This window comes from Silurus aristotelis (genome assembly GCF_946808225.1).
Source record: "Silurus aristotelis genome assembly, chromosome: 5".
Taxonomy (NCBI): domain Eukaryota; kingdom Metazoa; phylum Chordata; class Actinopteri; order Siluriformes; family Siluridae; genus Silurus; species Silurus aristotelis.
Genome location: NC_139578.1, coordinates 33,339,544 through 33,483,722, shown reverse-complemented (window position 1 = coordinate 33,483,722; position 144,179 = coordinate 33,339,544). Strand labels below are relative to the sequence as shown.

The following is a 144,179-nucleotide window of genomic DNA, read 5'->3' as shown; positions in this document are numbered from 1 at the left end:
GGAATAAAAGTTTTTCATATCTTATTATTGAACATTTAATCACAGAACTGAAAGTGGAAATGTTTTCTTACAGAGGAAAATGGATCAGGTACATGCTGTTTTAGTTACCATGAGAATCGAATCCCTTTCAGAGTCATTACAGAGTATAAATTAACAGACCATCAGTGTGCAAAACCTGGATTCATGTTAGTTTTTATTGTTTTATTTATTAATTTATATATTATTACCTAATCAAAAGTAATTATTTATGTCCATCATTGCTTTATGGTTGTGTGTAATATGATTATTATTGTTTGTTAGAGTTTCTGATGTTATTGCAGTTCTACACTGATGTAAATCTTCTCTCTAATCTGCAGCTTCACCCTGAAACAAAGGCAATCAGTTGTGTGTAGATCCTAAACTCCAGTGGGTGCAGAAACACATGAAAAGAATCGACCAGGTCCTGAATAAAAGCCTGATCTAAACTCCACAAAGTGTTTAAAATCCTCTTAACAATGACATTAATTTTCATAAAAATAAGACTTTTCCTGTAATTGAGCAGGAGAAATATTATTTTACATTATTTATTAAAACATAGAGTTTTCTTCTTCTTCTTCTTTCGGCTGCTCCCGCAAGGTGGCGCCACAATGGATAATCCGTCTCCATACCCCCCTGTCCTCTACATCTGCCTCTTTCACACCAACTACCTGCATGTCTTCCCTCACCACATCCATAAACCTCCTCCTTGGTCTTCCTCTTTTCCTCCTTCCTGGTGTCTCCATCCTCAGCATTCTCCTACTGATATACCCCATGTCCCTCCTCTGCACATGTCCAAACCATCTCAATCTCACCTCCCTCACCTTGTCTTCAAATCGTCCTACATGCGCTGTCCCTCTAATAAACTCATTTCTAATCCTGTCCATCGTCGTCACTCCCAACGAACATCTCAACATCTTCAGCTCTGCTACCTCCAGCTCCACCTCCTGTCTTTTATTTAATGCCACTTTGTCTAGTATGATTTATCCGATTTATTCTTTGACCCTGCAGACACACACGTGTATTTATCGTACATCTAGTACATTATTATGCCACATCCCTTCTTTTTACTTTTTTTCCCATTATATAACTTATGTTATTATAAAACTTGTAAAATAATGAAAGTCAACAAATAAACACTGTGTTATAACATATTATTCTTTATTTCTGTGTATTATTGTATACTGACAGTAAAGGTTGTGTAAATAGACGTTTATATAATATATATATAAAAAAAATCACAAAGTCGCATGTAATGTTCAGGGGAATTCATTCAAGGTTTCATTTGAGAATCAGTAAAATAATAAATTAAGTCCATCTGAAACACACACCAGTCACCTCCCCCCAACCCCCAAAAGGAACTAATAGAAAGCATCATACCACCTTTCCAAACAGGAAGTAGTAACTCAGTGGTTGGACTTGTAATCAGAAGTTCAAATCCCAGCACCACCGAGCTGCAACTGGTGGCCCCAAACTACTCAGTTGTATAAATGACTCTGGATGAAGGCATCTGCCAAATACAGTAAATGTAACCAGCATTTCTGTGGATTAATGGAGACTGATTGATAGAAATAGAAATAAAGTGTCATGATATGAGAATTATCTGCCAATCTCCAGCCTGATGCACTGTCATGTGTTGTGGGAATTAGGGGGCGGGACAATGGAAAAACCATAAAAAACCCACCACTGACGGTCCAATTAGAAAAAGGCTATATTGTATATAATAGTCAAGAATGGTCACAGTATGATCAGATGATGTTCTTTCCAACAAGCTGGTTATGTGAATTTCACAAACATTAATACATAATCAGATTAATGTTCAATGATATTCTTAATGTGACTTCTTTTCTACAAGACATTTTGAATAATTGCAAAATGGAGAGTATTTTTTATGCTGATAGAAGATGAATATCTGTGATACGTACAAAGTTTTCTCTCACCCAGGAGTTCATCAAAACCAGTTCTATTTTTATACAAACAAAAAAAAAGTATAAAAACAAGATTTTTTTAACTTCTGACTCTGACTTTTCTCTTTTTCTTCTATCTTTATGAAAACATGTCTATGTAAACTGTAAAGTAAGACACATGTGGATAATAAGGATACCAGGATATTCCCAAAAATTGTACCTTCCCTGTTGAGTTTCCACCACAGTGATCATCATCATCATCATCATCATCATCATCATCATTACTCTTATATTTATCGATATCAACAGTCGCGTCTCCTCGTTCTCTCCTGCTGGTTTTGCTGGTCCTCACTTTTAATTCTTCACAATGGCTCAGAGTAAGATAAAGTCTTATCTTTTTATTATTTTACTTTTTGTTGATATCATTATTAGTAGTAGTCGTAGTATAAATAATATCAGGATGTAAAAATAAATGTTAATAAACCACTTTAGGGATCATAAAAAATGTCTCATGATTTTAATATAACTTTATCCTTTAGTCTGGAATAAAAAAGAGAAGATAATGAAATGTTCTGTCAGGTGAGAGTGGAGCAGATTAGTGTTGTTTTGTGTTTTATATATAAAAAAAAAAAAAACGAGATCCAACTTCACACTTCCTGGAGTCATGTACGATTTATGATTTTAACATTATTTTTTATTTGTTTTACAATCCTTCCAGTGGGTAAAAAAAAACAAAAAACATTCAAATTAGGAAGATTCACAGATGATGGTTGTACCCTCACCTTTATCTTCTTTTTACTGCAGTTTTATGACAAAAAGTGGATTCCAGATGTGTGCAGACACTGAGATGGTGTGGGTGCAGTAGATCATTACAAATAAAAATTCAAACTGGACTCATATGACAAAATCAAAACGTCTCTTTTTGTTTTTTTTTATTGACAGAAAACTGGTGGTCAGTAAACATCTGTTAATTATTTACATCTGTTAATTATTCACTTTAAACGGCAAGTATGTTCAACCTATCCGATTGATATTGGGTAAATATTGTCTAAATGTTTCGCCAAAACAGCTCTGATCCATCAAGACCTTTACTCTGAGTCAAAACACCTAAACCACTCCTCCTGATACCAGCTTTATCATTTGAAAAATTAGGGGATATCTGCATTAATACCATCCTGTTCACATAGTGACCACCATCATCATCATCATCATCATCATCATCATCATCATCATCATCATCACCTTCATCAGCAGCAGCAGTCATGATCTCTCGTTCTCTCCTACTGGTTCTGCTGGTTCTCACCTGCCTTCAGTCCATTGCAAAGACCCAGAGTAAGATAAAGTTAAAAAAAATTTTAACTTTTTTTTTTTTCTGTCCATAAAAATTCATAATATTAGTAGTAGCAGTAAGAGGTTGTGAAAATAAACACTGTTAATAAACGACTGTATGTTTTTGACACTGTTAAAGTTGAATACTGAGTGATGGAATGTTGTGATGAAGCAGATTTACTGTTTATTACTTTTGTATCAGCAATTCTTTACCATTTATCATAATAAAATGCAGTGTGGACACTGATGACTCCTTCCATAAATGTTATACCATAAATCTCCAAATAGAATGTGGAGCGTCTGCTGTACACGTCACTGTGACTGAACTGTTGCTATAGAAACGTATCAGAACGAGAGCATTAATACAGTATAAACCTGCACTACTGTCAGAGCTGCTGGTCTACAGAATTAATCAACACCTGGCAACCAATCAGGATCCAGGATTCAGCAACAGTTGAACAGATACATCAGACCTGCATTTTATACTGAATATAAAAGTGTTTAATATCGAATTATTGAACATTTAATCACAGAACTGAATGTGATAATGTTTTCTTACAGACTCAGATGTATCAGTCTCATGCTGTTTCAGATACCAGAGAAATCCAATCCCTATCAGATTCATTACAGGGTTTAAAGTAACAGGCCCTAAGTGTGCACAACCAGGAGTCATGTAAGTTTTAGCCTCTGGTTTATTAATAAAAAAATAATCACAGCAATAATTTCATGTCCATGTTTATCACATTATAACTTTATACAATGTTGGAGTTTTGGAGTGTGTGTTAGATTTTTGGAATTTATTGAAGTTCTAAACCTCTACTCTAAATCTTCTCTCTAATCTTCAGCTTCATTCTGAAGAACAGCCATCAGTTGTGTGTAGATCCTGAACTCGAGTGGGTGCAAAACTCCATAAAACAATTTGACTGGATAGATCAAAGTATGATCGAAACTCCATAGAGTTTAAAATCCTCTTTCCAATGAATAATTCATATTCATACAAAATGTACTTTTATGTAGTTTAGCAAAAGGAATAGATTTTTAATTACTTATCAGAACATACTGATACTAGCATGATTTATCTGATTTATTCTTCGGTTCTGCAGAGACGCAGGTACTTAAAACAATGTTGTTAGACACAAATTACTTTAAATCTTTTTCAATTTACTTTGTCTCAACTGAATAAAAATACATTTTTACAAATCAAATTTCTACATGTATTGAAAATAAAAAATACACTTTTAACCAAAGACGTTTTTACCATCTGATTAATATCATTAGATGTATTTAGATGAATGTAATTTTTCACATCTTTGAAAAGTCAAAATAGTTTATAACCTTGAACAATTGCTTGACTTTAAGATTGTGTTATATTACCATGAAATGTGTTTAAATTACTGAAAAAATCAAGCCTGTTACACAGTCATATATTTACCCATTTTTATTCAAATCCATGAAAGACATTATCAGTAGTGAATGTTCACTTTAATACAGTAATAAAAAAGTGTAATACAGAGTAATACAACAAAAAATGCTTATAAATTGGGCAATAAAATCTGTTTGTTGCATTAGGTGCATCCAAAACAAAACAATGAAAAAAAAAAAAAATCCCACATCACTCAGATTTTAGAATTGTAAAATTTTTGCTGACACAAAAACAAACATAGTAGCCATTTGTTTTTCGAAATTAAAATGTATCTGAACAAGTCCTTGTGACAAACTGTTACTGTTTTACAAACACTGAAACGATCCAGCTGATAGATACTGATGAACCTTAAAAAAAACTACGAGAAAAGACCTAGACAACAACAAAACTGTTGGGGCACCTTATCTGTACGTTTCACTCCTGTAGATTTGAGAAGAGGGTCTGCAGCGTTTGGCGGAATCTCCCTGTTGTCTATGTCCATGATGATTCTCTAAAAGGCTACAAAGGTATATTAAAGTACTTCAAGATACCTCAAGTTCAGTTCAAAAGTGATGCCAGACATCAGGACACAAGCGGATGCAACTAAAGACAACTCATTATAAATTATGCTGATGCTTAATGAAACCAAAAATGGCCATGGTGGTTTGTGCAAGTTCCTTCTGTGCTTCATATCTCTGGCCAATCAAAAATATATACAATCACAGAGAAACTGAGCGACTGCAAGTCCAAGTATAAGTGTTTTATTTGTTTCCAACAAGAAATTTTTTTAAATAGGAATATCTCACAGCTTTACCCAGATACATGACAGGGCACCTCAACATGTACTTTCATCTGAGGTCTACATCCATAGACTTATAGTTTTCACTGCAACAAAACAACACTTCATTATTTAGGACAAATCAATGGTTCCCAAAGGTTTTACATTTCAGAACTACTCGAACAATAAAACAATACAATTTGAGAACCACAATTCAAATGCACCAAATACCTGATCCACATATTTAATCAATTCCCTGGTTTACTCATGTACAGCTTCACCTTTGCTCTGAGCACAACCTATACAAATAATCCAAAAATCTTGCTTGTAATGGCTGTTATAAGCAGGAACAGAACATCAGAAGCTCTTTTAGAATTTCACAAATACACAGCAGTATTTTGATAAACATGAGTTTCTTAAATATACATCACTAGAATGTAGTTTCTGTAATCTTTAAAGACTTTTCACATCAATTACTGTAAGTCTGATGTAATAGTTTCTCGAGCCACCTGATACTGTAAATTGGTTAGCATTAGTTATGACAATGTAGTTTATATCTCTTCTTCCTATATAGCACTTTTCACAATGAACACTGTGGCAAGGAAAATACATTAAGATGAATGAGGAAGAAACCTTGAGAGAACCAGACTCAAAAGGGGAACCGTCCTCATTTTGGTGATGTGATGTGGTCCATCACAGGTTAGTAGTGAGAACTTTGTTAGTTCTCACTCTCCTTCTGTATTGTGAGAACTAACAAATCTGATTTGTTCATTTGTCTTTAGCACCTGTCGGTAGCTGATCATCCTGTCTTTATACACAATTTTTCACCTCTAATTTAGTTTTTCTCCATTTTCAGTATCAGGAGGAGTGAGTGTTTTGGATGTTTCGATTCAGAGTCCAGGCCTTTATGAGTCAGAGTTGATCAGAGTACAGTTAAAAATTAACAGATGTTTATTGACTACCAGTTTTGCATGTCAGTGACAAAAAATCTACTGGATTTTCATTATAAAGTTCTCCAACAGCCAACTTTGAGATGATTTCAAGTCAAGTCGTCAAGTCAAGTCAAGTCAAGTCAAGTCAAGACGCTTTTATTGTCATTTCAACCATATATATTTGATGCAGTGAAATAATACAACGTTTCTCCTGAACCCTGGTGCTACATACAACAACAATCACAGAAAACACAGAGCTGAGGACTAGTAAGTGTTCTCGCCTCATAAAGTACATCGTGTGCAACCTGGTGCAAACAGTGCAAATACAACACAAGACAGTGCAAGACAAATACACAAAAGAAAAAATAGCGCTGCAAGTAAAGCTGTTGTATATTACACACTCTGTCTAAAAGACGTAAAGTGAACATTGTAATTAACAAAATTTGTAAACAAAATGTTGTGCAAAAGAGCAATAGCAGCAATCCAAAAAACGGCATGTAAGCAGTCTATAATAATGAGGTAATATGATATGAGAGTGTGAAGTAAGTACGAGTGTGTGTTTGAGTCCGTGTTGTACAGATCAGTCCCACAGTTGTGGGTGTCTGTGTGTGTGTGTGTGTGTGTGTGTGTGTGTGTGTGTGTGTGTGTATGTGTGTGTGTGTGTGTGTGTGTGTGTGTGTGTGAGTGAGTGAGTTTCAGTTCAGTTCTGCGTATTTTAGAGCCTGATGGCTTAGGGGAAGAAACTGTTACACAGTCTGGATGTGGCGGCCTGAATGCTTCGGAACCACTTCCCTGATGGTAGGAGAGTGAAGAGTGTGTGTGACGGGTTTGTGTGGTCATCCACAATGCTGTTAGCCCTGCGGATGCAGCGCGTGGTGTAAATGTCCATGATAGAGGGGAGAGAGACTCCGATGATCTTCTCAGCTGTCCTCACTATCTTCTGTAGGATCTTGCACTCTGAGACGGTGCAGTTCCCAAACCAGACAGTGATGCAGCTGCTCAGGATGCTCTCAATGGTCCCTCTGTAGAACGTGGTTGGGGGGGGATTAGCTTTCCTCAGCCTTCTCAGGAATTAGAGACGCTGCTGGGCTTTTTTGGTGATGGAGCTGGTGTTGAGTGACCAGGTGAGATTATCGGCCAAACGAACACCAGGGAATTTGGGGCTCTTGACGATCTCCACAGAGGATCCATTGATGTTCAGTGGAGAATGGTCGCTCTGTGCTCTCCTGAAGTCAACAACCACCTCTTTTGTTTTGTCAATGTTTAGAGACAGGTTGTTCGCTGTTGGTGTTCAGGCCCAGGAGGCTCAACTTTTAATTCAGGTGCTGAGGGATGATTGTGTTGAATGCTGAGCTAAAGTCTATGAACAGCATTCATACATATGGGTCCTTGTTGTCCAGGTGGGTGAGGGCCAGATGAAGGGTCATGGAAATGGCATCTTCCACAGTTTGGACGATACGCTTACTGCATCGCGTCCAGTGAGGGTGGTAGCTGGGTCTTGATGTGCCTCATGACAAGCCTCTTGAAGCATTTCATTACGATGGGTGTGAGCGCGACGGGACGATAGTCATTGAGGCAAGAGACAGTAAGCTTCTTCGACATGGGAATGATGGTTGTCGTCTTGAGGCAAGTAGGAACAATGGCACTGCTCAGGAAAATGTTGAAGATGTCAGTGAAGACATCCGCTAGCTATTCTGCCAGGAATGTTTTCTGGTCCAGCAGACTTTCATGGGTTAACTCTGCATAGAGTTTTCCTTACTTCAGCTGTGGTTAGACAAAGCACCTGGACACTGGGAGGAGGGGTGGTCTTCCTCGCTGCCATGTTGTTCTGCACCTTGAACTGGGCTTAGAAGTCATTCAGTGCATGTGGAAGGGAGGTGTCATGGTCACAAGCAGGTGATGTTGTCTTGTTGTTCGTGATCGCCTGGATGCCCTGCCACATGCGCCGGGTGTCTCCGCTGTCCTGGAAGTGGCCGTAAATTCTCTTGGCATGTGCGCAATTCGCCTCTCTGATGGCATGGTAAAGTTTGGCCCTTGCCATCTTTAAGGCCATCTTGTCCCCTGCTCTGAAGGCAGAGTCTCTTTGTTTTAGCAGTGCACAAACCTCTGTGGTCATCCACGGCTTCTTGTTGGTGCGTGTAGTGATGGTCTTGGAGATGGTCACGTCATCAATGCACTTGCTGATGTAGCTGGTCACTGAAGAAGTGTACCCTTCCTGGACGTTTGTTGCAGCTTCCCTGAACGTGTCCCAGTCAGTGCATTTAAAGCAGTCCTGGAGAGCAGAAATAGATCCTGGTAGACATGGATCCAGATTTAGGGTTATTAATGATAATTATCATGTGAGGAAAATGTTAGCTGAGGTAAAACTGTAGTAAATAATAGAGGAATTGTGAGCAGTTAGAATCAGGAATCATATATTTAAAAGGGTAAATTCCAGTAAAGTTCCCAAACACTGTTAAATTCAGTATGAAGATAGAGATCCAGTCAGGATCCAGTCAGTGAGTGTTAGACAACACAGAGTATCTCAGAGAATCAGTTTAACTTTTTGAATGTGTCTGAATACTGTCATTTATTATTTAACAGATTTAACTGTTGCTGAAAAACAGAAGATTTATTGCCATCTATTCAACCACATCAGACCACAGACCTACTCAAGCACCCCTTTACTGTATGTTGTTCCATAAACTGGAAATGTTCTTAAAATTTTCTGTACAATTAACCCCTTGAACATTACATCAGGAATTACATTTATTACATGTATCCACCTTAGATACTTCCATAATATTATTATTGTCTCTATAAAGTATGTAAATAAATGTTCTACTGTATTTAAAGTGTATTTTGAGCACATGTAAAGATGATAAAATCAGATAGATCTTTGATGTTTTCATTGTGTTGATGTTTCTACAAAAGATCATATTTTGTGGAAAAGGCCAAGCATTTAAAATCACTCGAGATGATTATAACATGTATCCACCTCGAATACTTCTGCTAGTATGAAGAATCTTAACCTTAAATCCAGGAATGCTTGTTAGACACTGTTAGATATGTAATGTATCTGGAAGGGCAAATGAATGTGGGCAAATTAATGTAAATCCAGTCAGTAAGTGGTAGTCAACACTGAGCAACTTAAAGAAAGTCTCTAGGTTACGTATGTAACCCTAGTTCCCTGAGAGAACGAGACCCAGATCCAGAATAGGATGCAACCCTCTGCCCTTTTTTGGAAATATGAAGTACCGGCTGTAGAACCCGGACTCTCATTCTGATGGAGGGAACACCTTTGATGGCCTTCTTCTTCAGGAGAGTGTTTACTTCTCGTTCCATGACCTAGAGCCTGTTCGGTTCCCACCAAAGTTAGAAGGACCCTGTTCAAATGGAGCGGAAGAGACCTGAACTGAATCATGAGACATTTTTAATGACCCTGAAGTGGTTCATTAAGATTTATGTTCACAACCTGATATTATTTATATTACAAATTTTACCACTACTAATAATCTCATCTCATCTCATCTCATCTTCTCCCGCTTATCCGGGGCCGGGTCGCGGGGGCAGTAGTCTAAGCAGAGATGCCCAGACTTCCCTCTCCCTAGACACTTCTTCCAGCTCTTCCGGGGGGACACCGAGGCGTTCCCAGGCCAGCCGGGAGACATAGTCTCTCCAGGGTGTCCTAGGTCTTCCCCGGGGTCTCCTCCCAGTGGGACACGCCCGGAACACCTTCCCGGGAAGGCGTCCAGGAGGCATCCGGAACAGATGCCCGAGCCACCTCAGCTGACCCCTCTCGATGTGGAGGAGCAGCGGCTCTACTCTGAGCTCCTCTCGAGTGACCGAGCTTCTCACCGTATCTCTAAGGGATTGCCCAGCCACCCTGCGGAGAAAGCTCATTTCGGCCGCCTGTATCCGGGATCTTGTCCTTTCGGTCATGACCCAGAGCTCATGGCCATAGGTAAGAGTAGGAACGTAGATTGACTGGTAAATCGAGAGTTTTGCCTTGCGGCTCAGCTCTTTCTTTACCACAACAGACCGGTACATCGACCGCATGACTGCAGAAGCTGCACCGATCCATCTGTCAAACTCCCGTTCCATCCTTCCCTCACTCGTGAACAAAACGCCAAGATACTTAAACTCCTCCACTTGAGGCAAGAACTCTCCACCAACCTGAAGTGGGCAAGCCACCGTTTTCCGACTGAGGTCCATGGCCTCGGATTTGGAGGTGCTGATTTTCATCCCAGCCGCTTCACACAGTCGAATGCCTTCTCCAAATCCACAAAACACATGTGGACTGGTTGGGCAAACTCCCATGAACCCTCCAGCACCCTGTAGAGGGTATAGAGCTGGTCCAGTGTTCCACGGCCTGGACAAAAACCACACTGTTCCTCCTGAATCCGAGGTTCTACTATCGGCCGTATTCTCCTCTCCAGTACCCTGGCATAGACTTTCCCAGGGAGGCTGAGAAGTGTGATGCCCCTATAGTTGGAACACACACTCCGGTCCCCCTTCTTAAAAAGAGGGACCACCATCCCAGTCTGCCATCCCAGAGGCACTGCCCCCGACCGCCACGCAATGCTGCAGAGGCGTGTCAGTCAAGACAGCCCCACAACATCCAGAGACTTGAGGTACTCAGGGCGGATCTCATCCACCCCCGGTGCCTTGCCACCGAGGAGTTTCTTGACTACCTCGGTGACTTCAGCCTGGGTGATGGACGAGGCTATGGCTTCCTCAATGGAAGACGTGACGGCGGGATTGAGGAGATCCTCGAAGTATTCCTTCCACCGTCCAACGACCTCCCCAGGTGAGGTCAACAGCTCCCCACCTCTACTGTAAACAGTGTTGGTAGGGCAATGCTCCCTTCTCCTGAGGCGCCGGACGGTTTGCCAGAATCTCTTCGAGGCCAGCCGATAGTCCTTCTCCATGGCCTCACCGAACTCCTCCCAGGCCCGAGTTTTTGCCTCCACAACCACCCGGGCTGCAGTTCGCTTGGCCTGCCGGTAACCGTCGGCTGCCTCAGGAGTCCCACAAGCCAACCAGGCCCGATAGGACTCCTTCTTCAGCTTGACGGCATCCCTTACTTTCGGCGTCCACCACCGGGTTCGGGGATTGCCGCCTCGACTGGCACCGGAGACCTTACAGCCACAGCTCCGAGCGGCCGCTTCGACAATGGAGGTGGAGAACAGTCAAGACTCACTCGGACTCACTCGGACTCAATATCTCCAGCCTCCCTCGGGATACGGTCAAAGCTCCGCCGGAGGTGGGAGTTGAAGATCTCTCTGACAGGAGACTCGGCCAAACGTTCTCAGCAGACCCTCACAGTACACTTGGGTCTGCCAAGTCTGTCCAGCTTCCTCCCCCGCCATCGGATCCAACTCACCACCAGGTGGTGATCAGTTGACAGCTCCGCCCCTCTCTTTACCCGAGTGTCCAAGACATACGGCCGCAGGTCGGATGAAACGACCACAAAGTCGATCATCGACTTATGGCCTAGGGTGTCCTGGTGCCACGTGTACTGATGGACACCCTTATGCTTGAACATGGTGTTCATTATGGACAAACTGTCACTAGCACAGAAGTCCAATAACTGAACACCACTCGGGTTCAGATCAGGGGGGCTGTTCCTCCCAATCACGCCCCTCCAGGTGACACTGTCGCTGCCTACGTGGGCAATGAAGTCTCCCAATAGAACGACGGAGTCCCCAGTCGGAGCACTTTCCAGCACCCCTCCCAGAGACCCCAAGAACGCCGGGTACTCTACACTGCCGTTTGGCCCGTAGGCACACACGACAGTGAGAGACCTATCCCCGACCCGTAGGCGCAGGGAAACGACCCTCTCATTCACCGGGGTAAATGCCAACACATGGCAGCTGAGCTGGGGGGCTATAAGCAAACCCACACCAGCCCGCCGCCTTTTGCCATGGGCAACTCCAGAGTGGTGAAGAGTCCATCCTCTCTCGAGGAGTGTGGTTCCAGACCCCAAGCCGTGCGTAGAGGTGATCCCGACTATCTCTAGTCGGAACCTTTCAACCTCACGCACAATCTCAGGCTCCTTCCCCGCCAGCGAGGTGACATTTCAAGTCCCTAGAGCTAGCTTCCGTGTCCAGGGATCGGGTTGTCGAGGCCCCCGCCTTCGACTGCCGCCCAATCCTCTTTGCACCGGCCCCTTACGGTCCCTCCTGCAGGTGGTGAGCCCACTGGAAGGTGGCCCCACGTCGCTCCTTCGGGCTGAGCCCGGCCGGACCCTGTGGGGGAAGGCCCGGCCACCAGGCGCTCGCATACGAGCCCCAACCCCGGGTCTGGCTCCAGGGTGAGGCCCCGGCTGCGCCATACTGGGCGACGTCACGGTCCTTGATTTATTCTGTCTCATAAGGGTTTTTTTGAACCGCTCTTAGTCTGACCTGTCGCCCAGCACCTGTTTGCCTTGGGAGACCCTACCAGGGGCATATAGCCCCGGACAACATATCTCCTAGGGTCATTCGTGTACTCAAACCCCTCCACCACGTAAGGTGGCAGTTCAAGGAGAGGACTACTAATAATCATATTAACAAAAAATAAAAATAAAAAAGTGAAATAATAAAAAGATAAGACTTTATCTTACTCTAAACCATTGTGAAGAACCAAAGGTGAGAACCAGCAAAACCAGCAGGAGAGTACGGGGGACACGACTGTTGATATAGATAAATATGATAGTAATGATGATGGCGACGATGACGATCACTGTAGTGGAAACTCAATAAAAAAAAAAAATGTTTAGGAATATCCTGGTATCCTTATTATCCACATATGTGTCCTATTACACAGTTTACAAGAAAAATAAAAAAAGTCAGGGTCAGGAGAAGTTCAAAAGCATGTTTTCTTCATTCTTCTCTTTTTTTTCTTTGTATCAAAATAGAACTGGTTTTGATGAACTCCTGGGTGAGAGAAAACTTTCAGCAGCTTTCTTTTCCTATCAGCAATAAAAATACTGACAGTTTCCATTTTGCAGTCATTCAAAATGTCTTTAAGAAAAGTAGTTTCATTAAGAAAATCGTTAAACATTAATATGATTAAGCGCTGGTAAGCACAGAGGTGGTGGTCTGTGCATTTATGTTAAGACATTATGGTGCACAGACTCTACTGTTACTGAAAGTCATTGCTCTGTTCATTTGGAGTATTTGATGATGAAGTACAGACCCTTTATTTACCGAGAGAATTCTCTGCCATTGTTGTGAGTGCAGTGTACATTCCCCCGGATGCTATGCTAAGCTAGCTATGGAGGAACTGCACACAGCTATTAGCAAACAACAGTCTGCACATCCTGAAAGAGCTATCATCGTTGCTGGAGATTTCAACCACTCCAACCTGAGATCTGTACTACCAAAATTTCACGATAATGTCTCCTGCTCTACCAGAGGGGACAAAACACTGGATCAGTTATACACAAACATACCTGAGGCATACGTGGCCATTCCCCTCCGCGACTTGGGTCAGTCTGATCACCTCTCTTTGTTCCTGCTACCCAAATACACACGACAATATGTGCTGGTGAAACCAGCTGTGAGGACAGTAGTGGTGTGGCCAGAGGGAACCATTTCTTCTCTACAGCACCAGTTTCAGCATACTGATTAGAACATGTTTGCTTCAGGGGCCACACTTGACTCTCACACAGACATGGACATTTACACATCATCTGTTTTGGACCATATCAACACGTGCTTTGACAATGTCACTACCGTCATGATGATAATTTTTTTTTTTTTTTTTTAAGAGATGCTGCCTCTAAATGGATTCTAACAAAAAGTGGATTGCAGATGGATTCTGCACTTTCTCACCAACAGACAATCTATCTATCTATCTATCTATCTATCTATCTATCTATCTATCTATCTATCTATCTATCTATCTATCTATCTATCTATCTATCTATCTATCCATCCATCCATCCATCCATCCATCCATCCATCCATCCATCCATCCATCCATCCATCCACCCATCCATCCACCCATCCATCTACCCATCTCATGCATTGTGACTTCCACCCCCCAATCATTACGCTCCGACCATGAAAGCAAACAGAGTGCTGAACGGACAGCGACTACTCAGCACCAGTGTTCTTTAAAGCTAGTGATCACATGGCAGTAAGGCAGGATGGAGGAATGAAACATGGCTGGTGATGAGGAACACAGCTGCCCCCCATAATCCTTGGGGAGTCTGACAAGTATAAAAAGAGACAGAGAGGCATGCATAAGGAAGCTTGTTTCGAACTATGCTACAGAACTTATCTCTCTGTTTTTCCCCACAGGCAGCAGCAGCTCCAGCAGCGAAGACGACAAAACCCTGCCAAGTCCAAATGCACATCTCCCTTGGAAAACCCCAGTTCTGGTCCCTTGGACCCTAACCCCCACCCACGTTTTCACTGTACAAAGAGACTACAATAAACACTTGTGTGCACCCTAATCCAATCTAATATTCAACCTGATGCAGCTGCGAGGTGCTACAGGTAATTAGATTTCTCAATTTCTCCTACATAATGCTGCATCACATAACCAATTTTTTCATTTGCAATTTTTTTATCATTCTGTCATCTGCTCCTATTGTGACCATTCCTGACTTCAATAGACCTTTCAAAATCTAAACTGATGTCTCAAAATGGACAGTTAATGGTGTGAGTGCCCAGGACAAACAAAAATCAGCTTATGCCAGCTGGGCACTGAACCTCACACAGTTCCCAACTTTTATTTGCTTTAATTCTTTAATTCTGACACCATGCATTGTTGTGAATTGAAGTAGCAGACAAACATATCAAACAGAAGGTCAGACAGGTTCTTTATTGGTTTTTCATTGTCAATTCCCACAACACATGACAGTGCATCAGGCTGGTGATTGGCAGATAATGTTCAAATAAAGTTTTGTAAAGAGAATTTTAAACACTTTTTGGAGTTTAGATCAGGCTTTTATTCAGGACCTGGTCGATTCTTTTCATGTGTTTCTGCACCCACTGGAGTTCAGGATCTACACACAACTGATTGCCTTTTTCCAGGGTAAAGCTGCAGATTAGATTTACATCAGTGTAGAACTGAAATAACATCTGAAAATCTAACAAACAATAATAATCATATTACGGACATAAATAATTACTTTTTAATAGGTAATTATATATATATATATATATATATATATATATATATATATATATATATATATATATATATATATATATATATATATATATATATATATAAATAAGCAGGTGAAAACTTACATGACTCCAGGATTTGCACAGTGACGGTCTGTTTCTTTATACTCTGTAATGTTTCTGATAGGGATTGGATTTCTCTGGTATCTGAAACAGCATATTACTACTCCAATTCCATCTGTAAGAAAACATTTCCACATTCAGTTCTGTGATTAAATGTTCAATAATAAGATATGAAGCACTCTTATATATAGTATAAAATGCTACTGCTAGAACTAATAATAATAATTATAGGAACAGATAAAAGAGTTAAAAATATAAGAAAAAATAATAATAACTTGATCTTACTGTGGGTTGTTGTAGAGGACTGAAGGCAGGTGATAAGCAGCACCAGTAGGAGAAATCAATAAAAAATATCATACAATGATTATTTATATATTTTAGTACTTTAACAGTTTTTTTGTGATACAAGCAAAGTCTTGAGTCTGATAAAACAACTAACATTACTTATAGAATGGAGAAAAAGTGGAAAAAGAAGGGATGTGGCAGAAACATGTATTAGATTTACTACATATATCAATGTGTGTCTGCAGAGTCAAAGAATACATCAGATAAATCATCTTCTTTTTTTCTTCTTTAGTAGTTGCCACAGCGGATCATCCGTCTCCATCCCCCCCCCTGTCCTCTACATCTGCCTCTTTCACATCAACTACCTGCATGTCTTCCCTCACCACATCCATGAACCTCCTCCTTGGTCTTCCTCTTTTCCTCCTTCCTGGTGTCTCCATCCTCAGCATTCTCCTACTGATATACCCCATGTCCCTCCTCTGCACATGTCCAAACCATCTCAATCTTGCCTCCCTCACCTTGTCTCCAAAACGTCCTACATGCGCTGTCCCTCTATTAAACTCATTTCTAATCCTGTCCATCGTCGTCACTCTCGACGAACATCTCAACATCTTCAGCTCTGCTTCCTCCAGCTCCACCTCCTGTCTTTTACTCAATGCCACTGTCTCTAAACCATACAACATCTCAGGTCTCACCACAGTCCTATAAACTTTCCCTTTCACTCTCACAGATACTCTTCTATCACAAATCACTCCTGCTATCACTCTTCTCCACCCACTCCATCCTGCCTGCACTCTTTCCTTCACTTCCCCAGGTACCTGAACTCCTCCACCTTCTCCACCTCTTCTCCCTGCAACCGCACCCCTACACTGCCATCCCTCTCATTCACACACATGTACTCTGTCAAGGTATGGACATTTTTGGGATTGCTTTTGCCTTTGCCACCAGATGCCGCCACAGGGCCCCTATCCCCTACTCCCTTCTCCCTTACTCCCTAGCCCCTAGCTGTATAATGTCTCCCACCTGCTCCTTGTTAATGTTGTCTAATGATTTCATGAACTTTTTTAATAATAAAATTGAAAACATCAGGCAAGAAATCCAGACAGTTAATATAAATTCTAATTATTTCACAAGTAACCCTGTAGACAGCAGTGTAACTATAACAGACAATCAACTACAAAGCTTCACTTCTATTCCTGAGAATGACTTAATTTCATTAATTCCCTCATCAAAATCATCAACCTGCATTCTCGATCCCTTGCCTACACGTTTCTTTAAACAGATCATTCCAGAGGTAATTGAACCTGTTAAAAAATAATAAACTCTTCCATTAGCACTGGTTTTGTACCTAAATCCTTCAAACTGGCAGTTATCCACCCCCTAATTAAGAAACCTGACCTTGACCCATGTCAGCTGTCCAACTACAGACCAATATCAAATCTCCCCTTTATCTCCAAAATTTTTGAAAAGGTTGTAGCACAGCAGTTCTGCTCACACCTACTTATGAATAAAAATGTTTAAATGTATCAGTCAGAATTTCGGCCTCATCATAGCACAGAGACGGCGCTAGTTAAGGTGGTAAATGACCTGTTATTGGCCTCTGATCAGGGTTTTGTCTCCTTACTTGTTTTGCTCGACCTACCTGTCCAATCGTTACCATTTCGTAGATTTAAATGGAGAGCTATCCAGGATAATGCTAGTAAATTATGGCGTGCCACAAGGGTCAGTTCTGGGACCCCTGCTTTTTACAATATACATGCTTCCATTAGGAAATATTATTAGAAGGCATGGAATTAGCTTCCATTGTTATGCTGATGATACCCAGCTATATATTTCATCCAAACCAGGCGATACAGCTCAATTAGCTCGCATAACTGAGTGTGTTGAAGAAATAAGAGATTGGATGACCCATAACTTTCTGCTATTAAATTCTGATAAAACGGAGATTTTGCTCATCGGCCCAAAAAATAGTACACAGAAGCTCCAGTATCTCAGCCTGCATTTAGACTGTTGTTCTGTAACTACTAGTTCAACGGTAAAAGACCTGGGAGTTATTTTAGACAGCAACTTATCTTTCAAAAATCACATCAATCAAGTTACAAAAACAGCCTTCTTTCACCTTAGAAATATTTCTAAGCTAAGAAATATGTTATCTATATCTGATGCAGAGAAGCTCGTCCATGCGTTTATGACCTCTAGAATAGACTACTGTAATGCATTACTAGGTGGATGTCCTGCATCATTAATAAACAAGCTTCAGTTAGTTCAGAATGCAGCAGCAAGAGTTCTTACTAGGTCAAGAAAATACGATCATATAACCCCAATCTTATCGTCCCTACATTGGCTTCCTATTAAGTTTCGAATAGACTACAAACTACTGCTACTCACTTATAAAGCACTAAATGGTTTGGCTCCCATGTATCTATCCAGTCTCTTAACACGCTACAATCTGTCACGCTCCCTGAGATCTCAAAACTCTGGGCTTCTAGTAGTTCCTAGAATAGCAAAGTCCACTAAAGGCGGTAGAGCATTTTCACATTTAGCTCCTAAACTCTGGAATAGTCTTCCTGACAGTGTTCGGGGTTCAGATACACTCTCCCAGTTTAAGTGTAGATTAAAAACATATCTTTTTAGCAAAGCCTACACATAACACACATCACACACATCACATCACAACCTTGTGCTCCAGAATATATGATTACATGCACATTATCAACTTGTGCTGTTAATATCATGAACAGCAGCTACGCTAATTCCTCTCCACTGCTTCTCTTTCTCTCCCCATCCCGAGGCATCCTGAGGTTTGGCCAGCTCCAGTCACGTCCCACCTCGTGAAGATTATGGACCTATGGATGATCATGGAGAAGTAAATGCCGAGTGTTTAAAGGCCCTGGCATGGAGAAGCTGATGCTGGATCTATGATGATCACAAATTGTTCTGTATTGTTGAAAGATTTATGACCAAACTTTTGATGTCACCCATATGAGGATGGGTTCCCCTTTGAGTCTGGTTTCTCTCAAGGTTTCTTCCTCATATCATCTAACGGAGTTTTTCCTTGCCACTGTCGCCACGGCTTGCTCATCAGGGACAAACGCACACCATTCACCTTCACTGTTGTTTTCTGTAAAGCTGCTTTGAGACAATGTCTGTTGTGAAAAGCGCTATACAAATAAACTTGACTTGACTTGACTTGACCTTAGTGCAGCTTGTCACACCATTGATCATCATCTCCTGCTTGCTAGACTTGAGAACGTTGTTGGAATAAAGGGAACAGCTCTCTCTTGGCTCAGATTATGCAGCATCTCTGAATGGTGTTTCTGTTTCAGCATGTACGGCTGTCAAAGACCTTGGTGTGATTATTGACCCGAGTCTTTCCTTTGAGTCTCACGTGAATAATAACACCAGGATCTCCTTCTTTCACCTTAGAAATATTGCTAAAATTAGAAATATGATGTCGTTACAGGATGCAGAAAAACTAGTTCATGCTTTTGTTACTTCTAGATTAGACTACTGTAACGCTTTACTGTCTGGGTGTGCGAGTAGGTGCATAAATAAGCTTCAGTTAGTTCAGAATGCAGCAGCAAGAGTCCTCACTAGATCTAGGAAATATGACCACATCACCCCTGTTTTAATCAGTCTACACTGTCTCCCAATTAAATCTTGCATTGATTATAAAATACTACTACTGACGTATAAAGCACTTAATGGTCTCGCACCGCAGTATCTGAGTGAACTTCTGTACCAGTATGATCCTCCACGCCTACTTAGATCAAAAGGTGCTGGCTATCTGTTGGTTCCTCAAATAATGAAGACTACAGCAGGGGGCAGATCTTTTTCTTATAAAGCCCCACAGTTATGGAACAGCCTTCCAACCAGTGTTTGGGACTCAGACACAGTCTCAGTGTTCGAGTCGAGGTTGAAAACTTATTTATTTAGTCAAGCCTTTAATCAGTGGAGTTTTTTTTTTTTTCTTAGGTAAAGGCTCAGATCTGGGGGGATCATGGATATAGAGTGTTTGGTGAACTGGGATATTTGTATGCTGTCGTCTCCTCACATTCACACGTTCACTCGGGTTTGTTGACGGTGGTGTGGTGGGTCCTCTCTTATCCCAGAGATCCCTCATGTCTGTTTTACCTTCTGGTTCTCCCTTTTATTTATGCTGCCATAGCGAGTCTTGCCGGAGTCCAAACTGCACAGTGACTTTAACTTTCATACACCAATAAGGACACTTAATAATCCATATCCTTCTCTTCCCGTCACCCTCTTCTCTTTTTCTCTCTCTCTCTCTCTCTCTCTCTCTCTCTCTCTCTCTCTCTCTCTCTCTCTCTCTCTCTCTCTCTCTCTCGGTCGAGTTAAACATGCTCCTGAGGCTCCAGTGACCACTGTTCCTGCCCCTCTCCCCTCCGTGGATCTTCACACTTCTGTGCAGCTTGGGACGGTCTCTCATTAACACCTTGGGCGGTTCCATGTAATTCCGGAGTAGAACGGGTGCTTTGAGGATGGATTGGACTGTAGTTAATGTCAACAGTCTGCTACACTGACTAAGGAATACCTTTCGCTTCTGATCATCATCACTGCACCCCGCAACATTGTATATCTGCTTCAAATGGACATTTGGTGCAACCCAGATAAGGATGGGTTCCCTCTTGAGTCTGGTTCCTCTCAAGGTTTCTTCCTTATGCCATCTCAGGGAGTTTTTCCTTGCCACAGTTGCTCATCAGGGACAAACATACTTACAAAGAACATATTTACGTTTAATCACCACATTATCTGTGTAAAGCTGCTTTGAGACAATGTTCATTGTTAAAAGCGCTATACAAATAAAAATGAATTGAATTGAATTGAGTCTATTTAAGTTTGCCCTTTTGGCTTGGACTTTGTTGGTTCATTATATTTGTCGTTACCTTTGTTGCAGTACAGTTGTCGGTGTATTTGACCTTATTCTTGTTGTATCTTCTTTCATGATATTGTTCTTGGTATTTGTCTGTCTTGATTCTAGCATTTTAAACTGGATATGTGTGGGTTTGTTTTGTTCTGTTTGGTGAGTGTATTTCTATTTTGTTTTATTTCTTTGTCTGCTGTTTTCTTGAGTTTTCCCAAGCCTTTCTGCTCTCATGAGTTTTTCCTTGCCTTCTGGTTTCTCCTGTTTTCCCTAGTCTCCTAGCTTCTCCTGCCTACTCTAGTCTTCCTGAGTCTCCTGGCTTTCTTCTTCTCCCGAGTCTTCCCAAGCCTTTCTGTTCTTCAGAGTTTTCCCAGGTCTCCTGTCTAGTCTGTTCTCCTGAGTTTTCGCTAGTCTCCTGTCTTTTCTAGTCTTCCCTAGTCTCCTGTCTTCCCGAGTTTTCCCAAGCCTTTCTGTTCTTCTGAGTTTTCCCAAGTCTCCTGTCTTCTCAAGGCTCCTGGCTTTTGTGTTCTCCAGGGTTTTCCCTAGCCTCCTGTTTTCTCTAGTCTCTAGGCTTTCCCATTCTCCCGAGTTTTCCGCAAGCCTCCGGTCTTCTCGAGTCCCTAGTTACCGCCTGTCTTCCTCAGTTTCTTCTTCCTGTTTAGTCATCTCTTATTTGTATTTGCCCTTGTTTATTTTGTATTGTTAAACCCACTCTGCCTGTGATATTTTTGGTCCTCTTTTCTCAAGCTGTTTTTGGGCTTATGATTTTTCATTTAAGAATCATGCCATTGCATATCTTGAGTGCGTGTACCTCCACCTCTCCAGGATCTTCTCCACCTGCTCCCTACTCTCACCACAAATCACAATATCATCCACAAACATCATAGTTCGTGGAGACTCCTGTCTGACCTCACCAGTCAACTTGTTCATCACCACTGCAAACAGGAAACAGCTCTGAGTCGATCCTTGATGCAGTCTAACCTCCACCTTAAACCAGTCTGTCGTTCCTACTGCACACTTCACTGCTGTCACACTGTCCTCATACATGTACTGCACCACCCTCACATACTTCTCTGACACACCAGACTTCCTCATACTATACGAACATCAGATAAATCATACAAGTATCAATTTATGTTTTAATAAATAATTATATATATATTTTCCTCCTGCTCAACTACAGAAAATGTACATTTTGCATGGAAATGAATTACCTGTTGGAGAGATGATGTAACAGATGTTTGAGGTTTGTTCAGGCTTTCATTCAGGATCTGGTCAAGTCTTTTCATGTGGTTCTGCACCCACTTGAGTTCAGGATCTACACACACATGATGGCTGTTTTCAGGGTGAAGCTGCAGAGCAGAGAGAAGATTTACATCAGTGTAGAACTGCAATAAAATCAGTTTTAATTAAGTTTTAATATACTACATAGTAATAGATTAATGTTTTACAATAATACACCAACAGAAGCATAAAACAATAATGTACATAAAATAATGACCTTTATTAAGTGATTATATATAAATAATAAATAGGGGGTGAAAACTTACATGACTGCAGGTTTTACACAGTGATGCTCTGTTACTTTATACCCTGTAATGAGTCTGATAGGGATTGGATTTCTCTGGTAAGCTAAACAGCATGAGTCTGGTACATTTGAGTCTGTAAGAAAACATTTCCACATTCAGTTCTGTGATTTAAATGTCAATAATAAGATATTAAACACTTTTATTTCCAGTATAAACTGCTACTGCTAGTACTACTATGAATAATAATTATAGGAACAGAAAAAAATAGTAAAATATATAGGAAAATAATAACTTTATCTTACTGTGGGTTGTTGTAGAGGACTGAAGGCAGGTGATAAGCAGCACCAGTAGGAGAAATCAATAAAAAATATAATACAATGATTATTTATATATTTTAGTACTTTAACAGTTTTTTGTGATACAATCAAAGTCTTGAGCCTAATAAAACAACTAACATTACTTATAGAACGAAGAAAAAGTGGAAAAAGAAGGGATGTGGCAGAAAAAATTACTAGATTTAATTTATATATATATACATACAGTGGAACCCCGGTGTACGGGAATAATTCGTTCCCCGAAATCTGCTTATGCTCTCATATGCTCATACTTGCAAGTTAATTTTCCATAAAAATGTATTTAAAGCATTTCATTAATTCCCAAACCTCAGGCGAGTACTTATATTAGCCCTTAAAAATGTTTTCTGCTAATTTTGACACAAATATACTTGCAACAAATTTGAAACATAAAAAGTAATACATTTTTATGTGTACTGTACTGTACCTACATGTTGTGGTAGTGGTTAATAGTGAGCGGGAGATGATGTTGCTTGGATGGAACCAAACGTGGCGAAATAATTTTAATACATGTTCTACAAGGCACTCGTACACCAGGGTTCCACTGTATATTCCTCCTGCTCAACTACAGAAAAGGTACATTTTGAATTACCTGTTGGAGAGATGATGTAACAGATGTTTGAGGTTTGTTCAGTCTTTCATTCAGGATCTGGTCAAGTCTTTTCATGTGGTACTGCACCCACTCAAGTTCAGGATCTACACACATGACGGTTGTTCTTCAGGGTGAAGCTGCAGAGCAGAGAGAAGATTTACATCAGTGTAGAACTGCAATAAAATCAGTTTTTAATTAAGTTTTAATATACTACATAGTAATAGGTCAATTTGTAAAGTTTTAATATACCAACAGAACCATAAAACAAAAATGTACATAAAAGACCTTTAAATGACCTTTATTAGGTGATTATATATACATTAATAAATGAGGAGGTGAAAACTTACATGACTCCAGGTTTTGGACACAGATGGTCTGTTACTTTATACCCTGTAATGACTCTGATAGGGATTGGATTTCTCTGGTATCTGAAGCAGCATGAGTCTGATACATTTGGATCTGTAAGAAAACATTTCCACATTCAGTTGATTAAATGTTTAATAATAAGATATTAAACATTTTTATATTCAGTATAAAATGCAGGTCTGATGTATCTGTTAAACTGTTTCTGAATCCTGGATCCTGATTGGTTGCCAGGTGTTGATTAATTCTGTAGAACAGCAGCTCTGACAGTAGTGCAGGTTTATACTGTATTAATGCTCTCGTTCTGATACCTCATTGTCTCTATACACTACTACTATTACTACTACTACTACTACTAATAATAATAATAATTATAGGGACCGAAAAAAAAAAGTTACAAATTGAAAAGCTTTATCTTACACTCGGCCTTTATGAAGAACTGAGAGCAGGGGAGAACCAGCAGAACCATTAGGAGAAAACGAGGGATCATGACTGATGATGATGATGTGATGATGATGGTCACTATGTGAATAGTATGGTATAACACAGATGGTATAACGCAGATATCCCCTTATTCTTCAGAGTCCAGGCCTTAATGAGTCAGAGTTGATCAGAGTAAAGTTAATAATAAACAGATGTTTATTGACCACTAGTTTTGCACGTCAGTGACAAAAAACCTTCTGGATTTTCATTATTAAGTTCTTCAACAGCCAACTCTAAGATGATTTAGGGTCATTAATGATAATTATCATGTGAGGAAAATGTTAGCTGAAGTAAAACTGTAGTAAATAATAGAGGAATTGTGAGCAGTTAACATCCTGAATCATATATTTTAAAGAGTAAATTTCAGTAAAGCTCCCAAACACTGTTAGATTCAGTGTGAAGATAGAGATCCAGTCAGGATCCAGTCAGTAAGTGTTAAACAACACAGAGTATCTCAAAGAACCAGTTTCACTTGAACTTACCTCAGGATTTTTACATGAACTGATTGAATGTGTCTGAATGCTGTTATTTCCTTTTATTTATTTATTTTTTAACTCCAACAGATTTAACCATTGCTGCAAAACTAAAGAGAAACAAATGCACTGGAAACATACAGGCACAGCTAACTTCCTCTTTCCTTCTTCTTCCTCTTTTCTTCTTCTTCCTCTTTTCTTCTTCTTCTTCTTCTTCTTCTTCTTCTTCTTCTTCCTCTTCTTCTTCTTCTTCTTCTTCAGTGTTCTCACAGTGTTTTATTGCCATCTATTGGACCACTTCAGACCACAGACTTACTCAAACTCTCCTATATGTTGTTCCATAAACCTAAAATTGTCTTTAAAATGACATTTAACCAGTTTTCCTCAAACATTACATCAGCATTAATCACATGTATCCACTTAAAAACCGTCACTAATATTATTATTGTCTCTATAAAGTATAAAATGTTCAACTGTATTTAAAGTATATTTTGAGCACATGTAGAGATTATAATATCGTTTGGATAGATCTCGGATGTCTTCATTGTGTTGAAGTTTACACAGAAGATCATATTTATATACTTCCACTAGTATGAAGAATTATAACCTTAAATCCAGGAATGTTTATTAGAAACTGTAAGTTATGAATGACTTTGTAAGTCACTCTGGATAAGGGCAAATGTAAATCCAGTCAGTAAATAGTAGTCAACACCGAGTCAAGTCAAGTCAAGTCAAGTTTATTTCTATAGCGCTTTTCACAACAGACATTGTCTCAAAGCAGCTTTACACAAATCAACAGTTAAGGTGAAGAAGTGTATTTATCCCTGATGAGCAGCCATGGTGACTGTGGCAAGGAAAAACTCCCTTAGATGTAATGAGGAAGAAACCTTGAGAGGAACCAGACTCAAAAGGGGAACCCATCCTCATTACATGATTACTGGAGTATAAGATTATAAGTAAGTCTTATACAGTCTATATGGTTAGTAGCTCCTAGTTTTATGAGCTCAACATTTGTGATTATCACAGATCCAGCATCAGCTTCTCCATGCCAGAGCCTTTAAACACTCCAGGAGGTCCAATGTCAAAACTCCACACATGTAGCGGGACTTGTACTTTAATTTACTTCAGGATTTAACCATCAATACATGAATAATAATGTTCAAAATGTTCTACTGCATATAAAATATATTTAGAGTCCATGATGAGAGGATTAGATTGTTTGGATAGATCTTAGATGTCTTTATTGACGATTTAACAGTGTTTTACTGCCATCTGTTGGACTGGATTGTGGTCAAAGATATTGAATATTTCCTTCAGATCCCTTCTAAAGTTCATGAAAACCTTTAAAAAGTGCTTCAACTCCTGTTCCTCTGAAGCTTCTTCTCTCTGTGTGATAATAAATCTATTTATTTATTTATTTATTTATATTGATCTAGATATTCATCTATGTATTATGTTCCACCACAGTTTCCTCTAGGTCCTGATACTGATCACATCCAAGCGACTTCCGGATTTTGTTCCATGATCTTTAATTAGATCATTCCATGCCAGAAAAAAAGCATTTACTCTTTGCTTATGGGGATGTGATTCTTTGTTCTGTCATATTTCAAAAGTCAAGTGAAGTGTGGAGTACAGTAGTTAAGAAATTAGACATCTGATTGGAAGGTATAAATGCTAGACCCTTCAACAAGGTCAATAACCTTCAAGAGAATTTTTTTGTTCAAAGGAGCTATAAATAAATGATATAAGTTAAATCACCCATTGCTGGTATAAAACTGGTGTTCTCCCAGTACACATGCACCAATTCCTGAAAGAGGAGTTTGCAAGAGACCAACCCAGAACATACCTAACATAGAAACAGTATTTTAAGAAGAGATTATTCGGAGAAGCAAACAAGTTATAAATGTGCTTTGCTTTGCACAGTAGGTATTATTACATCAGAGCAGATACATGCGTATATTTAATATCTAAAAAAAAGTGTCCTGTTTGGCATGACATTTATTTTCTTTAAGCCACATGTTAAGCTAATTCAAAGTAAGACACTTTAAATGTGTTGAATGAGTCTATGCTGATGGTTTTCTTCACCCAACCCACCTCAGGGTCCCCACAAATTCTATATCCTTTTCTTATTGTAAGCCTGTAAAGGAAAGAAGATAAAGTAAATCATAGGGAATATGTAAATCAGCTGATTTCAGTATTTAAAAAAAAGAAGCAGGTCGTTCAGAATTCAAGGAAGTGTACAATTGAATTTAGTTTCTTCGTCAACGATGACGTTCGCTACAAGCAATGTTTTTTTTTGTGGAACTCAATACAGCACAAATCTGCTCTTTTTGCATCTGTAAAAAAAAATCTGTAAATCTTCTCATTTATTTTAGACCAAAGACCAAAGTTATATTAAAAGTCATGAGGCATTTTTTAATGATCTACATGAGCTGTCTTCAACTGTTCAGGAATTTGATGGTGGAATCTTGAACCAGTGCAATAGATACTTTTTCACAGCAGTTATTTTGATAGCAATGACATTATTTAGGGTTCTATTTACTAATATGCTGCTTATATTCTACTAAAGATATATATATATATATATATATATACAGTGAGGAAAATAAGTATTTGAACACCCTGCTATTTTGCAAGTTCTCCCACTTAGAAATCATGGAGGGGTCTGAAATTGTCATCATAGGTGCATGTCCACTGTGAGAGACATAATCTAAAAAAAAAATAATCCAGAAATCACAATGTATGATTTTTTAACTATTTATTTGTATGATACAGCTGCAAATAAGTATTTGAACACCTGAGAAAGTCAATGTTAATATTTGGTACAGTAGGCTTTGTTTGCAATTACAAAGGTCAAACGTTTCCTGTAGTTTTTCACCAGGTTTGCACACACTGCAGGAGGGATTTTGGCCCACTCCTCCACACAGATCTTCTCTAGATCAGTCAGATTTCTGGCCTGTTGCTAAAAACACGGAGTTTGAGCTCCCTCCAAAGATTCTCTATTGGGTTTAGGTCTGGAGACTGGCTAGGCCACGCCATAACCTTGATATGCTTCTTACAGAGCCACTCCTTGGTTATCCTGGCTGTGTGCTTCGGGTCATTGTCATGTTGGAAGACCCAGCCTCAACCAATCTTCAATGCTCTAACTGAGGGAAGGAGGTTGTTCCCCAAAATCTCGCAATACATGGCCCCGGTCATCCTCTCCTTAATACAGTGCAGTCACCCTGTCCCATGTGCAGAAAAACACCCCCAAAGCATGATGCTACCACCCCCATGCTTCACAGTAGGGATGGTGTTCTTGGGATGGTACTCATCATTCTTCTTCCTCCAAACACGTTTAGTGGAATTATGACCCAAAAGTTCTATTTTGGTCTCATCTGACCACATGACTTTCTCCCATGACTCCTCTGGATCATCCAAATGGTCATTGGCAAACTTAAGACGTGCCTGGACATGTGCTGGTTTAAGCAGGGGAACCTTCCGTACTATGCATGATTTCAAACCATGACGTCTTAGTGTATTACCAACAGTAACCTTGGAAACAGTGGTCCCAGCTCTTTTCAGGTCATTGACCAGCTCCTCCCGTGTAGTTCTGGGCTGATTTCTCACCCTTCTTAGGATCAATGAGACCCCACAAAGTGTGATCTTGCATGGAGCCCCAGTCCGAGGGAGATTGACAGTCATGTTTAGCTTCTTCCATTTTCTAATGATTGCTCCAACAGTGGACTTTTTTTTACCAAGCTGCTTGGCAATTTCCCCGTAGCCCTTTCCAGCCTTGTGGAGGTGTAAAATTTTGTCTCTAGTGTCTTTGGACAGCTCTTTGGTCTTAGCCATGTTAGTAGTTGGATTCTTACTGATTGTATGGGGTGGACAGGTGTCTTTATGCAGCTAACAACCTCAAACAGGTGCATCAATTTAGGATAATAAATGTAGTGGAGGTGGACATTTTAAAGGCAGACTAACAGGTCTTTGGGTGTCAGAATTCTAGCTGATAGACAGGTGTTCAAATACTTATTTGCAGCTGTATCATACAAATTAATAGTTTAAAAATCATATATTGTAATTTCTGGATTTTTTTTTTTAGATTATGTCTCTCACAGTGGACATGCACCTACGATGACAATTCCAGACCCCTCCATGATTTCTAAGTGGGAGAACTTGCAAAATAGCAGGGTGTTCAAATACTTATTTTCCTCACTGTATATATATATATATATATATATATATATATATATATATATATATATATATATATATATATTTTTTTTTTTTTGTTTTGTTTCAGAAAAGACATTATGTGACAATATGTATATATATCAGTAGTGGGCCATGCATTTGGTACCTGGACCTTCAGTGTGGACGTACCTGACTTAATCCACCTTATAATACCACCACTATCACATAACAATTATAGAAAGCAATAATACAATACAAAAATGCAATATAACAACACTAGATAGACATTTCACATCTGGAGGTGAAAACCATTTTACTAAAACAACAAACCCAGTTAAGACTCCAAACCTCAACACTACAACCACAACTGTGCACCTACAACATCTGGAGCAGTTCAGAACCAATATTTGTCTAATAACATTACAAAAACTTAAAAAATGTAAATAAAATACAACCTACAAACCAGAGATGCAGACTCTTTCCCAGCTTCGGAGTTGGCCGACCTCCTCACGATGTCTAGCTTTTCTTCAAAATTTATTTATAAGTATGTCCAAGACCAAATCAATTTCTCTTTCTCCGTAGGCGTAATCCTCAGATGTATTAACGTGTGCCGAGCTACAGATGTGTTTTAACAGTCGAAATCGGCTGTAACAGTTTCCCTTTGAAAGAAAAGAGGACAGAAAAATGCTAATGTTATTGTGGGCCAGCTAGCTGCCCTGTGAGACGAATATAAAATCTGATTGGTAAAAGAAACAGACCCATTCATAATATTCTCTATAGTAAAAAAGGCCAGCAGGACTGACTTTAAAGACCCTGGGCAGATTAGATTGACATGGCTGGACAAAGAGGCTAAAATCTAAATGGACAAATAATCTAACATCCGCCTACAAGTACTGGAAGCAGTGCAGTCAAGAAAAATGCTACGAAATAAAGAGAATAAACAGTTGGGAGTTAATTAATACAATTTTATGGACTAATATTAAAATTTAGGTTGTTAATATAGATCAGTGCTTCTGATAGTGTTTAGGACAGCAGAGAAAACTTTGCTGGCCCTGACCGCTCACCACTGATATATATATATATATAGGTCCAGGACATTTCATCCCTTGTGTGTTGGAGGGCAGTTGTTAAATGTCAAGGAGAAGGTATTCAGAAAATTCAGGAGGCAAGATGACTGAAGTTTGTTAGATGGGAGGTTGAAGTCACCAAGAACTGTCAGAGGGGTTCTGTCAGAAGGGAAAGTACTGAGCAGTGTGTCCATCTCTTCTACTAAGTCTCCAAGGGGACCAGGAGTGCGGTAGATGACAATGACGAAGAGGTTGATTGGAGAGGTAACTGAAACTGCATGGAATTAAAAAGAAGACATGGTTAGATGAAAGAAAGGGAGAGGTGTAAAACACCATCTCCGTGACAACAGTAAACCCATACCACCGCCTCTACTGGATTCTCTTGGTGAATGAGAGACAGCATAGGCAGACGACAGAGCAGCTGGTGTAGCACTGTTCTGTGGGGTTATCCAGGTCTCAGTAAGTGCCAGAAAGTCAGCTTTCCTTACAGCAGACTGAAAATTCCTACCACCACTGTTTGAGACTGAGAAAACAGAGAAGGATAGATGAGGTTACTGGCAATGTGACCTCTGTTCTGTGGATGAGAATGTCTGTGTCTGTAAGAGGTTACTACAGAGATGGCTTTAAGACACACGATTGATCTCCCAATTTGAAATACTGTATATGTATGAAGTTTAAGAACCCCCACACACAGCCCACACTCTCTTCAAACTGTTGCCTTCTGGTTTGCCCTATAGAGCACTGTCCTGCAGGCTATACTCAGCATGAACAATTAAAATATACATAACTACACATTGTCCATCAAAACTGACACATTTACACAGAATCCAATGGTCTATTTATAAACTGCACACTTGTAAATTGTAAATTGTACTTCTCCTGCACTGGAAGCTCCTGTCACCAAGTCAATTTACTTGTGTGTGTAAACATACTTGGTAATAACGCTATTTCTGATTTCTGATTCTGAAATGTATTTTATGCCAGCTTGTTTTTTTAGAAGCAGCAGTCTAGCAACACTTAAACCATGTCAGCATATATATATATATATATATATATATATATATATATATATATATATATATATATATATATATATATATATATATATATATATATATACAGTGAGGAAAATAAGTATTTGAACACCCTGCTATTTTGCAAGTTCTCCCACTTAGAAATCATGAAGAGGTCTAAAATTGTAATCGTAGGTGCATGTCCACTGTGAGAGACATAATCTAAAAAAAAATCCAGAAATGACAATGTATGATTTTTTTAACTATTTATTTGTATGACACACCTGCAAATAAGTATTTGAACACCTGAGAAAGTCAACGTTAATATTTGGTACAGTAGTTTTTGTTTGCAATTACAGAGGTCAAATGTTTCCTGTTGTTTTTCACCAGGTTTGCACACACTGCAGGAGGGATTTTGGCCCACTCCTTCACACAGATCTTCTCTAGATCAGTCAGGTTTCTGGCCTGTCACTGAGAAACACGGAGTTTGAGCTCCCTCCAAAGATTCTCTATTGGGTTTAGGTCTGGAGACTGGCTAGGCCACACCAGAACCTTGATATGCTTCTTACAGAGCCACTCCTTGGTTATCCTGGCTGTGTGCTTCGGGTCATTGTCATGTTGGAAGACCCAGCCTCGTCCCATCTTCAATGCTCTAACTGAGGTAAGGAGGTTGTTACCCAAAATCTCGCAATACATGGCCCCGGTCATCCTCTCCTTAATACAGTGCAGTCGCCCTGTCCCATGTGCAGAAAAACACCCCCAAAGCATGATGCTACCACCCCCATGCTTCACAGTAGGGATGGTGTTCTTGGGATGGTACTCATCAATCTTCTTCCTCCAAATACGTTTAGTGGAATTATGACCCAAAAGTTCTATTTTAGTTTCATCTGACCACATGACTTTCTCCCATGACTCCTCTGGATTATCCAAATGGTCATTGGCAAACTTAAGACGTGCCTGGACATGTGCTAGTTTAAGCAGGGGAACCTTCCGTGCCATGCATGATTTCAAACCATGACGTCTTAGTGTATTACCAACAGTAACCTTGAAAACGGTGGTCCCAGCTCTTTTCAGGTCATTGACCAGCTCCTCACGTGTAGTTCTGGGCTGATTTCTCACCTTCCTTAGGATCATTGAGACCCCACGAGGTGAGATCTTGCATGGAGCCCCAGTCCGAGGGCGATTGACAGTCATGTTTAGCTTCTTCCATTTTCTAATGATTGCTCCAACAGTGGACCTTTTTTCACCAAGCTGCTTGGCAATTTCCCCGTAGCCCTTTCCAGCCTTGTGGAGGTTTACAATTTTTTCTCTAGTGTCTTTGGACAGCTCTTTGGTCTTGGCCATGTTAGTAGTTGGATTCTTACTGATTGTATGGGGTGGACAGGTGTCTTTATGCAGCTAACGACCTCAAACAGGTGCATCTAATTTAGGATAATAAATGTAGTGGAGGTGGACATTTTAAAGGCAAACTAACAGGTCTTTGACGGTCAGAATTCTAGCTGATAGACAGGTGTTCAAATATTTATTTGCAGCTGTATCATACAAATAAATAGTTTAAAAATCATATATTGTGATTTCTGTATTTTTTTTTTAGATTATGTCTCTCACAGTGGACATGCACCTACGATGACAATTTCAGACCCCTTCATGATTTCTAAGTGGGAGAACTTGCAAAATAGCAGGGTGTTCAAATACTTATTTTCCTCACTGTATATATATATATATATATATATATATATATATATATATATATATATATATATATATATATATATAGTTCCCTGGGGGAACGAGACGCTGTGTTGAAACACATTGGGAATGCGACTCCGGTCATCCCTCCACAGGTCTGGTCAGGACCTTTTGGCCGAAGCTCTCTTTCTGGAGATGACAGTCCTCAGATCTACCACCTCACTGGGCTTTGACCCAGGGCGCCGCGCGGGATCCCGCACAGAGGAGAGCACATCGCGACGCTCTGTCTCTTGGCGGTAAGAAGTGTTCGGTTGAGGTTGGCACAGATGTGTCTCTTATAAAGCTCCACTGTAAACATGGACATGCCTTCCGAATAGGGTTTGGGACTCAGACATAGTCAAAGTCTCAGGAGCAGATCTGGAGGAATCATGGTTATCGAGTGTTTGGAGAACTGGGATATTTGTATGCTGTCGTCTCCTCACTCTCACACGTTCACTCAAGTTTGTTGACGGTGGTGTGGTGGCCTCTCTAATTCCAGAGATCCCTCATGTCTGTGTTATCTTCTGGTTCTCCGGAGTAACACAGGATGGATTTGGACTGTAGTTAATGTCAACAGTCTGCTACACTGATTCAGGACTACAGTTTGCATCTGATCACCATCACTGCACCTCAACATCGTTTATCTGTAATAAATGGACATTCGGTGCCACTCAGATGAGGATGAGGTTCCATCTTGAGTCTGTTTCAGGTTTCTTCTTTATGCCAACTAAGGCTGCTTTGAGACAATGTCCACTGTTAAAAGCACTATGGACAAAAACAATAAAAATTTATTTGAATTGAATTATTGGCAGAAAATTGGCAGTGATGTGTGTAGATGTTGTTTGGATCATTTTAATTAAACTTTCAGTTCATTCTTATTTTAGATGAGACCTGCAGATGAGCTTCCTCTGATATTTTTGGTCTCTTATTTAAAGTGGAACTTTCTATCACACACACACACACACACACACACACACACACACACACACACACACACACACACACACACACACACACACACACTTCTGTAACAGCTATATAAACTGAAGGGGATCTGCATAAATATCATTTTGTTCACTTCGTGACCATCATCATCATCATCACCACCATCATCCTCATTATCATCAGTCATGATCTCTCGTGGTCTCCTGCTGGTTCTGCTGGTTCTCACCTGCCTCCAGTCTTTTACAATGGCCCAGAGTAAGAAAAATATTATTTTTGTTATTTAAATATAGTTATAATTATACTTATTATTATTATTATCATTATTATTATTATTATTTATAGCTCTATCATGATCGCCAAATGTTGAGCTATTTTATGAGTTGCTCAGTAGCTCCCAGTAACGGGTTATAAACATATTCAGTGTTTACAGTAAAATACTGAGTGACTGAAAAAGTTACTGTTACAGTCTGAAGTTGATTAGTTTTCCAAGATTCTTTATTTTATCTAAACTATAGCATTTTTTAGCATTATAATATTTTATGCTATGTTAGATTTACAAAAAAACCCCCAAAAAAACCCAAACAAACAGAAAACAGTGCTGACACTGGTGACCTCTTCCATCCTTTTCACATAAAAATCTCTTAAGTGAAAACGTCACCATATCAACAATTACACGTTTCTAATATGTTTCTGCTTTAGACACGTATCAGAACGAGCGCATTAATTCAGTATAAACATGAACTACAGCAACAGATACATCAGACCTGCATTTTATACTGAATATAAAAGTGTTTAATATCGAATTATTGAATATTTAATCACAGAACTGAATGTGGAAATGTTTTCTTACAGACTCAAATGGACCAGCAACATGCTGCTTCAGATACCAGAGACCTCCAATCCCTATCAGAGTCATTACAGGGTATAAAGTAACAGACCATCAGTGTACAAAAACTGCAGTCATGTAAGTTTTCACCTCCTCATTGTTCTTTTTATTGATTGTAATGAATAATAATAAAAAGTGATCATTTTCATGTGCATTATTATTGTATAATTGTGTGTAATATAATATAACTGTATATAATGGTGGAGGTTTGGAGTGTGTGTGTGTGAGATTTTCAGATTTTTTTGCACTTCTACACTGATGTACATCTTCTCTCTAATCTGCAGCTTCACCCTGAAGGACAACCGTCAGGTGTGTGTAGATCCTGAACTCGAGTGGGTGCAGAAACGCATGAAAATAATTGACCAGATCCTGAACAGATCTGAATCGAATGTTTAAATAGTAAAAAATTTTTTTTAAACCAGATAAATCATCCTGGGCTAAAAAAAAGTGGATTTTAAATTAAAGTTTTTTTATTCTTTGCCTCTGCGCACACACACACACACACACACACACACACACACACACACACACACACATAAATATATATATATATATATTAGTTATATAGTTTTCTGAACAGGCACCAATACAGAAAAATACTTTGATTATATTCAATAAAAACCTGTAAAAGTATTAATGTGACTGTATTATAAGATGTTTTTGTGTATTGTTTATTTTTGTGTATTAATGTAGACACAGTAAAGGTTGTGTAAGTGGACATCTATATAATACAAACCCGATTACAAAAAAGTTGGGACACTGTACAAATTGTGAATAAAAACAGAATGCAATGATATGAAAGTTTCAAATTTCAATATTTTATTCAGAATACAACATCGATGACATATCAAATGTTTAAACTGAAAATGTATCATTTCAGGGGGAAAAATACGTTGATTTTAAATTTCATGGCATCAACACATCTCAAAAAAGTTGGGATAAGGCCATGTCTCCACTGTGTGGCGTCCTCTCTTCTTTTTATAACAGTCTGTACATGTCTGGGGACTGAGGAGACAAGATGCTCAAGTTTAGGAATAGGAATGTCCTCCCATTCTTGTCTAATGCAGGCTTCTAGTTACTCTGTCTCAGGTCTTCTTTATCGCATCTTTCTCTTTATGATGCGCCAATTGTTTTCTATGGTTGAAAGATCTGGACTGCAGGCTGGATCCTTCTTCTACGCAGCCATGATGTTGTAATTGATGCAGTATTCAATTCAATTCAATTAATTTTTATTTGTATAGCGCCTTTAACAATGAACATTGTCTCAAAGCAGCTTTACACAGATAATGTGGTGATTTAAAGTAAATATGTTCTTTGTAAGTATGTTTGTCCCTGATGAGCAACTGTGGCAAGGAAAAACTCCCCGAGATGGCATAAGGAAGAAACCTTGAGAGGAACCAGACTCGAGAGGGAACCCATCCTCATCTGGGTCGCACCGAATGTCCATTTAAAACAGATATACAATGTTGCGGGGTGCAGTGATGATGATCAGAAGGGAACTGTATTCCTGAGTGTAGCAGACTGTTCACATTAACTACAGTCCAATCCATCCTCAAAGCTCCCGTTCTTACTCCGGAATTTCATGGAACCACCCAAGGTGCTGATGAGAAACTGTCCCAAGCTGCACAGAGTGGCCTCCAGTCGAAGAGAACACTATCCAGAGGCAGACCTGGACGAAGTGGGAAGATCCACGGAGGGGAGAGGAGCAGGAACAGTGGTCACTGGAGCCTCAGGAGCATGTTTAACTCAACTGAGAGAGAGAGAGAGAGAGAGAGAGAGAAAGAGAGAGAGAGAGAGAGAGAGAGAGAGAGAGAGAGAGAGAGAGAGAGAGAGAGAGAGAGAGAGAGAGAAGAGGGTGACAGGAAAAGAAGGATATGGATTATTAAGTGTCCTTATTGTTGTATGAAAGTTAATGTCAATGTGCAGTTTGGACTCCGGCAAGACTCGCTATGGCAGCATAACTAAAAGGGAGAACCAGAAGGTAATACAGTATGTGGTCTGGCATCATGTTGGAAAATGCAAGGTCTTCCCTGAAAGAGACGACATCTGGATGGGAGAATATGTTATTCTAGAACTTGGATATACCTTTCAGCATTGATTGTGATTTAACAGATGTGTAAGCTGCCCATGCCACATGCACTCATACAACCCCATACCATCAGAGATGCAGGCTTCTACACTGAGCGCTGAGAACAACTTGGGTTGTCCTTATCCTCTTTAGTCCGGATGACATGGCGTTCCAGTTTTCCAAAAAGAACTTTAAATTTTGATTCATTTGACCACAGAACAGTTTTCCACTTTGCCACAGTCCATTTTAAATGAGCCTTGGCCCAAAGAAACGCCTGCGCTTCTGGATCATGTTTAGATATGGCTTCTTTTTTGTTCATAGAGTTTTAGCCGGGGACGTCGAATGGCACGGTGGCTTGTGTTCACCGACAATGTTTTCTGAAAAAATTCCTGAGCCCATGTTGTGATTTCCATTACAGTAGCATTCCTGTATGTGATGCAGTGCTGTCGAAGGGCCCGAGGATCACAGGCATCCAGTTTGGTTTTCCGGCCTTCACCCTTACGCACAGAGATTGTTCCAGATTCTCTGAATCTTTGGATGATATGATGCACTGTTGATGATGAAAACTTCAAACTTTTTGCAATTTTTCTCTGAGAAACTCCTTTCTGATGTTGCTCCACTATTTTTTGCTGCAGAATTGGAGGAATTGGTGATCCTCTGCCCATCTTGACTTCTGAGAGACACTGCCACTCTGAGAGGCCCTTTTTATACCCAATCATGTTGCCAATTGGTCTCCAGCTGTTCCTTATATGTACATTTAAGTTTTCCGGCCTCTTATTGCTACCTGTCCCAACTTTTTTGGAATGTGTAGCTCTCATGAAATCCAAAATGAGCCAATATTTGGCATGACATTTCAAAATGTCTCACTTGTAACATTTGATATTTTATCTATATTCTATTGTTTTTGGGATCTGAAATATTCAACACATTAGTGATCTGCATATTTACTGCCTCACTACAAACAAATTGAATTTACATCGCCTAGAGTTTATGTGTGTCTGCTCCTGAGCAGTGCCGCCCTCAAGTGGTGCTTCCTGCAATAAAAAAACTTCTGACAGTCTTGAAATACATTGTGGTCTCTGTGACTCAACTATTCAAACTGTGCTGAGAACATGAACTAGTTCTTACAATGTGGATTGTAACTGCTACTATAGAAAGAAAAATGGGTACAAAATAATAAATCTTTTAGGTGAGGATCCTGAACAGGTCATGTGAAGAGCTACGGTCAGCCTTAGGAATGATCTTGGCTCAGAAGGTCGTCAGATCATGCACAAAATAAGCCGAAATATTGACCCTGTGGTGACCTGGAGCTTCCACTGGTGAGTTTGAACAGTAAAGTGGTACAAGAAGTGCTATTTGCCAGGTTTGGAGTTCCACAGGCTTTCTATAGCTGCCATTGACAATTCTTGGTACTGACCAATCCAAGGCCAATCTAAGGTTTTTCCAAACTACAAAATTATTTTTAAAGTGTGTGTATACAAATTCTTTACTGCCCCTGTGGTGGTGTTCAGCCGGCTTCTCTCCATGTGCGTTTTACATTTACATTTACGTCATTTAGCAGACGCCCTTATCCAGAACGACGTACAAAAGTACTTTGAGTCTCTGGTAATGAATAAATCTACACTGGTACGCAAGATTTTAAACTTAATATAAATATAACCCTTCGATTCTACAAACTTGGAAAGTGCTAATTTAAGTGTTTCAGAAAGATGTAGGTCTTCAGTCGTCGCTTGAAGATAGTCAGGGACTCTGCTGTACGGACATCTAGGGGAAGTTCATTCCACCACCTCGGTGCCAGAACAGAGAAGAGCCTTGAAGTGTACCTCTCATTCTGAGAGAAGGTGGTACCAGTCGAGCAGTGCTGGAGGATCTCAGACAGCGTGATGCAGTGGGAAAATGTTTTATCTGTGTTTTATACTTCCTGGTCGTGACGTCACCTCACTGTTGACAGCCTGCCTCCAATTTTGACTGATTAGACTTATTATTCAGAGCATGGATAACGCAGTCGCATTCCCAAAGCGTTTCGAAGAAGCTCGAGTTCCTGAAAGGGAATTGAGTTTGCACATAGGATGTGTTTGAGACATCTGCAGACATCCGTGACTGAAAATAGATAAACATAAAAAACGCATGATTCCTTGGCAAGATTCATATATGAGTTACAAAGTTCAGTTTGAGCCATCTTAATTTTATATTATAAGCAAAAGAAGTAGCATTATTTTATATTTTTTATGATTTATTTTGCACTCACACATGATTTAGTTTTTTATACAGCATTATTTCTTACATAATCATTGCTAATTTCATTAGTTTAAAAGAGGCAGATGTAGAGGCCCCTAATGGGAGCAGCCCGAAGAAGAAGAAGAAGAATCATTGCTAATTTCAGTAGAGGCAGGTTTGGTAATATAACACTTATTTACTAGATATACTTAGTAGTAGACAAATAGCAGTTATTGATGAAATTCTATACGATTTGGAAAAACATAGACATTCCGGTAGATTAGAGACGCTGCAGAGAGAAAACCAAAAATGTATTTTGTAATCTCATAAATGAAATTTGGTAAGATTGGTAAGAGATATTTCACCGCACAACGAGATAAAAAAAAACATGAGATCTTTAGAAAAAGAGCTGAGGTGTTTAATTTAGAGTTAATTAAAGCCAAGGTGTGATAAAGCGAGATGTTTTTTTAGACAAGGTGTGACAAAAGCTATTTTTGCAAAAAACTTGCAAACGTGAGAGATTTTTAGAGAAAAGGTGAAAAAACAACACACTATGTTTTAGAAGTAAACATAGATATGTAAATTAGCAGGCTATTTGTTGGTATGAAGACGGCAGCAGTGGGGAAGGTGTTTCTCTTATAAAACTGCACAGTTATGGAACAACCTTCCGAATAGTGTTCAGGACTCAGACATAAAGCCTCAGGAGCAGATCTGGAGGAATCATGATATGGAGTGTTTGGGGAACTGGGATGTTTGTATGCTGTCGTCTCCTCACTCTCACACGTTCACTCAGGTTTGTTGACGGTGGTGTGGTGGCGTCTCTCATCCTAGAGATCCTCATGTCTGTGTTACCTTTTGGTTCTCCGGAGTAACACAGGAGCTTTGGGGATGGATTTGGACTGTAGTTAATATCAACAGTCTGCTACACTGACTCAGCACTACAGTTTGCATCTGATCATCATCACTGCACCTAAACATTGTTTATTTGTAATAAAAGGACATTCGTTGCCACCCAGTTAACGAATAAGTTCCCTCTTCCCTCTGGTTCCTCGCAAGGTTTCTTCTTTATGCCAATTAAGGCTGCTTTGAGACAATGTCCACTATTAAAAGCACTATGGACAAAACAATAAAAATGAATTGAATTATTGGTGGGAAATTGGCAGTGATGTGTGTAGATGTTGTTTGTGATCATTTTGATTAAACTTTCAGTTCTTTCTTATTTTAGATGAGACCTGCAGATGAGCTTCCTCTGATATTTTTGGTCTCTTACTTAAAGTGGAACTTTCTTACACACACACACACACACACACACACACACACACACACACACACACACACACACACACACACACCCTTCTGAAACAGCTATATAAACTGAAGGGGATCTGCATTAGTATTATTCTGTTCACATCGTGACCATCATCAACATAACCAACATCACCATCATCACCATCATCACCATCATCATCAGCCATGATCTCTCGTGTTCTCCTGCTGGTTCTGCTGGTTCTCACCTGCCTTCAGTCTTTTACAACGGCCCAGAGTAAGAAAACATTCATTTTGTTATTTAATTATTATTATTATTATTATTATTATTATTATTATTATTATTATTATTATTATTATTTATAGATCTATGATGATCGCAAGTGTTTTATGAGTTGCTCAGTAGCTCCCAGTAACAGGTTATAAACATATTCAGTGTTTACAGTAAAATACTGAGTGATGGAGCAGCGTGATGAAGACAAGTTACTGTTACAGTCTGAAGTTGATTATTTTACCAAGATTCTTTATTTTATCTAAACCACAGCATTTTTTATCTTTATAATGTTTAATGCTATGTTCGATTTACAAAAAACAAACAGAAAACAGTGCTGACACTGGTGACTTCTTCCATCCTTTTCACATAAAAATCTCTTAAGTGAAAACGTCACCATATCAACAATTACACGTTTCTAATATGTTTCTGCTTTAGACACGTATCAGAACGAGCGCATTAATTCAGTATAAACATGAACTACAGCAACAGATACATCAGACCTGCATTTTATACTGAATATAAAAGTGCTTCATATCTTATTATTGAATATTTAATCACAGAACTGAATGTGGAAATGTTTTCTTACAGACTCAAATGGACCAGACTCATGCTGCTTCAGATACCAGAGAACTCCAATCCCTATCAGAGTCATTACAGGGTATAAAGTAACAGACCGTCAGTGTACAAAATCTGCAGTCATGTAAGTTTTCACCTCCTCATTGTTCTTTTTATTGATTGTAATGAATAATAATAAAAAGTGATCATTTTCATGTGCATTATTATTGTATAATTGTGTGTAATATAATATAACTGTATATAATGGTGGAGGTTTGGAGTGTGTGTGTGTGTGAGATTTTCTGATTTTATTGCAGTTCTACACTGATGTACATCTTCTCTCTAATCTGCAGCTTTACCCTGAAGAACAACCGTCAGGTGTGTGTAGATCCTGAACTCGAGTGGGTGCAGAGATGCATGAGAAGAATTGACCAGATCCTGAACGAAATTGAATCAAGTGTTTAAATTGCTTGTCCAATTTTTCTGTAGTTCAGCAGGAAGAATCTTTTTTACATTTTATATTAAATCATAATTTGAGCCCAGGATCATTTATCTGATTTATTATTTGACTCTGCAGTCACAGGTATATATATATATATATATATATATAGTTATATATAGTTATAAAGTTTTCTAATCAGGCACCAATACAGAAAAAGACTTTGATTATATTCAATAAAAACCTGTAAAAGTATTAATGTGAATAAATAATGACTGTATTATAAGATGTTATTGTGTATTGTTTATTTCTGTGTATTAATGTAGACACAGTGAAGGTTGTGTAAGTGGACGTCTATATAATATATATAAAATAAATCACACATATAAAGTCACATGTGGTGTTTAGGTTGGATTCATTCAAGACTTCATTTGAGAGTCAATAAAATAATAAACAATGTCCATCTGAAACACACATCACCTCCCCATCCCCCCTTCACAACCAGGAAGTAGTAAGTCAGTGGTTGGATTTCTGATCAGAAGGTTGTGATAAATGAGAGATCAGTGACTCTGTATAAAGGGGATCTGGTTAATACAGTAAATGTCAAACACACATCATCATCGATGTGAGAATCAGAATCAGAGTTAATAAATTTTTTTTAGAAAGAATCAAACAGAAGTGTGTGGAATCATAATGTAGAATAAGAGTTTAGAAAACACCCCCAGAATCAGAGATATGTCTGCAAATTATTTCAGATCTGAAATATTCTACATATTAGTGATCTGCATGAGTCATATTTACTGCCTCAATACAAACAGATGGAATTTACATCACCTAGAGTTTGTGTGTCTGCTCCTGAGCAGTGGCGCCCTCAAGTGGTGCTTCCTGCAATACAAATGACTTCTGACACTGTAATCTTGAAAAACATTGTGGTCTCTGTGATGCAACCATTCAAACTGTGCTGAGAACATGAGGAAGATCTTACAATGTGGATTGTAACTGCTACTATAGAAAGAAAACTAGGTACAATATGGTAAATCTTATAGGTTAGGATCCTAATCAGGTCATGTGAGGAGTTATGGCCAGCCTTAGGAATGATCTTGGCTTGAAAAGTCATCAGATCATACACAAAAAAAGCCAAAATATTGACCCCCCTGATTCCTGTAGTGACCTGGAGCTTCCACTGGTGGGTTCAAACAGTGAACTAGTACAAGAAGAACCTTATCCAGTGCTGTTTGCCAGGTTTGGAGTTCCACAGGCTTTCTATAGCTGCATGTGGATCCAGCTATGCTTGTGGATCCTTGATATGACCAATCCAAGGCCAATCCAAGGTTTTTCCAAACTACTAAATTATTTTTTAAGTGTGTGTGCAAATTCTTTACTGCCCTTGTGGTGGTGGTCAGCATGTTCTGCTACAGCTTGTTCTCTGCACCAGTGCACAAGAGCTGTACATGCTGTAGGTAAAAGACACATATGAGTTGTCTGTCTAATAAAACTGTTTTCTCTTGACACTTGTATCCTCGACAGCCTTCATCCTTTCATTTATTCAGTGCTTTTCCACCATTACCATCAGTTCTCCAACAGTCATTTGGTTCTGCTGGTTCTACTGTTGATCAGTTTTAACACACAGACTGAAGTGATTTTGAATAAAAAAAAAAAGAAAAAAAAGTTTTCTCCTTTTTTTTTTTTTCTATCACAGGTGAACTCATGAATCAGTTTTGCCTAAACACGGATGCACCCAAGCACATGCTATCCTCAAACATTACAAGGTCATGGTATCTCAACAAGTTTCTCTAATTAAGCTGCAAAAAATCAACAGAATCACCCAGAACAACAACACACTATACAATCACGTGGACGTTCAGGTATGTGATGTGTATCTACAATAAACTTCTTCACCAGCCTACTGCTTTAGAACAGAGATTTGGGCAGACTGATATGAACAACCGTAAACTTACTAAGTAATTTTACCATGTAAATGCAAATAAAATATTTACCAGAGTGTAAAAACATGATGTAATGTGTAAACATTGTAAAACAGACAGGTTTTTTTTTTTCATAATTATTTTAATTTTTTTTGCTCGAACACAAATGAGATGACATCATCAGCTGGCTCCATTAGATCAGCATTCACATAATGATATTAGAAGATAAAAAAAAATATATATATATATACAGTACATGTGTGTGCATGTGTGCGTGTGTGCATGTGTGTGTGTGTGCGTGTGTGTGTGTGTGTGTGTGTGTGTGTGTGTGTGTGTGTGTGTGTTACAAAATAAACACTAGACCCCTTAACATCTCATTTTTAAAGGTGCAGGCTATTTGTTGGTATCTCAAATAATGAAGACTACAGCAGGAGGCAGATGTTTCTCTTATAAACCCTACAGTTATGAAACAACCTTCCAATCAGTGTTCGTGACTCAGACACAGTCACAGTGTTCAAGTCGAGGCTGAACACATTTATTTCTTTAGTCTTTAGTATTAGTCTTTAGTCTTTAGTAAAAAATATTTTAAATGATTGATCAGAATTTTTCTTACATATTACATACAAATTAGGAATTGAGGCCCTGAGTTTTATTGTAGTGGGTTTCTGGTTCAACAGGGTCCCAGATGTGAGTGATTCAACTTAAACGACTGCGTACATTTTATCTCTTTCGAGGGTTTGAAAGATCCAGATTATCACTCAACAGTCACCGTAGTGTTCTGAATTTGTGTTTTAAGGTGTTTTTTTGTGTTGTTTGTTGTGGGGTTTTTTTTTGTCATTTGGAATCTTTTCTTGTAATTCATTTTTGCGATTTTGTGTCCTGTATTGTGTTGTTTTTTTATACCCTTGTGTGGTTTATCTCTTTTCAGCAGTGTTTCTCTTGTCCTTGGTTTTCTTTCTTTTTTTGTTTGTTGATTTTTAGGGGTTTTTTTTATGAGTGTGTCAGTTAGTGTGACTAAACTGTAGTTTGATTCCTCTCTGAGTGTTGGGGTGACCAGTAATAATGTGAGGGACAAACTCTTTCTCTTCACTTGGTGGCAGTATTCTTCGGTGTTCAGTGTTTAGTACGTGGGACGCTGTGGTGTGCGAGTGTCCCCTGCCCTGGAGTGGAGCCAGTAGGTATATGGTAGTGATTCAAATTTCAAATTTCTGTTTCTCTAAACCTTTTTCTCTTTTTGTGATAGTAAATCCATTTATTAGTGCACGTTCCACCACCATCTCATCAAGATCCTGATACTGATTACATTCAAACTCTTTCTAGATATTGTTCCTGTTTTTTGATGATCTTTACATCTTGGTCATTCCACTGCAGAAAAACAAAAAAACTTTGTAGCCTCCTTTATTAGTTTTCTAAAAAAGACAATGTTGGGAAGCAAAATGAGAGGCTGTGAGTTATAAATGTGCTTTAATTTGTACTAAAATAATCAGTGCGGTTGTGCATAAATTGTGCATGTCTAATAAAAAAAAAAATTATTAATCATTTTCCTGTTAGGCAAGACATCAATTTGCTTTAAATACCATTTTAATCTCATTTGAATCTGATGCTTAAGGCAAAGCTGGTGTTTTTATTTTGATGATCTTCTTCACCCACTCCACCTCAGGGTCCACACAAATCTGCAATCTTTTTTTTGTTGTGAAACTGTAGGGTAAAAAAAGATAAGATCAGGGTAGAACTGTGATCTGTGAATCACATTATTTCAATTATCTAAAAAAAATAGAAGCAGGTTGAAATTGTACATGACTCCACGAAGTGTACAGTCGAATCTTGTTCTTTTAACAGCCCTGATGTTCGCTGCCTTCATTGGTCTTTTATGAAACTCGAAACAGCACAAAGATGCTCTATTCGCACCTGTAACAAAATATTTAATTATCTTCTCATTTATTTCTGACTGAAGTTATGTCAAAGTCATGAGGCATTTTTCAGGATCTGCATCAGACGTCGCCAAGTGTTTTTTGAGTTCAGAAGTGGTGTTAAATCACAATAAATATTTGACTCTTTAGACTATTTAAGCTTTTTATTTATTTATTTATTTATGTTTTATTCTGTATACACGTTTGCTGTATCTTCAGATTATATTCTACTAAAAAAACTCCAAAATAATTTCATATTTTTGTTATACTTTTCCCTAAAACGATCTAGTTGTTCTATTGCACAGTACCGTAACATCTTATGTGTAAGGATTTAGTAAATATCCTAAATGTAACAAATATAAATGTTCTAACTCAATATATAGTAATGATTACAATTATATAAATATTAATGATTAATTATTTGAATTATTTTTATCCAACAATCAGGTCAGATTTCTTTGTGTATTATATGACTATAATAACAACATTATAATAAAATAAATAAATATAATAATATATAAAAACAAATTAAATGAATCAATTTTCAAACTATAATAAAATGCAAGAATGTTCTCATTTTATGTGAGAATCTTTCAGCAAAAGAAAAAAACAACAGATTCATTAAAGGTGAACACACAAGCACATATATTAAATTTAAGCATGATAATCGTTTAAGCTGAATATTTAAAATACACAAATAAAAATCTTACTCTGTGCCACGGTGAAGGACTGAAGGCAGGAGAGCGCCAGGAGAACCAGCAGAAGAGAACGGTAGAACATGGCTCCTGCTGATGAAGATAATGTTCATTTTGTTGTTATCGTTTAAATGTAAAAGAATAGATATGATCCCCACTCGGGGGTTACAGCCAATCAGAAAAGGAGGAAGAATGTGTAGTGTGGTGAAAGGGTTAGGAGGGTGATTTGAAGATAAGAAAAACATTTCCTCTTTGAGTAAGAAAGGACAAAGCTCATCCCCCAGCTAGAAGATGACTGTGGTTGTCACTTAAAATGATAAGGATGCAAGATTTCACTTTACACTTCCACAAAACCGTTTAATCGTAAACACAAATAAAAAATAAAGACAAGTAAGCTTGAATTTAATCATGGTAAAACGTGATCCGTGTTAAAATCCTGGTCATGGAACACAAAACAACCACCTGATGAAACATAAAAGCGACGTTAACTTCCTAAGGTGACTGCCTAAGAAACTTCTACACATGTGCATTGGAGAACATTTGAACTAACTTTGTGGTTTGGTAACCGTATCGCAGAGGATTTTACGACAGTCATTACAACATCTCAGAACAGCTATGTTTTTTTATATGTCATGCATTGAAAGGAGTCTGCCCTGGGGTTTGTTTAGCTGTTTTAATATTGAAGAGACTTCCTGTCCTGTCCTGTCCTCTGGAAAACCATTTTATCTCTCATGGCGTTTCAACTGTCCTTTTTCTCACATATGCTAATCCGATTTCTCTCTTACAAAATGAGCACCACATCTGATGCTCTACCATTGTTCCACTAATGCCTGCAATCCTTTACCACTGTTCCCTACATCCTGTTTTACTGTACCATGTTCCCTATGATCCATCCTCTACCAAAGCTCATCTAATCAATTTATCCTCCAGCATTTCTTTACTGATCCTTCCATCCTCCCGCTGCTCCTTCCATCAACAACCACTGCTCCAGTCAGCTCTCCATCCTGTACCACTGCACCCTGTTCCTTCTAAGCTTCTACCACTGCTGCACTGATCCTTGTAGCTTTTACTACTGTACCACTAAACCCATCACCCTCTCCCCCTACTCTACTGATGCCACCATTCAAATCCACTGTTGCACTTATCTCTAACATTTACATTCACATTTCTGGTATTTACCATACACTCAAGGGAACCCAGCCATTATGGATGCTCAAGCCAGTGCACTCTTAGTGCTGGTCCCAAGCACGGGTAAATGGGGAGGGTTGTGTTAGGAAGGGCATCCAGCGTAAAACATGTGCCAAATTAAATATGCGGATCACAAATGAGACAAATGAGACCACAGGTATCGTTAGCCGACAGGGTACCGGTGGAAATTGGGCTACTGTTGGCCGAGGGAGGAGGAGGAGAGGAGGAAGATGTCTACAGAGACGGCAGGGAAAGGAGCAGTGTAGGAGAGTAGAGGTTAGGGTAGGTACTTTAAATGTTGGTACTATGACAGGTAAAGGGAGAGAGATAGCTGATATGATGGAGAGGAGAAAGGTAGATATGTTGTGTATTCAGGAGACCAAGTGGAAACGGAGTAAGAGCAGGAACATTGGAGGTGGGTTTAAACTGTTTTATTATGGTGTGGATGGAAAGAGAAATGGTGTAGGTGTGATTCTGAAGGAAGAGTACAGCAAGAGTGTATTGGAGGTGAAGAGAGTTTCTGATAGGGTAATGATCGTGAAGTCAAGTCAAGTCAAGAAGCTTTTATTGTCATTTCAACCATATATAGCTGATGCAGTACACAGTGAAATGAAACAATGTTCCTCCTGAACCCAGGTGCTACATAGAACAACATAAAACAAACAGTACAGAACAGAAAGACACAGGGCCGAGAACTAAGATCCTCGCCACATAAAGTGCATGTGTTCAGCTGGTGCAAACAGTGCAAAAGACAACACAAGACAGTGCAAGACAACACAGGACAGTGCAGGACAATACACAATACACAAAATATAGAGTAGCACCATTTTGGGTCCGGAGCGGCCGCTGCGAGCTACTGCCGCACCGCCATCTTGGACCAAGCATGAAGGTGGAAGTTGAAGGGATGATGATAAATGTCATCAGTGCCTATGCTCCACAAGTTGTCTGTGAGATGGAGGAGAAGGAAAGATTCTGGAGTGAGTTAGATGAAGTGGTAGATGGTGTACCTAGGAATGAAAGATTGGTGATTGGGGCAGACTTTAATGGGCATGTAGGTGAAGGGAACAGTGGTGATGAGGAGGTGATGGGTAGGTATGGTTTTGAGGAGAGGAATGTGGAGGGGCAGATGGTGGTAGATTTTGCTAAAAGGATGGAAATGGCAGTGGTAAACACGTATTTTAAGAAGAAGGAGGATCATAGGGTGACGTATAAGAGTGGAGGAAGGTGCACACAGGTGGACTATGTGCTATGCAGGAGATGCAACCTGAAGGAAATTGTAGACTGTAAGGTGTTGGCAGGGGACAGTGTAGCTAGACAGCATCGGATGGTAGTCTGTAGGATGGTTTTGGAGGCGAAGAAGAAGAGGAGGAGAGTAAGGACTGAAAGAAGAATAAGATGGTGGAAACTGAAGGAGGAAGACTGTAGTGTGAGGTTCAGGGAAAAGGTCAGACAGGGGCTTGGTGGTGGTGAAGAGGTGCTGGGTGATTGGGCAACTACTGCAGGAGTGATGAGGGAGGCAGCTAGAAAAGTACTTGGTGTGACATCTGGAAATAGAAAGCAAGACAAGGTGGTGGAATGAGGAAGTGCAGGAGAGCATAAGGAGAAAGAGGTTGGCAAAACAGAAGTGGGATAGACAGAGTGATGAGAAAAGTAGGCAGGAGTACAAGGAGATGCGGCAGCAGGTAAAAAGGGATGTGGCAAAAGCCAAGGAAAAGGCATATGAGGATCTGTATGAGAGGTTGGACACTAAGGAAGGAGAAAAGGATTTAAACCAATTGGCCAGGCAGAGGGACCGAGCTGGGAAGGATGTACTGCAAGTTAGAGCAATAAAAGATGGAGAGGGAAATGTGTTGAGAAGGTGGAGGGAGTTTTTTGAGCAGCTGATGAATGAGGAAAATCAGAGAGAGAGAAGGTTGGATGATGTTGAGTTGGTGAAGCAGGATGTAGATAGGATTAGTAAGGAGGAAGTGAGAGCAGCGATTAAGAGGATGAAGAATAGAAAGTCGGTTGGACCAGATGACATACCATTAGAAGCGTGGAGATGTTTAGGAGAGATGGCAGTGGAGTTTTTAACCAGATTGTTTAACAGGATTTTGGAAGGTGAGAAGATGCCTGAGGAATGAAGATGGAGTGTGCTGGTAACGATCTTTAAGCATAAGGGAGATGTACCACAGATGCCTTATTTGCTTTGAGGATGTTGATGGAGAAGTAAAGAGAAGGACAGAAGGAATTGCATTGTGTATTTGTGGATTTAGAGAAAGCGTACGACAGAGTGGAGAGAGGAGTTGTGGTATTGTATGAGGAAGTCAGGTGTGTCAGAGAAGTATGTGAGGGTGGTGCAGGACATGTATGAGGACAGTGTGACGGCAGTGAAGTGTGCAGTAGGTACGACAGACTGGTTCAGGGTGAAGGTTGGACTGCTTTAAGGATCGGCCCTGAGCCCTTTCCTGTTTGCAGTGGTGATGGACAGATTGACGGACGAGGTCAGACAATAGTCTCCCTGGACTATGATGTTTGCAGATGATATTGTGATTTGTGGTGAGAGTAGGGAGCAGGTTGAGAAGAGCCTGGAAAGGTGGCGGTATGTGCTGGAGAGAAGGGGAATGAAAGTCAGTAGGAGTAAGACAGAGTACATGTGTGTGAATGAGAGGGAGGGCAGTGGAGTGGTGCGGTTGCAGGGAGAAGAGGTGGAGAAGGTGGAGGAGTTCAGGTACCTGGGGTCAACAGTGCAAAGTAATGGAGTGTGTGTTAGAGAAGTGAAGAAAAGAGTGCAGGCAGGGTGGAGTGGGTGTAAAAGAGTGACAGGAGTGATTTGTGATAGAAGAGTATCTGCAAGAATGAAAGGGAAAGTTTATAGAACTGTGGTGAGACCGGAGATGTTGTATGGATTAGAGACAGTGGCATTGTGTAAAAGACAGGAGGTGGAGCTGGAGGTAGCAGAGCTGAAGATGTTAAGATGTTCATTGGGAGTGACGACGATGGACAGGTTTAGAAATGAGTTTGTAAGAGGGACAGCGCATGTATGACGTTTTGGAGACAAGGTGAGGGAGGCGAGATTGAGATGGTTTGGACATGTGCAGAGGAGGGACATGGGGTATATCAGTAGGAGAATGCTGAGGATGGAGCCACCAGGGAGGGGGAAAAGAGGAAGAACAAGGAGGAGGTTTATGAATGTGGTGAGGGAAGACATGCAGGTAGTTGGGTTAAAAGAGGCAGATGTAGAGGACAGGTGGGTATGGAGATGGATAATCCGCTGTGGCACCCCATAATAAGAGAAGACGAAAGAAGAAGAAAAAGAAGAAGAAGAAGAAGAAGAAGAATCATATTATACTGTTTACATGCTGTTTTACATCTCTCAACTGCTGCTACTGCTGTTTTTGCACAACTTTGTTCATGTTTACAAATACATTCTTGTTTATAGTTCTTTTTTTTTTTTTTTACACATTAGTGTATAACATAGTATTTAATAAGTTTACTGGTTGATGCTATTTTGTGTTTTGTGTATCTGTCCCACACTGTCTTGTGTTGTCTGTCTGCACTGTTTTTTGTTTGCACTCGATTGCACACGATGCACTTTATATGGTGAGGACACTTACTTTAGTCCTTAACTCCTTAACTGTGTTTTGTTATGCAGCTTTATGTTGTGTGATGTAGCTCTATGTTGTTTTATGTAGCACCAGGGTTCTGGAAGAACATGGTCTTATTTTGCTGTGTATTGCATCAGCGATATTCGGTAGAAATTACAAAAAAAGCTTCTTGACTTGACTTGAATATATAATAAAAGCAATCTCTATAATAAAAGTATCTAGTACTCCAAGCTTTATGTGAGCTTCATGCATTTAAACAATAACTTAACCCATATAAAGAAGGTAAAAGAACTTTGGTAACATGTAAAAAGATATTTCACAGCAACGAGATGTTGAAAAACTGCAAAGGATGTCCAGAAAAAGAGCTGAGGTGTTAAGACTAGAGCGCTGAGATATATAATCTAAAGTTGATTAAAGCCAAGGTGTGAAAAAGTATGATGTTTTTTAGACAAGGTGTGGCGAAAACGAGATATTTTTGGCAAAAGTGCAAACAAAAGAGATCTTAAGAGAAAAGGTGTGAAAACAACAGGATATGCTTTTGAAGTATAAAAAGACATGTAAACTAGCAATGAAGGGAAGTAAAAGAGACTTCCAAGACAGAAGAAGAGAATAACTAGATTGTTTGTAAAAATAAATAAATAAATAGGAGATGTATGCAAGACCTCTTTAGATTATTGGAGAATGCAAATTGTCTATGAGGAGAAAATATGTCAATTTCTCAGGGTGTAAAAAAAATATATATTTTTTTTTTCACTTGATAACAGTTGACTTGTGCCATTGCTGTTTAATAGTTTTTCTTTGGAGAGCTCTTTGGGGTCAGACTGAGTGACTTTAATAAAGCTGAATTACTCTTTCTCATCCGTGGATGGGAAGATTACTGTATTTGTTTGTCATTTTCCTATTTGAAGGTTAAAATTTAAGAACCTTGAGCCATCCAGGTAGTGTGTCTGCTCAGACATGAGGTATGAGATATAAAAGAGCTTCGAATCTACACTGATTTACTAAGTCGCAGACTTACCATCAGTCTAAACTCTGTTGAGAGGAATTATATAACTTTTTTGAACATAGACATAAAACAAACCAGGAAAAAAACTATATTATGTGTTTAAGGTTTTTACCTGTCATTTGGAGATATAACACTGCACCACATTTCCTCTGATGCTCTACAACTTCTCTACTGATACCTTCATCTTCTATTTCTGCTCCACTTACCTCTCCTGTTACAACTGGTTCTCGAACCAGGGTCATCCAAGATTGAAGTGAATGCTCAGACAAAGCACCATAGGAGTGGCTGTGTGAGTGATTTTGGAAAAATATAGAAGAGCAGAGAAAAGAAAAACAGGGATCAGTACACATAAATGGAAGAAGGTGTGTAAAAAAGTAGCAATTAAATGACAACCATGTCCCAAGAAAAAGTATCAACATAATTCAAGAAACATCAGTAGGCACAAAACAAGGCAACACTGTCAGAAGAAATCAAAATGTAAACTTACAAAAACACAGGTTTGGCCAGCAAGGGTACCTTTAGGGGAGAAAAAAACAAGATAATTTGAAAGATAAGATATACCTTAATTCATCCCACAGTGGGAGAATTTCCACATTACAGCAGTAAATAAAAATAAATGTGCAAATATATAGAAACATCGTACAAATATATACATCACAAAGTCTTCTTCTTCTTTTTGGCTGCTTCCAATAGGGGTCGCCACCACGGATCATCTGTCTCCATACTTCTCTGTCCTCTACATCTGCCTCTTTTAAATTACAGTAACTACCTGCATGTTTCACTGATTTGCGTGATCTGCTAGACGATATTGACGTAGATGGTTTTAACGACGAACATGATTGCCTTAAACACATTGAACGAGAGACCTCTTGTAGGCCCAATCTTTTAGATACGGCCCTGGAAGAGGGGGATTGCTTATATGTAGATGGTTCATGTTCAAAACCTTTTGATGATGTGTATTTATGTGGATATGCGGTTGTAAGATTACCTAATGTAATAGTTGAAGCTAAATCATTACCATACACTTTAGCACAAGCTGCAGAGTTGGTCGCACTTACAAGAGCATGTCAGTTGTCTGAAGGTAAAGTAGTGACTTTATACACTGATTCTAAATCTGCTTATGGTGTTGTGCAGGGGTCCCCAAACTACGGCCCGCGGGCCGCACACGGCCCGTCTCCACATTTGACCCGGCCCCCTGAACGTGATTTTTTTTTTACGACCACACTTTGCCCCAGCACATTTTTACCCTTATGGCCACCCATACTCCAGTCATAGAACGTGAACGTGACCCCCCCCAGAACGGAATAATGGCAAAAAGGTTGGGTAAGAGAAAAATTTATTCAGAATGCAGGGTATTTAACCCGCAGTGGACACACGATTATTTTTTTGTTCAATTCAAAGAAAAGGCTGTTTGTCTCATCTGTCAAGAGAAGGTGGCGGTATTCAAAGAATACAACCTGCGCCGACATTATGAATCCCATCACAAAGACAAGTAAGCTAGCTTGCAAGGCCAAATGCGAGCAGAAAAAATCTCAAAGCTAAAAACTGGACTGTTAGCTCAGCAGACTACATTTGTACGGCAAACTCAGCTGAACCAAGCATCAGTTCGGGCCAGCTTCCGTGTTGCTCAGCTGATAGCAAGCTGCGGTAAACCTTTCACTGAAGGAGAGTTTGTCAAGAAATTTTGAATGTTGTCGTGGAGGAGGTCTGTCCCGAGAAGAAAGATGTCTTTAATGCCGTGAGTCTGTCGGCAAGTAGAGTTTGCGGTAAGTGGAGTTACCGCAAACTTTAAGATGTGCGAGGAGCTGGCAGCCCTACAAAGCCTGAAAGGCACTACGACTGGGGAGGATATTTTTGACAAGGTATGTCAAACCATGCAACAGTTGGATCTGGACTGGGCAAAGCTTGCCAGCATCACGACTGATGGGGCACCTAGTATGGTGGGCGCGTCTCGGGGTTTAATAGGACGCATGAACCGGGAGATGGAAGAACGGGGTCTCACCGGCCCGCTACAAGTACACTGCCTAATTCACCAGCAAGCGCTGTGCTGCAAAGTGTTGAAGTGGGATTCTGTCATGAAGGTTGTGGTATCGTGCATAAACTTCATCAGAGCAAATGGACTTAAACACAGGCAGTTCAAACAATTCCTGTCTGAACTGGAGTCTGCGTACGGAGATGTGCTGTACTACACAGAGATCCGATGGTTGAGCCGCGGCAAAGTTTTGAGGCGTTTTTACGAGCTGCTACCTGAAATTAACGCATTTCTTCGGTCAAAAGGCAAAACGGTCCCAGAGCTGATAGACCCAGCATGGAAATGGCACCTCGCATTTTTAACAGACGTGACAGAAATGCTGAACGGCCTTAACTTGCAGCTACAAGGGAAGGGGAAACTCATTTGCGACATGTATTCCCACATAAAAGCATTTGAGGTGAAACTAGCGCTAGTTTTGGAACAAGTGAAAAAGCACAACTTCACCCATCTCCCTGCTACCCAAAGCTTTTCAGCAGAAAAGCCAGCTGTCGCGTTCCCAGGTAAAAAGTGTGTGGAAGCACTGGAAATGCTGAAGGCGGAGTTCGGTGTACGATTCCGTGAACTACATGTTCATGCAAAAGAAATCCGTCTTTTTCAGAACCCTTTTGTTGCCGACATCGATGAAGCCCAGCCTTCTTATCAGTTTGAGCTGGCCGAGTTACAGAACTGTGATGTTCTGAAAGACGCATTCAAGCCCAACAGTCTCATTGACTTCTATGCTGCCCTCCCAAATGACACCTACCCTAACATAAAAAAACACGCAATGAAGATGTCCACACTTTTGGGCAGCACGTATATCTGCGAGCAAACCTTTTCACGCATGAAACTCCTGAAAACTCCAACGAGATCAAGATTGACAGATGAACATTTGCATCAGTGTTTGAGACTGGCTGTGACTAGAATGGAACCGGACATTCAACTTCTCACCAGCCAGATGCAGGCCCACAATTCACACTGATGAACATACAGTACATAGGTAAGATTTGAGATTCTGCTCTGACAAGTGAAGTTGAACTTTTACCTAGGATTGTGCCCAGAGAGGGTTATTTGATTTTTTTTTATTTCATAAATAGTGTTATTAGGCTATATTTTCTGCGTTATTTTATTCTGTGAAGAACCCAGAGAGGGTTATTTGATCTCAGAAAGGGTTATTAATATTTGGATATGTGTGGTGTGCTGGAGTGTCAGCATGTTTTCTGGAAAACAATAAATGATTACATTTAGGGGCCCCTGCGATTGTCACACTTTTTCTGTTAGAAACTGACCCTGGCCCCCATCAGAGAAGGGAAAAGTTATGTGGCCCTCACTGGAAAAAGTTTGGGGACCCCTGGTGTTGTGCATGATTTTGCCGAAACATGGAAGTAAAGAGACTTCAAAACAGCCGATGGAAAGCCCATAGCACATTTTTATCTCATAGGCGACTTTTAGTTACACATATGCCACCTGTAGGAAATTTGAGATACATGTTGGTTATAGTTGACAGATTCAGTTAATGGCCAGAAGCATTTGCATGTGTGACAGAGAATGCTAAAACGGTTGTCAAAATATTAACGAAAGAGATCATCTCTAGGTTTGGTATTCCTAGTGTGATTGAACGTGATAACGGCACACCTTTTGCTTCTAAAGTAACACAACTTTTGGCTAAAAGCTTAGCATTTTAATATTCCCTATCACCCACAGTCAGCTGGAGTGGTAAAGAGAACAAACAGAACCATTAAGGAACGTGTTACTCCTGGTAGTACTCACAGAAATGAAAATGACCCTATCTTCAACAAAACTAACCTTTGAAAGTTTTATGTTCTAACCTTTCCCGACCCTATGGGTCAGGGGACGCACTGGCATTTCTTCCTTAGGTAACCTGAAAGTGATGGTGGACGACTACGTTTCTGCCCTGGTTGAGATAATGAATTCTATCAGTGCTGATGTCTCACTAACTCTTCCTCTGCCCACAGATAAGCCCACACACCCTTTTGTGCCTAATCAGCAGGTCCTGATAAGAAGTCTGAAGCCTACCAAGGTCGTTGAGCCGAAGTATCTGGGTCCAGTGACTGTTCTAGCTGTAACCAGAACTGGAGTTCTGACTGATTATCAGCCACAGTGGATACACGCAAGCAGGATCAAAACAGCACCCACTGATTCTATGCACTAATTGGTCTGTTGGCCTAAGAAGCCCACCTAAGTGAGTATTCAGGGCTGAAACAGTTGAGAGCCCACGGAAAGATCCTTTCTTTATAGTAGAAAGGGGGCCACCTCCGGGGTGAAGATCTGACTCACTCGACTGTTTTGTTTAGCGTACCCTGATACCCGCTCTAGGTCTAAATTCTATAACTATATGTGCATAGTTGTAACTAGACTCCGAATTTTTCTTATTCTCTTAAACACATTATTCAGAGAGTAGACTCTTACGTATACCTTATAATACTGCTAATAGACATACTGAACAAGCACTGAGAAACAATTGTCTCATGATGTCTTGGAGAACGTGAAACAACTGCTGAACAAAGTTTTTTTGAGAAGATTAAGAGTTTGTTTACGAGTGTTGAACACTTTTTTGTTTTAGGAATGATTCTTTTATTTATTGTTGGAATTATACTTTGTATGTTGCCATGTTTGATGACGATGGTAAGACAGGCCATAAAGGCCTCGATTGGAGTGGTGATGATGAAGGATTATATGCATGTAGGGAAAGAATAAAATGAAATCTGTATGTTTTTGTTTGTCTTTATCTTTTCATTTGCAGTTTGTCACCGATTCTGTTCCCAGGATGAACATCCTATGTTTTGGTGTGTGATGCTAAATCATAAATGATTTAAAGTGGCCATTGTTAGTGTTAAGAGGGTTTTTTACACTATCTCACACACATCACTTTGTCTGTTCAGTGTCTATAGAATATTTACGATGTTAGTCTGTAAGGTAAACAGGGAGTCTTATCTGGGCTCACACATCTCCGGCTAGTATATCCTCTTGTCTAAACAGGAAACAAATAGGTCAGGTTTCTTTTCTCTGTATGTGTATATATACGTTCTGTGTCTGCAATAAACAGAAGAAGAAAAACATGCATTCTGTGTGCTGTGTATTTCTTTTTCCCTGATATCAGAAAGGCACCACGGGCATAGCAGGTCGTATGGAAAACCTCTCCAAGAATTAAGTTTCGTTTGGGCATGATAAAAATCTAACATTTATATAAAGCATATTTAGAGTACATGTTGAGAGGATCATTTAGATCTCTGAAGTCATTGAGATAAGATGATTTTACAGTTTTTTGTTGTTTTACTGCCACCTACTGGACCTGCACATGGGCAAAATTGTTAAAGTTTTCCATAAATCTCTTAAAGTGTTTAAGAAAACTGTTGATTCAGTTCCTTTTCTCTGAGGCTTCTTTTCTTCGTGTGATACTAAATCCATTTATTAATAAATGTTCCACCACTATCTCCCCTGGTTCTTGATACTTATCATATCCAACCTCTTTCTATATATTGTTCCTGTCTTCCTGTAATCTTTCAAATAGATCATTACATTCCACTCTTTGCTAACTTTGATGTGATTCAATGTTCTTTCATATTTTATTAAATATGTTGTAGATCTCATGTGGTGGTGGCAACACATTGGTTAAGCAATTACATGCATAAATACCCAAAAGAGCCATGAATAAATTATATAAGCAAAATCATTTAGAGATCAGAGATTGTAAAATCGACTATGAATTAAATTAGTAAAACTAGTTTATATAATTACCTGAATGAAGTTCAAGCATTGATTTCATTATCATCATGTTCTCTCAGTGAACATGTGCACCAGTTCCTAAAAGAACACAGAGTTTACAAAATAACATTCCAGAACATACCAAACACAGAAACAGTATTAAAAATAATAATACAGCAAAGCAAATCATGAGTTATAAATGTGCTTTAATAATATTCAGAAGAAGCTCATCAGTTGTATATAACACTTCCTTCAATAGATGAGTTGGAATAGGATCTAACTGACATGTTGTTGATTTAGCTTTGGTAATAACATCATACAGCTCTTCCTGTCCTATACATGTAAAACAGTGTAGATGTGGAGATGTAGGTGAGATTGGATCAGGAGATGCTGTCAGAGGTTGAACTGCCACAATTGTTTTTCTAATGTTATCAATTTTTTTCAGTAAAGAAATTCATAAAGTCGTCACTACTAAACTGTGATGGAACACATTTTTCAGATCCCTGATTTGTTGTTAATTTAGCGACTGTACTGAAAAGGAACCTGGGATTGTTTTTGTTATTTTCTATGAGTTTGCTCAGGTGTTCAGCTCTAGCAGCTTTTAGCGCCTGTCTGTAGCTAAGCATACTGTCTTTATACGCAATTCTAAATACCTCCAATTTAGTTTTCCTCCATTTTCTCTCCAGATTACGTGCTGTTCTCTTTAGGGCATGCGTATGACTATTATACCAAGGTGCAGGTGCTTGTTCTCGAACCTTTTTTAACCGGATGGGGGCAACAGTGTCTAAAGTGCTAGTGAGGATAAGGTCTATGTTGTTTGCCATCTCATCAAGATGATCAGCAGTTATGGGTTTAGTGACAAATTGAGATAAATCAGGCAGGTTATTTATGAATCTGTCCTTAGTGGTCGTGACAATAGTCCTACCAAGTCTGATGGGGCTCATGCTTCTAAGCATATCCTGATGGTGTAGACTCATTTAGACTTATATAATCATTGGTTTAATTTATTATAAAATATTTATTATTAATAATAGATTATTATTTGTGATCATCTCATTTACAATGAGTGCATTAGGTGCAAGTGATCTAATGTTTAGATAAGATTTCTGGATCTTGTGTATTTATTTTTTTATTTTACTACAAGAGGAATAGATACAGTTTCTATAAAGTGGGCTGTGTGTGAACTTATAACTATTTTGTTTGCTGTTTAAATGTTGTCATAGTTGTAAATTGCATTATGTCTTACTTTCAGTCAGATGGTGTGAAGCATCCAGGACGCTCCCAGAAAAGATCCCAATTTTAAACAAGGAGTAGTTTGTGTTCTCGAAACCATGACTGTAGCCATTCATTTAGTGCAAAAAGTCTATTAAACTTATCAATTCCTTGCTGGTAAGTGGGATGGGGTCCTGACACTATGATCCTCGTTGTGGGTGATGTGCTGCATACCCTCTCCAACAGGATCCTGAAATCCCTCTATAAGATCTTCGTTTGCCTCAGCCTGGTGTCATTCGTTCAGGCATGGGGAACAACAGTTCTGAAGTTCTTGTTCAGGATCGCAGGTACCTGCGCAGCTACATTAAAAACACGAGCACCAGGAAAATAGCGAGTGTGCACCTTACCTTTGGCTCCGGTAGCGCGGACATGCCGGACGATAGAATCTCCAAGAATCACAGTATTGCGTTCCGTCTTGCATAAGAGGAGTGAAGTGGTTCTCAGTCGAGACCTCGAAGCCCAGTGGTGGTGGAGGGGGAGACATCCTTGACCTGCGTCTTCCGCTGCTGCAGCATCCAGGGTCCGTGGTGCCCCGGTGCCGGACTGAACGATACCTGAGCAGGCTGCGTTGTAGGTATGCTGGGTCTAGGCAGGGAAACACGCAGAGTTGAGATGCTGGGAGTATTAGCTTCAACCCAAAAATTAACCTGGGATGAATAAGCATCCTCCCGGGATGTTTCCAGTACAGCTTTCCACTCTTACAGCTTGGCATGTAGGTCGCGGATCGTTTCACAGCCTCCTCAGATCTGTCACCTCATGGGGCTTCAGACCAGAGGATCCCTTAAAGGGGGAGAGCACGTCACAACACTCTGTCTCTGCACTCCCTGGTGGGAGGTGCTGGGTTGTGGTTGGCAAGGAAAACACCTTACATAAAACCTAAAAAGCAGATGCTGTGTACGAGACGCAGTGACACAAAGGGGCATAATTTGCAGCGTTACCCCGCAAGAGATGCAATATGTCACCGATGTCATAGGCAGTGTTGGGCAACGTTACTTTTGAAAGTAATGCATTACAATATTGAGTTACTCCCCAAAAAAAACTAATTACGTTACTTAGTTACTTTTTATGGAAAGTAATGCGTTATTTTACTTTTGCGTTACTTTTATCTCTTTCACGCCTTACAGGTGTAACAGGTGTAATATAGATAATTGCAATTAAGATATAAGTTATATTAGGGCAAAAGACATGTGTTAAACATTTAAAATGTTTAAAAAGTTAAAATGTTTAATAACATTAGAGAACAATAAGATGACCGACTAAATTTTGACCACAAGGCTGAACACTTTCCAGTCTCACTTCTGTACACTGCTTTGCAATCTGCCTTCGCCGTCAGGAATGTAACTATTGTTCGTGTATATGAGGTTAAGGGTGTGGGCTGCACACCGGTGATGTGGAGGGAGAACATACCTTTTGCTGTCATCTCGTGAACTTCGTGCAATTCCGTAAATATGACCTCGTCCTCGTCTACATCATTCTCTGCTTCATCATCAGCTTGAAACATTCTGAACGCTTTTACAAAGTTCACGCTTTTATCAGTGACCGTGGCAGTTTATCTTCCCACAAAGAGCAAATGAGCTGTGAATTTACATTGCATAATGTTGCATATATTTAACATTATACACACACACACACACACACACACACACACACATACACATCTGTAGTGCTGTGCTTTGCATGCAGATGTTTTTTTTTTTTTTTTAAGTGGTATTTTTTGCAGTTGACAAGAGCTTTTCACCAACACATAATCTACACTTAACCATTATTCCTTTCTCCTTTTCCTCGACTATTTAAAAATAATAAGAACACTTCCATCACAGTGATGTAATTCTCTGGTTTGCCATCTCCGCTTCTGACCAGCTTCTGTTCCCGCGGCTCGCACGTATGAGTGCGCGATTCTACGTGACTACGTTCATTCGAATTCACTATTGATTTTTTTATGCAAAATAATTTTACTGAAAAGTAACTCGCATTACTTTTTAAAAAAGTAACTCAGATAATAATGTGTAAATTTATAAAGTAACACGCTACTTTACTCGTTACTCCAGAAAAGTCATATTATTACGTAACGCACGTTACTTGTAACGCGTTACCCCCAACACTGCTCATAGGAAGGGACATTATGCTAGAGCGTGTAAGTCAAAGAAGGTACATGAGGTGAATTTGCAATGCTAACTTTGGATACAATGGAGGACATTGCATTCCTTGGTTCACTGGCATCTAATGTAACAGAAAGCCCCTGGATGACTTAGATAAAAAATCTCGAGACATTGTTCAAATTCATATGGGCTAATTTAACGGCAGTTCCTGTGACACTGTACAACCAGGCCAGTTCCAAAAACTGAAACCTCTGAGGAGAGTCCTCCAGGGGCCAGGTGAAACATCACTGAAGGTAAAATGTACATGCCTTTGTTGGGCAGACCAGCAGGTAACTGCACTTCTAATGGTAGTTTGGCTTGATGTTGTCAACACTATCCAGAGGCAGGCCAAGGCGAAGTGGGAAGATTCGAGGAGGGTAGAGGGGCAGGAACAGTGGTCACTGGAACCTTATGAGCATGTTTACTCAACCGAGAGAAAGAGAGAGAGAGAGAGAGAGAGAGAGAGAGAGAGAGAGAGAGAGAGAGAGAGAGTTTTGTTTGAAAGTTAAGGACACTATGCAGTTGGGGACTCCAGCAAGACTCGATATGGCTGCATAATTAAAAGGGAGAACATTAGAACTATTAGAAAGAGAAGAGAGAAGGTAACACCAACATGAGGGATCTCTGGGATAAGAGATGACCCACCACATTACTATAAAAAAACCTGAGTGAACGTGTAAGAGTGAGAGGACGACAGCATACAAATATCCCAGTTTACCAAACACTCGATATCCATGATCCCCTCCTTCCTCCTCTACCTAAGAAATATCTAATGACTTAAGACTCGACTAAATAAATATGTTTTCAACCTCGACTTGAACACTATGACTGTGTCTGAGTCCACTGGTTGGAAGGCTGTTCCATAACTGTGGGGCTTTATAAGAGAAAGATTTGCCCCCTGCTGTAGTCTTCATTATTGGAGGTACCAACAGATAGCCAGCACCTTTTGATCTAAGTAGGCATGAAGGATCATACTGTTACAGAAGTTCACTCAGATACTGTGGTGCGAGACCGTTAAGTGTTTTATACGTCAGTAGTAGTATTTTATAATTATTATAAAATACTTATATTAAATTAGATTTGATTGGGAGCAGTGTAGATGATTAAAACAGGGCTGATGTGTTCATGTTTTCTAGATCTAGTGAGGACACTTGGTGCTGCATTCTTAACTAACTGAAGCTTATGCACTTATTCAAACACCCAGACAGTAAAGCGTTACAGTAGTCTAATCTATATATAACAGAAGCATTGACTAGTTTTTCTGCATCCTGTAACATCATATAATATTAATTTTAGCAATATTTTTTTTAGGTGAAAGGTGACACTGTTTACATGCTGTCTTTTGCACCTTTTGACTGCTGCTCTTTTTTGCACTACACTGTGTCTATTACATTCACTCCCAGTTATAGTTTTACAGTTTCCTCGCACAGTACTGTATAATCAGAGTATACAGTAGGTTTACTGGTCAGGTTTGTGTCTTGTCTTGTGTTGTCTTGTGTTTTCTGTCTGCACTGTCTGTCTGTACTGTTTTTCTTTTGCACTGTTTGCAATCGGTTGCACTCGATGCACTTTATGTAGCTTGTGTTGTGTTGTAGCTCTATGTTGTTGTTGTTTATTGTAGCACCAGGGTTCCGGAGTTACGTTGTCTCGTTTTTTGCTGTGTACTGTGTACCACTGTGTATAGTAGAAATGACAATAGAAGCCTCTTGACTTGACTTGACTTGAAGACTCATAAGTGGAGGAGATAGCATCCGCAATCAACCTGCTGAGGCTTGGCTTCTTACATGGACCGTAGAAGACAAACAGCTGGTCTGACTGTCTTAAACAGTTCTGTGGACATATGTGTCCAGTGCTCACTTCGGACACACCTGGTTAAGCTTCTCTTTGTCAGTTCATGTAGAGGCGTTCCCAAAGCATTGTTGACGCAGCTTGAGTTGTTGAAGGGGAACCTGTGACCCTTATTAAATTGTGTTGTTTAAAATAGAGCAATTTCCCTACAAACCTGGCGTGGCAGTGCAACTTCTCAAGTTCATTCTCTGGGTTGGGTTACTGTTTTTGGGGTAGGATTCTCCCAGTGGTTAAAAACTCCGAAATGCTTGCAAATCCCCGGGAGTAATGACCGCCACTTGCTGCTACATCTGACATCAACAGTCTCACAACCCTAACACTTTAATCCTTTCACTTACTGTTCACACAGATTTAATTACCAATCAACCTCCAGGTTTCCCTTATGCATGGATACTGACACTGTGATATATGTGCACTTGTGATAGGACTACAATAGGTCATCTCAACAGCTACTTCATGTAAAAGAAAGATGAAGGTGGAGAATTTATTAGATTTAATAAGTGTAAAGTGAATGTGAAGAATTAAAGAAATCCCTGATGATGTCTCCTGTTATGTCATGCAGTGACAAAGTCTGTCTCTTGGATTTCCTTTGCTGTGGTACTGGAGTGACTTCCTGTCCTGTGCAGTACAGTCAGTATTAATTGATCTTACAGCAAAAATGTACTCTTAATTCAACCCGTTTCAGTATTATTTACACCAGGATTTACACAAACACATGCATCTACCTCAGTTATTTCCACTTATCTAATCTAATCTAATGTACAGAAATCTTCTTCTCCTCGTTCCTGTTCTTTACATTCCATTGTAGATGCAAAATATGCATTGTAGCCTTATTTATTAGTTTTCTACAAAGACCTAATTTAGAAAACCAAGAGGCCGTGGGTTTTAAATGTGCTTTAATTTGCATATTGAATATAATTAGAGCAGTTACAGGTGTATGCTTTTGATATATATAAAAGCTTTGTCTTGTTCATCAATTTGATTCAAACAGCATTTTAATCTAATTTGAATGGGATGCTTGAGAAAAGGCATGGGTTTTAATGTTGATGATCAGTTTCACCCAATCCAACTCAGGGTTCACACAAATCTGAATTCCTTTGTTTGTTGTAAAACTGTAGATGAAAGAAGATAAAGGTCAGAGTAAAATTGTGATCTGTGAATCATCAGGTTTAAATTAAATTAAAAAAAAGAAGCAGGTTAAAACCGTACATGACTCCACGATGTGTACAGTCGAATCTTGTTTTTTCGAAAGCGTAGACGTTTGCTTCCTTCATTGGTTTATTGTGAAACTTAAAACAGCACAATGCTGCCCCCTTTGCATCTGTGACAAAACATTTAATTATCGTCATTATCAAAAATTTCATTTTTTTTTTTTCAAATGATCTACATCAGGTGTCTCCATGTGTTTGGTTAGTTTGGAAGCATTGACCTGAACTGGTGCAATAGATCTTTTTCACATTAGGTTTTTTACATGAAACATTAGGACAAAAAAAGTGATAGCAAAAAAATGTGTGTTTATTTATTTCATTTCTGTGACAGCCCAGTTCCTGCTATTGTTCAAGGTCACACTAAATACCAGTCACTTTAGCCTGTAGAAGTGTTTTTGTTGTTGTTGTTGTTGTTGTTTTTTTTATCTTATACTGATACATCTGAATATACTGAACATCATATTCTGATATTCTGACTAAATATATACTAATAATCAATCAATCCAATAATCATTCATGGAGAATTTGTAATTATATGAGCGAAATCAAACAAAATATTGTAAATAATTAAATGATGATTTTTATTTGATGGTTACATGCTGTATGAAATGTAAACAATTATTTTCTCCAATTTTATGTAAAAATTATATATTTTTTTATGAGGATGTTCATAGACTCCATCTTGGTACCATGTTGAAGAGATATTTAATGAACATCTGAATTCATTGATTAAATTTTTTTGAAAACCCACAAAGTAATAAATATGTACACTAATATAAATCGGACACCCAGTGTACAATGAAAATACAAACACACAATTTTAATTTACGTCTGATAAAAGGTTAATCGCTATATTTTAAATAAATAAATATAAATCTTACTCTGTGCCATAGTGATGGACTGAAGGCAGGAAAACCCCAGGAGAACCAACAGGAGAGAACGACAGAACATTGCTGATGCTGATGGAGACAATGTTTGTTAAGATGTGTAATCATTTAAATGTACAAAAATAATGAAGATAAGATCTCCACACTGGGGTTATAATTCAATCAGAGGAGGGAGATTGTGGTGTGGTGTGGTGTGGTGGGAGGTTAAGAGGGCAGTTTGAAGATGAGAAAACGTTTCCTGTTTGACTAAGAAAGGACAAAACTCCTTCCACCCCACTACCACGTTTATAGCTGGAAGGTGGCTGCGGTTGTCACCTAAAATGATAAAGATCTAACATTTCAATTTATACTTCACCAGAACCAGGTTTCATCTTATGCACAAATAAAAAATAAAAACGAGTGAGCTTGTTTTATCTAAACATGTTAAAACAACATTAAATGTAACATAGAAATAACTTCCACCTTTTATTTTTTCAATTATACATCACTAGTATAAGACTTTAACAATCCAAGATGGATCTAACACTGCTTCTAATCTGCAACATGCATCGTAAAGTAAGAGCTTGCGCATAGAAGATTACAGGAAGGCCACATTGTTCCCGACCTATCCTTTTAATGGAACACAAAACAACCATCTGAGGAAACACCAATATTACAGCAGGAGAGATGGGCTAGCTTATGAGATCTGGTACACCATTTCACCTGTAGGTTCAACATACACACAGACACTGACTGGCACTGTGAGTGTATAAATTCCTGCTGAATGTGCACTTTGATGGAACTACACTGAGTCATCTCAACAGATAATTTGTGTAAAAGTTGAGTGGAAAGAATGAAAGGAATCACTGATGATCTTTCTTATAATATATGTCATGCAGTGAAAGAAGTCTGTCCCTGGTATTTGCATAGCTGTTGTAGTATTGGAGTGACTTCCTGTAGTGCAGTTCAATCAGCATCCTATAATCCTCCTGGACAACCCTCTGATGTCTAATCTTAGAATCTCAACTGTCCTTTTTCCTATGTATTGTATCTTATTTCTCCTTTACAAAATTAGAAGAATTTATCAATTTCTATCCACACAGCGTGCTCAGGTGTTAATAAATACTGCACCATCTCCCTTCGGATGCTCTACCACCACTCCACTGATCCCTGCATCCTCTTCCACTGATCCCTATGTTGCTTCACTGATTCCTACATCCCCTCTTACTGCTCCCTCCATCAACAACCACTACTCCAGTCATCTGTCCATTCTGTACAACTGTACCCTGTACATTATTATTCTTTCTGACCCTCTCCGACTGCTCCACTGATTCCTCCATCCTCTACTACTGCCCCACTAAACCTATCCTCCTCTTCCAATGCTCCACTGATTCCTCGATACCTATGCTTAGAGTAGCTTATTGCATATAAGGAAATTATAAAGGTCGAGAAAGTCAGGTCATGACCTCAGAAAAACTGAGTCTACCCATAGGATGTGTTTGAAATATCTGCAGCTAGCAAGGTCAGACATCTGGGATATTCATTGATAAACATAGAATCCTAACAACTTCTCCACCTCTTCTTCCTGCAACCGCACCACTCCACTGCCCTCCCTCTCATTCACACACATGTATTCTGTCTTACTCCTACTGACTTTCATTCCCCTTCTCTCCAGCGCGTACCTTCAGCTCTCCAGACTCTTCTCAACCTGCTCCCTACTCCCACCACAAATCACAATATCATCCTCAGGCATTATATTCCAAGGAGACTCCTGTCTGACCTCATCCTTCAACCTGTCCATCACCACTGCAAACAGGAATGGGCTGCATTTAAATCAGTCATGCTTCTCTAATGGAAATTATTGCATTGGCTGTAAACACATTTTGCCATGTCATCCACAATGGCAGGTTAAATCACTATCATGCAAAGAAGAAGGCATGCGTGAACATGATCCAGAAATGCTGCCATCCTCTCTGGGCCAAAGCTAATTTTAAATGTACTAAGGCAAAACTGTGGAAGACTGTTCTGTGGTTATACAAATTGAAATATAATTTATTTTGGAAACTATGGACACCAAAGAGGAGAGGTACAATCTGACTTCAGAGAGCTGGTGCGAGATCAAGAGTGCAGGCTGAACCTATTGGATTCCTTAGATAAATGCCACCTGGGGGTGGACAGCTCTGGAGATGAACAAACAATTAATAGGACTTTCTCCTGGGTCCAGTTTCTGGAGCATTGGCCAGTCTAACCTCTGTTTCAATTTAACGTGTGCAATATCCTTAGTGGGTGGAAGGATCGAATAGATCGGTCTCTTATAGGTGTTGGGCAAGAAAATATGAGACAAGGCATCTGGCTAAAGATTTTTGGATCCAGAACGGAACATCAGAGTAAACTGAATCCAATCAATAAAGGGGCCAGGGGAGGTGATGAACTGAGGTGCAGAGAGAAAAAGTCAGGCAAAGCAATGAAATTAACATGAGAGATTATTTGAGCAGGAAAAAAGGGAAACAAATTTGCTGCAAAAGGGAGACTGCTACAATAGCTAGACCAAGACTCAGCAAATGTGAAAAATTAAAATTTGAGAAGACCTGAACAAAGTGTCAAAAAGAAATTCAAACAAAGGCATGGGGAAAAAAAAGAAATAAAGAAAAAAGAAACAACCTTGTATGCTAGATGCAGGAACAAGACACACATGGTCTAGGTAAACAACACCAAAACAAAGAAAAAAGGAAATGAGATGGCTTAAATTGTCAAGAGGGGGGAAAACAGAGAAAGTTTAGCACTAGCGGCCACTAGCGGTGATAATGTGAAAACTCCTAACAGTGTGTTTTGCTGTGGTTTCAGAGAGCAAGATAGCTAGATCCCAAGCTCTGAAGTGGAGGCAGTTTTCTGTGTAGGTTTAAAATCTATAAAATACAAACTATTTTATAGTTATCCATAAACTTGCTTTGTTTTCAGTTCTGTCTCATGTCCCGCTCAGTCACGCCCCATTTACTCATGTCCCACTCACCATCATGAACAGCACTGTAGCAACAGTGGAGTCATTCCAATTTCTGGGTACCACCATCTCTCAGGACCTGAAGTGGTACAAATAACATTGACTCCATTGCTAAAAAGGCCCAGCAGAGGATGTACTTTCTTCGCCAACGAAGGGAATTCAACCTGCCACTGGAGCTGCTGAAACAATTCTAATCAGCCATCATTGAGTCTGTCCTGTGGAGATCTATAAATGTCTGGTTTGGTTCAGCTATCAAATCAGACATCAAGAGGCTACAGCAGACAGTCAGGACTGCTGAGAGATTATTAGTGCCCTACTGCTCAATCTCCAAGATCTTTACTTATCCAGAGTGGAGAAAAGGGCTAAGAAAATCACTTTGGTCCCCACACAAGTCAAGTCAAGAAGCTTTTATTGTCACTGAGCCCACTCTCTCTTCGAACTGTTGTCTTCTGGTCGGCGCTACAGAGCACTGTCCACCAGAACAGCCAGGCACAAAACAGTTTTTCCCCACAGGCAATAATCATCATAACAATTAAAATATTCATAACTACACATTGTCCATCATAACTGACACATTTATACATAGAATCCAATGGTCCATTTGTAAACTGCACACTTGTAAATAACATCTGTGCATTCATTTAAACATTATTTATACTTCGTATATATTGCATAATATAACTGTCTGGTTTAATATTCTGTTACACCATGTCTGTACATCTACTGCACTTAAAAGCTTTTGATGCCAAGTTAAATTCCTTGTGTGTGTAAACATACTTATGTATGTAATAAAGCTATTTCTGATTCTGATGTCCTGACTCAGCCTTTATAAAACCTGTGTGCTGTTAAATCCATTCTTTTGTTACTGTTTTCCCCTGGTTACAAAATTATTAATTTTCATGAAGCTCTGGGAGTAATCACAGCCACTTGCTGCTACATAAATATCTGACATTAACAGTCTCACAACCTTAACATGAGCAAATTCAATATGATGAATCGCACACTGTTTCTAAGCTACAAGCTAAAAGGTAGTGATTCCAGCAGTGTTAGTCATTAGGGCTCAATCTCACTCTTTCCACTCACTGTTCACACTTATGAGATCTGATTAAAAAATCTACCTCCAGGTTCACACACTGACACTGACACTGAGTGTATAAATACATGCTGAATGTGGACTTTTGATGGGACTGCAGTAAGTCATCTCAAAAGCTAATTTGTGTATAGGAGAGATAGATGTGTAAGATTTAACTGATTCGGAAGAATAAAAGGAATCCCTGATGATCTCTTCTACAATAAATATCATGCTGTGAAAGGAGTCTTTCCCTGGGATTTGCTCAGCTTTAGTATTGGAATAAAACATCATTCAGCAGGATTAATTTATTTTCCTGAACATCTCTCTGATCTCTAAACATGGAATATCAACTGTATAATTCCACTGATCCTTTGGATCCTCTACCGCTGGCCCATTGCTCCACCCCCTAGCACTCTATCACTGCTCCACTGACCACAGGCTGTACCACTTCAGACCACAGATCTACTGAAATTGTCTTCTATTGTCAGTATCTCCCGGGCACTCTACGCGCACAACTGGTTTCACGCCACACACTTCCGTTTTTGCGGCGCTCACTTCCAGTTTTGCAGCGCGCACTTCCGGGTCGGTGGCCATCTTGCCGTTTTTCCCGCACCTCCCGCCTGCCCTGTTTTCTGATCCGGTTCTGCCTAGTTACCTGGTTTAGATTCTGGACTGTTTTTTGGTTTATGTTTTTGCTCTGCCCCTTTGCCTCTGACTGGTGATGCTCTCTCGAAAGCCAGTGCACTGTGAAGCGCCAAAGGAGGCGATTTTGGCTCGTACACCAACTTCATCGGGCTTCTCCTGGGGATGTTTAGGAAGAATATGGCGGACCTCCACTATAGCCCCCTCGAGTCTGAGATGGCTCCATCCCTTGGTTCTTTAGAGCACGCGGCTCCGTCCCATGGTTTCCACAAGTGCGTCTCGCCACCACAGAGTCTCCACGAGCACGGCTCGCTGCTACATAGTCTCCATGAGCGCGGCTCACCGCCACAGAGTTCCCCCGAGCACGCCGAGCCGCCACAGAGTTCCCCCAAGCGTGCCACATTCTGCAGAGGGCGCCGCTCCGCCCCAGTGTTTCGCCGAGGGCATCGCACCGGGTCGATGAACTGCCGCCCGCAAGTCTCCCACAAGGCGACGGCTCGCCCCCGTCTCGCACAAAATGACCGCTCGCCTTCAAAGTCCCCCGAGGGTGACGGCTCGCTCCCGAGTTCCTCTCTAGGTTCCCCCGAAATCGACATGGCGGTTCCTAGTCCTTCTGAAGGTTATGTCATGCCCCCAAGCTCCCTGAAGGCGATGTCTCGCCCCCAAGTTCCGCCGTGGGCGTCGCAAGGCCTCTGGGCTCCGCCGTGGTCGTCGCTCTGCCTCTGATTTCTAAACCAGTGCAATAGACCCTTTTCACCCTTTTTTAAAATGTTTCCTTTTTGAATAAGAAAGGACAATCCAGGCACCACCTCCGGCTCTGTTCCACATGTACACAAAACTTAATGTCTTCCTTTCCAGCACTTCACGGGAGACTCTGCCCATCTTGGCTTCTTCACTGAGTGCTCCCTTACTTTCGAGCTGCAACCACTTCTCATTTTAAGTAAGAAGCCTACCATGCCACCTGTCTGTCCACAAATAAATTCCAATGGCACAAGTCAGCTGTTACCATCAAGTGCGATATCAAGTAAAAAGAAATCCCCTCTTTTTATTCTCTACACCCTAAATTTCTTTTCACATTTTCTCAAATAACTCCTTATCAACAATTTGCATACTCTGATAATCTCAGGGACTTCCTCCGATTTACTTACACACATTATAGTAATTCAGTCTTTTTGAATTGGAAGTCTCGTTTACCTTCTTTCATTTCTAGTATACATATCTTTGTATACTTCAAAAGCATATAACAGATGTTGTTTTCACATCTTTTCTCTTAATGTCTCGTGTTTACACTTTTTTCAACAAACATTTCTTGCTTTCATCACACCTTGACTAAAAAACATTGTACTTTTTCAAACCTTTGCTTTAATTAACTTTAGATTAAATTTCTCAGTGCTTTAGGATTTACTGCTCTTATTATATATTCTTGCTTAAAGATTGTCTCTGTCTCAGCTCAGCTTAGTTTCCTGTGCACTTCTCTACGAGTGGATTTGCATGTTCTAAATATCCTGTAGGTGTTTTTCTCTCTGCAGCGTCACTCTAATCTGCCAGAAATTCAGTGATTTTTAACATCGTATATAATGTCTTCAACAACAACTATTTGTCTCCAAGTATATCTAGTTAACAACTGTAATACTTCTAAACCTGTCTTACCTGAAATTGGCAATGATTATGTTAGAAATAATGCTAAAAAAAACATAAACTACATAATGAGTGCAAAATAAACCTTATATTTATACTAAACAATGCACAATGATATTGGTTATTAATGTAAAATGAGGCTGAGTGCATTTTTTCAAGGATTCATGGGGTTTCAATGTTTGTCTATTTTCTGCTTAGATGTCTGGCCACGCTAGTAGCAGATGTCCCAAACACATTGTAAAGGCAGACTCAGTCTTTCTGAGAAGATTATGCACTGACTTTTTCTCTACGAATTTAATTGCCTAAAATACAATAAACTGCTCTATTTGGCTATTATAGTCTAGTTATTATATTTAACCCTATCTCTCTCTCTCTCTCTCTCTCTCTACATACATCTCTCTTTTTCCAAATTTTGTTATGTTACTGCTTTATTCCAAAATAGGTTAAATTAATTATTTTCCTTAACATTTTACAAACAATACCCTATAATAACAACATGAAAGAAATTTGTTTTAAATCTTTGCAAATTAATCAAAAATAAAAAATGAAGGGAAAAAAGTTCACACATACATAAATATTCACAGCCTTTGCTCAGTACTATGTTGAAGCTCCTTTGGCACCAATTACAGCCTCCAGAAGGGCAGGTTTTCCCCATTCTTATTATTAAATCCATTTACTAACACACGTTCCACCACCATCTCATCTGGTTTCTAAAACTGATCACATTCAACCCCTTTCTAGATTTTTTTTCATCCTTTCCATGATCATTACATATAGATCATTCCATTGCAGAAGGTAAAAGAAGCTTTTTTGTAGCTTTTTTAGTTTTGTAAAAAGACTTTATTCAATTAAGCAAACCAATAGGCTGTCAGCTATACATTTACTTTGTGTGGAAATATTAATAATCAGCAATCAATAATAATCAATAATCAGCAGTTACAGGTACGTGTCTGATATATAAAAAAGTTGTTCCTGTTAGACAAGACATCAATTTGCTTTTAAACATCATTTTAAACAAATTTGAATCCGATGTTTAAGACAAAGTTGCTGGTTTAATTTTGATGACCTCCTTCACCCAGTCCACTTCAGGGTCTGCACAAATCCGAAATCCTTTTTTTGTTGTAAGTCTGTAGGGGAAAGAAGATAAAGATCAGGGTAGAACTGTGGTCTGTGAATCACAATATTTAAATTATCTAAAAAAAAGTAGCAGGTTGAAATCATACATGACTCCAGGAAGTGAACAGTCGAATCTTGTTTCTTCAACATTGGTAACGATCGCTGGAGGCACCGGGCTTTTATGAAACTCAAAACAGCACAATCCTGCTTCATTTGCACCTGTAACAAAATATTTCCTTATCTTCTCATTTATTTCAGAAAAAACATTGAAGTTTTGTTAAAGTCATAAAGCATTTTACACACATATCATTTGAATTTAGTTATGATAAAAGGTTAATCGCTATATTTAAAATAAATAAATAAAATCTTACTCTGTGCCATGGTGAAGGAGAGCCCCAGGAGAACCAGCAGAAGAGAATGGCAGAACATGGCTGCTGCTGAAGGAGACGATCGTTTAGATGTTACCGTGTAAATGTACATTAGACATCTACTTTGTACAATTTAGTATATAAGATCTCCACACTGGGTTTATAAGTCAATCAGTGGAGGAGGGAGAGTGTGTGTGGTGAGGTGGGTGGGTAGGAGGACAGTTTGATGATATAAAGTTTCCTCTTTGAGTAAGTAAGAAAACCTCCCACCACCACTTCTTCAGCTAGAACTGTGGTTGGTATCTAAAATGATACAGATCTAATACTTCAAATTCACACTTTCCCAGAACTGTGTTTAATCACACGCACACACATAAAAAAATATTAAGTCAAATAAGCTTAAATATAAACATGTTAAAACAAAATTGAATGTGACAAAAATAAATTCTACATTATATATTTTTTAATTACAGATCATTTGTATTAAATATTATACTTTCACAACCTAAAGATCAGCATGGCAAATGAGATGGATTCCACACTGCTCCTAATCTGCAAATTACAGTAAACAAAGAGCTTGCAGCTAAAAGATTCCAGGATGGACAGAGTGTTGCAGACACAACCTTTTCATGGAACACAAAACAACCACCTGAGATCAATGTTTACTTCCTGATGCAACTGCCTGAGAAACATCTACACATGCACATTGGAGAGCATTTAAACTATTTGTGTGGTTTGGTAACTGTAGTGACTGACTAAAAAACATTGTACGTTTTTAAACCTCTGCTTTAATTAACTCTAGAATAAATTTCTCAGTGCTTTAGGATTAACTGCTCTTTTTATATATCCTTGCCTAAAGTTTGTCTCTGTCTCAGCTCAGCTTAGTTTCCTGTGCACTTTCTCTACGAGTGGTTTTGCATGTTCTAAATATCCTGTATGTGTTTTTCGCTCCGCTTCTGTACTCCGCCGAGCACTCCGCTCCAGTGTTCCGCCGAGCGCTCCGCTCTGCTCCGAAGTTCCTCCGAGTGCTCCGCTCAACTCCAGTGCACCTCCGAGCATGTCACTCATATCCAGTGCTCCGCCGAGAGTGTTGCTCCAGCCCAGTGTTCCGCCAAGCACGTCATACCGGCGCCCGGCCGGCAAAAGGACATCGATTGTGAAAGTGATGTCATGGTCCCAAGTTCCTCTACACCAGAGTCGCAGGGCGTGGTGTAGAGGAACAGTCGCACAGTTCCTCTACACCACGCCCACTAGGTCTGGAGAGGAGCGACCCCTCTGCAGGGGTCTGGAGCGGAGCGACGGCCTCAGTGGAGTCCAGAAACCGAGCGACGCCCTCGGCAGGTAGTGGGCATCGCTTCACCTCTTCGACCCTGGATGAATGACAAGGCCCTCCTCAGAGTGCCCTGGCCCACCTGCTGTAGGTGGGTTTGGGGCGTCAGGTGCTGCCCCTGGAGGGGGGGCAATGTCTGGGATCCACCTGCCACACCCTCTTTGGTGGCTGTCATGCTGTTCCCAACCTTGATCACAAACACCTGCCACTTGTTACACACTCACCTTTATAAACTCCCATCCTAGAGTCACTCGCCTTCCATTATTGCATGTTATGCTGGGAGGACGTATTGCACGTATATGTCCTCAGCACTTCGGGCGTACCACGGATAATCTGCTATCTCTTTCTCACGTACGGCTCACGGTTTTGACCTTATTAAAACTCACTTAACCTACTACGGCTTCCGCCTCAGTTTCTTCCAGCCTGACATAATACTTCTAAACCTGTCTCTACTGAAATTGGCAATGATTATGTTAGAAATAATGCTAAATAAACATAAACTACATAATGAGTGCAAAATAAAGCTTTTATTTATGCTTAATAATGCACAATGTTACTGCTTATTAATGTAAAATTAAGCTGAGTGCATCTATTCAAGGATTCATGGGGTTTCCATGTTTGTCCAATTTCTGCTTAGATGTCTGGCTACACTAGTAGCAGACGTCCTAAACACATTGCATAGGCAGGCTCAGTTTTTCTGAAAAGATCACTTTTTCTCTACAAATATAATTGCCTAAAATACAATAAACTGCTCTATTTGGCTATTATAGTCAACTCTCACTCTCTCTCTCTCTCTCTCTCTTTCTCTCTCTCTCTCTCTACATACATCTCTCTTTTTCCACATTTTGTTATGTTACAGCTTTATTCCAAAATAGGTTGAATTAGATATTTTTCTTAACATTTTACAAACAATACCCCATAATGACAACATAAAAGAAATTAGTTTAAAATCTTTGTAAATTTGTTAAACATAAAAATACGAAGGAAAAAAGATCACACATACATAAATATAACACAGCCTTTGCTCAGTACTTTGTTTAAGCTCCTTTTTCCCCCATTCTTATTATTAAATCCATTTAGTAACATACGTTTCACCACCATTTCATCTGGTTTCTGATACTGGTCACATCCAACCCCTTTTTAATTTTGTTTCAATCTTCTCATAATAATTACATATAGATCATTCAATTGCAGAAGGAAAAAGAAGCTTTGTAGCCTCCTTTATTATTTTTCTAAAAAATACATAATTTAATAAAGCAAACCAAGTCTGTGAGCTATTAATTTATTTTGTTTGAAAATATTAATAATCAGCAATCGATAATAATCAATAATCACTAGTTACAGGTGTGTGTTTGATATATAAAAAAGTTGTTTCTGTTAGGCAAGACATCATTTGGCTTTTAAACAACATTTTATTCTCATTTTATTCTCCCTACATCGACTGCTTCCTGTGACGTAGCTTCCTGTGACGTAGCTTCCTGTGTTTGACTTGTTTGCCGCGAGTTACGTGTTTGTATCTCTCGGCGTCTTTCAAACAAACTTTGCTATCTATCTATCCGTTTTTCCTCTTTTAATAATCCTTAATTGTTTTTGTCTTCCTGACTTGTGCCTGTAGTTAGTTAACTCGACTATAACTAGTGTTGTTTATATTTATTTTCTCTCACTCACATCTCTGTATAATAAATCTGTTCGTGACGATAAGCACTATGCCGGTTGTTTGTCTGCATTCGAGCACAGGTGAGGACTCGTTCGAGTTGCAAACGGTGGCGTTGGAGATGGAGGCATTGGAGAAACAGATTCGCGAGCTGCATGTAAAGCATGACCGGCTGCGAGAGCGGAAAGCGGCGCTGGAAACATCCCGGGCGGACGCGCACTCATCCCAGGTAAACTCCCAGGTTGAACCTAACGCTCCCAGCACATCAACTCCGCGTGCTTCTATGCCCAGGCCCAGCGCACCTACAACTCCGGCACCGGTGCAACATGGACCCTGGATGCGACCGCGGCGGAAGAGACAAGCCAAGCCCCGATCGAGGACGTCTCCACCTCCACCACCGGCCTTCGAGATCTCGACCGAGAACCGCTTCGTCCCCCTCCGCGAGACGGAACGCGACACTGTTATTCTCGGAGATTCCATCGTCCGGCATGTCCGCGCTACCCGAGCTAAAGGTAAGGTGCACACTCGCTGTTTTCCTGGTGCTCGTGTTCTGGATGTCGCTGCGCAGGTACCCGCGATCCTGAACGAGAACTTCGGAGCGGTTGTTCTCCATGCCGGATCAAACGACACCAGGCTGCGGCAAACGGAGATCTTAAAGAGGGACTTCAGGATCCTGGTGGAGACGGTACGCAGCACATCACCCACAACGAGGATCATTGTGTCAGGACCTCTTCCCACTTACCAGCGAGGGGCTGAGAAGTTTAGTAGACTTTTAGCTCTAAATGAATGGTTACAGTCATGGTGTCGAGAACATAAACTTCTCTTTGTTAATAACTGGAACTGTTTCTGGGAGCGTCCTAGGTTCTTCCGCCCTGATGGCCTGCACCCCAGCAGAGTTGGAGCAGCAGTGCTATCAGATAACATCTCTAGGATACTACACACCATCTGACTGGTAAGACATCAAGAAATCTTCAACTATAAGAACACGCATACTACAGACCAAATAGTTACAAGTTCACACACAGCCCAGTTTATAGAAACCGTATCTATTCCTCGTGTAGTAAAACCAAGAATTACATACACAAGATCCAGAAATAATCTTATTGCAGTTAAAACTGAAAAATGCCAGATAAACAAACACAACAAAGTTCTAAAGTTCGGTCTTTTAAACATTAGATCACTTGCACCCAAAGCACTGATTGTAAATGAGATGATCACAGATAATAATCTCGATGCACTCTGTCTCACTGAGACCTGGATTAAACCAGGTGATTATATGGGTCTAAACGAGTCGACACCGTCAGGATATGTTTATAAGCATGAGCCCCGTCAGACTGGTCGTGGGGGGGGTGTAGGAACCATTTATAGTGCTTCTCTTAATGTTAGTCAGAGATTAGGATTCAGCTTTAAATCATTTGAAGTGCTCGTTCTTAAAATTGCACTTTCAGAGATGCATAGAAAACTCGCTCTGGTCACCGTGTACAGACCCCCAGGACCCTACGCTGATTTTCTTCATGAGTTTGCTTGTTTTCTCTCAGACCTCTTGATCAGTTTTGATAAAGTGCTGCTTGTAGGAGATTTTAATATTCATGTAGATGATGAAAACGATGCCCTAGGATTATCATTTGTCGATTTACTAAACTCTTTTGGAGTTAAACAAAACGTCACCAGACCAACCCACCGTTTTAACCACACACTAGACTTAATAATATCCCACGGAGCAGACGTCACTGATATAGATATTTTACCCCAGAGTGATGACATCACAGACCATTATCTCCTACTGTACACACTACCGGTAGAGCAGATTAACCGTGTTTCACCACGTTATCGACTTGGTAGGACTATTATTCCAACCACTAAGGACAGATTCATAAATAACCTGCCTGATTTATCTCAGTTTCACATTAAACCCATAAATGCTGATCATCTTGATGAGATGGCGAACAACATAGACCTTATCCTCACTAGCACTTTAGACACTGTTGCCCCCATCCGGTTAAAAAAGGTTCGAGAACAAGCACCTGCACCTTGGTATAATAGTCATACGCATGCCCTAAAGAGAACAACACGTAATCTGGAGAGAAAATGGAGGAAAACTAAATTGGAGGTATTTAGAATTGCGTATAAAGACAGTATGCTTAGCTACAGACAGGCGCTAAAAGCTGCTAGAGCTAAACACCTGAGCAAACTCATAGAAAATAACAAAAACAATCCCAGGTTCCTTTTCAGTACAGTCGCTAAATTAACAACAAATCAGGGATCTGAAAAATGTGTTCCATCACAGTTTAGTAGTGAAGACTTTATGAATTTCTTCACTGAAAAAATAGATAACATTCGAAAAACAATTGTGGCAGTTCAACCTCTGACAGCATCTCCCGACACAATCGTACTTACAACCCCACAACTACACTGTTTTACATGTATAGGACAGGAAGAGCTGTATGATGCTATTATGAAAGCTAAATCAACAACATGTCAGTTAGATCCAATTCCCACTAAACTACTGAAGGAAGTGTTATATACAGCTGGTGAGCCTCTTTTAAATATTATTAACTCCTCACTATCGTTAGGTCATGTCCCTAAATCCCTCAAGTTAGCAGTTATTAAGCCCCTCATTAAAAAACCTAATCTGGATCCAAACACGCTATCGAATTACAGACCAATTTCAAATCTCCCATTTATGTCTAAGATTTTAGAAAAGATTGTCGCTGCCCAGTTATGTAACCACTTGCAGGAGAACAATATCTTTGAAGAGTTTCAGTCAGGTTTTAGGCCCCATCATAGCACAGAAACTGCTCTAGTTAAAATCACTAACGACCTGTTTTTAGCTTCAGACCAAGGCTACATCTCCCTATTAGTTTTACTAGATCTTAGTGCTGCGTTCGACACTATAGATCATGATCTTCTCCTCGATCGCTTACAGAATTACATCGGTATTCAGGGACAGGCATTAAGCTGGTTTAAATCCTACCTGTCCAATCGTTACCATTTCGTAGATTTAAATGGAGAGCTATCCAGGATAATGCTAGTAAATTATGGCGTGCCACAAGGGTCAGTTCTGGGACCCCTGCTTTTTACAATATACATGCTTCCATTAGGAAATATTATTAGAAGGCATGGAATTAGCTTCCATTGTTATGCTGATGATACCCAGCTATATATTTCATCCAAACCAGGCGATACAGCTCAATTAGCTCGCATAACTGAGTGTGTTGAAGAAATAAGAGATTGGATGACCCATAACTTTCTGCTATTAAATCCTGATAAAACGGAGATTTTGCTCATCGGCCCAAAAAATAGTACACAGAAGCTCCAGCATCTCAGCCTGCATTTAGACGGTTGTTCTGTAACTACTAGTTCAACGGTAAAAGACCTGGGAGTTATTTTAGACAGCAACTTATCTTTTAAAAATCACATCACTCAAGTTACAAAAACAGCCTTCTTTCACCTTAGAAATATTTCTAAGCTAAGAAATATGTTATCTATATCTGATGCAGAGAAGCTCGTCCATGCGTTTATGACCTCTAGAATAGACTACTGTAATGCATTACTAGGTGGATGTCCTGCATCATTAATAAACAAGCTTCAGTTAGTTCAGAATGCAGCAGCAAGAGTTCTTACTAGGTCAAGAAAATACGATCATATAACCCCAATCTTATCGTCCCTACATTGGCTTCCTATTAAGTTTCGAATAGACTACAAACTACTGCTACTCACTTTTAAAGCACTAAATGGTTTGGCTCCCATGTATCTATCCAGTCTCTTAACACGCTACAATCCGTCACGCTCCCTGAGATCTCAAAACTCTGGGCTTCTAGTAGTTCCTAGAATAGCAAAGTCCACTAAAGGCGGTAGAGCATTTTCACATTTAGCTCCTAAACTCTGGAATAGTCTTCCTGACAGTGTTCGGGGTTCAGATACACTCTCCCAGTTTAAGTGCAGATTAAAAACATATCTTTTTAGCAAAGCCTACACATAACACACATCACACACATCACATCACAACCTTGTGCTCCAGAATATATGATCTCATGCACATTATCAACTTGTGCTGTTAATATCATGAACAGCAGCTACGCTAATTCCTCTCCACTGCTTCTCTTTCTCTCCCCATCCCGAGGCTTCCTGAGGTTTGGCCAGCTCCAGTCACGTCCCACCTCGTGAAGATTATGGACCTATGGATGATCATGGAGAAGTAGATGCCGAGTGTTTAAAGGCCCTGGCATGGAGAAGCTGATGCTGGATCTATGATGATCACAAATTGTTCTGTATTGTTGAAAGATTTATGACCAAACTTTTGATGTCACCCATATGAGGATGGGTTCCCCTTTGAGTCTGGTTCCTCTCAAGGTTTCTTCCTCATATCATCTAAGGGAGTTTTTCCTTGCCACTGTCGCCACGGCTGCTCATCAGGGACAAACGCACACCATTCACCTTCACTGTTGTTTTCTGTAAAGCTGCTTTGAGACAATGTCTGTTGTGAAAAGCGCTATACAAATAAACTTGACTTGACTTGACTTGACTTATTTGAATCTGATGTTTAAGACAAAGTTGCTGCTTTCATTTTGATGACCTCCTTCACCCAGTTCACCTCAGGGTCTGCACAAATCTGATATTTTTTATTAGTTGTAAGACTGTAGGGGAAAGAAGATAAAGATCAGGGTAGAACTGTGGTCTGTGAATCACATTATTTAAATTACACCCCCCCATAAAATAGCAGGTTAAAATCATTCATGACTCCAGGTAGTGTAAAGTCGAATCTCGTTTCTTCAACATTGGCAACAATCGCTGCAGGCACCGGGAATTTATGAAACTTAAAACAGCACAATCCTGCTCCATTTGCATCTGTAACAAAATATTTCATTATCTTCTCATTTATTTCAGAATAAAGATTGAAGTTATGCTAAAGTCATAAAGCATTTTATACATATATCATTTAAATTTAGTTATGAAAAAAGGTTAATCCACCAGAGAAGGACACACCTTGTTAAAACATGGAGGACAGGACCCGAAATGAATCGATAAACCATTCTCTACTTTGCGTAGGGCGCACTGAACAGACTGAACGTCTCTAAAGGGAACCAGCCTCTGGAGTGTTTGGAGCAGTGCCCTGAAGCTGTTGGAGCCTCCTGAAAGGAGGCGGGTTTCCTTCATCTGCTACAACACCGGCTGGATGTGGCTAAGCCCTAAAGCACATCCTGTGGTAGGGTTAACAGCCTGACCTCCTGGTGGGGCTGAGGAGGGACGGGCACCGTATAATGAGGAATACACTGCCCTCCTAAGGTTGAGTCTTGGACAGGCCTACACCACCTGGGACATGAGGAAGGTCAGATGCCAGTGGCAGGTACTGCGGGGCCTGCTGCGAACTGCCACTGCGTGGAACACTTTTGAGGCCCGGAAAGGTCTGAGGTGGAGTGACGCCCCCGGCAGAGGTCTGGGGTAGAGGGGCGTCGCTCTCTGTGGATGTCTGAGGTGCAGTGGCGCACTCTGAGGATATCCGAAGCACGCCGGCACCCTCTTCGGATGTCCGAGGCGCGACAGCCCCCTCTTCTTGGTGGGACTCTGGAGCGGATCGGCACCATCAGCGGGACTCTTGAGCAGAGGGGCGCCTTCGGCGGGTTTCCGAGCCGCAACGGCACACTCGGAGGGACTCTGGAATGCAACAGCACCTTGTCCCAGCCAGGCGGCGGTGTGATGCAATCGTCGCTGCCCGCCAGCAGTGCTGCACACTCCTCGGGGCTCAGGAGCAGGGCGGCCCCCCAATAAAATATTTTTGCCAGAGGAACACCCCCAGTGGAACTAAAGAACCAAGCAGCACCCCCAGTGAGTTACAACGGCTGGGCGATGCCCCTAGTGTTGATTGGATGCTGGGCGGTGTACTCAGTGGGGATTGGAGACTGGGGATTTGGTAGGCTGCCGGGACAGCCAGATTGGAAACCGGGCTCCTGGTGAAAAGCTGGATGGCCTGGGGCTCTGGCTCCCAAGGACATCGGCCGTCCAGTCCAGGACCCTGGACTGGTGCGAATGCCTCCCAGAGAGCAGTGACAAATACCTCGAATGGATCCATGATTGCCACAGGTTGGTAATCCATCGAGGTAGGTGCTGTTTAGGTCGGATCTTCTCTCACGCATATAGACCAGGCGTCAGAAACCGGGAGTAAACAACAATGTCTTTATTGACTCTTAACATGCAAACACAAACTTATTTTGGGCTCTTTATCCGACAAGTAGCCAGGAGCATTGAAGTACAGGGCCCACACGTGGTAGGCCACCCAGTAGCTCTGTTATGAGACCCAGTAGCTCCAACAGTGCATGAGGGTGAATCGGGACCTTATAAAGAAAAAAAAGGTAAATGGGGAACAGGTGTAGGTGATTAGAGAAGGGAGAGGCTGATTGAGAGTGTGAGCCTTAGAGGGAGGCATGGCTGGTGCATGCTGAAGCCTGATAATACGCCTTCTTTTTTTTGTGTGTGTGTGGTCTCTTTTCAATTCAGTTGAATTCATTTTTATTTGTATAGCGCTTTTAACAATGAACATTGTCTCAAAGCAGCTTTACACAGATAATGTAGTGATTAAAAGTGAATATGTTCTTTATAAGTAAGTTTGTCCCTGATGAGCAAGCCGGTGGAGACTGTGGCAAGGAAAAACTCCCAGAGATGGCATAAGGAAGAAACCTTGAGAGAAACCAGACTCAAGAGGGAACGCATTCTCATCTGGGTTGCACCGAATGTCCATTTGTAGCAGATATACGATGTTGCGGGGTAAAGTATGATGATCAGAAGCGAAAAGTAGTTCTGAGTCAGTGCAGGAGACTGTTGACATTAACTACAGTCCAATCCATCCTCAAAGCGCCAGTTCTTACTCCGGAATTTCATGGAACCACCCAAGCCGTTGATAAGAAACTGTCCCAAGCTGCACAGAGTGGCCTCTGAAGAGAACACTATCCAGAAGCAGGCCTGGACGAAGTGGGAAGATCCATGGAGGGGAGAGGGGCAGGAACAGTGGTCACTGGAGCCTCAGGAGCATGTTTAACTTGACAGAGAGAGAGAGAGAGAGAGAGAGAGAGAGAGAGAGAGAAGAGGGTGACAGGAAGAGAAGGATATGGATTATTAAGTGTCCTTAACTTTTGTTTTGTAACACTATTTTCTTCCAGCCATATTAGTTTTTTTACAACCAAGATTTTTTTTATTCACCACGTTTTTTTATGCAAAAGTTATTACGAAACATATACAAACAATACAACCCCCGAAACACTGATTTGCAGCAGTGGATGCGTTTTTTACTCGTGATTTCCATAATTGTGTAAGTTTTGCATTTTTATGCATATTGTTGTTGTGTACTACTTACACAACTTCCTGCATTTAAGTATAATCTGGAAACCTGACAACCTTACGGCTCATCTGAACTCTTTGGCCCAGGTCACTGCCTCCAATCATAGAATACTGTGCCGGAATCAGGAACTCATTACTGCTGTAAACAAGCTTTAGTTAGTTCAGAATGCGGCAGCAAGAGTTCTTCCTAGGCCAAGAAAATATGATCACATAACCCCAATCTTATCGTCCCTACATTGGCTTCCTGTTAAGTTTCGAATAGACTACAAACTACTGCTACTCACTTATAAAGCACTAAATGGTTTGGCTCCCATGTATCTATCCAGTCTTTTAACGCGCTACAATCCGTCACGCTCCCTGAGATCTCAAAACTCTGGGCTTCTAGTAGTTCCTAGAATAGCAAAGTCCACTAAAGGTGGTAGAGCATTTTCACATTTAGCTCCTAAACTCTGGAATAGTCTTCCTGGCAGTGTTCGGGGCTCAGACACACTCTTCCAGTTTAAGTGCAAAATAAAAACATATATTTTTAGCAAAGCCTACACATAACACGTCTCACATCATAACCTTGTGCTCCAGAACATCTGATCACATGCACATTATCAACTTGTGCTGTTAATATCATGAACAGCAGCTACGCTAATTTCTCTCCACTGCTTCTCTTTCTCTCCCCATCCCGAGGCTTCCTGAGGTTTGCCAGCTCAAGTCACGTCCCACCTCGTGAAGATTATGGACTTTAAAGAAGTAGATGCCGAACTCGCAAACATCCCGAACCATCTAGAGACGTACCAGTGCCAACTGGATCCCACTACATGTGTGGAGTTTTGACATTGGACCTCCTGGAGTGTTTAAAGACTCTGGCATGGAGAAGCTGTTGCTGGATCTGTGATGATCACAAATGTTGAGCTCAGTAGCTCCTACTTTTATACCAAAGACTGTAGAAAAAACATTTACTTATAATCTTATACTCAAGTACTAGGTTCTCACTCTTCAGTGTTCTGTTTTGTTGAAAGATTTATGATCAAACTCTTGATGTCACCCAAATGAGGATGGGTTCCCCTTTTAAATCTGGTTCCTCTCAGGTTTCTTCCTCATAACATTTAAGGGAGTTTTTCCTTGCCACAGGCTGCTCATCAGGGATAAATGCACACCATTCACCTTAACTGTTGATTTCTGTAAAGCTGCTTTGAGACAATGTCTGTTGGGAAAAGCACTATAGAAATAAACTTGACTTGAATTGACTGTGCAAAACTGGTGTACCTATGCAGCCCACTGCCCATCTCCCCTAAATCTTCCTGATGCAGTGTGAGATGGTCTTTGAGCTCCAGCCATCTTTCTTCCCTGCAGAACATTCCAAGGTAGTCTATGTGATCTTGCTGCTGTTGGGTAAAGCCAAGCGGTGGGCCACAGTGAAGTGGTAGTGCCAATCCTCAGATTATACCTTGTATAGCGCTGTAGCAAATTTAGCTTGCAAAAAGGTAAATATTTATTAGTAATTATAATGCATTATAATTATTTCTAAATATTTAAATTAAATTGTTAAATTGACGATAATGAAATTAACGTTATAATTATTTGGTCTGTTCTTCACCAAACAGACAGTATAATATTGTATTAATTCTATATAAGGGGTATCTCCCCGGACAAGTAAGACGCGACCCCCTTTAACTTTATACCATACAATTAATAGAGCATGTAGTTCAGATCGAATGTCGCAGGAACGTTGAAATGTGAGCGGCACTCAGAGACAATCACTTCTGAAAAATACAGCGTTTAATGAATGAAACAAACACAACATAGAACTAACTACACAAACATACAAAAGAAAATAAAGAAAATAAAAATAAACAAAAAGGTTAAAAATAGGAAACAAAGGAAGAGAAGGGAAAAAGAAAAGAGAGAAAGAAAGGAAAGGAATGGCAAGCTTAATCTTCAAAATTAACCACAATCTAAACGAGAATCATCAAGGAATTCAAATTCACCTTAAAATTAAGAGGCTCAAGCTTAAACACGCATTTAGACTGGTTGGTTAAACGGTTACTTGCATTGGCTTGTTGCACAAGAGTCCGGATGTGGTAAACAAAGGAATCTGTTCTGAGATTCTGACTATCCAGGCCCCACTGGGCCCTTGGGCCCTGGGCGTCCGAGCGTTTCCAAACGAGCTTCGATTAGTTGGGTTCAAGATATTTTAAAGGTCCCAAACCACACCCATCTTTGGCAGAATGACCAATGCTAGCCTAATGGAGAAACTTCCTTTGTTCATGCGTTTGTAGGTGTGGTTCCTAATTTATACTTTTTTTGGAGAACTTAAAATTTTATCCAAAGTGTATTAAGACAGTATGGTGCATTTCATAATCAGATAAAATGCACCATTGTTTGGAAAATAGGGAGCAGATAATTTTGTGATAATTTTTATATTAAACATGGAAAGAAAAGACAGCATTTAAACAGAGGTACGTTAACATACCAGGACAAGTATTTAAGGTATAAATTATGTTAATATAATGTCCTATTCTGGTATATAAAATGCATCCTTGTTAGAAAAGTAAAGAGCAGATAATTTTATATCAACTTTTAAATCAAGCCTTAAAAGAAAAGACAGCATTAAAACAGGGGTATATTAATAAACCTTTAAAGTGTAACTATTGTTGAGGTAGAGTTAAACACTAGGTTTATTTACAGGAGAAAGTACATACAAGATGAATGTTTGTGTCATGTAATGTGGAACATATTATTTAATAAATAAAAGAATGCTTCCTTGGTGTGTGTGTGTGTGTGTGTGTGTCACACCCAGATGTACTGGGGCCGAGTTTCGAGGGTGAATTGTTTTATGGTTTGAGGGTCCCTGTGAAGTCAACCAGAGAAGCCAAAGAGGGTTATCCGGCTTTCGGCATGGTGTATGTGTGTGTGTGTGTGTGTGTGTGTGCATGTGCGGTGTGCATGTGTACTGTGTAAGGTATAGAGACTGGCTTGTGTTATCATTTGAATGCTGCTTTGAAGTCAGCTGGAGAGGTCAGGGTTTGTCCTGCTTCGTGTCTCCTGGGGTGGGGGTATGAAACTGTGATATACAAACCCCCGATAAAAGTGTAAGCCGTGGTGCTCATCCTTTGATTGAAATGCAGATTTCGAGGGTTAAAAGGCATGTCTGGGACATAAAGTCTAAATGACCCCTTCCAGACGTTACGGTGCCTACGGCAGCGCTCCATGGGAATCTGTTTTTATTGTGGCAATGCAAGACATGTAGCATAGACTTACAAACTCACATCCACCTGCTGGTTGTTCTCCTGGGACAAAGAGGCGAAAAAGGCATTCCAGAAACTTAAAAGCCAGTTTGCGTCTTTGTCTACCATTAACATACAAGCTTTACCAGTTCATTGTGGAGGTAGATGCCTCTAATAAGGGTGTGGGAGCTGTCCTGTTCCAATAACTCCGAATAACTCTTCATGACTCTTTGCTCTCCCCTTCAGGCCCTGCTTGCATCCTTGGGGTAAATATGAACAATCAACTGTTATTCTCCTCACATGTTGCTAATGTGGTTTGTTCTTGTTGATACAAAATGTAGCTGCTCAACTTGTGTTCAATTTGCCCAAGTTCTCTCACACCACCCCACTGCTGCTCCCTCCACTGGCATCAGATCGAACTGCACCACACTGTCTGAGATCCTCCAGCAGTGCTCAACTGGTACCACCTTCTTTCAGAATGAAAGGTAAGTATACTTTCAAGGCTCTTCTCTGTTCTAGAACCGAAGTGGTGGAATGAACTTTCTCTAGATGTCCAAACAGCTGAGTCCTTGACTATTTTTAAGTGACGGTTGAAGACCCACCTATTTCTAAAAACACTGAAGTTAACACTTTCAAAGTTTGCTTTGTAAAATCAAGAGTTGTAGTCTGAATTATCTTACGTTTGTAATCTAGCGTGCCAAGTCAACTCAAGTCAAGTTTACTTCTATAGCACTTCTAAGCCTGTGGCAAGGAAAAAACTCCCTTAGATGTTATGAGGAAGAAACCTTGAGAGGAGCCAGACTCAAAAGGGGAACCCATCCTCATTTGGGTGACAAAGAGTGTGATCATAAATCTTTCAACAATACAGAACACTGGAGAGAGAGAACTAACATGAGTACTGGAGTATAAGATTATAAGAAATGTTCTTTCTATAGTCTTATACCGTCTATATGGTTAGTAGCTTCTGGTTTTATAAACTCAACATTTGTGATCATCACAGATCCAGCATCAGCTTCTTTATGCCAGAGCCTTTAAACACTCCAGGAGGTCCAATGTCAAAACCACACATGTAGCGGGATCCAATTGGCACTGGTACGTCTCTAGATGGTTCGGGATGTTTGCGAGTTTGGCATCGACTTCTTCAAAGGTTCATAATCTTCATGAGGTGGGACGTGACTTGAGCTGGCCAACCTCAGGAAGCTTTGGGATGGGGAGAGAAAGAAAAGCAGTGGAGAGAAATTAGTGTAGCTGCTGTTCATGATTTTAACAGCACAAGTTGATAATGTGCATGTGATCAGATGTTCTGGAGCACAAGGTTATGATGTGGGAAATATGTAATGTGTAGGCTTTGCTAAAAATATATGTTTTTAATCTGCACTTAAACTGGGAGAGTGTGTCTGAGCCAACGAACACTGTCAGGAAGACTTTTCCAGAGTTTAGGAGCTAAATGTGAAAATGATCTAGCACCTGTAGTGGACTTTGCTATTCTAGGAACTACTAAAAGCCCAGAGTTTTGAGATCTCAGGGAGCATGGCGGATTGTAGCGTGTTAAAAGACTGGATACTCAAGCTTGTTTATTAATGACACAGGACATCCACCTAGTAATGCATTATAGTAGTCTATTCTGGAGGTCATAAACGCATGGACGAGCTTCTTTGCATCGGATATAGATAACATTTTTCTTAACTTAGAAATATTTCTAAGGTGAAAGAAGGCTGTTTTTGTAACTTGATTGATATGATTTTTAAAAGACAAGTTGCTGTCTAAAATAACTCCCAGGCCTTTTACCGTTGAACTAGTGGTTACAGAACATCCGTTAAATGCAGGTTGAGATGCTGGAGCTTCTGTATACTGGTTTTTGGGCCGATGAGCAAAATCTCTGTCTTATCAGAATTTAGTAGTAGAAAGTTATGGGTCATCCAATCTCTTATTTCCTTAACACACTCAGTTATGCGAGCTAATTGAGTGTATCGCCTGGTTTTGTTGAGATATATAGCTGGGTATCATCAGCATAACAATGGAAGCTAATTCCATGCCTTTTAATAATATTAGAAGCATGTATATAGTGAAGAGCAGGGGTCCTAGAACTGAACCTTGCGGCACGCCATAATTTACTAGCATTAGCCTGGATAACTCTTTATTTAAGTCTACGAAATGGTAACGATCAAACAGGTAGGATTTAAACCAGCTTAATGCCTGTCCCTGAATGCCGATGTAATTATGTAGGTTATCGGGGAGGTTATATTTTAATTGTGCATTCTAAACTGATTGTTACATAGTATATAGAATCTTCTCTTGAATGTGTGTTATCTTTTGCCTGCGCCTAGCAGTCACCGTGATTTTACCCTGTCTAACATCTTATCTCTGTTGGTCTCTTTTGCTCAGCTCCGCCACACAAACGTTTTGGAATATCTCCAATGGGTCTTCTTCGCAGACAATACCGCCAGTTCCAGCTCTCCTCACTTGCTGCTGAGCTTGCTCATTTTCTTGAACAACTCTCTGGCCTAACTGTTCCAGCGAATCCCTATCTGCCTCCTCGCATAGTGCAGAGCACTTCTACGCGCGACATGGGCACACAGACCTCTCCTGATCTCTCTGCTACCCGCTATCGAGCTTATGATGACAACTGCAGTGAAGGCTCCTGTCCCCCACCGTTTTCTCCCTATCCTTCACACTGGTCTCCCACTGATTATTCCCCTACATCTCCTGTGCCAAACCAACGTGCTCCTGTGCCTTCACCCGGCCTTGGGCCAAGCTACTCCTTCATGTCTCCAGCAGCCCACCCGCCTTGCTATTCCAATAGAAATGCTTAAACTCCCTCAAGGTCGTTTTCTGTCCTTCTTTATCTATTCCACACACTTATAACATTCAGTCAGACTCTATCCTACTCACACATGTAAATACCTTATTATTACTATTTTATACTTGGTGTAAATAAAGGCTTGATTAACATATAGTTAAATAGGTGTTACTATTGTATCTAATAACTTCTATTGTATCTAATAAGTTCTATGTTTGATTTAGGTTACTTTTTGTTGGATTAATGATGTTAGTTTGATTATAACACACGCTAGATAAGGTTGATTAAAATTATTTCTCGACACCTGACCTATAACTCCGTGTTCATCGTCGTTGTCAGGGACGTATGTGCAACAACTATCCCCCACCAATGCACATACACCTCCCTTTTCAGCCAGCAGGATATCTAAAGCTAATCTATTCTGTAGGGTTGTCAGGCGCAAAGCAGTGAGCTCAGTATGTATACCATCAACAGCGATGAGGGTTTCATTAATGAAAGTGGCCAGGCGATAATGGGTGACTTCTATCTGATTTCACAACTGGGTAATACCATATTGTGGGAAAAAGGCGTCCCAAAACTTAACAAAACGGGATTTAAGCTGATGTTCAGTGGGAGGGAAGGCAGGATCAGAGACAGCGGACCGTTTCCGCCGGGTCTGTGTTTGGTTGAGGTGTCCGAATATATATGACGACGAGCCGAATCGGGTAAGAGCACACACCCCATCCCAATTATGCGTTAGATACATATATACTTGCTTCCCACACACCCAATACCAATCCTCTGTTCTATATACTGTGCCATTACCCGGGTGAATCAGAGAACAAATACGCGTGTCAGGACATTTTTGATTGACAAAATACTCAGAAAAGGTATGTGCGCAAAGGCGGTTGGGGGTGACCCCGAGGGAAATGGGTCCATCACAGTGGAAGCACAAGGGGAAAACATACTCTTTTGAAATGCGAGGTTTTATGCAGGTAGGGCAAAAAAGTTCCTCCTCCGAGGAACGGGTCCAGGCTATTGTGACCGCAATCAGGAGGTCTATCAGTTTCTAAATGGGTCTATTATGAATGAGAAGACAACGATCCCGATGTGTAAGGTTGTGTATCTGAGTATCTGGGATTACAGGATCATTTAGACAGAAGGCATTCATACAGGTGGATTCGGCAGCATTAAGGATTTTAGTCTCGTCCCGGGAGTTGGGTATTAGGGATTTGGACCCTACCGCAGATGGTAACTGCTGACACACATAGCATGGACCTGCTGTGTGCTGACGAGCCGTCCAGTTGGCGTATTGCCATAAGGTGTTGTCGTGTGGGTGAGCCTGGGCGGGAATCCCAGCCCCAAGGCTGACGATTAGGAGAAAAAGGACAACCATACTGGTCACTGGTTGTGTTACCTCCCTGGATTGATGAGAGATTGTCGTTCCAAAGAGTCGGCACAGAAGGGTCTGAGGAGTTGTCACCGAACCTCGATAGATGATGACAGGAAACGATACACGTCTCCTGGAGAACTCATAGGGAGGTCAAGAGGCTATGCTTCTGTAACATAAAGGAAAATAGTGATACACAGGGAACATGTACACACAAAATTTAAGAGGGATCACCTCCAGTGGGACATTTCTTGATTCTGGTAGCATGGATCCACTGTGGAAAAAGGTCAGTTAATACACCTGTGTGTGTGATCGCAACTATTTCTGCTGGCCCCTCATATTTGCATTCACCCAATCGCCTGGGTTTTGGAGATTTAACCAGAACAGCATCCCCCACCTGGAAGGGATGGGTTGGTGTCAGAGGGATGACAGGTATAGATTTAGAGACCAGTTCATAATGTTTTGACAGTGTATCAATCAGAGCAGCAGAATACTTGGCGATGTGCAGATCCAGATCAGCTGTACCTATCGCTGGTTTACCTTTTTTCCAGGGCGTTGGAAATAATTTCATGTGGTGATTGGTGGACGTCTTTTCGCGGAGTCATTCTCATTTCATCAAGGACTGCAGGTAGTAAGTCTACCCATTTTTTTTTACCTGTAGCTTGCATGGCCTTAGTCAGTTTGTCCTTAAGCGTCCGGTTAGTTCTCTCTATGATACCAGAGGACTGAGGGTGATAGGGAATATGGAAACGCCATGACAGGGATAGGTATTTACATAAGTCCTGCGTTACCTTCGCAGTGAATGGTGTTCCTTTGTCTGAATCAATCGCGTGAGGAACACCATATCATGTTAAAATCTTTTTGGCTAAGATACGTGTGATGACCTTAGCATTTTCTCGTTAAAAAGGGAAAGCTTCAACCCACCTTGAGAATTTGTCTACAATCACCAGGAGATACTTGAATGGACCACAGGGAGGCATGTGAGTGAAGTCAATCTGCCATTCAGAGAATGGAGCAGAGGGTAGTGGGAGGCACTCGTGTTTCGCTGCACTCTTGGTGATGTTATTCCGGACACAGATCAGACATCTAGATAAGATCGAGTCTATCATGCAGTTTAGGTTAGCTATACAAAAAAATCGGTTCATATCCTCCCTCACCCCCCTTCGTGCAACACCGTGAAACTCACGCACGAGGAAAGGAACACAGTGAGATGGAAGGCATAGGCGACCATCTGCACTGTACCAAAGGCCATCGGAGGCCACGTAGGCATTGTGTGATTGCCAAAAGGCAGAATCATTCGGGGTGGCTGAGGATTGGACAGATGGCAAATGTAAATCAGGAATGAGAGTTGAGAAAAGAAGACAGGTATTAATAGGAGTGCTAAGACAGGGGGAGAGTACCTGAGCTTGAGCCACACTTTTTGCCACTCTGTTAGCCAAGGAATTGCCTTTGGCCTCCACATTGTTGTCATAAGAATGGGCTTTTGTTTTGATGATGGCCAGTGTGCGAGGAAGACAGCAAGCAGTGACTAGGTCCTGAACTAAGGACGAATGAGAAATGGATTTCCCCTTAGCCGAGCGGAAACCACTGGATTGCCAGATGCGGCCAAAATCATGCGCAATACCAAAGGCGTATCGGGAATCAGTGTAGATGGTGACATCTTTTCCTTCTGAGAGGACACATGCACGAGTCAAGGCAAAGAGTTCAGCGGCCTGTGCAGAAGAAAAAGGCAAAGAGTAAGCTTCAACAGTGACATCAGGTAAGGAACAGACAGAGTAACCACACAGAAATTTACCGTCATACGGCTTTGAACATGAGCCGTCCATAAAAAGTGACTCACCCCTGTTTAAAGGAGTGGAAGACAAATCAGGGCGTATACTAGTAGAGTGAACGACCCCGGAGCAGCAATCATGTGTGGTGTCGGGCAGAGTGTCATCTTGTGCATTAATCAAATGAGCAAGGGCATGACCTAAAGTTTCGAAAGAGGAGGTGGCCTTGATTTCCAGATTACTGGTCGAGCAAAGGATAGTTTCATAGCCGGATCTTCTCCGTGCTGTCATGTGTTGTGTGTAAGTTCTGAAGGACCTGTTTCACCTGATGTGGAGAATGCAAGATCATAGGATGAGACAACACTAGTTTTTTTTTTTTTTTTGAGTCTTGAACCATCACAGCACAGGCAGCCACCGCAGGGAGACACGCAGGTAAACCCTGAGCCACGTTGTCAAGTGTTTTGGACAGGAACGCACATGGTCTCATGCCCCCCCATGCTCCTGCACCAAAACAGCAGAGGCAGTTCCGTCCTGTTCACACGCATAAAGGTAAAAACCTTATGATAGTTCGGAAGTCCAAGAGCAGGAGCTGAGCACAGAGCCGACCACAAAGCCTCATACGCCTCATACATCTCAGGTGTCCACGTTAGCGGGTGCTGCAAAGGATCGTTGTGTGAGATCGCAGAGCGGAGACATTTGTCGTGGAAAGAGCAGTCAGGTATCCATGGATGGCAGTAATTAATCAGGCTCAGGAAAGCCATGAGGGCATGCTTTGTGGAGGGACCCCTTGTGTTAAGAACGACCTGTATACAATCTTAAGAGAGCCGTTTGCTGCCTTGAGAGAGTAGTTTGGTTTTGGATACCTTGAATCCTTTTCTTGCCAGATGACGCAGGAGGCACAGGGAGGCTTGCTCACAGAGGTCCTTAGAGACTGCGGAGATCAGGAGATCATCTGCATACTGTAAGACAACAGAGTCAGAGGGGAGGGCAAGATCACAGAGTGCATCCTTTACCACAGCGGAAAAGACTGCCGGGGAGTCAATGAATCCTTGTGGCAGACGTGTCCAAGTATATTGACGCCTATATTGTAACAGAGAGGTCAGGATTTTGTCTATTCCCTGCAACTTCGATTTAGAGAGAGGATACTGTTTGAAAAACACAGGATGCAAATGTTTTAGTTTAGCATCATAAGGAGGACAACGAACCAAGCCCACATCGTCCTTATGCTCCGCCCAAAGGAGAGATGGCAATCCTTCCAGTGAAGAAGGGAGTGGTAATTTCTGTGTGGTAGAAAGAAAACAGTCGTTAATGTTCATGTTAGAAAGATATGACAGAGGAGCAGAATCAGGAACTGAAACCGTGAGTTTAGAGCCAGAGAAGGTGAGAGAAATACGCAGCCTGCTCATGAGATTTTGGCCCAAGAGATTAAATGGACAATCAGGCATAAAAATAAAATGATGTTGCAGAAAAATATTTGTGTCGGAAGGACAAGTTATAAGCACGGATGGCGTAAATGGTGTTTCTTTTTCAACCCCTTCAATACCCACAGAGCTAATGGAATGACCAGAAATGGGTCCCTCCTATTGTTTGCCTACCACTGACATTGTCGCCCCTGTATCAAAGAGAAAGGGGTACACTGTGCCATCGATGCAAAGTTCGAGAAATAGCATTTCGTTTAACTGAGGGGATTCATAGGTACAATGCAGCATGGTAAGGGTAACGCTCTGTGGGCACCCCTATGCGTCATCGGGGCTGATTTGCATTCCTGCAAATGGGCTAGGTTCTGTAGGAGGAGGCGTTGGAGGAGGGGAGCCGGTGGGGTTCTTACTCTCATCCCATTGTCTCTTTCCACATTCTTCAGCCCAATGTCCCTTCTTACCGCAGTATTAACATACACCGGGCCGTTTTGGGTTGGAGTTAGCACCAGATATATTTCCCCTTCCCCTTCTTCTTCCTCTACCCCGAAAACCCCTGTCTCCTGCCACAGTGAGGCAGGCCACTTGCTTACTCTTTAATATGCCATTAGTCTAATCATACGCACCCTCTCCCCTAAATGTCTAACCGTCATGTTAATACAATCGGTGAGCTGATACTTCAGGACTTTCTGTACCTTCGGACGACAGTTATGCATAAAAGTCGTGAGGAACAGAGGATTACTGTCTGCGTCTTCAAACTCCATCGCTTCCAATAAAGTCCAAGTCTTCCTAATTCAGGTCAAATATTTGGAAGTAGTTTCACTCTTCTCCTGTTTACAGTTAGTTACTTGAGAGAGATCTCTATTGGCCTGCTGCCGCTGGAGTAGGAATTTGGTCAACTCCTTTTTTAACACTGGGAACGCAAATTGCTCAGCCCAGTGATAATAATAGTGGGTTGTTTTGCTCTTATTTTTTTTCGACTCTTCCCCCTCGTCTTCCACCTCCGTTTTTGTTTCCATTTTAATCTCATCATTCCTAGGGTGTAAACTGGGCACAGCGGCAATAAGTGTTACCTCATCGTAACTGTCCCCTAGTACTGCATGAAGGATAAACCTATAGTCTGCGCCTGTCAACTGATTATGGTGGGTAGAGCTCATTAGCATGTCAACGAAATGCAGAGGTTTAGATGGGGACGGAAGAACCCTGATAATGTCTCTAAGTTCCCTGATCGATGGCGGATGTAATTTGAGGCCACGGGCCGACTTTGACAATACGCATACCGCATTAGTGTGGGTTTTGGGCCAGGGAGGATGATCGATCTCTGCGACCGAAGGAGACACTAACCCGCCATCCCGATAGGGTGGGGGCGGAGCATTTGGCAATAAAGATGGTTTTGGCTTTGCTTTGATTTTGTGCAGAGACTTAAGCTCTCTTTTTGAGTTCGGTATGGCGTGATAGTCATCCCAGATTGGTTTCATTTTTACCCATTTTTGATAACTATCACCCATGTAAGAATAACCCCAGTTAGGATCGCCCAAACCTTCATAAATTTGGGAATGTGCAGACTTTAGGTATTCAGACTTAAAGGTACCACCACGAGAATAAGTCAGAAATTGAGTTTGTGGTTCAGTCCACCCTGCTAAATTGTCTAGCCAGGGGGTAGTATGAAAGGTGAGACCACAACGATTCATCCAGTCCCGAGGGGCTTCCTCAGGATCTGGTTTAGGATATTTAGTTACAAAACAACTGTCTGACAATGTTAGACACAAAGGTTGGACACAAAGGTTGGAGGCCAGAGATCGAGATAGATAAGGTGGTTTAATAAAATTTTCGATGTCTCAAGTTACTGTGACTGCAGAGACGGTTCAGCGCGTGCTACACGACGGTACAACGTCGACAACAAGTTAGCTTACGAATACAAGGTGCATGCCTACACATTGAACGGTATGACAAGATACCAAATCAGCACAACACGGATATCAGCATACGAGGTAAGTGCCTACACATTGAACAGTATGACAAGATACCAAATCAGCACTTACTCGAACACTGATATCCCGGACGAGCCCCCAAGAACCGTAAGGAATGTTTTATTATATGCCGCTTCGGCAGGATTGCCTTCTGTCCCCTGGACAGGATACCCCTGAATTCAGCCTTTCCTCTCGATCTTTGAAATCTTACGTGCACAGGGAAGTCTCAATGAAACACAGAAGTCGGCTTTCAGAGAGAAGTTCCAAAGTTTATTGTTTCACACATGAAGATAAACTTCCAAAAAGATGGAGAGAAAAAGGGAGGACTGCCAGGTGTGTGTGTGTGTGTGTGTGTGTGTGTGTGTGTGTGTGTGTGAGACAATCCCACAAGGTCATGTTGGGCCTGCAAAAGATAAGCCTAAAACAGAAATAAAGGAACCACTTTGTGTGTACGAGCGAAGTAACACATCATGCCACAAAAGGTAAATTCAGGGTTTGGTCAACAGAAACATACACAAAAAGTTTATTCTAGAAGCATACAGCAGAATTACTATAATTACGAATGGCAACAAGATACATATTACCATACTGTGAAAACATAAAAACGGTTAACGATAACTCCACATCTGGTCATGTTATTCGTTTAGCAGAAGCAACAAAGCGAGGATTAGCCATACCAAAAGGTGTTCTCACAGCGTAAGCGTATAACGAGCGGATATAGACGAGAACTGAGTGTTCTGGGTCAACCTAATCTAGGACTAGTGATCAAGGATATCTTACAAATATATATGTATATATATATATATATATATATATATATATATATATATATATATATATATATATATATATATATATATATATATATTTTTTTTTTTTTTTTTTATTATTTATTTATTTATTTATTTATTTTTTAACGCTTGATGCCATTCCTAACGCAACCCTCCCCACTTATCAGTGTTTGGAAACTGGCACTAAGAGTTCACTGTCTTGTGCAACCCTAATTGCTGGGTTTTATTTATTTATTTGTATACAGCGCATCTGAAAGGTTTTCACAGCACTGCACTTTTTCCACATTTTATCTTACAGATTTATTCCAAAATAGGTTTCATTTATTATTTTCCTTAAAAATACCCCATAATGACAGCATGAAAGAAATTAGTTTGAAATCTTTGCAAATTTATTCAAAATAAAAAAACAAGGGAAAAAAAATAAATCACACATACATAAATATTCACAGCCTTTGCTCAGTACTTTGTTGAAGCTCCTTTGACACCAATTACAGCCTCATGTCTTAGAGCAGTTTTTCCCCAATTTGTTCCCCATCATTACATATGGATCATTCCATTGCAGAAGGAAAAAATAGCTTTGTAGCTTTTTTTTGTTTTGTAAAAAGACTTTATTCAATGAAGCAAACCAAAAGGCTGTGAGCTATACATTTACTTGTGTGGAAATGTTAATAATCAGCAATCAGCAGTTACAGGTGCGTGTCTGATATATAAAAAAGCTGTTCCTGTTAGGCAAGACATTAATTTGCTTTTAAACAACATTTTAATCTGATGTTTAAGACAAAGTTGGTGCTTTAATTTTGATGACCTCCTTCACCCAGTCCACCTCAGCGTCTGCACAAATCTGATATCCTTTTTTTGTTGTAAGTCTGTAGGGGAAAAAAGATAAAGATCAGTGTAGAACTGTGGTCTGTGAATCACATTATTTAAATTATATAAAAAAAAGGAGCAGGTTGAAATCATACATGACTGCAGGAAGTGGACAGTCAAATCTCGTTTTTTCAACAGTGGTAACGATCGCTGGAGGCATCGGGATTTTATGAAACTCAAAACAGCACAATCCTGCTCCATGTGCATCTGTAACAAAATATAAAATAATCTTTATATCTACTCATTTATTTTAAAATGAAGATTGAAGTTATGTTAAAATCATAAAGCAATTTTCACAAATCATTTTAATTTAGTTATGATAAAAGGTTAATCGCTATATTTAAAATACACAAATAAAAATCTTACTCTGTGCCATGGTGTAGGACTGAAGGCAGGAGAGCCCCAGAAGAACCAGAAGAAGAGAACGGCAGAACATGGCTGCTGCTGATGAAGATGATGATTGTTAAAATATGTTAGCATTTAAATATACAATAATAATGTAGATATGATCTCCACACTGGGGTTATAGCCAATCAGAAGAGGAGAGAGAGTGTGTGATGTGGTTGGAGGGTAAGAGAGTAGTTTGATTTGAGAAAACATTTCCTCTTTAAGTAAGAAAGTACAAACATCCCCCCACCCTGCCACCACTTTTTCATCTAGAAGCTGCCTGTGGTTATCCCCAAAAATGATAAAAATCTAAAACACGTTCACACATCAGTGTTCAATCTCTGACGCAAATAAGAAATAAAGACAAGTTTGAATCTAATCATCTTAAAACAACACTGACTGTAACTCATGTAAATTATTTCTACATTATATTTTTATTATACATCATTAGTATAAAACATCAACAGTCTCACAACCTAAACATCAGCAAAACCAATAAGATGGCTCACACACTGCTTCAAGGTAAAGAAAGCTAGCAGCTAGAAGATTGCACAAACAATTTCAAAATCTTTGCAACTATTTACTGTCAATCATTACAGTTAATATGATGGTATAGATGATAAAGTGCCTTGGATATACATTTCCTGCATTGAACATTATATTTTTTTTATATATAAAAAGAACCGGGTTAAAAGCCACATGTCTCATGAGTTTATAATTAAAATTTTATGATGATATTATGAAAAATGAGATTCCTACAGTTCCTACAGGGGGAGTGGTGGCTCCAGCGGTTAAGGCGCTGGGTTGCCGATCGGAAGGTCTGGGGTTCGAGCCCCGGTATCGCCAAGCTGCCACTCTTGGGCCCTTGAGCAAGGCCCTTAACCCTCTATGCTCCGGGGGTCCCTTACAAGGGAAATATCAAGGTCCGTGACGTCGGAGTGACGTGGGGCCGCCTTCCCGTGGGCTCACCACCTGCAGGAGGGACCGTAAGGGACGGTGCTGTGAGGATTGGGCAGCAGTCGAAGGCGGGGGTCTGCTTAGACTGCTGCCCCCGCGACCCGAATTACGGATAAGCGGGAGAAAATGAATGAATGAATGAATGAGATTCCTACAAACATTTATCTGAGACTATTTATGATCCTTTTCTCCCTCCCCCTGTTTGAGAGCCATCTGCTAAATCTAATCTGCAGGTATTCATTCATACTCTGTTCATACAGTCTCTACGATTTTTTTTTTTACAATATTGTTATACATGTTTGGCTATTGATATTGACTTGGCATTCATATTGACGGCCAGGTAGCCAGACAAGCTAATGTTTTACAGTCATGGCCATTCATAGTAATGTCTGGCCATTCCAATCCCAAAAATACACACACACACACACACACACACACACACACACACACACAAACACACACACACACACACACACACACACACACACTTCAACCAATTATCTATATAGTTCCAAATGCGGATGCCCTGGAGCCTGGGTGCTGTCAAAGCCACATCCGTGCATTTTGTGAATGTGTGGGGTGAGAGCGCCAGGCCAATATTAGTGAGCTTTCTGAAAGCAATCCTTTGGGACCTCCTGTGAGCAGTAAGGATGGATCTGTGGAAGTATGTGTCCTTAGATCTATCGTGACAAATCGTTCCTCGGACCTCATCTGAGACACAATCTTTTAGGAGTGAGCATCCTTAAACGAGCCTTATAAGCGAGTTGTTAAAGTAGCGTAGCTCCAGAATTGGATGCAACCCTCCATCCTTCTTCTGAACCCCGAAGTCTCTCTAAGTAAAGGAGGGACCATCTTCTATGGCCTCCTTTCTTATAAGAGTGCAAACCTTCTGTTCCAGGGCCATAGCCTGCTCAGGACCCACCAGAGTAGGACACACCCTGTTGAAACGGGGAGGACAGGACCCAAACTGAATCGAGTGCGCAAAACCCACTGAACACGTTTGGCAGCCAGGTTGCCAGGAAGTTGCTTAAGGAAACTAGCCTCTGCACTCGCCCGCTTTGCCGGAGTAGGAAGCCGGAAGTGCCATCGGGCTATAGGAGGTGCGCGGTGCAGCCGCACTAGCGTGAGCCGGAGCAGATGCAAATGCCTCGTGGAGAGCAGTGACAAGTACCTTGAATGGATCCATGATTGCCACAGGTTGGTAATCCTACTTGCTAGACTTGAGAACGTTGTTGGAATAAAGGGAACAGCTCTCTCGTGGCTCAGGTCCTATTGGACTGATCACTATCAGTTTGTTGATGTGAATGGTGAGTTTTCCACACTCTATAAGTTAAGTTTGGTGTTCCTCAAGGATCTGTCCTAGGCCCTTTGCTTTTCTCTTTATATATGCTGCCTCTTGGTGAAATTATTCATAAACATGGGATTCGCTTCCATTGCTATGCTGATGACACACAGTTGTATATTTCAGCAAAGCCAGATAAGAGAGATCAGCTTAACAATGTTGAGAAGTGTGAAAGACATTAGACAGTGGATGCTTGATAACTTTCTTCTGCTTAACTCAGATAAGACGAAAGTACTTTTACTAGGACCAACATGCAGCTAGAAGTAAACTTTCCAATTACGTAGCATCTCTGGATGGTGTTTCTGTTTCAGCGTGTACGGCTGTCAAAGACATTGGTGTGATTATTGACCCTAGTCTTTCCTTTAAATCTCACATAAATAATATCACCAGGATCTCCTTCTTTCACCTTAGAAATATTGCTAAAATTAGAAATAAGATGTCGTTACAGGATGCAGAAAAACTAGTTCATGCTTTTGTTACTTCTAGATTAGACTACTGTAATGCTTTACTGTCTGGGTGTGCAAATAAGTGCATAAATAAGCTTCAGTTAGTTTAGAATGCAGCAGCAAGGGTCCTCACTAGATCTAGGAAATATGACCACATTAGCCATGTTTTAATCAGTCTACACTGTCTCCCAATTAAATCTAGCATTGATTATAAAATACTACTACTGACATTTAAAGCACTTAACTGTCTAGCACTGCAGTATCTGAGGGAACTTCTGTACCAGTATGATCCTCCATGCCTACTTAGATCAAAAGGTGCTGGCTATCTGTTGGTTCCTCAAATAATGAAGACTACAGCAGGGGGCAGATCTTTCTCTTATAAAGCCCCACAGTTATGGAACAGCTTTCCAACCAGTGTTCGGGACTCAGACACAGTCTCAGTGTTCAAGTCGAGGTTGAAAACGTATTTATTTAGTCAAGCCTTTGATCAATAGATTTTTTTCTTAGGTAAAGGCTCAGATCTGGAGGGATCATGGATATAGAGTGTTTGGTGAACTGGGATATTTGTATGCTGTCGTCCCCTCACATTCACACGTTTACTCAGGTTTGTTGACGGTGGTGTGGTGGGTCGTCTCTTATCCCAGAGATCCCTAATGTCTGTATTACCTTCTGGGTCTCCCTTTTAGTTTTGCTGCCATAGCGAGTCTTGCCGGAGTCCAAACTGCACAGTGACATTACTTTCATACAACAATAAGGACACCTAATAATCCATATCCTTCTTCCTGTCACCCTCTTCTCTCTCTCTCTCTCTCTCTCTCTCTCTCTCTCTTTCTCGGTCGAGTTAAACATGCTTCTGAGGCTCCAGTGACCACTGTTCCTGCCCCTCTCCCCTCCGTGGATCTTCCCACTTTGTCCAGGCCTGCCTCTGGATAGTGTTCTCTTCGACTGGAGGCCACTCTGTGCAGCTTGGGACGGTTTTTAATCAATGTCTTGGGTGGTTCCATGAAATTCCGGAGTAAGAACGGGTGCTTTGAGGATGGACTGGACTGTAGTTAATGTCAACAGTCTGCTACACTGACTCAGGATACAGTTAGCTTCTGATCATTATCACTGTACCCAGCAACATTGTATATCTGCTTAAAATGTTTGGTCTCTTGTTTTGTGAAACTATATTCTACCAGCCATATTAGTTTTTTTTTTACAACCAAGATTTTTTATTCACCACGTTTTTTTATGCGAAGGTTATTTATAACACTCAGTATACAAACAATACAACCCCTAAAACACTGATTTGCAGCAGGGGATGCGTTTTTTACTCGTAATTACAATAATTGTGTAAGTTTTGCATTTTTTTACATTTACATTTACATTTGCGGCATTTAGCAGATGCCCTTATCCAGAGCGACGTACAAAAGTGCTTTGAGTCTCTAGTAATGAATAAATCTACACTGGTACACAAGATTACAAACTTAATATAAATATAACTCGAATTCTACAAACTTGGAAAGTGCTAATTTAGGTAATTCAGGAAGAGGTAGGTCTTCAGTCGTCACTTGAAGATAATTAGGGACTCTGCTGTACGGACATCTAGGGGAAGTTCATTCCACTATCTCGGTGCCAGAACAGAAAAGAGCCTTGAAGTGTACTTACCTTTCATTCTGAGAGAAGGTGGTACCAGTCGAGAAGTGCTGGAGGATCTCAGACAGCGTGGTGCAATGCGAGATGTGATGAGGTTACTGAGGTAAGATGGTGCTGGTCCATTTTTAGCCTTGTAGACAAGCATCTCGACCAAGATGGCGGCGCGTGCACAACGAGAGGCCCAGCATCTCTCCAGATTTTGCGATTTAGTAGCAATTTCTCCATCAACAGCAAGTTTATTCACGCAAAACAGGCTTGCACACATCTCATACAGCCGAGAAGCATTACTAGACATCGGCAACACTCACAGATACAGACTTTCAACGGACTTTGAACTCCCTCGGAAAAACGCCCGAACACCGCGGACCGCTGATCCAGCTCGGCCGACAGTGAGACCACAGCGCCGGCGACAAGACCGTAAACAAAGGAGGGGGAAGCGTGGCGGCATCAGGGCTAAGCTAAGGCTAAACCCGCACCAACCATCACTTCCAAGCGTCTTCCTTGCCAATGTACGGTCTCTTGCTAATAAAATGGATGAGTTGCTGCTCCGGATATCATCACACAAACGGATTAAGGAATGTAATGTCATTATTTTTACGGAAACATGGCTCAACAACAACATTCCCAGCAGCGCCATTGAGCTCGGGGGTCGCAGTGTTTATCGGGCGGACAGGACGGCAGAGGACTCTGGTAAGTGCAGAGGTGGAGGTCTGTGCATTTATGTTAACAACTCATGGTGCACGGACTCTACTGTTACTCAAAGTCATTGCTCTGTTCATTTAGAGTATTTGATGATTAAGTGCAGAACCTTTTATTTAACAAGAGATTTCTCAGCCATTGTTGTGACTGCAGTGTACATTCCACCGGATGCTAATGCTAAGCTAGCTATGGAGGAACTGCATGCAGCTATCAGCAAACAGCAGTCTACACATCCGGAAGGAGCCATCATTGTTGCTGGAGATTTCAACCACTCCAACCTGAAATCTGTTCTACCAAAATTTCACCGCAATGTCTCCTGCTCTACCAGAGGGGACAAAACACTGGACCAGGTATACACAAACATACCTGGGGCATACACAGCCCTTCCCCTCCCCCACTTGGGTCAGTCTGATCACCTCTCTTCGTTCATGCTACCCAAATACACACCAATGATCAAACGTGTGAAACCAGCTGTGAGGACAGTAATGGTATGGCCAGAGGGGGCCATTTCTTCTCTACAACAACAGTTTCAGGATACTGACTGGAACATGTTTGCTTCACAGGCCACACTGGACTCTCACATAGACATGGACACTTACACATCATCTGTTTTGGACCATATTAACACGTGCATTGACAATGTCACTACCGTCAAACACGTAAAATGCTTTCCTAACCAGAAGCCGTGGATGAACTCTGAAGTCCATCTCCTGTTGAAAGCAAGAGATGCTGCCTTTAAATCTGGCAGTGCAGAAGACTACAACAAAGCCAGGTCCAACCTGAAAAGGGGCATCAGGAAAGCAAAGCTCACATTCAAACTTCACATAGAAGAGCACTTCCACAACTCTGACCCCAGACGCATGTGGAAAGGCATCCAGTCAATCACAGACTACAAACCTACAGCTCAACCAACCAGCAGTGCCTTCCAACCGAATGAACTTAATCACTTTTTTGCTCATTTTGACCAAAGCACAGGACATTTTACACCAACCACAGACTCTGCTACTGCTTACAGCCCACTTTCACTCTCAACAACGGACGTCTATTCAGTGTTTAGCAGAGTGGATGCATGCAAGGCAGCTGGCCCGGATGGCATACCGGGACGTGTTCTCAGAGCATTCGCTGGACAACTGGCACAGGTTTTTACTGACATTTTCAACCTGTCACTGGCCCAAGCCACGGTACCAACATGCCTGAAGACCACTACTATCATACCAGTGCCTAAGCACTCAGCTGCTGAATGCCTAAATGACTTTCGCCCGGTTGCACTCACCCCCATTGCTATGAAGTGCTTTGAGAAACTGGTCCTGAATCACCTCACTGCGGGCCTACCACCTACACTGGACCCACACCAGTATGCCTATCGCCCGAACAGGTCAACTGAGGATGCAGTTTCCACAGCTCTTCATTCTGCTCTCACCCACCTGGATAAGAGCAACACATACATCAGAATGCTGTTCATTGACTTTAGGTCTGCATTCAATACAGTCCTCCCCACTGTACTGATCACTAAGCTCAGTGAACTGGGTATCTGCACCTTCACTTGCAGATGGATTCTGGACTTTCTCTGCAGCTATGCAGCCAGATACTCATCTCTCCTGATTCTTCCTAATGCAGTGTGAGATGGTCTTTAAGCACCAGCCATCTTCCTTCCCCGCAGAGCTTTCCAAGGTAGTCTATGTGATCTTGCTGCTGTCAGGTAAAGCCAAGCGGTGAGCCAGGGTAAAGTGGTAGTGCCAATCCTCACACTATACCTTGTATAGCGCCTACGGGGGCGCACCATGGGAATCTGTCTCTGTTGTGGCAATGCAGGACATGTAGCATTGACTTCTCCGGGGCAGACTCACATCTACCTCCTGGTTGTTTTCCTGGGACTCCAGAAATTCAAAAGCCAGTTCGTGTCTTCATCAATCCTTAACTTACAAGCCTTACCATTTCATTGGGGAGGTAGATGCCTCCAATAAGGGTGTGGGAGCTGTCCTGTCCCAGAGGAGAGTAAATCACAACCGGCTACACCAGCTTCCGCTCAGATCTCGGCATGCTTGACAGACATATCTTCATGGATGAATGCTCATTAATTAAAACTTAACCCTAGCAAAACAGAACTGCTGGTTATCCCAGGTGATTCATCTCCAGGTCAAGATCTCCAAATAACTCTTTATGACTCTCTGCTTTCCCCTTTGGGCCCTGCTTGCAACCCTGGGGTAATTATGAACATTCAACTGTCCTTCTCCTCACATGTTGTTAATGTGGCTCGTTCTTGTAAATATCTTCTCTACAACATCCGAAGGATTCAACAATTTCTGTGCACACAGGCTGCCCAGGTGTTTGTTCAGTCTCTTGTCATTTCGAGACTGGACTACTGCAGCTCTCTGCTGGCAGGTCTTCCTCTGAACGCTATCCACTGCAAATGATCCAAAATGCAGCTGTGCAACTTGTGTTCAATCTGCCCAAATTCTCCCACCCCACCCCACTTCTGACTTATCTTTAGTTTGTACCAGTGTTACCAGTGTAGATTTATTCATTTCAAGACTTAAAGCACTTTTGTACGTAGCGCTGGACAAGTGCTTCTGATAAATGTTGCAAATGTAAACGTCCTCGATGTTGATTTAGGTGGGTTGTACATGTGCCTAGGAGAGACATGGGGTATATCGGAAGGAGAATGCTGAGGATGAAGCCGCCAGGAAGGAGGAAAAGAGGAAGGCCAAGGAGGGGGTTTATTGATGTGGTGAGGGAAAACATGCAGAATAGTTGGTTTGAAAGAGGCAGATGTAGAGGACATGGGGTATGGAGATGGATGATCCGCTGTGGCGACCCCTAATGGGAGATGGTGATATAAGAAGAAGAGCAGAATCCACAGCGGAGTGTCGGAGCACCCAGGATCTTATCTCCACATTAGCATGACGGGATCAGCCGTTACAAAACAACAAGGCGATGCTGACTCTTCATGTACAGCTCACTAAAAGACATTCTGAATTGCTGAATACTCTCGCTTCAACCATTCAGCAGCTAGTTTTTATGTTTATTAGCATTTTCACAGATATTTTGCAGCACATGAACATTGGAATTCATGTGATATTGCACATGGTTAACTTTACATACATATTTAATATTGCACATGTTTGTCAACAGAAGTGAGATGGTAATGGCACTATATTAACATGCTTGTGGCTGATCATAACAGTGTACTGAAGGGAAATTGTTGAATGCAATATGTTTTTATCTCCTTATTGTCCTGTGTGTGATGCTTGCAGTCATACAGCATCTCAGGTTGTAGCCTGTGTTCATCCATTTAAACAGATCATAAGCTGGGTGGCATTTGTCTCTGAGGATGCTCTGTGCCTTCCTTATGCAGCACTCTGTATATATCGTGTCCATGGAGGGGAGATGACAGTGTGGCAGTAGCTCGCAGCAACCGCTCGTACTAGCTCGTACAGCAAGCGGGGGCTAGTACTAGACTAAAAGATAACCCTATCTGGCCTGCTCTACCATCTCTACCGCTTGCAATAGTCTGCTCCCTGGACACCAATTGGACTACATCAGACTCCAACAAGCTACTCGGCATGAGTACAGACACTGCTGCGTCTTTGTGTTCACTGAAACGTGGCTGAGCGACAGAGTTTCGGACGCCGCCATTCAGCTGGACGGGCTAGCCGCGTTTCTTGCCGACAGAAATGCAGCTCTGTGCGGTAAGACTCGCGGCAGCGGCCTGTGTGTTTACATCAACACAGAATGGTGTAAGAATTCTGTCCTCGTTTCCACGTATTGCTCATCACTGTTGGATCTCATGGTTGTGAGATGCAGACCTTTTGATTAACCACGGGATTTCCCCACCTCTATTGTGCTCGGAGTGTGCATACCACCTAGCAATAATGCTAAGGAAGTGCTCCGTGTACTCTACGTGACCATAACGAACCACAAAGCACACACCCTGACGGATTGTTTATTGTCGCCGGAGATTTCAGCTATGCAGATTTTAGGACTGTGCTTCCTAAATTTCACCATAATGTGAACTTTGCAAAAACATGCTGGATGTTGTTTACACAAACATCCGGGGTGCATACCGGGTAAATCCCCGACCCCGCCTTGGGTTCTTAGACCATATCTCTTTTATGCTGATCCCAGCATACAGACCACTCAGCAGGCGTTCAAGACATGTTCAGGGAAGCTGCAACCAACGGCGATTTTATCAACTTGGAGGAGTACACGTCAACAGTGACCAGCTACATCGGCAAGTGCATTGATGACGTGACCATCTCCAAGACCATCACCACACGCTCCAACCCTAAGCCGTGGATGACCGCCAATGTGCCCAGTGATTAGGTACTAAATTCTCCTATTATAGAAAGTGCCCTTTTTATATAATCTTACTTAAAGATTGTCTCTGTCTCAGCTCAGCTTAGTTTCCTGTGCACTTCTCAACGAGTGGTTTTGCATGTTCTAAATATCCGGTATGTTTTTATCTCTGCAGCATCACTCTAATCTGACAGAATTTCAATGGTTTTCAACATCGTATATAATTTCATCAACAAATGTTTGTCTCCAAGTATATTAAGTTAATAACTTTAATACTTCTAAACCTGTATCTACTGAAATTAGCAATGATTATGTTAGAAATAAATAAATAAATAAATAAATAAATAAATAAATAAATAAACTAAATCATGAGTACAAAATAAACCTTATATTTATACTAAATAATGCACATTGTTATTGATTATTCATGTAAAATTAAGTTGGCACAAGCTGAATATCTGAACTTGTATGTCCATCTTTTCAAGGATTCATGGGGTTTCAATGTTTGTCTATTTTCTGCTTAGATGTCTGGCTACCCTAGTAGCAGATGTCCCAAACACATTTTATAGGCAGACTACATTTTTCTGAGAAGATCATGCCCTGACTTTTTCCTCTACAAATATAATTGCCTAAAAAGTGTATATATATATATATATATTTTTTTTTTTTTTTTTTACCCTCAATGCCCTTCCTATCACAATTCTCCCCACTTATCAGTGTTTGGAAACAGTGTCTTGTGCATCCCTAATTGCTGGGTTTTATTTATATATTTATATACAGCGCATCTGAAAGGTTTTCACAGATTTATTCCAAATAGGTTTAATTTATTATTTTCCTTAAAAATACCCCATAATGACAACATTAAAGAAATTAGTTTTAAATCTTTCAAACCAAGGGAAAAAAGATCACACATACATAAATATTCACAGCCTTTGCTGAAGCTCCTTTGGCACCGATTACAGCCTCAAGTCTTAGTCTTAGGGTTTCCCATTCTTATTATTAAATCCATTTAGTAACACACGTTTCACCAACATTTCATCTGGTTTCTTAACCTGATCATATTCAACCCCTTTATAGATTTTGTTTTAATCTTCCCATGATCATTACATATAGATCATTCCATTGCAGAGGGAAAAAGAAGCTTTGTAGTTTTTTTGGTTTTGTAAAAAGACTTTATTCAATGAAGCAAACCAAGAGGCTGTGAGTTATACATTTACTTTGTGTAAAAATATTAATAATCAGCAATCAATAATCAGCAGTTACAGGTACGTGTCTGATATATAAAAAAGTTGTTCCTGTTAGGCAAGACATCAATTTACTTTTAAACAACATTTCAATCAAATTTGAATCTGATGTTTAAGACAAAGTTGGTGCTTTAATTTTGATAACCTCCTTCACCCAGTCCACTTCAGGGTCTGCACAAATCCGATATCCTTTTTTTGTTGTAAGACTGTAGGGGAAAGAAGATAAAGATCAGGGTAGAATTGTGGTCTGTGAATCACATTATTTAAATTATTTAAAAAAAGGAGCAGGTTGAAATCGTACATGACTCCAGGAAGTGAACATTCGAATCTCGTTTGTTCAACAGTAATGACGATCACTGCAGGCACCGGGCTTTTATGAAACTCAAAACAGCACAATCCTGCTTCATTTGCACCTGTAACAAAATATTAAATTATCTTCCCATTTATTTTAAAAGATTGAAGTTATGTTAAAGTCATAAAGCATTTTACACATATATCATTTAAATTTAGTTAAAAGCTAAATCACTATATTTAAAATAAAGAAATAAAACTCTTACTCTGTGCCATGGTGAAGGACTGAAGGCAGGAGAGCCCCAGAAGAACCAGCAGAAGAGAACAGCAGAACATGGCTGCTGCTGATGAAGATGATGATCGTTAAAATGTGTTATCATTTAAATATACAATATTAATGTAGATATGATCTTCACACTGGGGTTATAGCCAATCAGAAAAGAAGAGAGAGTGTGTTGTTTGGTTGGAGGGTAGGAGAGTAGTTTGAAGATAACGTCCTGATCATGTCGTGTTTTAGCGGCGGTCTGCATTCCTTTTCGCAGGCAGGAGGCGGTATGACATCCCTTTCTCAGCTAAGTGGCGGTACAACGTCACCCTCGGCGGCACAATGGAGCGGCACCCTCGGCGGAACACTGGAGCAGAGATTAACCCTCAGAGGAACTCGGAAGTGGAGCGGCACCCTCGGCAGAACACTGGAGCAGAGTGGCGCGCTCATGAGAACTCTGGAACAGAGCGGCGCACTCGGAGGATCCAACAGTGCAGACGTGGAGATCCGCCGTTGTCATCCCGAACATCTTCAGGAGTTGTCTAATGAATTCCGCGTACGAACCAAAATCGCCTCCTTCGTGCTTCAGAGCTAGCTGATTTTGGACAATGCATCTCCAGACAGGAGGGGGATGCAGAACGCGATTTTGGCTCGTTCTGTGGGGTCTGGAGCTGAGAGGCGGTCACCCTGGGGACATGGAAAGGCGTGATGTCCCTAGCTGGCGACCTGAGGCTGAGTGAAGACCTTGGCAGGGTTCATCAGTGCGACGTCACCCTCCAGGGAGCTCAGGAGCGACCTGTCATCGTCCAGGGAGCTTGGAGGCAGGATGTCATCATGAGAGGGGTCCTGAGGCGAGCAGTCACCGAGGGAGGAGCTCACGAGCGGGAAGTCGCCGTGGGAGGAGCTCGGGAGCTAGAAGTCACCGTGGGAGGAGCTCGGGAGCAAGACGTCGCCGTGAGAAGAGCTCGGGAGCGGGACGTCGCCGAGGGAGGAGCTCTGTGACGTGACTTTGTCTTCTGAGTGCTCGTGGGGCGAGCCGTCACTTTTTGGGAGACTGTGGGGCGAGCCGTCGCCTTCAGATGAGGCCAGGGGCAGCGGGACGACTTCCCTTTCGCAGTCTCGGAGGTGAGTTGAGTGCTCCGGGATCCCCTTGGGTGAAAATGTGTTCTCGGGGACACGCTGGCGCGTAACCGGGCTTTCCTTGGGACGCTGGAGCAGAGCGGAACTTTCCTGGAAGTCCTGGGACGGAACCGAGCTCTCCTCGGGAATCAGGAGCGAAGCCAAGCCTTCCTCGGGAACCAGGAGCGAAGCGGAGCCTTCCTCAGGGACCGGGAGCGAAGCCGAGCTCTCCTTAGGGACCTGGAGCGAAGAGGAGCTCTCCTGGAAGCCTAGGAGCGGAGATGAAGCCGCCTGGAAGCCTAGAAGCGGAGAGTAAGCCACCTGGGGACCCTGGAGCGGAGAGGAGCTCGCCTGGAGACGCTGGAGCAGAGAGGAGCTCACCTGGAGACCCTGAAACGGAGAGGAGCTTGCCTGGAGACCCTGGAGCGGAGAGGAGCTCGCCTGGAGGTCATGGGACGAAGCCGCGGTCTCTTGGAGGTCCTGGGACGAAGCCGAGCTCCTTTCAGGACTCTGGAGCGGAACGGAGCTCTCGGGGACTCTCTGGAGGAGAACGGAGCTTTCGCGGACTCTCTGGAGCGGACCGGAGCTCTCGGGGCCGCTCTGGACGCTCTGGAACTGAGAAGAGCTCTCGGGGCTGCTCTGGAACTGGGAAGAGCTCTCGAGACCTGGAGCGGATTATATATATATTTATATAAAATTAAGACTTTTGCAAAATACTGTATATACTGTGTTATTGTTGTATCTATATATAATATCAATATTATTTGATATCTTGGCTCATTATATACTAGTAATTACTTGATTACAATCAAACTTGAATATTTCAAATGATTATATCATGAACTTCTTTTTTAAGAATATTTAGCAAAATATATATAAATGCTAATTAAAATTAAGGATGTTCATAGACTCAGAACGTGTTGGAGACTCTTAATAAACATCTTGGGTTCATAATGTGATAAATGTATTATTTTGAAAAGCCAGAAATAAATAAATATAAACACTAATATAAACCAGGCCAGTGTAGAGCAAACACACACACACACACACACACTTTTAAAATGATAACAAACTTCAATAAGATAAAACAATTAAATTCAGGCATGATAAAAGGGTAATTGCTATATTTAAATAAAAATCTTACTCTCTGCCATGACTCAGGGCTGAAGGCAGGAGAAAGAAGAACAGGCAGGAGAGAACGACAGAACATGGCTGATAATTATTTAGATGTGTTATCTTTTTAAGGTAAAATAATAACGTAGATATGATCTTCACACTGGGGTTATAAGACAATCAGAGGAGGAGGGAGAGTGTGGTGTGTGTGAAGGGAGGGTAGGAGTTTAGCTAGAAAATTAAAAAAATTTCTTCTTTGACTAAAAAAATTATAATCTCCCCCACCTCACTGTCAGGTATCCCCCTGCCACGCCCCTTCTTCGGAGGCTGTCATACCCCGGGATTCCCTTACGCATTGCGCTCCTGCTCGCGAGCGTGCCCTGCCCGCTCGGAGCTGCTCGCAATCGGGCTTCATGAGGAGCAGCTGAGGCTCATTTCTGTGGCCCATCACACCACCTATATAAACCCCACACTCACACCCTCACGCGCTCCGTTATTGTGCATGTACGTGTGTGTGTATGTGCTTCTGTGCGGGTTCCCGGTGGTGCTTCTTTCCGCGTATTTCCTTGGATTACCGACGCTTTCCCGTCGATGCCTCCTCGCCGCGCTTCCTCCCTCACGCTCCGTGGATCTAGTATTTACGAACTGCCATTTACCGGATTATCCCGCACTGCGGGTGTTTGTGTTGGCTCTGCCTTTTTGTTTTCATTAAACACGCCTGCTTCTACTTACGCCTCCGTCTCCGCATTCACCGCGTGACAGAATAACGGACCGAAACCGAGACCGAAACCGAAACAAAGACTGAAAAAAGGGGGGGGGCACAAAAAAAAAAAAAGACAGAAAAGGAAGAGAAAACGGATCGGATTAATGCTGTGTTCCCGGCGCGAAACGCACTTTGGTGGTCGGGTGCGCGCGGCCGCGATTCAGCAGCAGCCGAGCCCCGCCTCCAGGAAAACCCGGAAGCTCGCGGCCGCCTCTCGGTCATGTTCGGCAGCGCCACGCCCCCACGATGACGTCACGGGACTCCCGGCTCGCTTCTCCGGCAACAGAGCTGAATGGAGCGGGTTTTTACGGAACGTGAATGGCTATATGGAGTCTAATCCGTCCAGCTTCCCGACAGAGAGAGCCAGGATCGCATTTATCATTTCTCTTTTGACGGGGGAAACTCTATCTCTCGCCAGAGAGTTATGGGACGCAAACGGAGGTGAGTTCGGCTCGTACACCTGGTTCCTCCAGCTTCTCACCAGGGAACTCGGGATGGTCACGGCTGATCTCCATCTCCTCACCCCCGCCTCCGAGAGCACGGTTCCGCACCTGAGCCTCCTAGAGCTCCCCGCTCTGCTTCGAGCCCTCCAGGAAAGCTCTGCTCCACCTCAAGCTCTCAAGGAGATCTCCGCCGTGCTCCTCTTTGCCTCCGAGCGAACCCGTGAGCTCCTCTCTGCCTCCGAGCGAACCCGTGAGCTGCTCTCTGTTCCAGAGAGTCCCCGAGAGCTCGGTTCCGCTCCAGAGAGTCCCAGAGAGGGGTCGCTCAGCCGTAGAGGACCACCGGGGACGTCGCTCCATCTCCGGCCTCCATCCAGGAGGTCTACCAGCCGGTAAGCCTCGCAAACTGCTCACCCCCGCCTCTGGCTGGCTGTCTTTTCCAGGTCCCCGTGAGTAAGAAGGCTCCGGTCCAGACCTCCGGCAAGGACGTCTCGCAGCTTCCGGTCTTCACAGAGGGTGTCGCTCCGCCCCCAGTCTCCAATGAGGGTGTCGTCGGTCAGTCCCCGGTCTCCGTAGTGGACGTCCTCCCCCTTCCGGTTTCCGCTGTAGGCATCATTCCGCCTCCGGTCTCCGCCGAGAGCGTCGCCCTGCCTCCGGGCTCCACAGAAGGCGTAGTCCTGCTCCTGACCTCCGCGGTGGGCTCGGTTCGACTCCTGGCCTCCGTGGGTGAAGTCTCCCCACTTCCGGTCGTAGCCAAGGGCTGTACTCTGTTCCTGGCCGCCGCGTCGAGCTGTGTTCCGGTCCTGGGTCCTGCTGTGTCCGTGGTCGACTTCCGGCTGTCCACAGGGGTGGTCCCTCAGCTTCGGGTCCTTCCCGGCTTTGCCCGGCTCCAGGGCGGTTCCAGTTGGGTCCCTTCGGGCCCTCTCCGCATTCGCCGCGTGACACTCACCACCAGCTGTGGTTCTTAATCTAAATGATAAAAATCTAACACTTGGAATTTTCACTTTCCCACAGCTGTTTAAATGTTAATAAAAAAAAAAAAGTAAGCTAGAATCGAAACATGTTAAAACAACACTGAATGTAACTTACTAAAATAACCTCTGCCATATATTTTTTAAACCACCATTTTTATTTCTCTTGATTAGTTGGCCAATAAAATTAACCACAGATGCCCTACAAATGTCAGTTCCCTCAGTCAGTGGAGACATCAGTCACATCCATATTGTAAAATAGTTTTATAAATTGAGTTTTATAAGCTTGTCTTTTTTGTGTGGCCGTTGTTTACAACGTTTACAACATATCTTTTTTTTTTTTTTTTGGATTTTTTGGGACGTCTTGTGGATGGGATTCCATGGCACTCTACAAAGCTTTTGTCTGGGGTCAAGAATGAGCTCACTGCCCAGGAGCTTTGGCATTGCCATTTCTACCATGATTTTACCAGTCATAGTGCCAACATTTAAAGTACCAACCCTAACCTTTACTCTTCTACACTTCTCCTTTCTCTCTATCTCTGTAGACGTCTTCCTCCTCTCTTCTCCTTCTTTGGCCAACAGTAGCCTAATTTCCACCGGTACCCTGTTGGCTAACGATACCTGTGGCGGTCGTTGTTAACCTGGGCCTCAACTGATCCGGTATGAAATTTTTTATCGTGACCCGCATATTCGATTTGGCACATGTTTTACGCTGGATGCCCTTCCTAACGCAACCCTCCCCATTTATCCGGGCTTAAGACCGACACTAAGAGTGACCTGGCTTGTGCCTCCCTAATGGCTGGGTTTCTCTGTGTGATACTAAATCCATGTATTAATATACGTTCCACCATCTCCACTGGTTCCTGATACTGATCACATTCAAACTCTTTCTAGATATTTTTCTGTTTTTTTTCCCATGATGAGATGGTGTCAGAGGTTGAACTGCCACAATTGTTTTTCTAATGTTATCTATTTTTTCAGTGAAGAAATTCATAAAGTCCTCACCACTAAACTGTGATGGAACACAATTTTCAAAACCCTGATTTGTAGTTAGGTTTAGCTACAGTACTGAAAAGGAACCTGGGATTGTTTTTGTTGTCTGCTACACTAGACAACATAAAGCTACAACACAACACAAGCTACATAAAGTGCATCGAGTGCAACCTAGTGCAAAAAGTGCAGACAAAAAACAGAAAACACAAGACAACACAAGACAAGACAAAAAACAATATAGCGCCGACTAGTAAACCTACTGTAAACTCAAACAGTACTGTGCGAGGTAAAATGTAAAAACTATAAAATGTAAAAACTATAACTGGGAGTAAATATAAACACCACCCCACACCACACCACACTGCGCTCCCTTCACTGGCTTCCAGTAGCTGCACGTATCAGATTCAAAACACTGATGCTTGCCTACAAAGCCAAAAATGGACCAGCACCATCTTACCTCAGTGACCTCATTACATCTCGCACTGCACCACGCTGTCTGAGATCCTCCAGCACTGCTCGACTGGTACCACCTTCTCTCAGAATGAGAGGTAAGTACACTTCAAGGCTCTTCTCTGTTCTGGCACCGAGGTGGTGGAATTAACTTCCCCTAGATGTCCGTACAGCAGAGTCCCTGACTATCTTCAAGCGACGACTGAAGACCTACCTCTTCCTGAAATACTTAAATTAGCACTTTCCAAGTTTGTAGAATTCAAGGGTTATATTTATATTAAGTTTGTAATCTAGCATACCAGTGTAGATTTATTCATTACTAGAGACTCAAAGCACTTTTGTACGTCGCTCTGGATAAGGGCGTCTGCTAAATGCTGCAAATGTAAATGTAAATGTAAATAAACAGAACATACAGAACAAATTAGTGCAAAAGAACAGCAGCAGTCAAGACGTGCAAAGACAGCATGTAAACAGTATAATAGTGATAAATTTGCAAAAAAAACAGCAGTTAAGGAGTGTAGTACGGTCGAGTATAATAAATAATAAATAAATGAATGGTTGTGGAATAGATTGAGATGAGTGTATGTTAAGTGTTTAGTCCAGGTTGTACAGTTCGGTACACACATTGAGTGAGTGTGTGTGTGTGTGTGTGTGTTCCGTTTAATTTCTGTGTATTCAGAAGCCTGATGGCTTGGGGAAAGAAACTGTTGCACAGTCTTGATGTGGAGGCCCGAATGCTTCGGAACCATTTTTCTGATGGCAGGAGTGTAAAGAGTGTGTGTGACTGGTGTGTGTGGTCGTCCACAATGCTGTGTGCTTTGCGGATGCAGCGTGTAGTGTAAATGATAGAGGGGATAGAGACTCCGATGATCTTCTCAGCTGTCTTCACTATGCTCTGTAGGTTTTTGCGATCAGAGACAGTGCAGTTCCCAAACCAGGCAGTGTTGCAGCTGCTCAGGATGCTCTCAATGGTTCCCCTGTAGAACATGGACTTTCTTTGTGATGGAGCTGGTGTTAAGTGACCAGGTGAGGTTGTCTGCCAGATGAACACCAAGGAATTTGGTGCTCTTGACGATCTCCACTGAGGATCCATCAATAATCAGTGGAGATTGGTCGCTCTGTCCTCTCCTGGTCAACAACTATCTCTTTTGTTTTGTCCACGTTCAGAGACAGGTTGTTAGCTCCACACCAGGCAGGTAATTGTTGCACATCCTCTCTATATGCTGACTCGGCGTTCTTGCTGATTAGACCCACTACGGTTGTGTCATCGGCAAACTTGATGATCAGGTTTGAGCTGTGCATTGCTACACAGTCGTCTGTCAACAGAGTGAACAGCAGTGGGCTGAGCACACATGCTCAGTGTGGTGGTGCTGGAGATGCTGTTCCCGATCCGGACTGACTGAGGTCTCCCAGTCAGGAAGTCCATGATCCAGTTGCAGAGGGAGGTGTTCAGGCCCAGTAGGCTTAACTTCTCGATCAGGTGCTGAGAAATGATTGTGTTGAATGCTGAGCTGAAGTCAATAAACAGCATTCGAACATATGAGTCCTTGTTATCCATTTGGGTGAGGGCCAGATGGAGGGTTGTGGAGATGGCATCCTCCGTGGAACGGTTTGGACGATACGCAAACCGCATTGGGTCCAGGGAGGGTGGAAGCTGGGACTTTATGTGCCTCATGACGAGCCTCTCGAAGCACTTCATCACGATGGGTGTGAGCATGACGGTGACGATAGTCATTAAGGCAGGAGATAGTCGATTTCTTTGGCACAGGAACGATGGTCGTTGTCTTGAGGCACGTGGGAACAATGTTACTGCTCAGGGAGATGTTGAAGATGTCAGTGAAGACATCTGCTAGTTGTTCTGCACATTCCCTGAGCACTCTGCCAGGAATGTTGTCAGGACCAGCAGACTTCCGTGAGGGTTAACTCTGGATAGAGTTTTCGTTCACTTCAGCTGTGGTAAGACAGAGCACCTGGTCAGTGGGAGGAGGGATGGTCTTCCTCACCTTCACATTGTTCTGTAACTCAGACCGGGCGTAGAAGTCGTTCAGCGCATCTGGGAGGGAGGCGTCACGGTCACAAGCAGGTGATGTTGTCTTGTAATTCGTGATCGCCTGGATGCCCTGCCACATGCGGCGAGTGTCTCCACTGTCCTGGAAGTGGTTGTGGATTTTCTTCGCGTGTGCGCGCTTCGCCTCTCTGATGGCACGAGAAAGTTTGGCCCTTGCTGTTTTTAAGGCCACTTGTCCCCTGATCTGAAGACAGAGTCTCTTTGTTTTAACAGCACACACACATTTGCAGTCATCCACGGCTTCTGGTTGGAGCGTTTAATGATGGTCTTGGAGATAGTCACATCATCAACGCACTTGCTGATGTAGCTGGTCACTGTTGATGTGTACTCCTCAAGGTTGATGGAATCGCCATCGGTTGCAGCCTCTCTAAACATGTCCCAGTCAGTGCACTCAAAACAGTCCTGAAGAGCAGAAGTAGCTCCTTCTAGCCAAGTTTTCACCTGTTTCAGAACCGGTTTAGAGCGTCTGATGAGCGGTCTGTATGCTGGAATTAACAGAACAGAGCAGTGGTCTGAGTATCTGAGATGCGGGCGGGGCTCCGCATGATATGCGCCGGGGATGTTTGTGTAAACAAGATCCAGCGTGTTCGCTCCTCTCATTGCAAAGTCCACATGCTGATGGAGTTTAGGAAGCACAGTCCTGAGATTCACATGGTTGAAATCTCCGGCGATAATAAACAATCCGTCAGGGTGACCATTCTGCAGGTTGCTAATAGCACCATAGAGTTCACACAGTGCCTCCTTAGCATTAGCGCTGGGAGGAATGTACACTCAAGTCAAGTCAAGTTTCTTTGTATAGAGCTTTTCACAACAGACATTGTCTCAAAGCAGCTTTACAGAAATCAACAGTCAAGGTGAATGGTGTGCATTTATCCCTGATGAGCAAGCCATGGCTACTGTGGCAAGGAAAAACTCCCTTAGATGTAATGAGGAAGAAACCTTGAGAGGAACCATACTCAAAAGGGGAACCCATCCTCATTTGGGTGATATCAAGAGTTTGATCATAAATCTTTTAACAATACAGAACACTGGAGAGTGAGAACTACACTGGAGAGTGAGAACTTCGACAATGTAAACAGTGGTGAATTCCCATGGCAGATAAAATGGTCTACATCTAACAGTCACAAACTCCACTAGCGATGAGCAGTAGCGTGAAACAAGCACAGAGTTCTTGCACCATTCCGTGTTGACACACATGCCACCACCGTGAGTCTTACTAGGGAGCTGCGTTTCTGTCGGCTCAAAACATGGTTAGCCTGTCTAGCTGGATGGCAGCTTCCGGAACTCTGTCGCTGAGCCACATCTCCGTGAAAACAAAGACGCAACAGTCTCTGAACTTGCGCCGTGTGGTTCGCAGGAGTCGGATATAATCCAGGGAGCAGACGTTGGAAAGAAGAATGGACTGGAGAGTCGGCCAGCTAGGGTTAGCATTTAGCCTAGCAGGGACACCCGCCCGCTTGCCGCGCTTCCGCTTCCTCGAACAGCGCTTTCGACGTCCCCTCTCCTGGCCACCGGCATCAGGTAACACCGAGCGCTGGGGGCCTGGTCTTTCTGGCGGAGGTCGCAGCAAGCCGAGGACACAAAGGTTGTTGATATTATCATGTAGATTATTGGTTGCATGATGCCTGTACTGTAGCAGTGTCTGGTGGTCATCCACAGGAACACAGCTGACTCTGGTGTCCATGTATTGTAATAGGTCGGGCTAAATATGGTGAAAGCACCATTTTTGGATCCGAGAGGCCGCTGCGAGCTACTGCCGCATCGCCATCATGGATATACATGTCCAGCAAAATAAATAGTAAAAAAAATGGCTCCCTTAACGAGTGACATTTCGCATAAAGAGTTACGCGGAAAGGGGACGTCCCCTCTCTTCACGTCACTCGCTTGTCCACTGGGACGTTCTGAGCCCGTGCTACATCAGTCTGTGTTTAGCACTTATTCCACTAGCATGTTAGTTAGCTTGTGATCACACATTGTTCCAAACTTGTGATTTTTTTTGTGCAAAGTTTAATAACCCTTTTAAAAAGCCACATGAAGGCAGCCATAAGAGAATAAAAATAACTGTAGAAATGAAACGAGAACGAGGGCATGAGCGTGAGCGTGGCTGATCTAGCACGCACATACAATCAATCTACATCAACCCTACTTGCACAATCCTCAAGAACAAGTGCAAGATTTAGGAGATAGATGCTTCAAAGTGAGTGACAAGAATATCTACGTAACGGTAACATATTCTCGCCGATGTTCCAGGTTGGTTTGTTCCACAATAAAAGAGAAGATGAAGATGTTTTCTGCTCCCTAACAATTTGTCATTTTATTTGAATAAATGTTACATATAAAGTATTTAGATTTAATTTTATTTTTTTTGCCATGGAATGCATTATCGTATTTTACAATTATTTATATGCAAAAAAAAATTTTTAATTACGAGTAAGATTCTGGAACGAATTATGCTTATTATGAGAGGTTCCACTATATATCTGAATATTTATCTCCAGCTCAATATACACTTACAAATATAAATTGTATATAATGTTTACAATTATTTATATATTAATTATTGATCTATATAATTTTTATTATATGACTGCATAATTCCAAATTCTATAAATAAAACTTCAAATGATATGTAATAATGATTACATTAGTATTTTTATTTGAATTTTGTATGAAATGTTATCATAAATTTCTTTTTTTTTTTGTAAAAATTATTCAGCAAAAAAAAAAAAAAAAAAAAAAAGGAAATAGAGTGTGTTTTCAATGAACATCTGAATTCATGCTTGGGTATAAAATGTGATTTTTGGAAACCCAGAAAGTAATAAATATGTACACTAATATAAAGCAGACTCCCGGTTTGCAGTGAACACACAAACACACATATAATTAGAATTTAGTTATGATAAAATGTTTATTTAATCATTAATAAATTTGTATAATTTAAATATACAATAATAACGCAGATATGATCTCCACATTGGGGTTATAACCAATCAGAAGAGGAGAGAGAGTGTGTGGTGTAGTGGGGGGGGGTAGGAGAGTAGTTTGAAGATGAGAAAACATTTCCTCTTTGAGTAAGAAAGGACAAACATCCCTCCACCCCACCACCACTTGCGCAGTTAAAAGCTGACTGTGGTTGCCCCTAAAAACGATCTTCTTCTTCTTCTTCTTTTGGCTGCTCCCATTAGGGGTCGCCACAGCGGATCATCCGTCTCTATACCACCCTGTCCTCTACATCTGCCTCTTTCACACCAACTACCTGCATGTCTTCCCTCACCACATCCATGAACCTCCTCCTTGGCCTTCCTCTTTTCCTCCTACCTGGTGGCTCCATCCTCAGCATTCTTCTACTAATATAATTCATGTCCCTCCTTTGCACATGTCCAAACCATCTCAATTTTGCCTGCCTCACCTTGTCTCCAAAACGTCCTACATGCGCTGTCCCTCTAATAAACTCATTTCTAATCTTGTCCATCCTCGTCACTCCTAACGAAAACCTTAACATCTTCAGCTCTGCTACCTCCAGCTCCATCTCCTGTCTTTTACTTAATGCCACTGTCTCTAATCCATACAACATCGCAGGTCTCACCACAGTCCTATAAACTGTAAGAAAAAATTATGAGGACAACGAAGATCGTAATGAAGAAGTTTATAACAGCGTAGCAGTGACAAAATACACAAAGCACTTTGGGTTCATCGAAGTCAGAAAGAACCCAGAGAAAACTCTGCCCAGATATTTTATATTGTTCTTCCCTTTGAAGTATAGACCGGAGTTTCCTTTAAATGTAAATTAGATATAGGACATGTGTGAGGAAACAAAAGGCTGGGGAAGACCATTCTCGGGGGCGGAGGTCAGCAGGTGGTAATCACCAGTATTCGCACCTTTGCTGGTGCCGGCCCCCCCAGCAGGTCAGGAAGGGGTATTGTGTGAATGATAATCATGGTCTCAGATACCTTTTGGTTAGAGATAGTCCTTGGGGCTTGCTGCTTCTCCCAGACTGATTCAATTATGTCTATGATTCTGATTGATACAACTGAAATTCTACATAACTACTTTTGTGAAATGTAAGCCGTTTTGCGGTTGAGCTTATTTTGATATAGCGTAGGGTGGAATCTGGGTTGAGGCAGTCTGTAATTCTTACAGTCCCCCCTTTGATGCTTTTGGCCCTGAAGCATCACATCCACTCCCTTTACACAGATTACACCTCCTGTCTTAGGCAGGTGCCCAGTGGCGGTGAAGCCCTGCCTTAGGTTGTCCTCCTTCGGCCCTCAGAGAATCTTACCCGTCATTGGAACATTCACCTCATGCACACCGGTTATCGCTTCATCCCATTCGGCATGCTTACAATGCAGGTTTCTACTAAAATTTTTGTTATATGTAAAATCTTATCCATCATTGGGTCATCAATTTAGGCACACCTGTTTCATCCAATTGATCAAACGTATTAGACATATCTCTATAAAATATTTGGCTATATGTACAATTTATTCTGGGTTTGGAATAGAGGCCTTCAGGAACCATCAAAACCAATAGAGGCATCCTACATTGAATATTGAATCATACGCAATCTGACATCTTAACATAAAACAAATACAATAGATTATAATACACTGTCAAAAATAGGAAAATTACATAGACAAACAGTAAAGTCTTTCATAAACAATGGGAATGTCCTATAGTGATCTTAGAATTGTCTGAAATCTGACATCTTAACATGGAACACATACAACATAATATTTGGCTAATAATAAGGAATATAACATACATACATACATACATACATACATACATACATACATACATACATACATACATACATACATACATACATACATACATACATACATACATACATACATACATACATACATACATACAGTGATCTTAAAAGTTACATCCCAAATTAAACCGGAATAGGAAAAATAAAATTCTGGGATTTTTTTTTTTATCAAACTAATTGCTCTTCTGGTTCGAATGATGTCTTTTGATATGGTCTCGTCTTCACCGAACCAGCAGGAAGTGCTGGTTGTAGATCTGCGTATTCTTGCATCATTCTCGTCACTGGAAAGGACAATGCTACCATCCGTTCAGCCATTTTTGTTTGGTGATTCTGAAAAACTCAGGGAAACAGAAAGAATTGCCCGCCTCCCCTTTTCACACATAAAAGTTCTCAGTGTATCTGGAGTTTCCTCTGAAAACACTGGGCATATTAACAATAAATAAATATTGAATTGGATGAAACCCCATTACCAAAGCATCACTTAAGTTGAAGGTGCAGCACCTCTAAATGCTGTGGGAGAAGCATTACATGTTAAAATTCAGCAGTTAACTCTATTCTTTACTGTGGCATTGTTGGTGTTACTTATGGTAGAAATAACCCATACAATTCCACCTTGAGAGGTTGGTTCAACATAGTTAACACACACACATTGAATAATCTAATGACTAAATAATTGTTCTATTAGCTCAGCGGTTTCTATCGACATACAAACTTAGACCTTTCCTCTTATCTTAGCTTGTCAGCAGTCACTTTAAAACATGGCTAATAGGACAAAACTTAGCTAGATCATTATCAAATTGTAGTTTAAATCTCCAACATAAGATTACTAATTATGGTTAACATTTACAGCCCTGAAAGGCCTAAATGCTACAATTCAACCCCAAATCCAGTCTTATGCAACAATTTTTAACTACTTTGGTGTAAATGTATTACAGTGCATTAACAACTACAGCATCACAATTAATCTAAATGAATACACAACAGTAGAAACTTTAGCTACATTAGCCTTAATGCATTTGAGCACATTAACAACTGTTCAACACCAGCTAAATTCACATTAGTCCACATCTATGTTTGTTACACGTGTAACTTATAGCATATGTTTTCATAAGAACACCTGCAAGGACTGTCATTTTAACAATATAAGCTTAATTTCATAATTGCTTTAAACTCAATATCTTTGTCGGGAATCTTTGTCGGGAATCTTTGTCGGGACCGAAAGGCATAAAATGCAGCAAGTCGTTAACCAAGGCAACATTAGCAAACTGAGCTTTTACTCTTAGGGGACAGCTAACCATTTTACTACAGACCCCATAGCCTTATTGAATACTGCAGTGAGTTCACATAAAGTTTCTTTTAGATGCACAGTTACCTGATCTGGGTTATCAGAATGCATATTTCTGCGTCGAAGGAAATAGGGTGGTGGACGTCCCTTTCCTAAAGACCAGCATTTGTGGACTACGTGGCCAATCTTGTGGCAAAAGGAACAAAATTTACTTTGCTTATGATGCAACTTCAATTGCTCACATTCTTCCGCGGTCTTAAAATCTGGATTCTCAACACCTAGTGCCGATACAGGATGAGACGTCTTTGAACTAGAATTACTACTGTAAAACTGTATCATCTTAGTAATAATGTCATTGTATTCAGATAAATGTCTCACATGCATTGCTATAGCAGAGTGGGTGAGGGGATCACATTTCTTAATCAAGGCAGATTTGAATCTGACATAATTCTGAGTAATATCAGGATTGCCACTGAAAGTTTTAAAGGCATCAAATAATCGCTCCAAAAATGCCACTGGGTGCTCCCCTTCTCGCATGTGCATGTCAGCTATTTTATCCCAGTTAACTGACATCAGCCCTAACACTTCAAGCGGTGCCTGTTTCCTCTCAAACTTATTTGCATTTCTGTCCTTTACTTTCTGAGTTAAGGCTCCAGGTAAGCTGTCAGGCAAACAAAGGGTTAACAAAATGCATGTGTCACCATCCGTACATTTGTAAATGTCGGCATATCGTTCCAGATTTTTCAGAAAATCTAAGGGATCCTGTTTTACAGGATCAAATTTCCCAATATTCTTAATCACAGTTTTTAGTTCATTGGGGCTAAACCCTCTGACCAGAGTAGAGACCATTGGCTCCTCCCCCTTTCAGTAGCTCTTACAGTCGTAGTTACATGAATTGGTGCTACTGGAAATCTAACTGTATAGTCAGAGCCTTCACTATTGACATCTACCAACCTTTTATTGGGATTTTCCTCAATTCTGCCCTTCTTTATAAGAAACTGACAGGCAGCATTAGATTCCTCCAAAACATTAAACAAGGATTCAACAGATGCTTTCAGCATACTGTTGTTAGTTTTCAGAAATGCGATCTCTTTCTGCATTCTGTCCTTTTCTTTTCCATATAGTTTCACTGACTTGGTAATTTTTTGTATAAACATCTCCGATACTGACTCTAGAATGAAGCTGCTTATTTTCAGCCTCAAGCTCATCTAGCTTCCTCCTGGTTACTTTATATGAGAAAAAAATTTTCCTGAAGGGCATTTGCAATTTTTCCTTGTTTGTTCCTAGGCATCTTAGGATAAGTTTCAAACTTAGAAAAAGCCCATTCATAAGGCTTATCACCAACCTTCTCTATTCCATCAAACATCCCTTGTGAGCCGTGTTTAGCGATGTACTTAATAATCAGCTCTTCCATTTCCAAAATACTCCAAAGTTACAACTACCCGTTATGTAGATACTTTAAGATACCTGTTAGTCTATTTATTCACCGTAACAATAGTTGTTAAATGTCAGCAATATAACACAAACAGTTATAAATGCGACATTGTCACAATACAAGACACAACCACACTGTGTTTAAAACAGTGTCACAGTCCGTCGGACAAAACTGTTATTACTGCGTTTTTCCCAACTACACGTTATATAGTTGCCTAAAATTAGCCGTGAGTCTATTTACCGATTAAACCTCTGAAATAATTCAAACTAACTGTTCAAAATATTACGCTGTCACAGTACCACGTTATAACCTGAACCAGTGTACTTAGCCACAGTACTTCGGGCTTAAAACATGAGTTTAAAACAGTGTCACAGTGCGTCGGACAACCACAGTACTTCGGGTTACTGTTTAAACTTTACAGAGCTGCTGTGCGTCGCGCTCTTTACACTATTACCAGTTTCACTTACGTCAGAAACTGTAATAGTACTCTCACAGAAAGTTTCAATTACTTTAGAAACTTATAAACTTAAGCACTTTGCTTCAGTTACTTTAGAAACAATACAATTCCAATACAACTCTGCCGCCACACTACGTCAGGCTGATTCAGTTCCGTTAGAATCTTACACAGAAATGTACAGAATTGGCTTAAGAACTCCTACTGCTTATACTGAATAAACTAAATATTTTTCTTGCCCTTAAAATCTTTCTTTTCTAGGTATTTTAAACGAGGGGGTTCCCTGAAATAAAATAAAAGCATAGAAGAAAGAAACTGTTTTCTTACCTTTCCTCGTTTTTTTTTTTTTTTTTTTTTTCGGAAATCCCTCACTGGGTGGCTCGCCAATGTAAAAAAAAATGATGAGGACAACGAAGATCGTAATGAAGAAGTTTATAACAGCGTAGCAGTGACAAAATACACAAAGCACTTTGGGTTCATCGAAGTCAGAAAGAACCCAGAGAAAACTCTGCCCAGATATTTTATATTATTTTTCCCTTTGAAGTATAGACCGAAGTTTTCTTTAAATGTAAATTAGATATAGGACATGCGTGAGGAAACAAAAGGCTGGGGAAGACCATTCTCGGGGGCGGAGGTCAGCAGGTGGTAATCACCAGTATTCGCACCTTTGCTGGTGCCGGCCCCCCCAGCAGGTCAGGAAGGGGTATTGTGTGAATGATAATCATGGTCTCAGATACCTTTTGGTTAGAGATAGTCCTTGGGGCTTGCTGCTTCTCCCAGACTGATTCAATTATGTCTATGATTCTGATTGATACAACTGAAATTCTACATAACTACTTTTGTGAAATGTAAGCCGTTTTGCGGTTGAGCTTATTTTGATATAGCGTAGGGTGGAATCTGGGTTGAGGCAGTCTGTAATTCTTACAAAACTTTCCCTTTCATTCTTGCAGATACCCTAACGATAAAGATCTAAAAAAAAAACTTTCTGATGGCTGTGTCTAATTTCATTCACAAATAAAAAATGGACAAATTTTAATCTAATGATGTTAAAACAACACTGACTGTAACTCATGTAAATCATTTCTACATTATCATTTTTTATTTATACATCATTAATTTAAAACATCAACAGTCTAATAACCTAAACCTCAGCAACACCAATGATATGTATCACACACTGCTTTAAATCTGCAAGCTGAAACACAGAGAGCTAGCAGCTAGAAGATTGCAGGATGACTATATTGTCAAGGATCCTTCCTGTACATGACACACAAAACAACCATCTAAGACAACATAGAAGAAGTTTTACTTCCTGGGGAGACTGCCTGAGAAACATCCTTACATGTACATTGGAGAGTATTTGAATTCGCTACATGGTTTGGTAGTTTGGTCATCCTTTACCATTGCCCCACTGATCCCTTCAATCCTCCATTGCTGCTCCACTGACCTCTCAATTTTCTACCACTGCACAACATTAGCTTCATCCTTTTCCACTGTAGCATTATAATCCCCCACACCTAGTCAGTGCGTCAAAAAGACACTGTTCTATGTACATTGGCAGGTGTGCTACTGGTGCTATTTTAACCATGGGCATTACCACATCTGAAATTTCATAAGGGACTGCAAGTAAGAACAAAGAGAAAACGTGAAATCTTGTGTAAAAATTGGCAAATCTGCCACTGTCACGTTTGAGGTGTTTTGAGTGGCATGTGCACTTTAAGAGTGGAAGAACATCAATGGAAGACGATGAGCAATCAGGAAGAACGTCTCTAGGTTACGTATGTAAACTTAGTTCCCTGAAGGAACGAGACGCTGCGTCAAAACACGCCCAAGTGTTCATGCTTTGAAATAATATGTTTAATCGGTCAAAAATTGGACGCTGGCCGTCACTAATAAGGTGACGTCACGACCAGGAGTATAAAGGATGGGGAGAGAAAGAGAAGCAGTGGAGAGGAATTAGCGTAGCTGCTGTTCATGATATTAACAACACAAGTTGAAAATGTGTATGTGATCAGTTGTTCTGGAGCACAAGGTTATGATATGTGATGTGTGTTATGTGTAGGCTTTGCTAAAAAGATATGTTTTTAATCTACACTTAAACTGGGAGAGTGTATCTGAACCCCGAACACTGTCAGGAAGACTATTCCAGAGTTTAGGAGCTAAATGGGAAAATGCTCTACCACCTTTAGTGGACTTTGCTATTCTAGGAACTACTAGAAGCCCAGAGTTTTGAGATCTCAGGGAGCATGGCGGATTGTAGCGTGTTAAAAGACTGGATAGATACATGGGAGTCAAACCATTTAGTGCTTTATAAGTAAGAAGTAATAGTTTGTAGTCTAATCGAAACTTAACAGGAAGCCAATGTAGGGACGATATGATTGGGGTTATATGATCATATTTTCTTGACCTTGTGAGAACTCTGACTGCTGCATTCTGAACTAACTGAAGCTTGTTTATTAATGATGCAGGACATCCACCTAGTAATGCATTACAGTAGTCTATTCTGCAGGTCATAAATGCATGGACGAGCTTCTCTGCATCGGATACAGACAACATATTTCTTAACTTAGAAATATTTCTAAGGTGAAAGAAGGCTGTTTTTGTAACTTGGTTGATATGATATTTGAAAGAGAAGTTGCTGTCTAAAATAACTCCCAGGTCTTTTACCGTTGAACTAGTGGTTACAGAACATCCGTCGAAATGCAGGTTGAGATGCTGGAGCTTCTGTATACTAGTTTTTGGGCCGATGAGCAAAATCTCAGTCTTATTAGAATTTAAAAGTAAAAAATTATGGGTCATCCAATCTCTTATTTCCTTAACACACTCAGTTATCCGAGTTAATTGAGCTGTATCGCCTGGTTTAGATGAGATATATAGCTGAGTATCATCAGCATAACAATGGAAGCTAATTCCATGCCTTCTAATAATATTTCCTAACGGAAGCATGTATATTGTGAAGAGCAGAGGTCCTAGAACTGAACCTTGCGGTACACCATAATTTACTTGCATTAGCCTGGATAGCTCTCCATTTAAATCTACGAAATGGTAACGATCGGACAGGTAGAATTTAAACCAGCTTAATGCCTGTCCCTGAATGCCGATGTAATTTTGTAAGCGATCTAGGAGGAGATTATTGTCTATAGTGTCGAATGCAGCACTAAGATCTAGTAGAACCTGTCGAGAAATAATTTTAATCAACCTTATCTAGCGTGTGTTATAATTAAACTAACATTAATCCAACAAAAAGTAACCTAAATCAAATATAGAACTTATTAGATACAATAGAAGTAGTTTTGATAACACCTATTAAACTATATGTTAATCAAGTCTTTATTTACACCAAGTATAAAATAGTAATAATAAGATATTTACATGTGTGAGTAGGATAGAGTCTGACTGAATGTTATAAGTGTGTGGAATAGATAAAGAAGGACAGAAAACGACCTTGAGGGGGTTTAAGCATTTTTATTGGGATAGCAAGGCGGGTGGGCTGCTGCAGCTGCAGGAGACATGAAGGAGTAACTTGGCCCAAGGCCGGGAGAAGGCACAGGAGCACGTTGGTTTGGCGCAGGAGATGTAGGGGAATAATCATTGGGAGACCAGTGTGAGGGATAGGGAGAAAACGGTGGGGGACAGGAGCCTTCACTGCAGTTGTCATCATAAGCTCGATAGCGGGTAGCAGAGAAATCAGGAGAGGTCTGTGTGCCCATGTCGCGAGTAGCAGTGCTCCGCACTATGCGAGGAGGCAGATAGGGATTCGCTGGAACAGTTAGGCCAGAGAGTTGTTCAAGGAATTGAGCAATCTCAGCAGCAAGTGAGGAGAGCTGGAACTGGCGGTATTGTCTGCGAAGAAGACCCATTGGAGATATTCCAGAACGTTTGCGTGGCGGAGCTGAGCAAAAGAGACCAACAGAGATAAGATGTTAGACAGGGAAAAATCACGGTGACTGCTAGGTGTAGGCAAAGGATAACACACATTCAAGAGAAGATTCTATATACTATGAAACAATCAGTTCAGAATGCACAATTAAAATATAACCTGGGCACTTGCAGCTATCAAATAAAATAATATAATCAAGCACATGTATACAGACAATCTAATACACTGAGATAACTCAATTCAATAAATGAAGAATAGCAAACAGCATTATAAAAAGAGTAAAGCATAACACTTACCCATTGCAGGTGCAGGAAGACAAAATAGGCCGCAAAAATGGTGTTCACACTTGGAGGACTGAAAACAGCGTATGGTTGGATCCAGAAAAATAAGGGCTTTATACTCACTTATTTTTTTTTAATATAAAATCAAGGAAAAGGCCGAATATAAGGGGAATTGGAAAAAAACAGGAACTCCAAATATGGTGTTGTTTGGAGGAATAAGCACCAAGGTCAAAGATAAGGGGAATTGAAAAAAGAGGGCAAGATCGGAAAATAAGGGGAATTACTCAAGGTGAAGAAATTAGAAAAAAATAGAAAGATACGGTGGCTACAGGGTATAAATACAAGCGTGAAACAGACAGTACTTGTACTTCCTCACTTTGGCATGCTCTATCATTTTTGATGTGCTGTTCATTTTGATGTGAGGTACCCATCTTCTATTGAGCTCATTGGAACGTGTATGGAATAAAGAAGTTTGCTTTTACTCATCTGAGACTGAGGATCCTTCATTGGCAGTTTGTGTCTATTATATTTAAGTTTTTCTAGAGTTGGCTGAGCATTATTGGGAATCTTCTGAACAAAAGAATCCACCCTTGATGTGTCGCCTCAGAGACGGGCTCTGAGTTCCGACAAACCAACAGCGAGATGAAGCCTTGGTCTGAAGCTAAAAACAGGTCATTAGTGATTTTAACTAGAGCAGTTTCTGTGCTATGATGGGGCCTAAAACCTGACTGAAATTCTTCAAAGATATTGTTCTCTTGCAGGTAGGAACGTAACTGGGCAGCGACAATCTTTTCTAAAATCTTAGACATAAATGGGAGATTTGAAATTGGTCTGTAATTCGATAGCGTGTTTGGATCCAGATTAGGTTTTTTAATGAGGGGCTTAATAACTGCTAACTTAAGGGATTTAGGGACATGACCTAACGATAGTGAGGAGTTAATATTATTCAGAAGAGGTTCACCAGTTGTATATAACACTTCCTTCAGTAATTTAGTAGGAATTGGATCTAACTGACATGTTGTCGATTTAGCTTTGGCAATAACATTATACAGCTCTTCCTGTCCTATACATGTAAAACAGTGGAGTTGTGGAGTTGAAGGTTACACTGTGTCAGGAGATGGTGTCAAAGGTTAAACTGCCACAATTGTTTTTCTAATGTTATCTATTTTTTCAGTGAAGAAATTCCTCACTACTAAACTGTGATGGAACACAATTTTCAGATCCCTGATTTGTAGTTAGTTTAGCTACAGTACTGAAAAGGAACCTGGGATTGTTTTTGTTTTCTACAAGTTTCTCAGGTGTTCAGCTCTAGCAGCTTTTAGCGCCTGTCTGTAGCTGAGCATACTGTCTTTATACACAATTGTAAATACCTTCAATTTAGTTTTCCTCCATTTTCTCTCCAGATTACGTGCTGTTCTCTTGAGGGCATGCGTATGACTATTATACCAAGGTGCAGGTGCTTGTTCTCTAACCTTTTTTTTAACCGGATGGGGGCAACAGTGTCTAATGTGCTAGTGAGGATAAGGTTTATGTTGTTAGTTATTTCATCAAGATTATTATCAGTTATGGGTTTAGTGAGAAATTGAGATAAATCAGGCAGGTTATTTATGAATCTGTCCTTAGTGGTCTGAACAATAGTCCTAAAAGGTCGATAAAGTGGTGCAACATGGTTAATCTGCTCTACCGGTAGTGTGTACAGTATAAGGTAATAGTCTGTGATGTCATCACCCTGAGGTAAAATATCTTTATCAGTGACGTCTGCTCCGTGGGATATTATTAAGTCTAGTCTGTGGGTAAAACGGTGAGTTGGTCTGGTGACGTTTTGTTTAACCCCAAAAGAGTTTAATAAGTCAACAAATGATAATCCTAGAGCATCGTTTACATCATCTACATGAATATTAAAATCTCCTAAAAGCAGGACTTTATAAAAATTAATCGAGAGATTGGATAGAAAACAAGCAAACTCTTGAAGAAAATCAGCGTAGGGCCCTGGGGGTCTGTACACGGTGACCAGAGCGAGTTTTATATGCATGTCTGAAAGTACAACTTTAAGAACGAGCACTTCAAATGATTTAGAGCTGAATCCTAATCTCTGACATTAAGAGAGGCACTATAAATGGTTGCTACACCTCTCCCACGACCAGACTGACGGGGCTCATGCTAATAAACAAATCCTGATGGCGTCGACTCGTTTAGACCCATATAATCACCTGGTTTAATCCAGGTCTCAGTGAGACAGAGTGCTGAGAGATTATTCTCTGTGATCATCTCATTCACAATCAGTGCTTTGGGTGCAAGTGATCTAATGTTTAAAAGACCAAACTTTAGAACTTTTTGGTGTTTGTTTATCTGGCATTTTTCAGTTTTAACTGCACTAAGATTATTTCTCAATCTTGTGTATTTAATTCTTGGTTTTGCTACATGAGGAATAGATACGGTTTAGATTAGAAAGGGGACCTCCGCACCCTCCAACCAATAGCGCCATTCCTCCAAGGCCAGTTTGACGGCAAGGAGCTCCCTCTCACCCACCGGGTAGTTATGTTTTGATAAGCTAAGGCGCCTGGAAAAAAGGCGCAAGGATGCAGGCGGTTATCCTCAGGGCAGACTTGGGAGAGCACCGCCCCTACACCTATGTCAGAGGCGTCAACTTCAACAACAAATTGTCGTGCCGGGTCAGGAAAGATGAGGATGGGTGCCCCTACGTGAATCGGCGCTTAAGTTCAAGAAATACCTCCTAAGCCTCGGGCCCCCAAAAGAACGAGTGAAGGGAAGACATCAGGAGGTGAAGGGGCGCCGCCAACGAACTATAAAAATTGGCGAAGCCCAGGAACCTCTGTAGTTGGCGGCAGGAGGTGGGAGTTGGCCAGTCGCAGATTGCCTGGATCCTGGCAGGGTCCATCCGGATATTACCGGCTGAAAGCAGGTATCCCAGGAACGAGGTTTGCGAGGTGTGGAACTCACATTTCTCGGGTTTTACGTAGAGCCCGTTCTTGAGGAGTCTCTCCAAGACCTGACGCACCTGCTGGACGTGTTCATCCATAGAATGGGAGAAGATCAGGATATCATCTAGGTAGACAAACATGAACACGTTGAGCATGTCATGGAGGACCTCGTTGACCAGATCCTGAAAGACGGCCGGGGCGTTGGTTAGGCCGAACGGCATGACGAGGTACTCGTAATGACCGGCTGGGGTATTGAAGGCGGTCTTCCATTCATCCCCCTCCATGATACGCACCAGGTGGTATGCGTTGCGTAGATCCAGCTTAGTGAAGATCGTGGCACCATGCAGGAGCTTGAATGGCGAGGCCATAAGCGGCAAGGGGTAATGATTCGGGACAGTGATCGCATTAAGACCCCGGTAGTCAATACATGGGCGTAAGGATTTATCCTTCTTTTCTACAAAGAAGAAACCTGCCCCAGCTGGGGAGGAGGATGGTCGGATGATACCCGCTGCCAGGGACTCCTGGATATACTGGTTCATGGCAGCTCTTTCTGGGGCGGATAACTGATACAGGCGCCCCCTAGGGGGACTGGTTCTGGGAAGCAATTTAATGGCACAGTCAAAGTGCCGGTGGGGGGGCAGGGAGGTAGCCAAGGCCTTACTGAACACGCGCGCAAGGCAATGATAGATCTCAGGAACCGATGCTAAATCTGAGTGCTCAGGAGTGATAGCCAGTAGTTGTTTGGGTGGAGAGAGAGCAAGGCAGTGGCCGAAGCAATGCACACCCGAATCCAGAATATGCCCTGTCATCCAATCAACACGTGGATTGTGTTTCCGAAGCCAAGGGAACCCGAGCATGATGGGGGCTTGGGGAGAGGAGATGACCAGGAAGGAAAGCCACTCCTGATGTTGTTCCCCCACTGACATGAGTAGAGGCTTAGTGCGGTGCGTGGCCTGGCCTAAAAGGCTGCCGTCCAGAGCTCTGATCAGCAGAGCTTTAGGTAGGGGTTCCATGGGAACTAGCAGTTGCTGGGCAAGCTTGAGGTCGATGAATTCAGCATCAGCCCCAGAGTCGACGAAGGCAGCCAATTCCGTGCCTCCGGGGCCAACCTGAAGATGGACCAAGAAAGTGGGTTTGGAGAGAGCGGGGAAGTAGTGGCTTGTGGGTGCTCCTCCTTTACCGACAAACCTTGCCTTTTACCAGGCAGGATGTGGCCATGTGCCCTTTAACTCCTCAGTAGAGGCATAGACCTAGCGACCGGCATTTCTCCTTTTCGGCGGGGGTCAGGTGGTGGCGTCCTATCTCCATGGCCTGTGGCGGAGAGTAAGAACGGGTGCCAGAACCCAAAACACGAGGTGGGGAACTGCTTGCAGTTAAAAGACTGTGAGGATCTAGGCTTTGAACGGGGTGACCACGCTCCAGGCGGCGTTCCCTTATGCGCCGATCAATGTGTATAGTCAAGGAGATCAGTGAATCCAGATCCTGGGGTGGATCACGAGCGGCGAGTTCGTCCTTAACGGCAGAGGAGAGGCCCTGAAGGAAAGTATCATAAAGTGCAACAGAGCGATGCCCCTGTGCAGCCGAGATCAGGGAGTGGGCGGCATCTTGGCGTGGCGTAGATGAGCCGAAGACCTTCCGGAGTTAGGCAGAAAAGGCAGCGAAAGATCTGCAGTTGGATGATTGACTTTCCCACTCTGCGGTGGCCCACCTTAGGGCTTGGCCTGACAGGCGGGAAATGAACGCTTGGAGCGTTCTGTACCGAATTGGGAGGGCTGCATGCAAAAAATCAGGTCACACTGCATAATAAACAAGCGGCAGGAGTAAGGGTTTCCCAAAAATCGGGCTGGCGGCGCGAGCCGAGGCTCACGCATAGCTGGAGAGGCGGTAGGTGGAGCAGGCGATGAGGGCGGCGGAGCACCTGTGGTGAGTCGGTCACCAAAACGTGTGCACAAAAATCCCATGATTTTCTGCACAACTGTAGAGAGGTTTTGAATTTGTTGTTCCTGCACCGCTTGTCGGCGAGACAAGGCTGTTAAAGCGGCGCTAGGGGCAGGTACATCCGCGGGATCGATGTTGGCCAGATTGTTCTGTCAGAAGGTTCAGGTTATAGGATTCTAGGCAGATGCAAAGAGAGCAGGGGAGAAAAGCGCGCGTGTAGAGCTGAATCGGGATTCAGAGAGCCAATTCAGGGAATTGATTCAGGGAGTCAATTCAGGGAGCCGATTCGGAGAGCCGATTCAGGGAGCCGAAGTGCACGGAGGGCGAAGATGCCGAGCCGGAAGTCGGGGTGCGTTCAGCGCGAGCAGAGCCGAGCCGGGAACCGGGGCGTGTTCAGCGCGAGCAGAGCACAGTTGAGCTGGGAACCGGAGCGCGTTCAGCGCGAGCAGAGCAGAGCCGATACGCTGACGGGAGAGTCGGGAAAACAGGCGCGGTCGGGAAGCCAGAATGGTCAGGACAGAAACAGGTCAGAAACAAAAGGACAAACAAAAAAGAGATACGCTGGAGAGTGATCAGGGCAAGCCTAAAGACAATCTGGCACTGTCTGGAGGATTCTGGCGTCCTTATAAGTGTTAGAAAATTAGACACCATTTCCGTGCAGCTGGTTGGGAGGGGGCGTTTCCTTGGTGATTGAGGCGGCAATGCCGGAAGTGCTCAAGCGGGCTGATACTAATCAACATGTACATGGACAAATATTGATGCTTTATGCAAACGTATGTTAATTATTAGTGAAACAAAATACTATTTAAATGACTGAAATCAAACTTAAAAATATTTTAAAGGATGAAATACTTTTTTTAATAGTTGTATGAAATTATAATATTTTTTCTCTCATTTTATGTGAAAATGATTTAGCAGAAATAATTAAAAATAATATTAAAAGTAGAGAGTGTTTATAAACTCCATTTCTGCACAATGTTGGAGACCCAATTTTGATAATGAACATCTGAATTTATGCTTCGGTTCATAATGTAATAGATAAATGTTTTACCCCCATAAAGTAATAAATAGAGTATATACACTCATATAAATTGCTGTATATTGATAGTTTTTTTTCATATATATATATATATATATATATATATATATATATATATATATAAATCTTTTTTTTTTTTTTTTTAGGTAGGTCAATTCTTTTATATTGTTTTATTTTTTAATTTTGTTTTATTTTAAAAGTAATAAATATATATACTAACAAATTTATGTAGGAGATAGATAGATAGATAGATAGATAGATAGATAGATAGATAGATAGATAGATAGATAGATAGATAGATAGATAGATAGATAGATAGATAGATTTTTTTATTTATTATTTTACTCAGGAATTGGACATCTGATTGAAAAGTACTAATGTTGGACCCTTGAGTAAAGTCAGTAAAATTCAACTGTTTGCTTCGGATAAGAGAATCTGACAAATAGTGTAAAAGTATTATGTTCAAAGGAGCCATGAATAAATTATATAAGATAAATCAGTAGAGATTGTAAAAGGATTTATTATGAATGATTTTGTCACAAATATTTATCAATTGTTGGTGTAAAACTAGTTTATACAATTACTTGAATGAAGTTACCAATTAAATGAATCTCATCATGTTCTACCAGTATACGTGCAATAGTTTCTTAAAGAACCAACCCAGAACCTACTAAACATAGAAACATATGAAGAAAGTAAGAAGAAATTATTCTAAGACTCAAGAACAAGAAGCCATGAGTTATAAATGTGTAGAAGAGAATAATAAATAAGTGCTGTTACAGGTGTAAGTTTGATTTATAAAAAACCTTTGTACTGTTAAACATGAAATCAATTTGCTTTAAGCAGCAGGTTAAACTGGTACATGGTGAGATGCTTTGAATTTGTTGTTTAAGTCTCGGTCGACATTACATTTTTTGCTTTTTATGATCTTCTTCACCCACTCCACAAATGTTGTAAGACTGTAGATGAAAGAAGATAAAGATCAGAACTGTGATCTGTGAATCATGTGATTTAAATGATCTAAAATAAATAGAAGCAGGTTGAAATCGTACATGACTCCAGGAAGTGTACAGTTGAATCTCGTTTCTTCACCAGCAGTGATGTTCGCTAAGGCGATCGGTCTTTTGTGAAACTCAACACAGAACAAAATCCTGCTCCATTTGCACCTGTGACAAAACAAAGGTTAAAGTTATATTACAGTAATGCTGCATTTTTAAATGATCATCAGACATAAAGTGTTGCTTTAAATGATCTGATCCACCCAACCAAATTTGCTTTTAATGATCTGCTGCACCCAGTCCACCTCAGGATCTGCACATATCTGATATCCTTTTTTTGTAGTAAAACTGTACAGGAAAGAATATAAATGTCAGGGTAGAATTATAATCTGTGATTTGAATTATATAAAAAATAGAAGCAGGTTGAAATCATACATGACTCCAGGAAGTGGACAGTGGAATCTCGTTTCTTCAACAGAGGCGATGATCGCTGAAGGGATCGTTTTTTTATGGAACTTAAAACAACACAATCCTTCTCCATTTGCACCTGTGACAAAATATTTCATCATCTTCTTATTTAGGTATTTATTTCAGACTAACAACTGAAGTTATATTAAAGTCAAGTCATATTAAAGTATATATATATATATAAATAATTAAGACTTTTGATAAATACTGTATATACTATGTTATTGTTTTATATATAATATCAACATTATCATTATATTGATCAAACTTTAAAATATTTCAAATTATTATATCATGATGTTCTTTTTTAGAATATATATAAATGATCATTAAAATTGAGGATGTTCACAAACTCTTGTTGTGTGAATGGTGTACGTTTTGGAGACCCGCTGATCTTAATGAACATCTTCATTTATCACATTATGAACCCAAGCATGAATTAATTCTTTTTAAATGCCAGAAAGCAATAAATATAAACACTAAAATAAATCAGGCTCCCAGTGTAGAGCAAAAACACACACACACACTTTAAAATGATAACAAACCTCAATAAGATAAAACACAATTAAATTCAGGAATGATAATAGTTTAAATGCTACATTTAAATAAAAATCTTACTCTGTGCCATAATGAAGGGCTGAAGGCAGGAGATCCACAGAAGAACCAGCAGGAGAGAACGACAGAACATGGCTGATAATTATTAAGATGTGTTTTGTTTTTAAGGTAAAATAATAACGTAGATATGATCTCCACAATGGGGTTATAAGCCAATCAGAGGAGGGGGGGGGAGTGTGGTGTGTGAAGGGAGGGTAGGAGTTTAGCTAGAAAATTTTAAAAAAAATTCTTCTTTGACTAAAAAATTATAACCACCACCCCACCCCACCACCACTTTCAAAGCTAGAAACCAGCTGTGGTTCTCAATCTAAATGATACAAATCTATTTTTATAAAAAGAAAAAAAGGAAGCTTGAATCTAAACATATTAAAACAACACTGAATGTAACTTACTAAAATAACCTCTGCCTTATATTTTTAAATTACACATCATACGTGTAGCAGTGGTGACTCTCCTGGTGGAGTGATCTTAACGATATGTGTGTATTTTTATTTCTCTTGATTATTTGGCCAATAAAAGTAACCATAGATAATAAATTGCCTAGAGATGATGGCAGTGTTTTTGGGGTTATTTCAAACTTTGTACTTTCTCCCGGACCTGAGAGATCGCCATGTGTTGGTCTCCACGGACAATACAGCGGTGGTCTCTTACTTCAACCACCAGGGGGGTCTCCGATCTCGCTCCTTGTACAAGCTAGCGTGAGCGGCCCTCTTGTGGTCTCAGGACAAGTATCAGAAACATATACAAAAAGATTTATTAAATATCCTAATTCTCTGGCTCAATATACACTAAAGTTTATAATTGTTTAAATATTAATTATTGATCTATATCATTTTAATTATATGACTGTATAATTTTAAATTCATCATCATTCATCTTCTCCCGCTTATCCGTAATTCGGGTCGCAGGGGGCAGCAGTCTAAGCAGATGGGCTGTCAAGGCCCCCGCCTTCGACTGCTGCCCAATCCTCTTAGCACTGGTCCCTTACGGTCCCTCCTGCAGGTGGGGAGCCCATGGGAAGGCGGCCCCACGTCGCTCCGACATCACGGTCCTTGATTTATTTTTCTCGTAAGGGTCCCCTGGAGCATAGAGGGTTAAGGGCATTGCTCAAGGGCCCAAGAGTGGCAGCTTGGCGAAACCGGGGCTTGAACCCCCGACCTTCCGATCGGTAACCTATCGCCTTAACCGCTGGAGCCACCACTTCCCCTAATTTAAAATTCTATAAATAAAACTTCAAACTATAATAATATTTAATAATGATTACATCATGACTTGTTTTCTGTAAAGCTGCTTTGAGACAATGTCTGTTGTGAAAAGCGCTATACAAATAAACTTGACTTGACTTGACTTGACATCAGTATTTTCATTTTTTAAATATCATAGATTTTTTTTTTTTTTTTTTTTTTTTTACGCGACATTTATTCAAACAAAAAAAAAATTGTGTGTTTATATAGTCCATCTCAGCACTATGTTGGAAAAATGCTGATTTTCACTGAACATCTAAATTCATGCTTGGGTAATAAAAATGTACACTAATATAAATCAGACTCCCGGTTTACAGTGAACACACAAACACACATATAATTATAATTTATTTATGATTAAAGGTTAATCACTATATTTAAAAAATAAAATAAATCTTACTCAGTGCCATGGTGAAGGACTGAAGGCAGGAGAGCCCCAGAAGAACCAGCAGAAGAGAACGGCAGAACATGGCTGCTGCTGATGAAGATGATGATCGTTAAAAAAAATGTAAATATAAAATAATAACGTAGATATGATCTCTACACTGGGGTTAAAGCCAATTAGAAGAGGAGAGAGTGTGTGGTGTGGTCAGAGGGTAGGATGGTAGTTTGAAGGTAAGAAAACATTTCCCCTTTGAGTAAGAAAGGACAAACATCCCACACCCCACCACCACTTCTTCAGCTAGAAGCTGACTGTGGATATCCCCAAAAATGATAAGGATCTAAAAAAACTTTCCGATCGCTTAATCTAATGATTAGTATGATCTAATCTAATGATCTAATGCACATTAGATTAATCAGAGTTTAATCTAATGTGCAAATAAAAACTAAAGACAAATTTAAATCTAATGTTGTTCAAACAACACTGTAACTTATGTAAATAATTTCTACATTCTATTTTTTTTTATTATACATCATTAGTATAAAACATCAACAGTCTAATAACCTAAACGTCAGCAACACCAATATGAAACACACACTGCTTTAAATCTGCAAGCTGCAAGGTACAGAGAGCTAGCACCTAGAAGATTGCAGGATGACCATATTGTTAAGGGGCCTTCTTGTCCATGAAACACAAAACAACCATCTGATACAACATAGAAGAAGTTTTACTTTCTGGGGAGACTGCCTAAGAAACATCCTCACATGTACATTGTAGAGTATTTGAATTCGCTACATTGTTTGGTAGTTTGGTGGTTTGGTCATCCTCTACCATTGCCCCACTGATCGCTTCACTGATCGCATCAATCCTCCACTGACCTTTCAATTGTCTACCACTGCACAAAATTAGCTTCATTCTCTATAATTCTCTCTAGCATTATAATCCCCCACACCTAGTCAGTGTGCCAAAAGACATTGTCCTATGTACATTGGGAGCTGTGCTACTGGTGCTATTCTGACCATTGGCATTACCACATCTGCGATTTCATAATGGACTGCAAGTTAGAACAAAGAGCAAACGTGAAATCCTGTGTGAAAATGGGCAAATCTGTCACGGAGATGTTTGACATGGTTTATGGCAATGCTGCAATGAGTCGTTTGAGGTGTTTTGAGTGGCATGTGCACTTTAAGAGTGGAAAAACAGCCACACTCCGGGTGGAGTGAGCAATGACCTCAAAGGGAGTGCTCAGAGTCTGCTTATTAGCAGGGAGGCCTCTCTTGGGATGGCCGTTGCAGACGAGCAGCTGATTGGTCATTCTCTAAGGACCCATCCTGTGGACGTAGGTGTCCAGTGCCGCACTGGACAGAGCCGGTTCAGTTTCTCCTGGTCTGGGGCCTGAAATGGAGGAGGATAGAATGCCTGTAATCTTATAGGTCGTGGGATGACGAGGCCACTTTGTGTGAAGGAGTAGGTCCCATGTGCCCTTTACCTCCGCAGTAGAGGCATAGACCTAGCGACCGGCGTTTCTCCTTTTCGGCGGGGGTCAGTTGGTGGCGTCCTTTTTCCATGGCCTGTGGCGGAGAGTAAGAACGGGTGCCAGAACCCAAAACACGAGGTGGGGAACTGCTTGCAGTTAAAAGACTGTGAGGATCTAGGCTTTGAACGGGGTGACCACGCTCCAGGCAGCGTTCCCTTATGCGCCGATCAATGCGTATAGTCAAGGAGATCAGTGAATCCAGATCCTGGGGTGAATCACGAGCGGCGAGTTCGTCCTTAACGGCAGAGGAGAGGCCCTGGAGGAAAGTATCATAAAGTGCAACAGAGCGATGCCCCTGTGCAGCCGAGATCAGGGAGTGGGCGGCATCTTGGCGTGGCGTAGATGAGCCGAAGACCTTCCGGAGTTAGGCAGAAAAGGCAGCGAAAGATCTGCAGTTGGATGATTGACTTTCCCACTCCGCGGTGGCCCACCTTAGGGCTTGGCCTGACAGGCGGGAAATGACATAGGCCACCTTGGAGCGTTCTGTACCGAATTGGGAGGGCTGCATGCAAAAAAACAGGTCACACTGCATAATAAACAAGCGGCAGGAGTAAGGGTTTCCCGAAAATCGGGTTGGCGGCGCGAGCTGAGGCTCACGCATAGCTGGAGAGGCGGTAGGTGGAGCAGGGGCCTGCCGGGCTGGGGCAGCAGGCGAGGAGGGCGGCGGAGCACCTGTGGTGAGTCGGTCACCAAAACGTGTGCACAAAAATCCCATGATTTTCTGCACAACTGTAGAGAGGTTTTAAATTTGCTGTTCCTGCACCGCTTGTCGGCCAGACAAGGCTGTTAAAGCGGCGCTAGGGGCAGGTACATCCGCGAGATCGATGTTGGCCAGATTGTTCTGTCAGAAGGTTCAGGTTATAGGATTCTAGGCAGATGCAAAGAGAGCAGGGGAGAAAAGCGCGCGTGTAGAGCTGAATCGGGATTCAGAGAGCCAATTCAGGGAATTGATTCAGGGAGTCAATTCAGGGAGCCGATTCGGAGAGCCGATTCGGAGAGCCGATTCAGGGAGCCGATTCAGGGAGCCGAAGTGCACGGAGGGCGAAGATGCCGAGCCGGAAGTCGGGGTGCGTTCAGCGCGAGCAGAGCCGAGCCGGGAACCGGGGCGTGTTCAGCGCGAGCAGAGCACAGTTGAGCTGGGAACCGGAGCGCGTTCAGCGCGAGCAGAGCAGAGCCGATACGCTGACGGGAGAGTCGGGAAAACAGGCGCGGTCGGGAAGCCAGAATGGTCAGGACAGAAACAGGTCAGAAACAAAAGGACAAACAAAAAAGAGATACGCTGGAGAGTGATCAGGGCAAGCCTAAAGACAATCTGGCACTGTCTGGAGGATTCTGGCGTCCTTATAAGTGTTAGAAAATTAGACACCATTTCCGTGCAGCTGGTTGGGAGGGGGCGTTTCCTTGGTGATTGAGGCGGCAATGCCGGAAGTGCTCAAGCGGGCTGATACTAATCAACATGTACATGGACAAATATTGAAGCTTTATGCAAATGTATGTTAATTATTAGTGAAACAAAATACTATTTAAATGACTGAAATCAAACTTAAAAATATTTTAAAGGATGAAATACTTTTTTTTAATAGTTGTATGAAATTATAATATTTTTTCTCTCATTTTATGTGAAAATGATTTAGCAGAAATAATTAAAAATAATATTAAAAGTAGAGAGTGTTTATAAACTCCATTTCTGCACAATGTTGGAGACCCAATTTTGATAATGAACATCTGAATTTATGCTTCGGTTCATAATGTAATAGATAAATGTTTTACCCCCATAAAGTAATAAATAGAGTATATACACTCATATAAATTGCTGTATATTGATAGTTTTTTTCATTATATATATATATAAATTTTTATTTATTTATTTTTTTTTATTTGGTAGGTCAATTCTTTTATATTGTTTTATTTTTTAATTTTGTTTTATTTCAAAAGTAATAAATATATATACTAACAAATTTCTGTAGGTTATAGATAGATAGATAGATAGATAGATAGATAGATAGATAGATAGATAGATAGATAGATAGATAGATAGATAGATAGATAGATAGATAGATAGATAGATAGATAGATAGATAGATAGATAGATAGATAGATAGATTTTTTTATTTATTATTTTACTCAGGAATTGGACATCTGATTGAAAAGTACTAATGTTGGACCCTTGAGTAAAGTCAGTAAAATTCAACTGTTTGCTTCGGATAAGAGAATCTGACAAATAGTGTAAAAGTATTATGTTCAAAGGAGCCATGAATAAATTATATAAGATAAATCAGTAGAGATTGTAAAAGGATTTATTATGAATGATTTTGTCACAAATATTTATCAATTGTTGGTGTAAAACTAGTTTATACGATTACTTGAATGAAGTTACCAATTAAATGAATCTCATCATGTTCTACCAGTATACGTGCAATAGTTTCTTAAAGAACCAACCCAGAACCTACTAAACATAGAAACATATGAAGAAAGTAAGAAGAAATTACTCTGAGACTCAAGAACAAGAAGCCATGAGTTATAAATGTGTAGAAGAGAATAATAAATAAGTGCTGTTACAGGTGTAAGTTTGATTTATAAAAAAACCTTTGTACTGTTAAACATGAAATCAATTTGCTTTAAGCAGCAGGTTAAACTGGTACATGGTGAGATGCTTTGAATTTGTTGTTTAAGTCTCGGTCGACATACATTTTTTGTTTTTTATGATCTTCTTCACCCACTCCACAAATGTTGTAAGACTGTAGATGAAAGAAGATAAAGATCAGAACTGTGATCTGTGAATCATGTGATTTAAATGATCTAAAATAAATAGAAGCAGGTTGAAATCATACATGACTCCAGGAAGTGGACAGTGGAATCTCGTTTCTTCAACAGAGGCGATGATCGCTGAAGGGATCGGTGTTTTATGGAACTCAAAACAACACAATCCTTCTCTATTTGCACCTGTGACAAAATATTTCATCATCTTCTTTTTTAGTTATTTATTTCAGACTAACAACTGAAGTTATATCAAAGTCAAGAAGCCTTTTTTAAATTGTCATCATAAATTATGTATATATATATATATATATATATATATATATATAAAAATAAAGACTTTTGATAAATACTGTATATACTATGTTATTGTTTTATATATAATATCAACATTATCATTATATTGATCAAACTTTAAAATATTTCAAATGATTATATCATGATGTTCTTTTTTAGAATATTTAGCAAAATATATATAAATGATCATTAAAATTGAGGATGTTCACAGACTCTTGTTGTGTGAATGGTGTACGTTTTGGAGACCCGCTGATCTTAATGAACATTTCAATTTATCACATTATGAACCCAAGCATGAATTAATTATTTTGAAAAGCCAGAAAGCAATAAATATAAACACTAAAATAAATCAGGCTCCCAGTGTAGAGCGAAAACACACACACACTTTTAAAATGATAACAAACCTCAATAAGATAAAACACAATTAAATTCAGGAATGATAATAGTTTAAATGCTACATTTAAATAAAAATCTTACTCTGTGCCATAATGAATGGCTGAAGGCAGGAGATCCACAGAAGAACCAGCAGGAGAGAACGACAGAACATGGCTGATAATTATTAAGATGTGTTTTGTTTTTAAGGTAAAATAATAACGTAGATATGATCTCCACAATGGGGTTATAAGCCAATCAAAGGAGGGGGAGAGTGTGGTGTGTGAAGGGAGGGTAGGAGTTTAGCTAGAAAATTTGAAAAAAAAATGTCTTCTTTGATTAAAAAAAGGATAATCCCCCCACCCTACCCCACCACCACTTTTAAAGCTAGAAACCAGCTGTGGTTCTCAATCTAAATGATAAAAATCTCACACTTTAATTTTCACTTTCCCACAGCTGTTTAATCACAAATTAAAAAAATTAAATAAATAAAAATAAGTAAGCTTGAATCTATTCATTCATCATTCATTCATTTTCTCCCGCTTATCCGTAATTCGGGTCGCGGGGGCAGCAGTCTAAGCAGGCCCCCGCCTTCGACTGCTGCCCAATCCTTACAGCACGTCCCTTACGGTCCCTCCTGCAGGTGGTGAGACCACGGGAAGGCGGCCCCATGTCATTCCGACGTCACGGACCTTGATATTTCCCTCGTAAGGGACCCCCGGAACATAAAGGGTTAAGGGCCTTGCTCAAGGGCCCAAGAGTGGCAGCTTGGCGATACCGGGGCTTGAACCCCAGACCTTCCGATCGGCAACCCAGTGCCTTAACCGCTGGAGCCACCACTCCCCCAAGCTTGAATCTAATTATTTTAAAATAACCTCTGCCTTATATTTTTTTAACTACACATCATGAGTGTAGCAGTGGTGACTCTCCTGGTGGAGTGATCTTAGACATATGTGTGTATTTTTATTTCTCTTGATTAGTTGCCCAATAAAAGTACCCATTGATGCCCTACAAATGTCAGTTCCCACAGTCAGTGGCGACATCAGTCACATCCATATTGTAACATGGTTGTATAAATTGGGTTT

General features: G+C 41.0%; 2 protein-coding genes and 5 long non-coding RNA genes across 12 annotated transcripts in view; 2 read left to right on the top strand and 5 right to left on the bottom strand.

The window, feature by feature from the left end:
* Window positions 1-24,709, bottom strand: part of LOC310725940 — a 39,452-nt gene extending 14,743 nt beyond the window's left edge. Inside the window, exons 1-3 of the long non-coding RNA XR_014533576.1 lie at window positions 24,560-24,709; window positions 24,015-24,185; window positions 23,579-23,690 (exon numbers count right to left, since the gene is read on the bottom strand). This is a non-coding gene — a long non-coding RNA (uncharacterized lncRNA). The remainder of the gene's footprint in view (window positions 1-23,578; window positions 23,691-24,014; window positions 24,186-24,559) is intronic.
* LOC310725914 (C-C motif chemokine 8-like) overlaps window positions 1-34,795 on the top strand; it is a 37,089-nt gene extending 2,294 nt beyond the window's left edge. For 2 of the 6 annotated variants that reach the window (XR_014533542.1, XM_083541069.1), the window contains 2 exons: window positions 3,813-3,924; window positions 4,097-4,498. Coding sequence is in view for 3 of the 6 variants with exons in the window: in XM_083541069.1 (XP_083397195.1) it covers window positions 3,813-3,924; window positions 4,097-4,208 (224 nt within the window). In the remaining 3 variants the exon portion in view is untranslated. Of the gene's footprint in view, window positions 1-73; window positions 186-356; window positions 1,046-2,978; window positions 3,255-3,539; window positions 3,925-4,096; window positions 4,499-34,649 lie in introns of those variants that run through there. The other 4 variants (XR_014533543.1, XR_014533544.1, XM_083541070.1 and 1 more) reach the window with 4 other exon arrangements.
* A 5,150-nt stretch (window positions 34,796-39,945) lies between these two features.
* Window positions 39,946-41,205, top strand: LOC310725934. The gene is made up of 3 exons (XR_014533569.1): window positions 39,946-40,193; window positions 40,779-40,890; window positions 41,099-41,205. It is a non-coding gene; the product is annotated as an uncharacterized lncRNA (long non-coding RNA).
* Window positions 41,206-63,458: 22,253 nt separating this feature from the next.
* On the bottom strand, window positions 63,459-64,645 carry LOC310725957. Its single transcript, XR_014533595.1, has 3 exons — window positions 64,577-64,645; window positions 63,697-63,808; window positions 63,459-63,599 (listed from the first exon to the last, which is right to left on the bottom strand). It is a non-coding gene; the product is annotated as an uncharacterized lncRNA (long non-coding RNA).
* A 7,035-nt stretch (window positions 64,646-71,680) lies between these two features.
* LOC310725941 lies at window positions 71,681-135,923 on the bottom strand. Its single transcript, XR_014533577.1, has 3 exons — window positions 135,858-135,923; window positions 135,477-135,770; window positions 71,681-72,038 (listed from the first exon to the last, which is right to left on the bottom strand). It is a non-coding gene; the product is annotated as an uncharacterized lncRNA (long non-coding RNA).
* Window positions 90,160-118,076, bottom strand: LOC310726614 (uncharacterized protein; the record flags this gene model as incomplete). Its single annotated transcript, XM_083542364.1, has 5 exons — window positions 90,160-90,267; window positions 91,023-91,404; window positions 91,499-91,810; window positions 116,328-116,576; window positions 117,678-118,076. 4 exons carry the CDS (start codon window positions 118,074-118,076, stop codon window positions 91,252-91,254), a joined length of 1,113 nt encoding a protein of 370 aa, XP_083398490.1. The 3' UTR covers window positions 90,160-90,267; window positions 91,023-91,251.
* Window positions 96,740-108,568, bottom strand: LOC310725938. Its single transcript, XR_014533574.1, has 3 exons — window positions 108,477-108,568; window positions 108,221-108,332; window positions 96,740-96,909 (listed from the first exon to the last, which is right to left on the bottom strand). It is a non-coding gene; the product is annotated as an uncharacterized lncRNA (long non-coding RNA).
* Window positions 135,924-144,179: the final 8,256 nt, after the last annotated feature.